This window comes from Lepus europaeus, chromosome 8 (assembly GCF_033115175.1).
Source record: "Lepus europaeus isolate LE1 chromosome 8, mLepTim1.pri, whole genome shotgun sequence".
Taxonomy (NCBI): domain Eukaryota; kingdom Metazoa; phylum Chordata; class Mammalia; order Lagomorpha; family Leporidae; genus Lepus; species Lepus europaeus.
In genome coordinates, this window is record NC_084834.1 from 33,312,328 (window position 1) to 33,456,506 (window position 144,179).

Genomic DNA, 144,179 nt, shown 5'->3' on the forward strand with positions numbered 1-144,179 from the left:
AAAATACTGTATAGGAATCAAATATAAATCAAGTTATGAAAATGAAGAAATATTTCATTCAAATTATTTTCCTTCCTTTCATCCTTTCATGTCTTTGAGTGATGGTAAGATTTAATCTTTAGTAAGATCTCTTTGGAACCTCAAAGATGGAATACTAAGTATGGTTGGTATTTTAAATTATATTCCCATTAGAAATAGTATAGGAGCCAGCACTGTGGCATAGCTGGTAAAGCTGCTGCCTGCAGTGCTGGCATCCCATATGGTTCGAGTCCCAGCTGCTCCACTTCTGATCCAGCTCTCTGCTGTGGCCCGAGAAAGCAGAAGATGTGCTTGGCCCCTGTGCCTGCGTGGGAGACCTGGAGGAGGCTCCTGGCTCCTGGCTTCAGATTGGCTCAGCTCCGGCCCTGGCGGCCAATTAGGGAGTGAACCAGTGGATGGAAGACCTTTCTCTCTCTCTCTCTCTCTGTGTGTGTAAGTCTTTCAAATAAATAAATCTTTATTTAAAAAAAAAAAAAAGAGGGGCCAGTTCAGTGGCACATTGGGTAAAGCCACCGCCTGCAGTGCCGGCAGCCCATATGGGCACCAGTTTGAGTCCTGGATGCTCCACTTCCAATCCAGCTCTCTGCTATGCCTGGGAAAGCAGTAAAAGATGGCCCAAGTCCTTGGGTCCCTGCACCCACATAGGAGACCTGGAAGAAGCTCCTGGCTGCTGGCTTTGGATCGGCCCAGCTCTGGTCATTGCAGCCATCTGTGGAGTGAAAAAGCAGATGGAAGACCTCTCTCTCTGTCTCTCTCTTCTCTCTCTCTCTCTGCCTCTGCCTCTGCCTTTCTATAACTCTGCCTTTCAAATAAATAAATAAATCTTTAAAAATAATAGTAAATAATCATTTTTTAAAATGAGTGTGACATGTCTGTCACATTAGCTGTCAGACTCCCAGGGAAACTGACAGCTTATAGTTGTAACAGTACAAATGTGAAACAGGAAAATTCTCAGTGATGTTACAATATGGACCTTGTCCTTGGTAGCTGCCTTGGAAATTTAAGAGTTACGTGTCAGGTTTGGAGGTAGGAGCCCTCTAACCTCACTTATTGTGATTGTATGGGGATCCAAGATAATGGTTTTTTAAGGCTCCAAAGATCTCAGCAGGTGCCTTTTTAGTTCCATTACACCACTGCCCTTCTCATCTGTGCCCAATTCACTCCCATTAATATATGGATTAATCAGAATCCAAAAAGGGATGTGGAAACCATTTCAAGTGTTTACAACAGAGGGAAGTTAAAGCTAAGAACTGATTGCAGTGACCATAGCCAAAAAATCCGGAGATGAGCAACAGCCAGAAACCACTTCGCTTCTAGACTATGTGTATGTGCTATGATCTTCTTCAAGCATGTAGAAACTCGTCTGAGTCTATCAGGGATTCAGAATATAGAAGACACAGGAAACAGAAGGTGCTCACAGGCTAATGTATGGGGACATGTTCTAAGAGCTGGAAGGGCAGTGCCTGGAGGACTCTGGTGCTTCCTGGGCCACTGTGGGAATGAGTGTCTCTTTGCAGAACTTCAAACTTCTAGGAAGTAACTTGATTTTAGGGTGCCTTGGGAATAAGCACCTTGCCACACATTTTATTGTTAGAAATAATAATCTCTTAGAGATGGATGACTTTTCCTTTCAATGCGTGGAAAAGATGCATTTACCCACGAAGAAAGGGGGCTTGGATGAAGGGATTGTGCATTCTTAAAACCGGAAGATCTTATATTCATATTCAGGTCAGAGCTTACACAAATATTCTTGATAAGGTAGAAGCAAGATGGCAAGGGCAGCAAAGTTTGAAGGAATGATCTTTTTTCCCTGCCCGTTCATCACTTTAATTTGGGCAACAGTGTTCTTAACTACTTTCCTATATCTTTCCTTGTTAATTCTTCCTTATTTTTGAACATTAGGCTTAAGTCACTTGCAAATTAAATTCAAATCACTGGATCTTCATGGTTGTTTAATCTATTGATACAATGAAACGGACCCTTAAGACTGGCTTATATCTGGGGGAGTGGAAAAATTTTCAAATTAGAACATGAAAAATGACAACAGACAAGAACATTTTGAAGTTCTTTGGGTTTGGCATATTTAAAAATTAGTGTTTATGTAATAAGCCTGAATATATGGGAACGTTTCTCTTAAATTCTAAGATAAAAAAGAATTTTGAAATAGCACATGTGTAAGTCATAAGATAAAGTTTAATACATTTGATCATGTTAAAAGACACAAAACACAGCCAATCTAACCAAATTTCAGGCATGCATTTACATAAATATATTAAATTAAGAAAAGAAATTATACACTTAAACATCCTTTTCACCTAAAAATCATTAAATCCACAGATCAACAATAAAACCAATTCTCTGCATTTACCACTTCAAGATACAATTGTTCTATTTTAAAGATAACACAAATACACTTGTTAGAATTTATATGCATTATACATATATTATATATTACATAGATAGTGTGTATACATATGTAGTGTTTGTACAGATAGATAAATATATATACATAGGTGTGTGCACACATACAGATACACACAGGTGTAGCTTAGGCCATCTGTACTATTACTGCTGGATTCTAATGTTGCACCAAACTGGAGCTAGGTGGATGTGACTATTGTCTTTCACTTCAAACAGGTTCATCATACCCACCAGCCTCACAACCTCCCTGTAAACATCCTTGCCTGTTCCACAGCAGATAATCCTGCTAGGCACTTTGATAAATATTTGTTGAGTTAATAAATGGGTGGATGGCTGAATACTATAGTATCATTCACAAAAAACCTTCATATTCTAATAACTTGATTAAATAAAGAGGATTAATTCAAGCTCAGAGGGATCATCTGAGCCAGTGAATTTGCTCGTCACTTTTCAGAACATTTATAGAAAATTCAGCTAGTACAAATATTAACCATGCTCCCTTAACCTGTACGTATAGCCTTCTGCCTCTTATGTACAGGAATCCAAGTAAAGGTTGATTCTGGCATTGTCTATGAATAAGGCTATGGACAAACTTCCCTAATTTTCAACAACCTAAAGGAAAATGGAAAACTAAGAAAGTCAAAATGGTAGAAAAATTAAAAAGGTTACTGTTCTTTTAAACTGAACAAAAAAAATCACAGAGAAAGGAAACACATAGAATTTTCATTTTAGTATTATTTTATACTTATTATTTATGATTCAATATCTTTTCATTTTAATTAAATGGACTTCTTTTAAATAAATCGTCTACTGTAGCATGTCCCAGGCAATCAAATTCCAAAAATTCCATAGTACCTCAGTTGTCTCAGTTATCATTTATCTTGTTACTACATGGTTCTTGGTGAAATGCATGTCCAAACATACCCTGTGAACATAATGAGACATGGGAAACATCTATGTCATAAGATTGCCAATTTGGTTTCTCAACAACAGAATTATGAGAGGGGCTCTACAGTATATGAAATCTTAATTTACTCTAGGAATGTCATGTCTCAGGGTTTGAGAATATGAAGTAAAGAAGCATACAACATTCATTTGGGAAGTAGATCATATCGAATATGATCACACCTTGCTCATATGAATGGGAGCCATAGCCTAGTAATTTAGTGCAAAGGAAAAGGTTCAGAAATTAGTGATTACTCATGAGCACAAAGCTTATTTTATATTTAGTTATCATGAATGTTTCCATCACTGTTAATGTTCAGTTCTTTCTATCTTCTGTTCTAAAAGATGATTTGTTTTTTGACTCAAAAAAAATGATAGCTGATTGAGAAAATGCACCTTGCATTCACATTAGCTTGTCTTTATGAATACATATACTTTGGATTTAAGTAGACATAATCTACATATTAAAACAAAAAATACTATGAATGAAAAATGACTTCTGACTTTGTGATATGCATGACAGAGATAACCTTAGAATTAATGAGGAGTTGATATTATGTTTTAAAGTCACTGTGTAATCTGGCCTTAAAAAAATAACAGATTTTAGGTGTAAGGCTTTATGTTGGGATCCATCACTGATGTTTTCTTTTTTCAAATTACATCTATATGTCCAATACAAATGTATGGGAAAGCAAGGCAGATATCATGGATGCACCGTGGGTTCATAAGTCATGAGGAATTTAAGAGTGCTTATCACAAATGAACAAACCTGTTTACAGCATCTTCAGCAACCATGTCCATGATTAAGAAAACAGCTCAACAGTATTGACTTACGCTCACAGGAACACATCTTACTCTCCCAAAATGTTATTATCTTAAGGCAGTTTCCCAAACTTATTCAAAGGAGACACTTAAGAGGAACAAGCTTTAAGTTGGCTAGGGTTACTGTTTGGCAGGCTCTGTGGTCATGGTTTTAATATCGATATGTTTCTCTTCTTGGATTTTCCACTTTTTTTAGCATCATATTTACTACTGGGAGTTGGGACCAAGATACAATGATGAAGAGAATGAAGGTAAAATAAGATAACATTATTTATCTTCAGATATTCAAAAGAGGACCTATTTGAGGGTATTCTTAGCAATGCCAGTAATAGGTCCACCAACTTCTTGGGGGTATATTTTCTGGGCATGGGACTTTGGTCTGGGTTCTCTGCAAGCCAAATCTCATCCCATGGGTAGAGGAAAGAAGATCCCAAGGTCTACATAGACTAACAAACACTTGCTATTTTTTCCTAATAGGTTTGCAATGATTTTCCCCTATAATAGATTCTACAGAGAGGACTGTTGCTTGGGTGGGAAATAGCTATTAATACTCCTGCTTGTTAGCTTAAACTCTCGAGTGGAGCTACTTTCCATATCTTTCCTGTAGCTATGATAGAATAACTGAATGGGAATATCTGGATTGTTGGTTACTTTCAGTGATTGTAATGGATCAGTCTAGCTCTTTGTTCAATGTTCTTGTTGCTATCAAATTTGACCAAATGTGACACTAGAAGAGATCAATAGAAATCAAAAAAGCAAAAGCAAAAGAAAACTACTCTAGGATGCCTTAATTATGCATATACTGAAGACATGTTTATTTAGGAAAAAACAATAAAAAACAGAGGAGTGGGAAGAGGAAAGAGGTAAAAATGAAGACGTGGAGGGAGGAAAGGACAAAGATTGTGGGTAACAGCTATACAATGGAGGGGGAGAAGACAGATACTAGAGGTAACAGTCTAAGCTCAGAAATGATTTTGTTAATTGGCCAACTACAGTTGCCCATGGTATATCTTGTTTTTCCTCTTAAAAATCTGAGCTGTTTCCCTTTTAGTGTTTCAAAGCTAGGAGACTTAATAGAAAGTTGGACTAAGTTTAAATTGTATGCATTTGAAGGACCTTGCAAGTAGCATCTAAGTTCCTATTTTACATCTAGTAGTCTCATTGTATAGTTTATGATCCAGAGATAAAAACAATATTAAAATATGGACTTAAAATGTTAAGCAAATTAAATATAATTATTTGCAAAGAAAGAAATAGGGAAGAAGAGAGATTGCTCTGAGAAATGCAAATGACAAAAAGAAGTTTCCTATTTTGGACATGTCTACGTCTATGTCTGTGTTCTGACACCTTGTTCTTTCTTGTTCTTTCTTCCTAAGATAGCCCATTAATCTGAGAAAATATCTGAGTTCTTGTCATAAAATAAAAGATATATTTTAAGAATCTACATTGGAATAAAGTTCCAAGAAGAAAAATATAAATGGAAGCACTTTGTGCTATCACTCTTAAATCTTTCCTCCTTTTTAACTTCAATGATCTCTCAATTCAATTTTCTTATCAATGCCTTCAATAACTGTCAAGAGAACTAGTTCTATAATCCAGTGTGAGAGTTTGGCAGAAACCGATGAGAGAAAATTGGTTTCTAATTGTTTAAAACTACTCTGGCATCATTTCACACTTAGTTGATACCCAAGCCTTAAACTCTAGAATGGTCACGTTTCTGTTTCTTTATTTCATCCTCCTCCTACACATCAGCACTCATACCAAGGACGTTAGCCTTGTGTGCTTTTAGGAATGTGGGAGATGTTGCCTCCCATGTATGGAACAGTAACTTTTTCTTAGCAGTACTTTTAAATCAGTTCCTACCTGCCTCTCATCACGAATCACTGCAGATAATTTCCCAGTCATGCATTTAAAAAACCTACTTAAAAGGAAAGGTCAAAGAGATTGTTTTTGAATTGACCACTTCGTTTCAAATACGGAGCCATCAATTAGCCATCACCATCTACTTTTCTCCTAAGGGCAGAAAGAAATGACTCTCATGCCTCTACTTTCTTTGCTTGAGTTTAATATCCATGGATTGTGCTATCTTCTTTTTTGAGGAATTTGCTCTTTTGTTCTAATGAGTCACAATAGGAAAGGCAATTGACACCTGGGGTACATGGTTTGCTAAACCCACATGAAACTCTTTCACTTGGGAAAAGGCTGTATGAAACAGGCTGGCCCCTTTAATAGATATTTTTAAATAGTAGAACTAGTGGCGACAGGACACTTTCTCTTCAGAGGAAAAGATGGAAAGATTAAAAACATAAGAAACAACAGTTGATTTTTCAGATTTCACTGAATATACAGCAGTGTCCTTATTGTGTTCGGTGAAGCTATGAATGAGGGAATGTGTAATAAAACTGCACAATTTGACAGATTTCGACAGCTGGCTCCCTCACAAGAAGTTCACATTTTGTTAATGTCACCCACGTTGAATAAGGGACGATTAGATGGTAAGGTTCATTTACAAAAATGGTTGTCAGGACATTTTTTTTTTAATTGTAAAACTTTCTGTGATGGAATTCAGTTAAAGGGCTATGAAGAGAAAGCAATGGAGACAAAAGATTGCTATTAACCTACAGATGCAGGCTACTGCATGGTTCATTGCAAGATTTGTCACACTGTTGGGCCAATGAAGTGTTAGAGTGACTAGAAAGGACCACCCCTTTTCTGGGGTAAGAGGGCAATTTGGTCTCCATGCTCATTTAATCCTGAGACTTCTTTGAATAGACTGTCAATTGAATCTAAATCGTGCAAAATTATGCATGCACTTTTTAATGCAGGCTATTGTTCACTAAGCACTGAACCAAGATTTCTCAACCCATTTCCATTTGGCATGAGGTCACTTGAAACTTAAGTAATCATATATGGAAGACAAGAGCAGTGCACTTAACCAACCTTTCTACATTGTGGTTTCTATATAAATGCTCACTGTGTCTTAATTGCAAATCTCGCACTTAAAACCCATAGAGAATTACTAGCTACCAGATCTTTATTTAACTGAAGCTCATATTCCTAAAGGTAAGGAGCTGGTTTGGAAAGTCAGCTGGTGCTGCATAATCCATGCTACACTACAATTTAGATTCTAGAGGAATGGATGTTTACAGAAGGAGGACAGTGCAATGGGTGTGCACTTGTCATGAGTAGATGTGTTTTCTCAGTAGTGCAAAGAGGCCTTAGACTTTTGTTGAAATCCAGACCTGGAGGGTTGGCCTGGAAAACCATTAAAAAAAATCGATCTACCAGAGTTTTTGCACTTTTCAGTTAGAACATGTCAGTTCTCTAAAAACCTGAACAGTTGTAGAATATTTATTGATACATTAACCAAGGTGTATTTTCATTGAGTTCTGAAGGAATATGTATCTTAGAAGTCATATTTGGCAAGAACTATTACATTAAAAATTTGTACAAGTGACAGCTTACATAGCCAAAATTTGTTCAAAACCAGTGAGCTCTTCTCCAGTGAGGTTCGATTCAGTGTGAAATTGACAACATTCTAATCACATATACTCTGACGGTCTTGCTATGGTGAAAAGCACTTTACAAATGTTTAATGCTGGAATTTTATAAGGATTAGCTGTTTTCTTGCTTTTTCATCCGTCGTTAATGATTACATGTTGGCAAAAGGATACATTGCTAGATTAGATCCACATCACATTAAAGACTGCTTTCTCACTCCCCTTCTTTCCAATTAAGTTGGTGAAAAATGTAACTTTAGTATTTTACAGGAGAGGGTAAAGGTGTTTCATCTAGGTGATGTCTATATTATAAAAATAAAATAAAAAATATAAATATGTAACACAAACCCAGTGCCTATTGTTAAATAAAATATACAATAAAAGCAGACCTTTTAGGAAGACTGATTTTAAAATATGCTGTTATGATTTAATTATAAAACACTTGAAAACAATCTTGAGATTAAGCTGGAGTAACCAGATTTCTCTGCCAATAAAAAGGTAAGTGCATAACATTCTTTAATCGAATACATTGATAAAAAGGAAGATTACAATTTTATATCAAGTTGCTCATTCAGAAATTCATCAGGGAGTTCTGAAACATTCTCTCATATTAAAGTCCTTTAATATAAAAATATTGCTTTTTATTATATCCATCAGATTGCACAGTAATGTCTCAAAACTCTATTAAAGTTGACTTTAGTTATTACAGACAGAAAATTCCTGGGAAGTCAAATAGTCTCTTCTGGTGACATAAAAATTCCGTTATCAATTTACAATGGAATTTCTGTGTAAATTACTCCACACAAGGAAGTATTTTTTTTTTTAAAAAATCCATCTGTTATGCAACCAAGTATATTGGAGTTGTGAGTGTGTGTGTGTACGTGCATATGTGAACAAACGTGCTAACATACACACAGAGGATCTGCACATTTCCAGAAATTATTTTTAAATAAAAGAAAATGAAATCACAGAAGTGTGTAGCAGGATAACAGTCTTTCTTTTTAATGACAGGATGAAAATAAATGCCCATTGGAAAGGAGTATTCAAACAGTCCCAGAAACTATACAATGTAACTTGTTAGATCCAGCAAATAAGATGTCATGTCAATGATCTGATCAAGAATACCTGCCCTGGTCACTCTGCGGATGTTTCTGTCCACTTGTTCACACTGAGGACCAAGGTAGCCCTTTTTACAGAGGCACTTGTTCGGTCTAACACAGACACCTCCATGGCGACACGGTGGCTCGCATTTTGCTGGGAGAAGAAAAACAACAATAACATTGCACTGTCATTCCGTATGTCAGAGCAGCACCCGAGAGAAGATCGACAGATACTTAATGAGCAGGAGAAGAGAGCAAAACAACGAGCTAGCTGGCCACAAACTCCATATTATTTGGGGGCTAGAACTCAGCAGAGGATGGGAGATATTTCTAGAAAAGCAGAGATCATGGAAAGCTACTTCAATCCTTTGCAGAACTGACTCTGAGAAGGAAGTGTTCAATCCCTTCAGCTCTCTGTATTTATTTCCAGAGAACTTTCCAAAAACCTATGTTTCCCTTCCCCCAGGTTGGGACTCAACGTGGGTCCTAGCCTGAGAGACAGAGATACAGTGACCCTGGCTTCTCCAACACAGCATAAAGGAATGGTCAATTCTTGATGTGAGTCGGATGGAAAATTCGCCAAATGGACTCCCTTGGGTTCTTCCTCCGCCTTGCTGCCAAGGCGCACAGCGTGCGTGTTTCACTCTCTGGTCAGACTTTGAGGCCATTCCTGGGCTCAGTACAATTGGCTAAAGAAGGATGTTCTAAGAAATGATCCTTGTGGTTAAACGACAGCCCAGAATTACTTCATTAAAGACTTCTTACCACTACACTCTAAATGGGGATTATGAAGACATACTGCTAAAATCAAAGGGAGACATAAAATCAAGTATTTAAATTAATTGCTATTTACTGAGAAGATAAATCTGGGCTGTGCAGTCACTGTGAACAGAATCAAATCCCTTGAATACATTTCCTTTTATTTTGATAGGACAAGGTCATTTTCACCTTAATCAAAATCCGGTGATCTGTGGCTGATGCATGAAAAAGAAAGCATTAGAAGAAAATAAACCGACTATTTTCTCTTTTCAATTTGTGGGAGTTGAGTCAACTATGTGGATATATGAATAAAGTTCTCCTTTTGGTCTAAAATATCCCAATAGATTACTTCTATATAACATGATTTGGACATATTCTGTGTACTAAAACTACTTAATTTTTTTTTGGTGAAAAGATGAAGATGGTTTTTACTGGAATGAAACTTTATGTGAACTCAAAGTGCATATTTTCCTTTACATCACATATTATTACTGTCTACTAAAGTATATATAATGTCTATTGCATGCAAAACAATTTGTTCACCCTAAGTTTAAGCATCCTGTCCCTAGAAGGCACTCAGTAAGAATTTGTTAACTGATGACTTAAGGTGATACAACAGGTTAGTAAATGCAGAATAGAATTCAGCAGAATGAATGCTACATAAAGAAGCAGAGAGAGAATAGAAATTGTTAGGCAAGGAAGGAAGCAGAAGGATGGCAGATTATCAGGAATTTGAATGGTATTATATTTGAATATTGATTCTTATTTTTTGGTCAGCTAGTGGAAAAGGAGATTGAACCGGTCAATAAAGTATTTGCTTTAAATAATGTAATTACTTAATTTCTGTTGAGTTTTAATATTGATAGCTCTTTCCTAGATATGCAATCCCAGATTTTAATTACATGTACTAAATTAATTACCTAATGTCATTAATGCTGAAGCAATTTAAGCTTCAAATGTATACCATACTCACATATAACTATAAATGTTGATTGGTGTGGTTAGATCATATATAAAGTAGGCAAGTTATGATTGTAATTTTCTAAAAGAAATACATCTTTTGTATAAGAAAAATGATAGTATTTATAAATTAAGAATAATATTAACTATTAATTTGGGACTTTAGTTTTCATTAACAAGAATTACTTCAATATTTCAAATAGCAAGGATCACAATGTTCTCAAAGTAATTTGTCAATGCTGGTTGGTGAAGATGCATTTTCAACATAAACACTTTAGCCCTATATCTCTGAATGTATCCAGTTTTCTTACTTCACACCAAGCAGAACTTGAACATCAGTGTACAACACTGAGAGAACAACCCCAGAGCAAATCTCCTTCCCTCTTTCTGAGAAGCGGCACACCTAGTGGATGGCTCACAAGGGAGTGGCAAAAAGAATTAAAAAAAAATCTCATAATATGCCTCCAGATAATTGCATTTCCCCCTCGTATTTAATCACACTCACTGAAAACCCCCACTTGCAGTGTGCTGAAGCCAGAAAGCAGGCAGTAAAGCGAGGGAGGGCATTTATGGGGTGTCTGGAAAATGCTGGCACTTGGAGACGGCCCTGCAAACACTCAGTCACTGGCTAGTGTGAAATCTCAGAAGCCAGGACGGAGAGCCCAGCAGAGAGGACCTGGCAGTGCTGTTTTCATTCTTCTGCCTTATGAAAGGACTCAGTCGTTTAAAAGTCTTTTATGCTAAGGATGAACTTACGTGAGTGCCTAGTTTCCACTTAGGAAATGGGAGAGGTTTCATTTCTAAGTTCAGAAACAGAAGAGCGTGACTATTATTATAGATGGCAAACTATTTTTCAACACTATACAATTCTAGAAGAAACAGCTGATGTTTGAGTTCTCGAGTACCTGCGGACTGTTCCAGCCCCAGTCTTTCCTAGGGACAAGGGTATACTCACCGGTTCTGCAGAAGTCCCCTTCCCAGCCTGGACTGCAACAGCATCTGCCTGTGGGGGTGCAGTAGCCATTCCGACAGAGCCGGGAGCACTCGGAAGCCAGCGTCTGCGCAGGCTGCACTGTGGCCCTGCATTCCTCGGGCATCAAAGGTCTGCATGGAAAGACAACAGCAGAAAATGTGTTTTGGTAGAAAATCGATACTGGAAGCCTGTTTAGTGATCTTGTAGCTTATCTATTGCTTTCTTTTCATTTTTTTTTAAAGATTGATTTATTTATTTAAAAGTCAGAGTTACACAGAGAGAGAAGGAGAGGCAGAAAAGAGAGAGGTCTTCCATCCACTGGTTCACACCCTAGTTGACCACAACTGCTGAAGCTAGGCCGATCTGAAGCCAGGAGCCAGGAGCCAGGAGCTTCTTCTGGGTCTCCCACATGGGTGCGGGGACCCAAGGACTTGGGCCATCTTCTACTGCTTTCCCAGGCCATAGCAGAGAGTTGCATCGGAAGTGGAGCAGCCGGGACTCGAACTGGTGCCCATATAGGATGCAGGCACTTCAGGCAGTGGCTTTGCTTGCTAAGCCACAGCACCGGCCCCTTGCTTTCTAAAAAGACCTTCCTCTTAAGTGACCCAATCAGATTGACAGCTTTCTAAGACTAGAAAGTACATCCACGCTAACCAGTTTTGAACCCGAGTGAACACATCAATATTCTAAGAAACTTGACCATGATCACAATTTATGGATGAAAAATGGAGGTTGAATTACACTGAGACTATACGTGTGGAAGCTGAGTATTTCCAGGAGCTGCAATTTAAATAGTAAAGTCTAGATATACTTCATGGGTTTAGGATATGGGATGGATTCTCTTCTTAATATCATATTGGGACCGAAGGTATTTGCCAAAATGAATACTTGTAGCCTGAAAGGCTTGGGAATCAATTTCCATTTTAATCTTACATTTCTTTTAAGATCATTTTTTTCAGATAGCCTTGCCTTGAAATGCCAGCATAATATATGTTGTGTATAGACAATTCAGTCAAAGTGTAAGCTTTTATGAAAAGAAGGATCTGGATAGTATGTGTGTACACATATGCATGTATATTGATGTATTATAATTTCATCTGGCCCTGCTATGGGGAAAAATAAAGTGAATAGTAGCCGACAAGAACATTTTACATTTTACATTATTTGCAATGTAAAAGGTCACAGATTTTGTTCTAGGTGCTCTGCTGTGGCTATCAATTATGGAGGAAGTAAAGATGCCTTCAGGTGAGTTTATATGGATCTTACTGATTTTGAAATAAACTATTGTTCCAGCTGGGTCAGGCTGGAATCATGGTCACAAGAGCTCCTTACCTAATCTTTGGAAAAAGTGCAGCGCCATTTTCCTGTCAGTCACTGGAGCCTGTGCCATAGTGTGGTGAGAAGTCTCTTTTCAATTTAGGAATGTAAACAAATGTTTTCATCACCACTCAAGGCACCAGTATTTGGAAGGCAAAGCAGTTGGGCTCCTTAAGTGCCATAACAAAGAAGGTGATCATTATGGGTCAAAATCACCACAAGGGGCAAATTATAGAGCTTTCTGAGACAAAGAATCAAGCCCTGTAGACTGGATTTTCTTGAGATAGGTTACCTTGCTGTGTGCCTGTGGCAATATAACAGTGGTAGCAATTTGAGGCCTGGCCTCAGGGGATTTCTATAATAACTCAAAACCATATAGATTAAAAACCAAAACATAAAAAATGCATAGTGACTTCTTTAGCTCCTTTCTTCAATAGAAGTCTGAATCTTTGTTGAAAGCACTGTGTTTGGCTACTAATGTGGCAATTCAGAAAACTCCCTTAAATCCATTCAACCTCTTATTTAAATCTGGAAATGGTCAATTTATGTGAAAGGTCTGTCCTTCAGGCATTCCATGGACTGAACATATTTCCATTGAGAAAACATGAACAAATAGTTTCCATGTGTTCCCCAGAGCAGTATTCCTGGGAGTGAGGGGGATGGGATGAGGTAGAGAGACTGTGCTTTTGCCAAGAAAATGAAGGGCCTTGCCTTTGTCTTCTTCTTTATCACAAGTCTGCTCTATTTCTCATATAAGATTCTCTTGTCTGTGAGATGATGGTGGAATTTTTGACACCAGAAGAGCAGCTTCTCAGTAGCTATGAAGTGTTTTGGAGTTCCAGCCCATGGCATTCAGTGAACAGGAACTGTTCCAATTTTATTGGTACTGAAATTGTAGAATTCTGTATATCTCATCTTTGTACATAATCACTTGTCTACTCTCTTCTGACTCATTCAAGAAGAGACTCAGAAATACAGTAGGTGAAAAACATATCATGTTGTAGGCAATGCAAGATGGGGACACAAATTAGACCGTAAGATAGTTTATGATTGAGCAGTGCAGTCTTTTAAAGAGAAGTCATTTCATGCTTGAATTTGTTTAGCTGCTTCTTCTGTATGGCTGTAATAGATACACCTTGTGATTCCCTCAAGTTTTATAATTTAAATACCTGGGAAATTTATTTTTTTTTTGTCTACAAAGTTGATAATTAGCATTCCTCACTTAGCACATTAAATAAGTCCTCACCTTGTCTTTTAAACTGTTATCCTGTGGAGGTTCCCTTAACCTTGAAGCAATGCCTGTCTCTTACAGGACTTTGTTCCTCCAAGCGTGGGTTACTCTGCCTGCTTTTTTTTTCTCTGAAATGAAAGCTTGCAGTGGGCAGAAGCTACCTACTCAAACTTCAGGTTCACTTGTATACTTGGGCAGATATGTGCTCTTCACTGGGACAAAAGATAAAACAGGGTGCAGATCTGCATGGAGCCCACCAAAGACAAGACAGATATGCACACAAAAAAGTATAATGTCCTGATACCTGTTATGAAACAGGTACACAGGAACTATCATAGGGATAAAGATGAGAAAGCAATTAGTTTAGAATTGGGGGATGTTATAGAAAGATGACATTTAAGTCATAGAAATATTTTATCTTCTGATATCCATGGGAGCTAGAAAAATATTGTATAAGTAGTAAGTGCTTATTAAATTAAATTGAATGTACATCTTTAGTTTTCAAAAATATGCTTTCTGAAATATAAACTCCATGAAGACAAATGTTCCCTGTTTCTTTAGTGTCTCCTCAGACCTAAGAGAGTGTGCAACACATGGAAGATGCTTAATAAAAATTTGTTGAATTAGTGAAATTAATGAGCATATGACATTTTCAAAGGATGTTTATTTTCTATGTGACTGAGTGATGATATTTGGAGTATATGAACTATTTAGGGGAAGGAGATCATTAAAATCTAATTGCTATAATTTTACATCATAAACATAAAACTGAAAACACTTGCTACATTTCTATTGCTTAAATTACCTCAAAATAGGCACAATTCATTGTAAATTATGCATTTCTGAGCTAACTATAATTATAGTAAATAAACAAAGGGCTAAGAAGTCAAAATAAGCATGACATAAGAATGAGTTTCTCCTCCAGATGGCAATTAAGCCAACTTATTAAAATTTATCTGACTTAGATTTTTGGTGATTCCAACCATCGCCTTCCACTCACACTTTATTACGGTGGCATTGTCCTTTTGCTGAAAAGAATAGGATCTTTTCATGTGGGATGAAGAGAAAAGAAAGAGAGGAATGAAATAGTTCAATTGAAATTAATTATTATTTTCATTTGTAAGAGCCCATCTTGTGTAATATAAATACTACATATATATATATACCTAGATGGACTCTAAATAAAAATCTAGAGTATATATCTGTGATAGATTAACACATTTTCATATTTTTATTGGATGGGGGAAGCAGATGTTTTAACGTATGGTCTAATAAAAATAATTTACATATTCCTGTTCTTCTTTCCAATAGTTACTTTGTAAACTTTTGGACCCTTGGTTGTACTGAATGAAGTCAGAATTAGCTTTCAAAATAGAAAACGTACCCAAGAGGATGGTTAGGCTTATAATAAAGAATATACTGAGCCTATTTGCTGACAGCTATCCCCATAGCCCTCAAACTTAATTTAAATCAGAAAAACATATTTCCTAATCCCTTCACACATGACAAACAATGAAACACTAAGGGACTAGTACAGAAAATTGCACAACATTCTTCAATGTATAAAGCATTCTTTTTAGAAATTTAAGACTTTTTTTTAGGAGCCTACGTTGGCTGGCTTTGTGAAATAGTGTAAAGGTTTGAATACTTTCTTGAACTAAAGGGAGTAGTTGAGAAGAATAAGTAATTTATAACACACACCATACGTGATGACTCTCTGTGAATAGCTGTGGCCAACAGCGAATGTCTCTGGGTAAGGGGATTGTGGATGGTTTTCATTTAAAGATATTTAATTTAATACATGAAAAAATAAATCAATACAGGAGAAGTACTCTGAATTTGTGTGGAAACACAGGGATAAATTCTGTCTGAGCAGGCCTGCCCTTCAGAGTGAGCACTGTAGAATCGATTTTGTCTCTTACAGAAAGACAGGGAGCTCAATCCGAAATTTTTATTAGGTATCCAGATTTTAAATTCATTTTATTATAAAATAAGATAGATAAATCATGTATAATACTTATTTATAAAATCTTCACCCATTGGAGGTTTTAAAAATGTTACAATTCTATAGCATCTCTTAGACAGCAATCTCCTTAAGGGGCAGGGGATGAAGAACTGTCTTATTCCTTTATCTGTAGACACATTGGGATGCATGGGAAAGTGTTGCCTTATGATTATAGCATTTACAAAACTATTTTTTCCTGTATGCATTTACCCATTCTCATGAGTTAGGAAACACTGGTAAATCTAAATCCTCGTTACTCACAATATGGCCCCCAACCAACCAACAGCACTGGCATGACAGGCAGTTTATTAAAATTGCAGACTCTCAGGCCCTCCTCCAAGCCTACTGAATTCGAACTCGACCTTTACCATGTTTGGCAGCTGACTCACACGCATATTCAAGCTGGGCTGCTACTGTTCTAAATTAGGGCCGCATCCCAGCCGAGAAATGCCTGCAGCCAGTGATTAGTCCATTCAAACGCTTCCAAGGATAGGATGCTCCACCGTGTTGATGGTGAGCGGCATCATGTCTCTGCACTAGGACAGAGCCTCCACACACCACGACCCAGCCTGGGTTTAATGGATTTCCTCATGCTGTAAGCACGATCCACAGCGATCAGCATTAAGCACTCGTGATTTTTACAGTCAATATTCAGTACTTTTAGGTTAAAGAGGGTATGGAAGTGGGAAACTTCCCATGATGGGATAGAGTTCACTGTTTCCCATCTGTACAGCCTGAATCAGAGGCATAGCAATGAGAAACTTAGCTACTGCACCATCTCTTTAATACTCATTCTAGTGCCCTACTCCATGTTCAATACACAAAGTGCCTCCCCCAGCCCCGCATAATTGTCTTTAGTGTGGCTGTTCGCTGAATTTCTCCTGCTCATGTCAACATTTGTCTTTTCCATTTCAGTTTCCTCATGAGGAATGGGATTCTGGCTTCTGATGGATTTACAGCATGTTTGCTGACGACACACAACCATTTTGTGGCAGCTTTTAAAACAATAATCTGTTACACAGAGTCCATTTGGTTGTGAGGAATCTTGTACATTTATAATGCAATCATATTCCAGGTGGAAGGACACTGCAAATCGAATGTGCTCCTGTGGAACTGTCCAATACTGAACTCACTGGGATTTTCTGGCAATAGAGATGGCAGTACAGTTTTCCGAACAGTACTTTCCAAGGGCTATTTGCCCAGAAACTGAATATTTTAAGAGTTACTGCTTTCAGCTATTTATTAAGGAATACTGTCTTTGGCATTATATCATCTGTATGCTGAAGAGAAATTTATATATTCCTGGGTTAACCTTGATATTGGAATAAAAGGCAAGAAAACAAATTGAAGAAAAACTCTGAATTTATGTACATTACATTTCACAGTTAAAACTTCTTATATCGTGCTGGATACTTCTAGAATTCTAATTTGGGATAAATAAAGCCAATGTTCTAGCTTGTTTCTAGAGGGTATAGTAAAAAAAAGCCAATGGCATTGCTTTCTAATGTAGACATAGAACTTAAAATCAACCTTTTAACTTAGGCATTTAATTCACTAGCCATATTTGATAAGAATGTTAGACACTAAATAAGAAATGTCTGTAACTGGGAAAGATAGCATTATAATACTCCTATAATTAATATAGCTGGTGAATCTTTTTTGAATTATCCTTTTTATTGGCATAAGTCACAATAGTTGCAGCTAATATTAACAAATCAAGTAAAGAACACTTTGAATGGCATTCAATTCAAAAGGCTTAAAGAATGCAGTATTTTCCTTTAAGAAATCACTGAAAAAATAAACTCTTATCTCCTTTTTCCCACTTATAAAGCAACAGGTCTCTCATTGTTTTAATTTCATATCATATGAAGGTAGAAATTTTGAATATCACTAGTTGCTCTAATGGAGATGCAAAACTCAAAACAAGTTTCTGTGCTATCACAACACACAAAAACGTAAGTTTAAATTCCTTTTGAAGAGTGTTAGAGTGACAAACTCCCAATTTTTGATGTTATATTAGTTGGTTTCTTGCTAATGTTGACAGAAATAAGTCATTTAAGCAACAAATGCTTAAATGAATTAGTGACACGATGATGCTAAGAAATACCTTTTTCTTTATAGGCTACCTCTTCCTCTGCAAATATATTTTCACAAATCTGTATAACTACTGTAGACATATTGTATGCAATGTTAAACCTGCTGGATCTTAGGTACTACAGTGTCTATTGATACTCTACTTTATAATAAAAATGTAAGATATTCAGATAATATCAGACTCCAAACACTGTTCCAGAGATAAGGGTGTGTGTGTAAGGATAGATTTGATAGTTAAAAAGAAAATTCTTGGGGCTGGCGCTGTGGCACAGTGGGTTAACGCCCTGGCCTGAAGCACCAGCATCCCATGTGGGCGCTGGTTCAAGACCCGGCTGCTCCACTTCCTGTTCGGCTCTCTGCTATGGCCTGGGAAAGCAGTAGAAGATGGCCCAAGTCCTTGGGCCCCTGCACCCACGTGGGAGACCCAGAAGAAGCTCCTGGCTCCTGGCTTCTGTTCGGCACAGCTCCGGCCGTTGTGGCCATCTGGGGAGTGAACCATTGGATGGAAGGCCTCTCTCCCTCTCTCTGCGTCTCCTCTCTCTGTGTAACTCTAACTTTCAGATAAATAAATAAATCTTTAAAAAAAAAAAGAAAATTCTTTAAAGAGTTTTTGACTCTTAGTAAATGAGCCTCATCTTGAAGAATACAATCTTCGTTATTCATAGCACCCATTTTATATCTTTTTAAATGAATCTCATTTGTAGATATTCCAACATTAAAAATGGAAAGGTTGGGGCCGGCACCGTGGCTCAACAGGCTAATCCTCCGCCTAGTGGCGCCGGCACCCCAGGTTCTAGTCCTGGTCAGGATGCCGGATTCTGTTCCGGTTGCCCCTCTTCCAGCCCAGCTCTCTGCTATGGCCCAGGAGTGCAGTGGAAGATGGCCCAAGTGCTTGGGCCCTGCACCCCATGGGAGACCAGGAGAAGCACCGGGCTCCTGGCTTCGGATCAGCGAGATGCACCGGCCGCGGCGGCCATTGGAGGGTGAACCAATGGCAAAAGGAAGACCTTTCTCTCTGTCTCTCTCTGTCCACTCTGCCTGTCATAAATAAAAAAAAAAAATTAAATTAAATAAAAAAGTAAATAAATGGAAAGGTTAAGGACAACTATAATTAGCAAAAAATGGAAAGTTCCTGAATGTCCTGGCCTTATGCCACATCACCAGGTGATAAGTTACTTATATAAGAAGACATATACCTGTCTATGTTCTCAGCATAAAAACAAGATAAATGGGTGAGGTGATGAATAAATTAATTAACTTGATGTAATCATTGCACTTATATACAGTATCAAAACATTTTGTGATACTGCACGACCCCCCCCCCCTTATTGCTATCAATGGTTTAAGTTAACCTGGGGTCAATTATAGTCCAAAAATATTAAATGAAAAAATCCAGAAACAAAAATTCATAAATTTTAAATAACTACTATATATTTTATAATAAATAGTATACTGTTTTACTTGTATTATTTTAATGTTGTTAATCTTTTAGTGTGCCTAATGTACCAATTAAGCTTTGTCAGAGTCTATATGAATAGAAAACAGTATGCATAGCACTTGATATTCTTCAAAGTTCCAGGTATCCACTGGAGTCCTGAACTGTATTCCCTGTGGATAAAGGGGAGTTACTGTATACTATAAATGTATACACTTCTTATCTCTCACTTACTCCTTAATAAAGCTTGGGAAAATATTAAAGAGTTTAGATTCACTTGGAAGGCTGTGCAAAAATCATTTGTGAAAGATTTAGAGTTGGGAGAACTAGAATTATTTTTGTAGTTTATAAACACAAATTCTGTCAGCATTGTGAATAAAAGCAAAAGAGTATTTGAAGCCACAAGACACACTTACATGAGTAATTCTAACTATTTATATATGAGTTTTACAAAATAACAATTTTTTTTCATAAAGCATTAATGTAATATTTCCTTTTTTGAAATGAATCTATGTAACATATGTAATGTGAGTACATTTACATATGCCTCCATACATGCAAATCTTGCTGTAGCATGAATGATATTCTACTTACACTTAGACCACTCCCATATGTTACCTATGCATGCTCACTCATTTCTTAGACAGTTGCACTTCCATCTTGCCAAGTTCTTTTGTAGTATATCTTTAAAATTTCACATTATACAGCAGCTTAGGAAGGATTCGCTAGTTATAAGGTATTGTGCATGACAACAAGAGATACAGTATATTAAGAAGAAAATGCAAGTGGGCGGATCAGTGTGTGTCCTTGTATATGTAGAATAATAGTAATAGCAAAAATGTGGAAAAGGTTTCCTTGTCTTTTAGACTCCAAATCCACCACGCTGAATGGATTTTTATAGGGCATATACTTGTTCATGACCTCTAGTGTTAAGAAATTCTGTCATGTTTGAAAACTAGTCCCTCGCGGAGCCTGTATCCCTGTTAATAGCTGAAAGGTCAATGGAGCTGCTAAACAGTTTGTATTACTGTCAGGGTGGCCACGAAAACACCACCTGCTGCAAGAAGACTTGGCAGCTGGGTCAACAGGCTCTGTGGGAATTTATCAACTTAGGGGGGCCACTTGCATAAAACTTTGACTGATGAGTTGGGACTAGACTGGCTTATTGGACGAAAGCTGCTCTATTATGTATGACTTTCTTTAGGGTGGCAGAACTGCCTGCCTGCTCCCCGACACATATGCAAAGGATAAACAGAACCGATTTCCCTTCCTGAAGTGACTTTTTCTGAAGAAAAAAAACAAAAAAACAAAAAAAAAAAAACACCTTTTAGAATCTAGGGCAACAAGGACTGGGATGAAGATATTAAGAAAAAATAAACAAAGGGCAGTAAGTGGGGCCATGGGTGGGGGGCGTAGGGAGGAGGCACGAGGGGCAGTTTTTTGACATTGGTTACAGAGGCGTTTGCGATACAACATTTCTGTCAAATGGCCTCTCAGCCTGGAATTCACATTGTTAATTTATAGACCTCTTGAGGGAATGGTGTGTGTGTGACTTGATTGGGTAATGATAAGCAATATATGCTAGAGCATGGTAAGAATGGATACATTGTAAGCAAATCAACATGGGTCAGAATAATTTTGTTTTACAAATTCCTGGAAACATTTCAATTTTTTTTAAAAGTTCATTTGGTTTAAGTTCATTTGAAAGAAAAAAAAATTAAAGAATCTTTTGTCAATGATGTGAACAAATTTGTGTTGTATAAAAATAAAGCTTGGAAATCACACAACTCTGCCAGAATTCTTGCCTCCCTGCAGCCTGGAGCATTTATTTAATTCTGAAAAGATTTTCTAAACAGCAAGTACTGAAGGCCTGGCTTAGACATATGAAAACCAGGTATGAAAAAGTTCGACAAGCCTCCCAGAGCTAGCAGAACCACAAAAGAGATCACCTGGATATAACTCCGGAATGCATGGAATGTGCGAAGAATTTAATACGTTTGAAAATTAGTTAATTACCCTCACTGCCCTCCATAGCAATGAGGCAGGGGCCGAATGATCATGTCAACTCTTTGAAAATGGGCCCAGGGGCACAGGGTGGTGAAATCATGTTTCTAGGCTCCCCCACTGAAGAAGACACAGAGACCACACCAACCGAGTCCTGCCAGGAGAGACCCCCTCCTGCTCCTGACTGCATGCTAAGGGCATTACTAATTGCAACTAAAATGATCGCCCAGATCTTGAGCTCAGTGTATTTTTCAGAATTGCTGGCACAAGAAGCCCCCAGGCCAGGACACATGGAACCCAGGACAAGAGCCCAGAGACCTGGCCAAGCCACTGGGACTGCTTCTCCCCTGAGGATATTCCTGAAGTGAGGTCAGTGTGTCCAAAGAGGAAGGCAAAACTCATTCTGTTTTGTTGCTCTAGAGAAGTTTTATTTTCCTTTCATAACTCCTGGGCTCTGGATCTTAGGGAAATTTGATTGTACTATTTTTGATTGTTTTATTATAAATAATGACATATGATTTTTTTTTTTATAAAAACAGGTTCTCTACTGCAAAAGATGTAAAACTTATGTAAATAGTCCTGTCATTCACAGCCTTGGACCAAGTTATCCTTAGGGACTGAGGGGTGATATTGAAACTTCAACCGGGGCCGGAGCTGTGGTGTAGTGGGTAAAGCTGCTGCCTGCAGTGCCGGCATCCCATATGGGTGCTGGTTTGAGACCCGGCTGCTCCACTTCCTGTCCAGCTCTCTGCTATGGCCTGGAAACACAGTGGAAGATGGTCCAAGTGTTTGGGCCCCTGCACCCGCAAGGGAGACCCAGAGGAAGCTCCTGGCTCCTGGCTTCAGATTGGCTCAGCTCTGGCCATTGCAGCCAACTGGGGAGGGAACCAGTGGGTGGAAGACCACACACTCTCTCTCTGCCCCTACTTCTCTCTCTCTGTGTAACTCTGACTTTCAAATAAATAAATAAATCTTTAAAAAACAACAACAAAAAAAATCCCTCTTAAAAATTTCATCCGTTTTGTCAAGGTAACTTAAAAGATATTACATATGGTTTCTAAACTTCTTTATGTGGGGTGTGTGTGTGTTTGTGTGTTTGTATGTGTAGGGTAAAAAAACACATGTAAATCATATGGAAAGAATGTAATTCCTAAGACATTTAATATGGAATATAAAAATTTTATAATTTGGTGTTTTTCTCTTCCAGGGCCACAAGTCAATTGATGTATGAAAGTTACTCTGAAAACATTATTTCAAGAAGTCTTGGAGCTTCTCCACCAGAATACAATTAACCTAAGAGTTTAATGTGAGTGAGATTTTTGATATCATAAGAAATGTCTACATATTGTTTTCCTAGTTGATGAGGTTCTTTCTTTAAATTCTGCCTTAGAAGTTTTAGAAAAACAGCTTTGCTCTGACACAGACATCCTGAACATTACTATGCTGCTAATTAGCTCGTGTTCCCAAAATAATCCCGTTCACATACTTAAGTGTCTGCTTATACAGAACTTCAACTCATCTAGGGAGAAATACTATAATAATAAACGCTTGTGTCCAAATTGAAACAGCATGAGGCTCCCAACATATGTTTATGAAAACATTTGCTTTCTTATAGTCCGTTTATTTTGAAATTTATGCCTGTGCCTGTGTACAAGGACAGTGTCTTTGGGACTCTGTTATTTCCCCCACCTTCTGAAAAGCAAACATAAATCTTAACCTTGGCCCCACACATGACATGACTCACCAGAAACAGGCACCATAATGAGAAGTCAGGCCCTCAGGTATGTCACTCGGAGACCACCCTACTAGAGCAGGCCGTAAGATCACAAAGCCAGGGTCCCTTACGGCTACCCTGGTAATTAGACACTAATAATGGGTTGAAGGTGTAAAATTCACCTCCATTCACGGACAGACTAAACAATCCAGCTGAAGAGAGCAAGATTTTTTGTGAGGACAGAGAATTCATTACACGACTACCAGGAAGTTGGCTAACACTTATCAACTTTGACAACATAATGGAGTAACAATGACTATTTTGAAACTAATAGCATTAGATCTGAGTGAAATCCCTACATCTTACTATGAATTATTAGCATGCTGCTATTTTATGAACTAGCATTAATTTGATTTTTCTTCTTAATACTGCCAACCTGAACAACCTCCTAAGTATCTGATTTTCCTCCCCGTTCGTTTCTTTGCTTTTTTTTCAAGAAAGACACTGATTTCACACTCAAACAGGAAATAAGATCCCTGAAGGGGATGGCTGGACACTTCTCTTTTGACAGAAAATGTGCACTGTTAGGTAGAGACGGAATGCCATCAGCTGTAGTGTAGATACCACCAAGAGACCACCTACAATGGATTAATCTTAATCTTCTTTTTATTCTGCAGAGACCAATGTCAACCTCTATTTCCCTCAGGAAATGGTGTTTTGAGGTGCAGAAAAGGGAATGGGATTACCATTTTGTTAGAGACTTTCAGAAAAATAGACACTCTTTATAACTTACAATATTTAAAAAAAATGGAACTAAATCAATGTCTTTGGTAACTTCCTTATTAGAGTTTATTCTTTTGAAAGCGATGTGAGATTTGAGTAAGTTAATGCTGAAAGAATTTGAAATTTGTAGCAGTGTGGCCAGAGTGTCCCAACTGTGACTGTTCAACAATACAACGTTGTATCTGTGAGAAAACTGAGGTTTTCTTTTAGTTAGTTGTTTCTAACCTTACGACTCTATCTGACAACATATAATTTTAGCAGCTTCTGATAGCTCAGATTTCATTCATGAAATTAACAACTGATTCTTATGATTCGAGTGTGATGTGCGAATGGCAAGGAGCGGGCTGGGGATCACCACACTCTTTAGAGGATTAAAACATTCAAATCTCCCTTCTGCTGAAGCCCTGAACGAAACCCTTCTCCAGGTTTCGTTTGTTTAGTTGCAGCAGTCTTCAAGAGAGCCAGGAGCTTTCAGATAGGCTGGGAATAAGGCTCAGATGTGGACCTGCCGAAATAACTCACCCTGATTACCGCACACAAATCGTACTAAGAGCTGGAAACGTGTGCCAGTATGTTTCTGGTTTTCTCAAAACTAAAGAGAGTTTATTCCAGCCTCAGAGCCTAATCCACTGTGTCACATAGCGGTGCTCTCCCTGGCTTGCATCTGGCGACCGGGATGCCAAAGTGACAACACCGCTGTGCGAGGACCCGCGAAGGAGCGAGGAGGGCTGTGGGTGCTCAGGTCTGGCCCCCGGGGCTCCCGCGGAGCATCCCCTCAGCACAGACCTGGGCCTCTGGGAAGGGCAGGAGGCTCCTTCTTGGCTAATGCTCACTGCAACTCTTCTGTCAGGAGCATCCCCTCAGCACAGACCTGGGCCTCTGGGAAGGGCAGGAGGCTCCTTCTTGGCTAATGCTCACTGCAACTCTTCTGTCACTGATCTGAATGACCTTGCAGAAGGACAGTCATTGACTTAAAGGGATAAAAACAAATCTTACCTTTTGGGGTCTACAATTTTGTAAAGTTTTCCATTGTTTGTCTGGGTCATGCTTTTACTGCTTGATAAAATGTAAACTTCCCCTGTTAAAGAGAGAAAGAACAATAAGTAATTCACAGCATCACAAGACCTTACTTCCAGTTGCCGAGCAGATACGTTCAAAAAGTTCATGGAAAATGGGACTAAAAAGTAAGTTAATTTTGGTATAAAAAAAGTATAACGGGGGCTGGCGCCACGGCTCACTAGGCTAATCCTCCACCTGGGGCGCCGGATTCTGTCCCGGTTGCTCCTCTTTCAGTCCAGCTCTCTGCTGTGGCTCGGAAGGGCAGTGGAGGATGGCCCAAGTGCTTGGGTCCTGCACCCCATGGGAGACCAGGAGGAAGCACCTGGCTCCTGGCTTCGGATCAATGCAGCGCCGGCCGTTGCAGCCATTTGGGGAGTGAACCAATGGAAGGAAGACCTTTCTCTCTGTCTCTCTCTCACTGTCTATAACTGTCTCTGTCTCTCTCTCACTAACTCTGCCTGGCAAAAAAAAAAAAAAAAAAAAAAAGTATAAGAGGTCTTCAAAAAGTTCAGGGAACCTGCATATTATGAAAAAAAATTATACATGCATTTCAAGTTTCTTGTGCCAACACAAGTTTCGTTTCTTTTTTTTTTTTTCCACAAACTTAAAAGTACCCTTCAAATATTTTCAACTCTCTCTGCACCTCTGCCTCTGCCTCCACCTCTACCTCTGTCTGTCTCTATTTCTGTCCATAATCAGGGGAATGTCCTGCCTTCAGATCCTGACAGTCTCACACATCCGTCTTCAGGGTGCACACTGCTGGCATCCTGATTCCAATCACTTCTTTCACCCCCCACTGCTAATCTCCCTCATCTGGATGATGGCACCAGCCTCCTAACTGAGCTCCTGTTTCTCCTCTTGTTCTTCTATGCCTGTTCTCAACATACCAGGCACAGCGATTCTTTTCACAGGAGTTAGATCATGTAAGATAGATCATCCTCCCTCGTCTCAACACCCTCCACTGACTCCTCATCTCTCAGAGCAAAAGCAAGTCCTGACCCTAATGGGTCCCCTGTTGCTGCTGGGACCTCTTCCCTTGCCCACTCCTCTCCATCCTTGCTGGCCTCCAGGACTGGACAACAGAGGCACATTCCAGCCCCAGGCTCCAGTCCCGGGCTCCTGCCTTTCAGTAGGTCTCCATTGGGTTCACTTACTCCTTTCCTTCCACTTTATGATTAAATATCACCTTTTCTAACTGCAATATTTAAGGCAGACTTGCCTCAACACCCAAGTTTTTTTTGCTGTTAGAGTTTTCTTCCAAGCACTTATTATCAGTTGACATATGTTTTTTTTTTAAATTGTTTTTATTGACCTCTTTTACAACACAAATTTCGTAACATGAGTTTAGATGTCTTTGTCTCTTTTGCTGCTGCTCTATCCCCAGCTGGAATACAGCTTGGCATTGAGTAGGTGCTCATCAAACCTTTCTAAAATAAATGTTGAGTGGACAGATTTTTCTGACTTATTTCAACTCAACACTGCAAGATTTTGGTTGCCAAACTGATACTGTTAATTGGCAATTTCAGGCCAGATTAAATTAGGGGTATTCGTTTTTCTTCTTTAGCTTTTAAAAATAAATTGAAATGGGAGCAAGCATTGTTGCACAGTGAGTTAAGCCGCTGCTTGGGATGCCCGCATTCCATATCAGAATGCCTAGTTTGAGTCCTGCCTCTGCTTCCAGTCTAGCTTCCCGCTAATGTGCCTGGAAGGTAGCCACGATGGCCAAGTACCTCAGTTACTGCCACCATGGATAGACCTGGATAGAGTTCCTGGTTCCTGGCTTTGGTCTGCTCCAGTGCTGGCTCTTGTGGGCATTTGGGGAGTAAAGTAACAGAGGGAAGATCCCTGTCTTTGTTACTCTTTCAAATAAACACACACACACACACACATACACGTATATATATACACACACATATACACGTATATATATATCGGGGGAGATAAAGTGAGAGGGAGGAAGAGGGGAGGGAGGGTGAAAGAAAGAGGCATAACCCCGAAACTCCTGTGCTAGGCTGTGTTCACGAAGATGAAATACAGAAGACGAGCCAACTGTTTAGAGAAGATTCACCCTTGTTTACTACCACTGCTTCCATATAATTTAACATATAGAATGAATCACACGACTAGGGAATCAGAAACTGTATTTATGATTATATGTTTATAAGGTTTTAAAGTTCATATTTGTTTCTCATTTATGAAACAGTCCTTGATTTAGTCTCTATTTCTCTATTCCATTTTATTATTGTGCATTAAGCACCCTCAAAAGCACACTCAAATATTTTTCTACTTCTGAAAAGGATGTTAAAAAAGAGGTTTATACTAAAAACATCAACATTATAGAAAAAATAAATAAAGTTAAAAAGCAGGAGAATATAAGCAAAAGAATTAGAATTTGTCAACTGCTTTATATAGTTTAATCTCATTTAATCTTTATAATATATCCATCCTGATTTTATGACTAAAAAAAAAAAGTACAAATGCCAAACTCTCAATACTTTGTTTCAAAAGGAGCAAAATTTTACTAATTTTCTTCCATGTTTTCACTTTAATCTAGAAAGTGCCATATTAAAATGCCATTCAGCAAAAGTGCATTTATTTTCATCAGGAAGTATATCCAAGGAGGTAGCTTTTGGAGAATCGAGATTATATATGCTCTATTTTCCAGTTCTGTTTTCTGCACACTATTACACGTACACAGGCGTCTGGGATATCTTCCCCAGAGGTGGTGATGTTAAGAACGATGATTGATGAGGAGTCATTTGTAGTAGGGTCGGGGAATATCAGCATGCTACAGGCACAACATCTAAACACTCCCCTCGAACTCTGCTACACTTTAGCTATTTTTAAAATCAGAATTTGACAGCGAAATTTAAATTACCTAACAGGATGTAGGGGAGAAAAGCTACATCTCTGCTTCCTTTGAGAAGGGCAGGAGAATGTCCATGGGAAATTCATGGTGAAATGCTGGAACAAGAACAGGTGAGACCTTTCTTCTTTGAAGAGTTATACAAAGGGACATCAAAAGTTCATGGAAAATGAAATGTGCAGCAAATCTGAAACCTGTGTGTAGTTTTTCCATAATACACATTTCCCATGGACTTTTACAAGACCCCTCATAGTCTGGGCATTGAAACGTGTTTTATGTGTTTCAGAGTTTTGCCTGAGTCACTTACATGAGGGAATGGCATGGAACTATTTGGTTGAGCTCTCTATTTCATGTAAGAAAATCAAATCTGGGCTTTTAGAGAAAATATTCTGATTTGCATGGGAAACCTATACAAGAGTCTATACGTATATAGTCCTAGAAATTCATCTCAAAGGCTAAGGAGCATAGTAGGCATGGTTTGTTTCAATCTTGCTCTTTAAAGGGAGTCACTGTAAAAGCAACATTTATCCCTCTGATTTAAAATAGTACAGAGTAAAATATTCAATCTGATCACAATTGAATTGCAACTTCTCTTCACTTATTAAGCTGCATACATTTTACTGAACATGCTGCAGAATTATTATATGTTAATGCATAGGTCTTCAATGAGAAAATAATTTCTATTGTATTGGAAAAAAGATCTATAACTCAGATTATTTTGCACAAATTTCATGCCTCAGTGAGCAAAAAAAAAATAGGAAATAGAGGATGAGTTTCAGTTTCCAACAAATTTTTTATTTCAAGAGACATGAATAAGTGGAAAGAGTTTTAGAATGAAAATATAATACTCTGATGCATAATCAAAATATCAATAATCATTTTTAAAATTCTCTTCAATATTCAAAAATGCTCTCTATTCCTGACTGCTATTCTTCTGTTTTATTCATTTTATATATCTAGTGTGGAAATAAGATATAAAGACCTCCAGGGAAAGAATACATACTATCTTTAATTCCTCCATTAGGAAATCTTTGCTGTAGATTATATTTCTAATCAATGTAAAATAAAATTATTACACTTATTCTTCAGGACAGAACAAAGCCTCTTGAGACAGGAGTAAGAATGCAACTTAATGAGAACAGCTTGCACAGTACCTAACTCATCTTCTCCGAATCCCAAGATGTGACCTGAAAAGTAGCCTCTACAGGAACTGCCAGTCCCAAGACAGAGTGGTTTTTCTTGCCATTGCTTGGTCACAGGGCTTTGCTGGAGAGTTAAGAAATTCCTACAACAAAAAGATAATCAGAAGCCCACAATGAAAATATACGTTTTCTTACAGACCGCAATAAAACATTTAACATAAAATTTACAATAAACAGTCTTGCCAGGGACCTGGCTTCTTTTTTTTTTTTTTAACTTTTATTTAATGAATATAAATTTCCAATGTATAGCTTATGGATTACAATGGCTTCCCCCTCCCATAACTTCCCTCCCACCTGCAACCCTCCCCTCTCCTGCTCCCTTTCCCCTTCCATTCACATCAAGATTCATTTTCAATTCTCTTTATATACAGAAGATCAATTTAGTATATATTAAGTAAAGATTTCAACAGTTTGCACCCACATAGAAACACAAAGTGAAACATACTGTTTGAGTACTAGTTATAGCATTAAATCAAAATGGACAGCACATTAAGGACAGAGATCCCACATGAGGAGCAAGTGCATAGTGACTCCTGTTGTTGACCCAACAAATTGACACTCTAGTTTATGGCGCCAGTAACCACCCTAGGCTCTCGTCATGAGTTGCCAAGGCTATGGAAGCCTTCCAAGTTCGCCAACTCTGATCATATTTAGACAAGATCATAAAAGACAGGGTGAGGATAGTAACCAATGATCCTAAGAGTGGCATTAACTAGGTCTGAACAATTATACAGCATTAAGTGGGGAAGAGGACCATCAGTAAACACAGGTTGGGAGTAGAGCCATTGGAGGTAGAGTAGAGGTTATGATTACAAAGGAATGAGGCCCAAGTACGCTAGACAGGGTCTAGAACAAAGGACAGAGTCATTATTAGAGGAGCTAAGAAAGGTGCTGTCTAAGCTACAATTAAGTTTTCTGATTGAGAGGCAAATAGAACCTGACAGAAGGGGCTTGATAATAATCTGGTGGGCTTTAGGCCTTGTGAGTTAAAGAGGCCCAGACCTATCTATCTCTTCACATGTGGTACATCCTAAGGGAGGTGTGAACCTCCTAGGGGAAGGCACTCTGTTGACTTTCATTACTTAGCTGGCCTGGGAGGAGAGCTGGTCAGGTAAAGGCAGGTGGCATCTCTAACAAGAAATTCACAGTTCTACCTTCAATGTGGCTGACCCTACTTGGCCGTCCCCTCAGCTTCAGTGGTCACTTTGGAAGTGTTACACACAGAAACACAGAAACATGGTCATCAATATGAAAGAAGGTAAAGGAAGGAAATCTCACAGCAAAAGATCACAGGAAGCTCAATTTCTCTTTGACATAGAATTAAACTCTGATGCTCTGTTAAAGCAATGTGTTAAAGTAATCTATTATGTTCTCTTGATGTCTGTTAAATTCTAATTGTTCAAAAACAGCTGAATTTTTATTAACAGCTATGGGTTATTTAAATATGTGCTTATTTTCAAAGATTTGAATAATCACCTTGTAACAATGATCACATTTGGTCTATGTTATGTCATGATTTTAAGGAATCTTATTTCAACCAGATATTTTGGATTTTGAGCCTTCTTGGCATTCTTGACAGGCATTCAAAAAATCAAAGTTTCAAACAATCTGGACTCTAAAATTTCCAGTAAATCTTGGACTTTGGTTTTTCCAGTTTGGGCCCAACTGAAAAAATCGAAGGCCCTATGTCTCTCATCTTATAGAGATACCAACTAATCAGGCTATTTGGATTATATTAGAAGTACTGTCAAGATGTGATGTGGTACTAAATTTTAAGTTTCTATAATGGAAAATGCTATTAATACAAATGTTTGAGAATTAAAAAGTCTAATGATCTTGTGTTACTAGACATGATAGTTATCTTAATGAGAAAGCCCCAGAGGCCTAAAGGGTTAAATACTTGTAAAATCCTACAGGGACCTGGCTTCTAAAGGGGAAACTAGCATAGCCCATAATGTTCGTCAGTGCTGTGAAATTCCCATATGCGGAGAAAGACGAGCATTCTGTTGGGAGAGGTCACTAAAAGTACCTGAGTATGAGAAAAGCTCTGCCCTTCATCCAGAGAATACTTCCTCTCCAGGACTAGACTCCATGCTGTGCTATCAATTAGAGACAGGGCCAGGGGGAAGAGCATGGAGTCAGTCCATTTTTCTACTCCCTGGTAGCAGCCAAGCATCTCAGCTCTGCCATATGCCTGAAATGCCAGTGACTTGGGAAGGGAGACTCTTAGTTCAGATTTCTTCACAGAGTTTCTTCTGATTCTCCAGAATGTGACCTCAAAAATTTAGGCTAAATCTAATTTTCTTGTACTCCTACCTATAGAGTCAATTATATTCTGCTGCTTCAAGTCCTAAAAAGTATGCTGAAAATAAAAATCTCAGCCTTCCAAAAATGTTTAAAAGTATTTCTACAGTTCATGTAAAACGACAGTTTTCAAATGATTCACTGTCAAGGTAAATTCATGCGGAGGATGAGGGGAAGAGCCAAAGAAAAGCCCATCTGAAGACTTTGCTGCCATTAGAGACCACTTGATCAAGTCTGTTAACAAAGTTGGAACTCTTTGGAAGTTTTCCAAGTAAACCCTTACATGCAGTGGATCAAAAACTATATAATAATATTTATGTGTGTCCCAGGTCTGACCCCCAAAAGACAGACAATCACTTGGATATTTTCTGACAATTTTCCAACCAATCAATGGATATGTCAATTGATAGAACAAGGTGTGGTATCAGGAAACCTACCCATTCCGATCTCCAAACACATAACTTCCATACAGTCTTTCAGACTGGCAGCCTCGGTACACGAATCCCCCAACCAAAGGACCGTTACTGAACGGCTTGAATTCTAAAAGTGATGGCTCACTTTCTGGAAAGAAACACAGCATTAGAGAAATGAAACCTTTTCTATTGGCCAAACAACAGATATTTCATAGGTCAAGCAAAAATTATTACGAATTTAACTCTGAAATGTGTTCCCTGATGTAAGAGATGGGTCCTGGCTACAGATATTTTAGTCACAGTCATTAGTCTTTACTTATATAGTATCAAACTGTAAAAGGATCTTCAAGGACAGCGTAATGAAATGAGAACTTGCTGTTGTTACAGTAGCCAAGACACACCCAGTTTTCAGTGAAGTTAGAATCTGGTTTTTCTAGTAAATTCGAATTTAGAAGTTTGGAAATCACAGGAATTTACCTTATAACCATAATACTTTAAAAATAAGTTTTAAAATACCGAGCTTGCTGTAGAAATGCTTCTGCATATACTTAGACATCAAGGTAGACCTCTGTCAAATTATATAAACTGTTTAAAAGTTCACACTTTAATGAAAATGAAAGCGTAGTCCATGAGAGGTTTTTCAAACCACATTATTGTATATTTAAGAACACCCTCACTTCATCAAGTAATATATTCATTTAAACTATTTAGCTAGTTTTGTTTATAGAGTTGTGCGTTTCATAAAGTATTCTAATAATTTCTTTTGAGTGTCATGTGTATGATCATCTCAATCTTTCCATGCATGCCATTAAAGATTTGAATATAATTCCACTGGAAACCAGTGCAGATTAAAGCCAGTTGCAAATTAATCTGAAATTTACTTTCACATATTTCCTACCAAATACATCAGTATCAACAGGTAACATTTTATGCAAAATCTTTGTGGAAAGATAGTCACCTTAGAGCCCTCTGCCCCTGCTTTGCGATTATGGCGAATATCATATTACAAATAGGAGAAAAGAGAAGTTTTAGATAAGTGGCACGCTGAGAGGCAGCAGGAGTGAATGATTAAGGTCATGAGCTCTAGAGTCAGGCTGCCGGGCTGCCCGGCTTCTAGCGCAGGCCCTGCCACTGCGTGTTGTGTGCTGTGCCTCGGTGTCTTCGTCTGTACATTGTGACCATGATAGCACCCCTCACATAGAACGGCTCTGTGAAGAAATGGGGAGTTTGGAAAGTGCTACTATAAGGTCTGGCATGTTGTAAGCACAGTGGATATGTTTTTAAACTCATAAAAGTAGGACTGTTAATACTGTAACCAGTTTCGGCTGAACCTCAATTAATGTGACTGTAGCGTTTAGTTTAATCTACAGATATGGTCAAAATTCCATTGAGCCAGTGGTTTATTACATTTTTTTTTTTTCAAACCGCATTTTTCTCTGGTTTGGCTTTTATGACATGCACCCCCCCACACACACACACACAAATACCTGAAAGAAAATAAAGTAAAATAACTGAGTACCACATGAACTAACACAGCTGCTTCATTCCTGGTGCTAAATAAATATCTGTATTGAATGAGTAAATAGAAACAGCAATCAATTTAATAATCTTAATCTAGTGTGTTCCCTGGATCATCATAATATTTGAAATATTACTTCCTTCCAAAGGAATAAATTCTAAAATATTGAAAACTACTAAGTGTTTTGGCCTTAATTATTATCCAACTTTATATTTTCACATGTTCTCTCTAAATATTCGAGTAATCATGTTATTAAAAATAATGCTTAAATCTCCCCTTGGCTTGTTCTTACAGGTCAATGATTTCGCTTTCTCTAAAATAAACAGCTGTTTAGACATTACATTCTTATTTAAAGCACTTATAATTTTCCTAATTGCTGAGGCTAGTATTGAGAAATATCTTACCTTTAACACTTGTTTTTCCTCTTTATATAAAATGTTAGGACAAGTTCTCCCTTATTATGTTAAAAAAAATAGAAGTTATTCAGCTTGATTCTCAGATGAGCAAAGAATAAGCTCACTTTTGAAGGTCCAGTGGGTGTTTTTTTTTTTTTTTTTTTTTTTCCTGACCTACCAAGAACCATTGCGTCCAGGTGAGAGGTAATTAACCCAGTGGGACCCTTAGGGCTTGCAGGGTCGCTGGACCTTGAAAAAGTGAGGGACAGTGTTTTCTTGCTTCACAAATGGTCATTTTGCAGAACCCTTTTCTCGTCAATTAACAAACTGAAACAAAACCCAACATACGGCAAAATAAAAAAAAAAGTATGCTCTGCTTACCATAATCTTTCCCCTTTATTATCTGTAGGATTCTGGCTGATGATCTGTTTTTGCCATTGGAGTCTGAACAAAGTATGGTTAAATTGATATTTATATCAGTGGGATGTCGATCCACAGCGCATCTGCACAAGAGAGGGGAGGACACCCATTAATTCCCACAGGGGTATCTTCCAGTCTCAGACTGGAGATTCCTGACATGGGAAGAAACCCTCTGTGGGCTGGCGAGGATCCTCTGGGCAATTTAGTTTGGATCGCCTAGAAACCACTGAAGGAAACATCCTGATGTGTTTGTTTACTCTGCTGAAGCTTAATGATCTCTGGGGTGTGTTTCTGAGTTTCTCTTAGTATCTCCTCCTGTTATGAATGGGCACACTGTCTTAAGATATTTGTTGGTGTGTTGTCAAGGAATTATCACCTGTAGGGTACATTGGTTAAGTATTATAAGTAGGGCCAGTGTTCTCATCGACCCACATCTGTACCATACCATTTAATACTAGTTGTAGTATCAGTTTTGTGTTTCTTACATGGAGTTGCTACATTCTAAAGTCCAAGCTGCTCTAACAACAACAACAACAAAGGTGCTCTGATTCAGGGAATAAAACTGATCCCCACAAGCTTTGAGGCCTTTTAGATTGGCTCTGTCTATACATTTTCCACCCCTAATCGAGGGACCAGAATATCTCTATGACTTAAGCCACGGACTGGAAGCTCCATGAAGGCAGGGACCGTTTCCAGGTGTATCTCTGTATTCCTACAACATAGATAAAAGCCAGAAATCAAGGAAGGCTCAGAATTTGTTGAATGCTTAAGGCAATGAGAAACCATGAACTGAGTTTGGATTGGGGGGAGGATGATGTTGAACAACTAGATTTAAAAAAAAAAAAAAAAGGCATTCATTAGAGAGAGAGACAGACAGATAGACAGACAGAGCTCCCAACAGCTGGTTCACTCCCCAAATGCCCGCAACAGCTGGGGACTGGTCTGGTCTATGACTGGGAGCTGAAAACTCAATCCAGGTCTCCCACATGGGTGGCAGGAGCCTAATTTCTTGGCCAATCACCACTGCCTCCCTGGGCCTGCATTAGCAAGAAACTGGAGGCAGGAGCTGGAGATGGTTATTGAACCCAGGTACTCCAATGTGAGACACGGGTGTCCTAACCAGTGGCTTAACTGCTAAATTAAACACCTGCCCCCATTCAACATAATTTTTAAGGTTCTCACAAATGTGGACAACAGGCTTGCATTATCTTTAGATTTCTCAACCTTGGAACTATTGTCATTTCAAGCCAGATGAATTTGGCAGGGGCTATCAAGTGAATTTTAGGATGTTTGGCAGCATCGCTGGCCTCTACCAATGATGTGACAGAAACAACACACCCCAACCCCACCCTGTCCCTGTTGGGAAAACCAAAAATGTTTCCAGATGTTGCCAAACGTCCCCTGGGGGCAAAATCATCCTGTGTAGAAACACTGTTTCAGGCCAACAAAATACATTAATTACTTAAAAACAAAACAAAACCATTGGGGCTATTAAGTAAATTAAGAAAAAAAAAAAACAGAGAGTGGGTGCTGGATCTCAAGAGACCTTAGAATTGTGTAGCAATTATTAAAAACAAACACCATTGGCCCCAGATGATTCCATTTGTGATGGGGGAACCATAAGCCTGATCTGCCAACGATGGGTTCCTTGTTCTGCAGCGCTTAGTTCCTTTATTGTCTTCGAACTCAGTGTTTCACACCAGACAATGCCTGGCAGGGGTCAGGCACTCTCACAATAGGACCCACGGTACAACTTAATCCACAACAGGTGAAAGAATACTCCCGTCTTACTTCCCTTTTGAATATGGAGAAGCCATGACCAAAAGAAGTTTGACTCATTCCCAACAGGAAACAGCAAGTCTGGAGAAGAGGCCAGGGCTCCCGGAGGTGGAGTGGCTGGGGCTGTGAGCTCTGGTCCACTGAGGACTAGCTGCTCCTTCTTTGCAGGACATAGATGGCAGAGAGATGCCACTATCCACAGGTACAACATCAAGAGCAATGGTAATGTAAGCCATGGACTCCAGGGAACTGAGTCATGCCAGTGTCAGGTTATAAGTGTGCCACTCGATGAGGTGATGCCAATGGGAGAGCTTTGCATGTGTGAGTGGAGGAGCTGTGTCAGAAATGTCCATATCATGTGCTCGATTTCTTTAAAAAATTATTTTATTTATTTGAAAGGTAGGATTACAGAGAGGGAGGGGAGAGAGAGAGAGAGAGATATCCATCACTAGTTTGCTCCCCATATGCCCCCACCAGCTGGGGCTGGACCAGGCAGAAGGCAGGCGCCAGGAACTCCATCCTAGTCTCCCATGTAAGTGGTAGGGACCCAAGCACTTAGGTCATGATCTGCTGCTTTCCAGGCACATTAGCAGAGAGATGGATCAAAAGTGGAGCCCGGTCGGGGCACCGATCCTGTCCCGGTTGCCCCTCTTCCAGGCCAGCTCTCTGCTGTGGTTGGGAGTGCAGTGGAGGATGGCCCAAGTCCTTGGGTCCTGCACCCCATGGGAGACCAGGAGAAGCACTTGGCTCCTGCCATCGGAACAGCGCGGTGCACCGGCCGCAGCGCGCTACCGCGGCGGCCATTGGAGGGTGAACCAATGGCAAAAAGGAAGACCTTTCTCTCTGTCTCTCTCTCTCACTGTCCACTCTGCCTGTCAAAAAAAAAAAAAAAAAAGTGGAGCAGCCAGGACTTGAACCAGCACTCCTATGGGATGCCTGCATTGCAGGCAGCAGCTTAACCCACTGTGCCACAATGGCAGCTCATTTCTGCTTAATTTTGTTGTGAACCTGAAGGTGCTTTAAAAAAACAGTCTAGTAGGGGCCAGTACTGTGGCGTGGTAGGCTAAGCCTCTGCCTGCAGCACTGGCATCCCATATGGGCACCGGTTCGAGTCCCCGATGCTCCTCTTCTGAGCCAGCTCTCTGCTATGGCCTGGGAAAGCAGTGGAAGATGGCCCAAGTCCTTGGGGCCCTGCACCCACGTGCGAGACCCAGAAGAAACTCCTGGCTCCCGGCTTCTGTCCTGGGTTCTGACCAGCTCAGCTCTCTATTGTGGTCATTTGGGGAGTGAACCAGCAGGGGGAAGACCTTTTTCTCCGTCTCTCCCTCTCTCTATCTGTAACTCTACCTCTCAAATAAATAAAATCTTAAAAAAAAAAAAATTCTAGTAAAACAGGGGTCAGGGGACTGATGCTAGCTACCTCGGAGCACTGTTGAGAAGCCTAAAAGGAGACAAGGTACCCAGGATACTTATTTCAGTACCATGCAGCCAAGCACTTAATAACAGTCAGCCAATACATGTTTTAGCTTCCTTTCTGTTTTATTAAATCTTCTCCTGCTTAAAACACTCCGGGAAGGTGGCAGAATATAAATACTGACTTTTCCTTCAGCCCTCTGCCGCCAGCGGAGGTCAGGCCTGTCCGGGCATCTTGCCACACAGAGGGGCTGGGAGGCACCTCAGCCCGTGTTTTTGCACTGAGGTTTAGGACCCCCAGGAAGGTTGCGAGAAAGCTCCAGTGGGATTGTGGTGACTCAGGCTGCTCAACTTCAAAGTGCTGCTTTGTGGTGGTATCTGTGAGTTCTGAGCTATAGGAATGGAATGTGACAGTTTCCTCCACATCCTGAACCCACCTTAAGTATTCCCTGTCGCACAGATTTTAAGATCTGCTGAGATGCCAAAAAGGAAATGAACTGTAGACTTAGGCTTTGATGGAGGGGAGATGAAGGGCATGAGGGATTATAAAAATAAAAAGTTCGAGAAATATTCACCTTGCACATAGTGAACACTCAATAAACATTAAATGGCAATAATAACTTAGCTAGTAAATGAATGAATGTGGCCAGATACCCCTAGTATGAATAATAGACCACAGACTGGATGAAGCTTTCATCGTAGAACTTCTAAAATATACTTCATAGAATTTTTAAAGTGTGCCCCACATTTCTCACTCTACATATTTCTCAATTTTCCTCTCCTTATGGTTCATTATAATATAGTAAGCAATCATTATAAATGCCTTCAGTGTTTATAATTTTTTTTCAAGTTAAAAACAAAAGTTAACATTCAGCTCAATGCCTTCAAATTGACACCACATCATCCTGTGTTAAGTGAAGCTGTGATAATAACAACTGCAATTTATTTAAAACCTATGAGGAGTCAGGCACTGTATTTTGTGCCTTTCCAACAGATTTTTATTTAACCATTGTAGCATCCGATATGTAAGTGCTTGGGATTGAATGTGTCCCTAAAATCCTGTAGTGGAAGCTTAATACCCAGTGCAACAGTGTTAAGAGAGGGGGGCCATTTAGGAGGTGACTAAGTCATGAGGACTTTGGCCTCCTGAATGAATTAATGTTGTTATTTCAGGAGGGGGTCCCTGATCAAAGGGTAAGCTCAGCCCCCTTCTCTTCCTTGTCTCCCCTCTCCTTGCTCTTTCTTGCCTCTTTGCCTTCTGCCATGAGAGGATGCAGCGATAAGGCCCTCACCAAATGCTGAGCAGATGCCGGTGCCATGCCCTTGAATTTGCCTGCTTCCAGAACCACGGGCCAAATAAACGCCTATTGCTCATAAATTCCTTGGTCTGTGGTATTGTGTTATAGCAGCACAAAAATGACTAAGACAATACATAAATTAAAATTGAGAGGGATTTAAGGAAACAAATCAGAAGGTTTACTATCTCAAAATTGTTCAGATTGAAGCTTTTGCCATTATACCAGTCCAACAATGTTGAATAATAGTCACGCAATGCTCTGAGCTGACTTTTCTCCCTGTGTGTGTGTGTCCTCCTTGTCTAATCTGCTTCACACATAAATAGAAGAGGGATAAGCACTCTCCTGGGTGGTGTGGTTTTAGAGGGACACATCTGGATGTCACCCTTGCCTGCACCATGACCCGACATTCTCCTTTCTTTACCAGTGCCAAATCCCAGCCTGGCTTAACAGCAGGTATGACGACAAGTTTGAGTTCTCACCTGCCTGGGTCATGGAGCCCATGGGCAAAGACTTCAGGAGGCTGGTTGGTACTGTTGAAATGTGGGTTGCTCCTCGGGATGGCGTACGGTACGTTGCACATATCTGTGTCCACACCTAGCCGTAGCACTGAGCCTGTGAAATCACTGAGAGATAGGAGGACAGTATAAGTACTTTATGTTTGGGTTAAATAGTTCAACTAAACTCATTGTGGGGAGGTTTCCCAGTGGCTAAAAGAACCATCCCTTATCTAACACAAAATGATTCAAATTCTAAGGGAGATGAAACCAGAGACAGTGGGTTCCAGAGAAAGAACTGTAGTAAGACACAGTTTGATGGTGGACGACTACTGTGGCTCTAGCGGTACACCACTTTTTTGCATCTGAACTCTTCTATTTTTTGTCAATCCATGTATTTCATGTCCCGCAAGGAGCTAGTCCATCATGGAGAGTGCTGAGAGGCAGCATGGATGGGCTGGCCAGCACCGACATCTCATCATCTCAGCTTTGGGCGTAGCACAGGCAGCCCCCACAGCACAGAACCGCACAACCGGAACTCGCTTCATGAGAAAGTGAAGTATCACACCAGCCCAGTTGTGAATTCTTCATCTCGCAGACGCAGACACAGATGACGCATCTAACCACAGTGACATTATAATCCAAGATGGCTCTTGAGTCGCTGGCTCGGGCCCCTTTTCCTGGCACTGAAACATTTTGCCATTAAGAGAAACTTCTTTACCTTAGCCCATCCATTTCTTCCATATCATCCAGTGTGATCATCCCATCGCCCAGGATGATGTACAAAAAGCCATCAGGGCCAAAGAGGAGTTGTCCTCCCAGGTGCTTTCTGTGGAGTTCTGCAACTTCGAGAAATACTCTGGCTGTTCGCAAGTCAACTTGATGGGGGTTTTTCCTACAGTGTGCGGAGGAAGCAACACCAACACATAAGGTCACTCCATCATAAACAGGACACAAATAAGGAAGCAAACATCTGGCAGGTAAGTAATGAAACATACACTGGAAATGGAGCTAATCAAAATTACTGAAAATTTATGTGATTTTTCTAAGTTATGGAAGTAGCCTTAAAAGTTAAAAGACTGAAGAAAAGCACCAAAGCCATCATTTTTCTCAATTTCTCTGAAAGACACACAAGGGGTTTTCAGCTAGCTGGAGCTTATGGTTTAATGATGGTTTAAAAGCTAATTATTTGTAACTTCAAAGCAAACAGTTTATGAAGAGACGATGAGAAAATAAGATGAAAGAAGGCTTATGCTTCAGTGCATCGGAGTGATACCTGGAGACTGTGTATTCCACAACCCTGAGAATGTGGTCATGAGGCCCGATAGCCCACCGTTCTTGGTTGGTGGTATAAGACACATACAGCTTTCCATTTTTCTTGTAATTGGGATGGAATGCGAGGCTTAGCAGTCCTCTTTCATCTCCTCCCTGCAGTCAAATGAAAAACACAAAGAATTGTGAAGTTAATTATGTTCTTTATTGTGTTTCAACTGGAACCCCAAAAGAGTCTCTTTCTTTCTTCTGGATAATCTTTGCTCAACCTCCTTTCTTTTCTTCCTTGCCTACTGCACAAAAAAGGATTATAAAACATTTCACTTTGTGGTACTCTTTAAGGGTTAGAACAAGACAATTGTCTTGTGTGGTTATCTATGCGCAAGAGTCTTACACCACTTTTGTCAAGTGATTTGTGTATGCAATCTTGGGAGGCTATGGAAGACAAGTTTAAGTGCTGGGAGGAATTCTTTCCTGGGTTACTAGGTTGCTTGTAGTTCATGGAAGACAAATAAAAAGGTTCATAATCAACAGTCACTTCTAATCCAAGTCTCCAAAACGTAAAACACAGTGTGGGCTGCCAACTCCCACTGTCTTGGCAATATGTTTAGAAAACAGTTAAATTGCTTGTGTAATATGTAAACCTTTGTTTTACCCGGGAGGCATCTACTTCAGTTGTCACAACGATGGTGGTCTGTTCATCACTGCACGGTAACAGGCAGCCTTGGTCTATCTATATTGAAATGAGGAATTTTTACATTCACCCCTTCCCTGCTTAGGGTTTTTCTTTATAGAAGGATGATGAAGTGAGAGGAGAGGGCCAGGCCAAGGCTGGGGTAGGGGTGGGAGAAGCACTAGAGGGGAAAGCGGACACTAGGAAATAAAAGAAAAATCCCAAACAACTTTCTTTTGTTATTATATGAATGTCAAGGATTGTATACATTAGACATGCCAAATGCTATAACAATTAAAACATCATCATGTTCTTAAATAGAAAGGCATTTTATCTTTATTTTCTACTAATTCAGCCTGTTGAAATTCAATATGGTCTCAGTATGTTTTATCCCAGAAGTAGTCTAGGAATTTCTATCATGAAATCAAAGTATGTAAAATTATCTAGATGAGACTTAATGTTTGTATTGTAGCAAGCCGGCGAACACTTTCTCTGGAGTCTGATGAGTTACCCACAGCGGTGACAATCACGACACAGACACTGAATACTGCAACAGCCCATAGTACCTCACCTCCTTTATTCTGTCAGATACCACCACATCTCTGAGGGCAGAAAGCTCTGAGAAGTGAGGCCTTCTGACGTGTTAGAAGAAGGGGAAAATTAAAAAAACAAAAACAAAAACAAAACTAACACTGCCACTTCTTCACAAGGTCATGATTGGTGATGGAAGAAATCTCGTGTTTTTATCCCATAGAAGAGCATGTGTTACGAGCAGAGAACTGTTTGTAGTTAGTATTCCACATGGATTTGAGATTTAAAAGTTTTAGGCATGGAAGTTCGCTTTTAATAAACATTGTTTGATTTGTTTCCTGGCTTAACCTAACTTGCTTTTAGATATATACCATCCAATGTGGAAACATCCAAACTTTGAGAGTGTGTAAATAATAAAGTGGTTGCAGATAGCCCAGATAGTTCATGAATTATTACTCCTGTGTCAAAAAGTCAACCTTTTCGCACATCACAATACGCTTAATTTTAATTTTAGTCATAAGGGTGAGACTCCAATGACTATGATTTATGAATGAGCTTTTGTATTTTGGATTATCTTGTTATGATGGTTTTAATATTGGCTTGATGTAACTGTTTTTCTTCTATCTTCGTTAAGTAAGTATCTCTTGGCTTTCTTATAAGACGTTGGAAGCTGGGATGTGGTGTAACTAAGATTTGATTGTCAAGAAGCCACTGCACATTGAAACCTCTTTAACGGATTCTACAAGGAGTCCAGGATTGGGATCTAGTTTGTGATTAATTCCTCTCCTGAATATATTGCCCTCTAAAGCTGTGAGTGCAGGTTAAGTCCTGCATGCCCACTTCACACATGTTTGTGTTCCACAATAAGAAGCTTTTGTTGAAAGTCAGTCTTTGTAGTTTTCAATCAGATCATCAGAAATACAATTTGAGCTGGATAGCAACATGGCTTAAAACTGTGCTGGTTGCTTTCAGGAAGAGAAACATAGAATTAATGCAATGTAGAAAAACAGATGGGAAAAGAGATTTAAACAAAACTACAAGTGATAAAAGACAATTGTTCACTTCAGAGATATACGTAGCACATGAATGATTTGGAAGATTGTTGACATTTACTAAAGTGCCAAATATGGAAACAGGATGAAACATGTGAATGATGGGGAAAAAGCCACCAAAAAGCAATTTTTAAAATGTGGTTAATATTATAATTTTTAAGTTATTTTTTATATTTAATTAATATATGATCTCCTTTTTTTTTTAACCCAACTTCCAGATGTAAAGCAATGCTCTCTGGTTGGTTCAGGAACTTAATTAAGTCATTTCAGAGAAATACTTTCATAATTATACTGACAAAAATATTTAATGCATTATGCAAATATCCTAGACTGCCTCTCAAAACTAACTATTAAATTTATACACCAGTGTTCAGAGAGTAAGAGGGACAGATATACTCCTGCTGCGCCAGGAGATCAAAGTATTGATAGACTCACATTTCACTTGAACTGGCCTTCAGAGTTATGTTGTCTATTTAATTAAAATATGTTGCTGCCAAATCATGACTTAACTCTCAAACACAAACCTATCTCTGAGGTCCGGATCATTTTTCAAGATCTATATGGAGAAATGTATGATTGGGCATTCGAAGAGTTAACTTTGGACCAGGGTCAGTTAGAGGCCACACCATCAGAAACATGACCAGACATTTAAGGTCCCCAGGCCTTCTAAGGTTGCTTTAACTCAAGTCTTCACCAGGCCACCGTCCCAGCCTGGGAGCCTGAACATGAGAGCTTGGAGCACGGACTGGCCCGCAGACCGGACCTCCCAGGCTCCTGTTTGCCTTCCTGTTATCTCAGCTCTGACTTTGCTAATGGGCTCATTCTGCACCCCGATTCCAAAGGTTCCCTTCTGCTCACTCTGGTTCAAAATCCAATAACGCGGCGTTAGAGGCTCCGCAGAATCAGCAGAGTTCTTGTGCCAATGTCACTGACTCTTGTGCTTCGGACTCCTTCCCGTCCTATCCCTTCATTATGTGTGGCTTCATGGCTCACAGTGTATGGAATCAAAATCACGCACTCCTTCCAGAAATGTCAAATTAGTGAACTGATTCTAGGGAGCATCTGGGGCGAATGTGCCTCCAGTGATCAGTTGAGCCAAACTGGCTAAAAAGGGAGAAAAACACATTAATAGAAGGGCAAATGGAAGATTCGTGATCCAGAAAGCCACGCCTTTCAAGAAGACATTGACCTTTAACATTAAGCGTTAGAGAACTGTTAACCGATGTCTGAAATGTTTATCCTTGCCCATGTGAAAAGCAGGGATGTGTCTAATTATTCATATCACATGTTGTATTGCATTATTCATACTGAGCACTTGGTGTGCATGTTGTGCTTCTGGGAATACACAGAATTGCTAGAACTAAACTGAAGCCAAATGGGCAAGAAATAATTCATCAATGATGCTTGAGGTTTCTTCTGTCTGGGTACTGCTGCCTGGAGCCTCACCCAAGCACCATAGGCTCCCATGAGACCCCAGTGCTCAGTCCGCTGAATATGGCATTAACTTCTGGACCCTCCTATCCCAGGCACAAACAACTGCTCACAATCAGATTGTCCAACAGTTTGAAAACAATGTCCCTACACATATGGAACCTTCACATGGACCTGTTTCAGAGTAAGTCATAAAACCTTCTACAGGCCCTTTTAATAAGCAGCTAACTATCTACCATTCCAGTTACTATTCAGCTTTTAGGAGCAATTTCACTGGGTCCAGAGCCAAGAGATAAATCTCAATACCAAGAGTACTGATGACTTTAGTGTAAGAACAAGATCAGATCTACTCCTGCAGCTTGGGATACATGCGATCAGATCAAAGTTCTAACCAATTAACTAACACTACTTCTCGTTTTTTGAATAATATGAACTATTTATCTGAAAAAGAAAGGTAATCATAAAACAATGTAAGTAAAATATTTTTATTCTTTTAAAAGAATAAGTGGAGCATATTGTTTATTGTGATATTATTTTTTAAATCCTTATCTTTTCATAATGGTTAATGTAAATTTTTTTCCAGAGTCCTGATTTAAGTTTGCCTTAATCTTTTTTACTTATATTTTAAAATTTATTTGAAAAGTAGAGTGATTGAGACAGACAGAATGACAGAGAGAGACAGAGAGAGAGATCTTCCATCTGCTGGTTTACTCCCCAAATAGCAGCAATAGCCAGGTCTCAGCCAGGCAGAAGCTAGGAGCCAGGAACTCAATCAGGGTCTCCTACATGGTGGAAGGAACCCAAGTACTTGGGCCATTACCTGCTGCCTAGAGGTGCATTAGCAAGAAGCTGGACTGGAAGCAGAGGTGGGACTCTATCCCAGGTACACTGAGATGGAACAGGGGTATCCCAAATGGCAGCTTAATCTGCTATGTACAGCACCCACCATTCTTTTAATCTCTTTCAGGAACTGGTAACTGGCATGTTTTAGGAAACAGGACTGGTAGCACCATTCATCATTTGTGCACAGTTTTTCTTAGTGACTTTTTAGCAAGTGACTGACTTCAAGTTCATGGCCCACAGGTATTGAGAGCGCAATGAACCTAATGTGTGGCCAAGTTCAAGATACTTACTGCATTGTCAAAAAAGTCTTTTTTACTTAACATTTCTTCGGCAAATATTTGTTGACTATCTACCACATTGGGCACAGTGCTCAGCAGTAGGGATGAGACAATCGGTTAAGAATAAATCCTTGCCTTCAGGGTGCTTGAACATACATACATAGCAAAGTCTAGTTTTCAAGTGTTTCAGCACCACCATACTTCTTTATCATGCTGATTTTTTTATTTGACAGGCGGAGTTAGACAGTGAGAGAGAGAGAGACAGAGAGAAAGGTCTTCCTTCCGTTGGTTCACCCCACCAAATGGCTGCTATGGCTGGCACTGTGCTGATCCGAAGCCAGGAGCCAGGTGCTTCCTCCTGGTCTCCCATGCAGGTGCAGGGCCCAAGGACCTGGGCCATCCTCCACTGCCTTCCCAGGGCCACTGCAGAGATTTGGACTGGAAGAGGAGCAACTGGGACAGAATCCGGCGCCCCGACTGGGACTAGAACCCAGGGTGTTGGCGCCACAGGCGGAAGATTAGCCTAGTGAGCCGCGGCGCCGGCCTATCATGCTGATTTTTGAGAAGGCATTAAAAGTACTATATTATTTGAAATATGCATGGCCAATGAACAAGTATTAGAATAAATAAATATTCTGGGTAACTTTTGACACAGAGATCAATTCAGGCATTGGTACCTGAGGTTTCTCCACTCTAAACCTTGATAAGGAAAAGAAAATGTTTGTTTATTGAAAGCCAAACTACATAAAAAATTGGGCAGTTTCTGCAAGTAGTAAGATTATCTTCTAATTCATCTGAATGAATGCCTCTAGTAAAACATTTGGTCTTATAATACTGAAAAAATTATAGTAACACAGTGGTGTTGGTGTTTTTTTTTTTTTTTTTCCTGTTGCTATCATGAATACTCAAGACTGGGTATTTTACAATGAGGAGAGGTTAATTTCCCTTACAGTTCTGGAGACTGAAGAACATGGAGCCAATATCTATTTGGCTCTGGTTAGGGTGTCATAGCGGACAGCATCATGATGGCAGAAGAGGAATTCAGGAGAGGTGCTAGCCTGGCATATAATAACCCACTCTTGCTGGAAATGATCCAGTCCCAAGAAACCTGTTTACTTCCTCAAGACATTATTTGTGAGAGTAGAGCCACCGTGACCTAATGACCTACTACTAAGTCTAGCTCTTAAAGGTACCATCACCCCTCAACATGACCACACTGGGGAACAAGTCTCCAGCCTATGAACATTTGGGGGACAAGTCACAACCACAGCATAGCAGGTGGGAGAGGTGGGATTTTCATCCCTCCATAACGTAGAGTGATTGATTACATGGCAGGTGTTCCTATCTCCTGTCATTCACCTGTCTATACATCATAAAACTTGGAGACTAACATGGATCCTTCTATGTACAAACTTTTGCTTTCTCTTAGACTGGGAACTTTGGCTATTCAGAAATAAGTTTTTCAGACACAAAACAAGATTGTATTCACTTTTTTTTTTTACTATTGCTGTAAATTTCAAACCACAAATTTTATGGCTTGAAACAACACTCTTGTTTTTATTCCTAATCTATAGATTGGAGTCCAATATAGGTCTCTCCAGCTAACACAAATGTGTTGCACAGTCAAGATCCTCCCTGGTGGCTCTGATGGGTAATGCATTCACTTGCTTTCCCAGTTTATAGCATTCGTGACTTAATCCTTCTTGGCCATGCCCTCCCATGAGCACCTGAAAGAGAGGGTAGTAAAGTTCATCTATAAATTCACAAGAAGCGGGTGGCACTGTAGCATAACAGGTAAAGCCACTGCCTGCAGTGCCAGCATCCCATATGGGCGCTGGTTCGAGTCCTGGCTGCCGCACTTCTGATCCAGCTCTCTGCTATGGCATGGGAAAACAGTAGAAGATGGCCCAAGTCCTTGGGCCCCTGCACCCATGTGGGAGACCTGGAAGAAGCTCATGGTTTCGGATTGGTGCAGCTCCAGCCACTGCAGTCATCTAGGGAGTGAACCAGCAGGTGGAAGACCTCTCTCTCTCTCTCTCTCTTCTCTGCCTCTCTGTAACTCTGCCTTTCAAATATATAAATAAATCTTTAAAAAATAAATAAATAAATAATTTCACAAGGAGATACAGGTACCCAAGGAAAGCTCTGTCACACCAAGCTCTTTATCTAGGCTGACAGTATTGAAAGAAGAACTAACACTGTTCAGAATGAAGTTGAAAGTGTCCTTTAGAATCAAGGAGGAGGACGCAAGGGGAGAAGAGGAAGGATATCATCTGTGAAAAATATGGTCAAAATATAGTCATGTGAGAAAATGGTCATGTGAATTCAATCAAGAACAAAACTTTTATATTAATCACATGGGCATTAAAAAGGCAGAGAAGATAAAACTAAATGTTGAGAAAGCATTTTTACTAACCGGAGTGTGATCTTTGCATTTAAAGCTCATTAAACTGGTTATTATTTTGCTGTGTTAAAAAATTCTGAAACAACGTATAGAATTGATATCTTCACAACTCCTGGAAGAGATAAAAACTCATTGTTTTTAAATAGTTCTAAAAGTCTAATTTGGTCTCCGGAGTCACTAGGATTCTGAGTTAGCTTATGGAAAGGGCTGCATGATTTGGTTCTGTGCTGTAACAAATGATGTATTTTCTCTTTGTCTCCAGTTCCTAGCAGAGCTCCTAAAACTCTTAAAATCTGCTGAGTGGTAGGAGTGTCTTTTTTCTTCATAAAGAGTCCCTTCCAACCACATCTGAATTTATGCTAATGAGCTAACAGCTAGTGAGCACCTAGAAGCTTCAGGATGACGGGACCTGATACTACAGGAATCAATCATACCATTATAGAAAATTGGATTCTTTGTCACCTCTGCTCCCAAGAGAGGGAGAGTGGTTGAAGGTCAAATTCAAGTACCAATGGGCAGCGATTTAATCAATCAGATCTATGCAATAAAACCTTCATAAAACTGCCTAAAATGAGGTTACAAAACAGTGGAACATCCAGAGAAGGTATGAGAGATCCATGCATCACCACCTCAAATCTTGCACTAGGGACCTACTTAGCTGTTCCTGAGTAGTTGCATTCTTTGTAATAAACCAGTGACAGCAAGGGAAGTGTTTCCCTGTGTTGAGTCATCTTGGTGAATTACCAAGCCAGAGTGGGGGGTTCATGGGAAAGAACAGAAGCAGGAGTAGCCTGGATACCCCATTTATGGCTGACATCTGAAGTGGAGGCCGTCCTGTGGGCATGAACTCTTAACCTGTGGGGTCTGTTTGTTGCTGGACATGGGATAATGAAGCAAAACTGGTTGGTGTGGGGGAAAAAAAAATAAACAACCTCTATTTGGTGTCAGAAAACTCACCAGAACGAGCATGAGAGGTTTGTTAGGCCACTTGCTTTTGGTCAAGGTCTACCAAAGAAGTAAAAGTCAGAAGTCAAAGAATACTTGGAATCATTTGGTAGTCTATCTAGAATTTAACATTTCCCCCCCATACTTAAGTTTGAGAGACATAAAATGTCTTGTGTTATTTTGTTATTCACTCTTAGTTTTCCTTATGTTCACTGTTCTCGGAGTATGAAACCAGTCACAACATACTGAGGACCTTATCACTTTTAGTACCATTTTGCACCCTTTAAAATACATAGCCGGGCCAGCACTGTGACAGAGTAATGCCACTGCAGGACCCACATCCCTTATGGGTGCGGGTTCAAGTCCTGGCTGTTCCACTTCTGATCCAGCTCTCTGCTAATGGCCTAGGAAAGTAGTGGAAGATGGTCCATTCACATGGGAAGACCCAGAGGAAGTTCCTGGCTCCTGGCTCCTGGCTTCAGCTCTGGCCATTGTGGACAATTGGGAGTGAACCAGCAGATGGAAGACCTCTCTCTCTCTCTCTCTCTCTCTCTCTCTCTCTCTCTCTCTCTCGGTCTCTGCCTCACTGTGACTCCAGCTTTCAAAAAAAATAAATATATAAAGCTATTTTGTTTATTTGAGAAGTAGACACACACACACAGGGGGAGGGGAGAGAGATCTCTCACTTGCTGATTTATTCCCTGAATACCTGCCAATGGCTGGGGCCAGGAACCTGAGAGCCAGGAACCCCATCAGATTGTCCCATATGGATGACACGGACCCAACCACCCTCTTCCTCTCGGGATGCACATTAGCAAGAAGCTGGCATAGTGAGCAGAAACAGGACTTGAACAGAGGCACTCCAACATGGGATGTGGGTGTCCCATGCAGTGGCTTAACTGTTGTACCAAACACCTGCTCCTCTCCCCGTTCTTTTAAAATGTCTACTGTGTTTCCAGATTGGATTGTTCTTCTGGGTGTGTCTTTAATTTACTCCAACTGGTTGAACTCCGAGTCTGAATTGATCTCTTCTTCTGCTTCATCATATTTCCTCAAGGTTCCAGTTCTCCAAGAAAGTATATCTAACCTCCAAGTGCTGGTGGGAGGTAAGCTCACCTCCATCACTGTCATCTGACAGATCTGTCCTGCTCCTAACGAGGTTGCAGATCTGCTAGAAGCTAACAGCAATTCAGTTTCTGGGAAGTGTCTCGGGGGATATATAATCCCTGGCGTATAGCAATTACCCCAGGTCCTGTGTTTAGGATTCTAAACTCTTTCTGTAGGTAGCAAGTGCAGAGAGAGCCACAACAGCTTTCCTCAGCAATTCCCTTCCCCACTCTCTTTAAACATAAACAGAATAAATAGGTCATATTATGTTTTAGTTAAGTCTGCTCAGAGCACAGGCATTGGAAGTGGTTACTTTCTAGAATTCCCAGCTCCATAGCACTTTCTTATTGCATCCACTAATGTTCTTTTGATATCTCTTGCCTATGGGGGAACTGTATATACATATTCAGCTTATACTTAAAAAGTATTACTCATGCTTTTTATTTACCTATGTACCTTATTTATTTTATATCAAATTTATATTTGCCAAGAGGAATTATATTTATTCTGTCCATATTTCTATTTTCTCCCTGGGCTTCCTACCAGCTTGAACTGTGACACTCGATACCTTAGGCATGTGAGATATTGGACTGACTTGTACCTTTACTTTGTCCAGGCTGTGTGGTCAGCTGATATAGAAATTTTAATATATATATATATACACTTGAGGAATTAAAAATATAGGGGGCTTAAAAGAGTCTGTAGAAAGTTGGAATTAAAACAGAAGTTTATTTCGCTGCAAATAACTATTGAAATAGTTTTTTCATAATATGATTTTTCCACAAACTTTTTAAATACTCCTCATAATAAAAGGTAATTTGGGCCGGCACCGTGGCTCAATTGGTTAATCCTCCGCCTGCAGTGCAGGCACCCATGTTCTAGTCCTGGTCAGGGTGCCGGATTCTGTCACGGTTGCCCCTCTTCCAGGCCAGCTCTCTGCTGTGGCCCGGGAGTGCAGTGGAGGATGGCCCAAGTGCTTGGGCCCTGCACCCACATCAGAGACCAGGAAAAGTACCTGGCTCCTGGCTTCAGATCAGCACGGTGGGCCAGCTGCAGCAGCCATTGGAGGGTAAACCAATGGCAAAGGAAGACCTTTCTCCCTGTCTCTCTCTCTCACAGTCCACTCTGCCTGTCAAAAAAAAAAAGTACCAGGCAACAACTCTTGTGCTTTCTAGTTTAATAAATAAATAAATAAAAGGTAATTTGAACGCTAGGGACTATCTGGCTTAGTCTGTGTAAAATGTTAGTAATATCTGTGGTATTCCAATGTCCAGTTTTCCAAAACATCTCTAAAAGACAAAACACTTCAATAAAATCTGTTTGAAATAATAAAGTAACAAAATAACAAGCCTACAAAAAGCATAAACTGTTCTCAAAACCTAAATCCTAGCACTAACACCTTTTTGAAGACGCAAAATTTACAGAGATGTTGGCGACATTTAGAGAAAGCAAGAGTCTTATTCTGAGCTTTAGACTCAATGAAAATAAATTAACAAAGGTTTAACGAAAACTGTAAGAATATTCATGGGAATAAAAAATGAGAAGAGACCATTAAAACTTTATAATGCCACTAAACTGTTCTATGACAACCTACAGTTTTAATATTTGTCGGACCTTACATTTTGAAAAGTATACATTTCTAGAATGAACTGCGAGAGGGTAAAACATTGGCAATGACCTTGTTGCACACAACACACGAGGTACATACATTGGGAACCAGAACAGTGCTGCACCAGACCGTGTGTGTCCGCAGGGCTCACCTCCAGTGGGAGCCTGGTCATTCATACAAGGGATTGTACTGAGCCCTCACTATGTCCAAACACTGTACCAAGTGACTTGCAAGGATTATTTTAATTCTATAACAACTCTAGAGCAGAACATCATGAGAGTACTTCAAAAAGTTCTGAAAACTGGAGTTAAAAACAGTCTATTGTCATGCAAAACATTTTGAAATCCAGGTGTAATGTTTTCATAATATGTACTTTCCATAAACATTTTTTCAAGACCCCACATATGCATGGATTTCAATGTCTTTGCAGTACAACAAACTTACCTTTGGATTATATTTTCTGTGAACTTTCTGAAGTACCCTCATATTTCAATGTTATCCTTATTTTCTGGACAAGGAAATGGCAGCATAGAAAGATTGAGTAACGTCGCGAATGCACACTTAGAAGTAGCGAAGCAGGTACTGTCTGTGACTGGAGGTCAGATTATGTGAACTATGATGTTACAACGCTCCAGTCAATGGCTCCTACATGAAGAAATGAACTTCATCAGCATTCCATAGCTCACGACCTGAGGCAGTTCTGCAAGTGCCACTTAAGTGTCTGAAGTTCTACAGGGAGGGAATAAAATCAAGCTGACATCTTAGTTCTTGTAACATCTACGTGAGCTTCACTTAACTGTCCCAGTAATTTTACCTGACATGGGATGCAATGAAGCCTCCATCTCAGTTATCTTAACGCAAAAGTGAATGAAGGCTTTACGGCAGTATCGTGTTGGCAAATGGACTGAGAAAAGACAAGCCCTGATGTGTGGAAACTCCTGTGGCCTCTCAAATGGGTGACTTGGTGCCATCCGTGGTGCCGTGGTGGGAAGAGATTCGCACAAGCCGCTCCGCTGAGTGTGGGAAGAGCCCTGCGGAGAACTTCTCTCCCACGCCACTTTTATTTCCTCCCCCCATTATTGCACTCCTTCTGTCCGAAATTTTATCAAAGTTTCACAAATATTGTGAATTAAGCAAAGGTTTATAATAATGAAATCATTAAACATGAAGGAAGAGACAGTTCTTCCTGGATTTGTAGACGTAGCATACATAAAAAGCAATATGCCACCAAAAACCGGAGCAGAACAATGAAAGATCCTCTCATGGGATTTATGTGATTATGTAGGAGGAGGGAGAGCTAAATGAAAATTCCTTAGTAAATTCTTGACTCTCTGTTAAGGTTACTCAAAGAAGACAATGAATGTAAAAATCACTTGGGCATTTCCAATGTGCTACTTGAACTCAAGATATGGCCATGACAGCGGACAGAGAGGTTAGAACTATCTTCTCATTTAATTGGCCAACGAAATAATAAAATGTTGAAGACGGGAATGTGATTTTGACGTAGAGAATGCAAAGTCCTACATTTTAATCCGATGAGGAATGCACTTTCCAGTATGTAGGGGAAGTATTATCTTGCTGCCTGCCATTCAAAGAGCTCATGGACTTCAGAAAATTGCAGGCATGAAAAGCCATATTTATTCTTATATTTAGCACCAGGCTCACCACATACTTTTGATAAGTATCTGTGTATATCTTTTCAGGAAATTGAAGTGCTGTCTGATACCAGTGGTTTATTATTGATTTGCAAGGCTTGAAGCAATCTGATTTAATAGACTGGAGCTGAAATATACATACTAGGCCATGGTAGGAAGAGAGTGGTTTTTATTTTCAGCCAGAAAATTATATAGAGAGTTTTTAAATACACTAAAGTTAAACAAAGTGGTTTATTTAGTAAACAAAGATAAGGAATGGGAAAAACAAGTCAACTTCAATATTTGTGCATAATCTAATAATACTTATAGCAAATCACAATGATATTTCCTCCACAGCAAAAGCAAGCCCTATGTTAAATACACTTCCTAGACTTATGAGAGAAAAACAGGCATTTTTTAATATCAGCAAATAGCTGTGAAAATATTTTCAGGGAAACATTGACTGATATGAAATACATAAGCAAAAAGATACTGCATTTAGGTATTCAATTATAAATTAAGGAAGAATATAAGGCCGTTTAAGGGGTATGTGAATAAATGCACGTCCATTAAAAATACAGATATGAGGGCAGATGTTTGGCCAAGCAGTTAAGCTGATGACTGGGATGCCCTTACGCCATATCAGAGTGCCCGGGCTGGAGTCTCAGCTCCACTCCTGATTCCTGCTTTCTGCCAATGCACACCTTGGGAGGCAGCAGGGGACCCAAACTGAGTGAATAGCTGGATCCTGACTTCCCTGGCTGTTGTGGGCATTTAGGGAGTGAACCAGTGGATAGGATCTCCCTGTGTCTATCTGTCTCTTAGTCTGTGTCTTTCAAAAAAAAGTATTTGTCTATCTACCTACACATACATATATATCAAAGATCAGATGGTACTACCGAGACAAAGAAATAAAACTTGTTTATGATTGGAGAGGTTCAATTTTTCCTTCTCTACTCTCTCAGGATTGTTTTTCTTAGGACCATTATTTATTTATTTATTTTAATTTGACAGGCGGAGTTAGTGAGAGAGAGACAGAGAGAAAGGTCTCTTAGGACCATTCTTAAAACATAAATAGTTTGAAAAATTATTAAATCAACAAATATTGAGCAAGTCTTTTTAGAAAAGCAAATAATTCCTTTGATACAAGGAAAACAATTTAGAAAACACATTAACTTCTTCAGAACTCCTTATAACTGATTTAATAAATAAGAAGTGTCCTATTGCCTTGTGACTTGAAAATATTTTAGATTGACTTTGTCCTTAATAAAGGCAAAGAATTTTTCATATTTTGTTAAAAGCAATCGTACAACAAACGTAAGTACTACATATTAACTTTAGTGGTAAGGGTTAATTTTACAGAAGTTTTAGAAATAGCAAATTTTTATATTAAAAATTAATAAAACAAAATAGACTTATATGATTTTAATTCCCATTTTAAAGCTAAAGTCTCTTAGACTTAAATCTGTTCATTTTGTTTAAGACAGTAAATGAAGGAATACAGAATATGCTTCCTTCATATTTACATGTGATTTATGCCTTTGAAGTTCAAAAACTCATTTTTCTCCTGTTAGAAAGAGGGAGAACCAGGGCCCTCTCAAAAAAAAAAAATATGAAAGATAAATGCTTAGCTGTAACAAAGGGCACACAATTGTTCTAAATGAATTTGACCTCTTGCTTTTATAAAGTTTGTTTTTTATGATGTGTGGCTAATATGGTGGTCATGCAGCTAAAAGCATTCTCTCCACATCATTACATAGAAATATAACACGGGTATACTTGAATTTCCTAGTCATGATTCACTACTCTTGCCCATTATATATTTCCTATTGTTACTCAAATAAGAACTCAAATTGACTTATATGAGAGCAAACATTAAGCAATTAAGTAAGATTATTGCTTTGAAGAGAAACCTTGAAAAAACCCCAGCAGTTTAGACCACCAAGGAGCACTAATAAATTTAAGGAAATATGAGGTTTCCTCCATGTGACTTCTCTTGAAAAGTTACGCAATAGATTGCTGGAACTTCAAGGTCATATAAAAACTATGGGACTTTTAAAATTATTTTCTGAGCAAAGTTTGTATTTTCATGATTTACATGTCAATTAAACTTGCAATTTACCAAAGTAGCAAAATCTGATTCTTTGAATCTTTGATGTTTTCATTAGGCCTTACTTTATAAAATGATCAAATGGAGATTTTTAGCAGCAAGGCTAAACAACTGAAATATAATCAACCTAAACATTCATTTTTACATGAAAAAAATCACTCATTCTAAAATATCCTGAGTTACAAATAAGCATCTAGAAAATAAGTATTTGCTACGCCTCAGATACAACTGGTTCATAGTTGATATTTTACACATTTATACTAACTCTGAATAAAGCAATTACCATATACTTGTGAATAAGATAATATTAAATTGTGGAACAACTGAAAATATAAAAACTTGCAGTTCCATGCTTTCGATGATTAAGAAAGCGAGATGCTATTCCCTGAAGATGGAATACGGGTGGAGATGACATCTGAGAAATCTAGACTGAGTCCATTCTAAAGATAGGAAAATGATCATAAAATCAGAATAGGGTTTACCAAGTAAGATGAAAGGGAGGGTTTCTAGCTCCCAACAGAAATGGAAAAAGCCGCAGCTCTGAGGAGCACACATGACCTCCCTTAAGTACATGAGGACTTATTTTAAGGACAGTGTGCAGCTGTTCACCTTCACCAGCAGGAGCACAGTCTTCAGAGGAAAGAATCTTTTTCCCAGCATTCTTAATGTAAGAGAACATTTACTTGAAATATCTTGGGACAACACAATTTTGGGCCAAAGGCAGAATTTGGGGGAACTTTTAAAAATTTTTTTTATTTATTTGACAGGTAGTTACAGACAGTGAGATAGAGAGAAAGGTCTTCCTTCCGATGGTTCACTCCACAAGTGGCCACCACGGCTGGCACTGCGCCGATCTGAAGCCAGGAGCCAGGTGCTTCTTCCTGGTCTCCCATGGGGTGCAGGGCCCAAGCACTTGGGCCATCCTCCACTGCCTTCCTGGGCCACAGCAGAGAGCTGGACTGGAAGAGGAGCAACCGTGACTAGAACTGGTGCCCATATGGGATGCCAGCACTGCAGGTGGAGGATCAGCCAAGTGAGCCATGGTGCTGGCCCCTGGGGGAACTTTCAAAATTCAAACTGCAGGAGACCGTATTCATAGTTAATGGAGGGAAGAGCTAAGCCGTGAAAGACAGACCAGAGTTTTTCTAGTACACTCATAATTCAACTCCTGTAGCAAGTTGCACAAAAGTGATGGCAAATTAATGCTTCCTGTTCTGATCCCCAGAACCACCAAGCAAGACAAGTTCCTGGTTCTAAATCATAGAGCAAATGAAGTGTTTATAGTGGCTCCACCTTCCAGACTGCCAGCCCCCACTCTTTTCAACACCTGTAACGTTATGAACGTTTATCCTCACCACTGCACAGATTCTGCTCCCAGAATCCAGCCATTCCCTCAGCCATAGAAAACCAGGAGCTCCCGTTCACTGGGCAGCAAATTCCCATTCATTCGGGGCACAGCCTGGAGGAGTATATGTGCTCCAGGTTTTAGACTCCCTAGGTTTGCAACGTGATTCCTCTACTGTGAGCTTTTTGACATTCCAGGGGCAAGTTTCTTAGCCTCTCAATGCCTCAGTTTTATCACCTAAAGAGGGGCCTTTTCCATCACACGGGTTGTTGTGAGCTGGTTCCTGGAGAGACTGGAGAATGGTCCCTGACACACTGCTGGTGCCCAGTAAAAGTCAGTCATTATTACCAAATGCTGTGACCTGGACTATTGGATTTGACTTGAGGAAAGAGGTTTTGAAAAGCATGGCTGAAAGTAGACATTCAGTTTTGGGGAGGATCATACACAGAAGTACAAGGTGTTTTGGAAAAGAACATCAGGGGGAATCAGGAAAGAGCTCTCTGAGATGGATATTCAAGGTGGGACCTCGAGGACGAGAAGGAGCCAGGGAGAAAGGAAAGTTCCAGGGAGAGCCGAACAGCATCTCCCAGAGAGGCACCTGATGGACGTGAGTGTGATTCTTCAGAGAAATGGCAACATGAAGGAAGAATACAAACATACGCTGGTGCTCTCGGGGCAGAATTTCAGGTGATGGGGACGGAGGTGTATTCAGTGGAAAGAATGTGGGTTTTACAATGAAGGAGCTGGGTTTGAGTCCTTGCTTTGTGACTTACAGGCTCTTTGACTTGGGGGAAATAATGCAATGCTCCTAAGCATTTTTTTTTTTGATACAGCAAAGGCATTGTAACTTCTCCTTCATAAGGTACTTTTTTAAAGTAGAAAACACAGAAGCTCTGCTTTCGATCCAGCTCCCTCATAATGCACCTAGAAAAGCAGTGGAAGATGGCCCAAGTACGTGGGGTCCCTGTCAATCACATGGGAGATACGGCTAGAGTTCCAGGCTCCTGGCTTCAGCCTGATCCAGCTCCTGCCATTGTGGCCATTTAGGGAGTGAACCACCAGATGGAAGATATTCTCCCCTCCTTCTGTGTGTGTGTGTGTCACTCTACCTTTCAAATAAACAAAATAAATTTAAAAATTAAAAACAAAAATTTAAACTTACTAGCCCCTTAGCTAGCACATATGAGTTGCTCACTATTCAACCCTTTTCTTTTTTCTTTTTTTTTTTTTTTTCAGGCAGGGTGGACAGTGAGAGAAAGAGACAGAGAAAAGGTCTTCCTTTGCCATTGGTTCACACACCCCCCCCCCCCCCCGCCATGGCTGCTGCGGCCGGCACACCGCTCTGATCTGAAACCAGGAGCCAGGTGCTTCTCCTGGTCTCCCATGCCGGTGCAGGGCCCAAGCACTTGGGCCATCTTCCACTGCACTCCCAGGCCACAGCAGAGAGCTGGCCTGGAAGAGGGGCGCCTGACAGAATCCGGTGCCCCGACCTGGACTAGAACCCGGTGTGCTGGCGCCGCAGGTGGAGGATTAGCCTATTGATCCGTGGCGCCGGCCCAACCCTTTTCTTCTTTGAGATGGGGCTAAGGGCTGGGGGCTGGGATAGGCTAGGTGTTCGTGTTCAGGACAGTGGGCAAGAGGAGAGCTGGGCTGGCGCTGTGGCACAGCGGGTTAAAGCCCTGGTCTTCAGTGCCAGCATCCCATATGGGTGCTGGTTCTAGTCCTGGCTGCTCCACTTCTGATCCAGCTCTCTGGTATGGCCTGGGACAGCAGTAGAAAACGGTTCAAGTCTTTGGGCCCTGCATCTGCCTGGGAGACCGGAAGACGCTCCTGGCTCCTGGCTTCTGGCTTTAGATTGGCACCACTCCGGCCATTGCAGCCATCTGGAGAGTGAACCAGTGGATGGAAGACCTCTCTCTCTCTTTGCCTCTTCCTCTCTGTAACTCTGCCTTTCAAATAAATAAATAAATCTTAAAAAAGAAATACCCAATAATGATACATCTTTTAAAAAAACAAAAAAAGAGGAGTGCTCTCCTTAACTATATGGAAGGAGGAACTGCTTGAGACAATTCTTCCCCTTCATTTGATGGCATATGTGACAAAGTGACTTCAGGGTGAGGGCCTCGGAAGGTACCTTATTGATGGTTCTTTGCCTTCTCACATGTGGCAATTGCAATAAAGCTGCTTGTTTCAATGGATGACTGGAATTATTTGAAATCAAAGGGAGTAATTTAAAAAGGCATTTCATCTCTTCTATATGAAATTTAAATTTATAGAAGCTTAATTATATAAGCAAAGCTACTGTATTTGTATCTATATTCATTGTATGTGAATATTTTAAAAAAGAATATATAACCACAAATCCATTAGCAGAAATTACATAGGTATGGTATTTCAAGAATCATCAAGTCGTTCAAGAAGCAAAAATACAGAAGCAGAAATTCATCAACCATATTATGGATAGATATGTTAGCAAGATCATTAGACTCCTTTATTGTGCTTTTGCACAAATATTTTCAGATATAACATATAGTCTTTTTTTTTTTTGACAGGCAGAGTGGACATATGTGAAACTACTATCAATTACAATTTTTTTTTTTTTGACAGGCAGAGTGGATAGTGAGAGAGAGAGAGACGGAGAGAAAGGTCTTCCTTTGCCATTGGTTCACCCTCCAATGGCCGCCGTGGCCAGTGCGCTGCGGCCGGCGCACCGCGCTGATCTGAAGCCAGGAGCCAGGTGCTTCTCCTGGTCTCCCATGGGGTGCAGGGCCCAAGGACTTGGGCCATCCTCCACTGCACTCCCTGGCCACAGCAGAGAGCTGGCCTGGAAGAGGGGCAACCGGGACAGGATCGGTGCCCCGACCGGGACTAGAACCCGGTGTGCCGGCGCCGCAAGGCGGAGGATTAGCCTAGTGAGCCGCGGCGCCGGCCCAACATATAGTCTTTTATGTCGCATCTATAGGTCTGGGTAGTGGGTATCACAGATTCAAGCAATGTGAAATTAATTATCAAAACTTGCTTGCATAATGAAAACCTTTTAAAGGATTTTTTCTTACACTTATAACCAAACTATAAGGCCATGTTGGTGTTAATATTAGAAATCCACATATCTGTATATCTATATTTTATCACTGTAAAAATGATAAAGAAAGGTTTTTTCTCCTATTGGAAAATTGTCCATTATTGTGACAAAAGGTAGAGTATCACAGAAACATGTAATGTTGTATGGAAGGGCCCCTTAAATTTATTGTGAAATATGATTTTGTGCAATACTACTTTACTCTACATCAATCCAGAACTGTCTAGAAGCAGGAAAGTGGCCTGAGATAAAATTTCCCTAATTAATGCTGGAGTCACATTGGCATCCATTGCTGAGTTAATTTTGTTTGAATCACACAATCTCCTGATCTGAGTCTAAGTGAAGCTGAAAGACTCATGGATAGGGTAAGTACGGCTAACTTTTCTTCCTTGACTGTCAGAATCTTTATTTTTACTGGTTATTTGTGATGGGAAGACACTCATCTAACCTTTTCACACATTCTCATTACCTAGAAAGTAATCCCAAATATTTTGCAAGAGATATAAGATCCTCCACGATACAGCCCTATGCTCTTTTTCCAGGCTCCATTTCTGCCATTCCATTTCAAGTTCTTTTCTTTCCAGTTTCAGTCAACTTTGATGCTCCCTCAGCTTTCACACCCTGATGTTTTTGTCTTTGGTTATTCCCTCTCCTTGGAAGATCATTGCCATCTAGTTTCTGGAAGAACTTACTGATCTTTCAAGACCCAGCTCCTGCTCTTCAGCCAAACACCAGAATTCAATAGGCTTTTTTCTTTTCTTCCTTGCACTTTCTATGTATTGCTAGAACATCATACCATGATCATATCATTTTGGGTTGATTATATCTAGCAGTCTCCTAACATTATAAAGAAGTAACCTTGAATGAAAATCAAGTTGTGTTATTCTTTTACTGTAACCTAGCACTCAGTCCAACAGCTGACATCTTTATGCATTCAAATATTCAATTTTAGACTAATACTTTGTAGAGCACTACCCATTACTATCAGATTATGTACTTTAGCAATACGTTCTATTAATATGTTCGTTCAGTATTAGTCTGAAATTGCTTTTCAAGTTGTGGATGAATCCAAGCAGTGGCTCAGACAAAAAAATCAAAGATAATTGGGGCTGGCACTGTGACGTAGTGCACTAAGCTGCTGCCTGCAGTGCTTGTAGCCCATGTAGGTTCAGGTTCGAGTCCTGACTGCTCCACTTCCTATCCAGCTCCCCGCTAATGTGCCTGGGAAAGCAGCAGAAGATGGTCCAAGTCCTTGGGCTCCTGCAACCACATGTGAGACCCGAAAGAAGCTCCTGGATCCTGGCTTCGGAGGGGCCCAGCACTGGCCGTTGCGGCTATTTGGGGAGTGAACCAGTGGATGGAAGACCTCTCTCTCTCTCTCTCTCTCTCTCTCTCTCTCTCTCTCTCCCCCTCCCTCTCTGTCTCTCTCTCTCTGCCTCTGCCTCTCTGTAACTCTGACTTTCATGAAAACAAATAATAAATCTTTCAAAAAAATAAAGATAATTACTTCCCCTTATGAGTTTTAAGAAATTTTGTGGTTTACCACCCTGCTCTTTTTCGTGACAAATGTGTGAAACAGAACTGATGGAAGTAAAATCATCTTGGAGTCACTCCCCAGGATTAATGTTACTAGAAAACAGCAGGTACGGTGTTAAAGGATAACACTAGACAATTTGTTTTTCTTCATAACCACTTGTCTAGAGCTGCAGTGTAAAAACACTAATAAAAGTCAGTCATCATTATGATGTCATTCTCATAATTTCCTTAGAAATAAACCAGCAAGTACAAAAAATATTTATAAATGTACGACATCATCCATGTGCCTTTCCATTGCTCAAACTTTGGATTATAGTGAAGTTTCCCGTTTGCTATAAAGAACACCTTCTGTGTGAAATGAAATACATGAACAGAATCTCTCTGAAGTGAAACTATCTTTGTCAATCACTGGTGTGCAGGTGTAGTTGACCTACTAGGGACTGAGCCTAGGATATGAACAAATCCAGCTAATTAGGAGATTTTTTTTTGTTTCTGCACCCCAAACTCTTGGGATAATATTGATCTGTCATTGAGGCAGTTGGAATATCTATAACAAACTCCAAATGATATCTGTCTACTGACACAGCATGGGCCTTAGATGACATGTCCAAGACATGAAACTTGCTGAAGAAATGGGCACTCCAGTGACTTTTATGGCCACAGTGTTTGGTGTTTCCACTTTAAGCCTATAAAATATCTGTGGCTTTCACCCAGACTCAATGGACAAGTAACTAAAAGTTAGGAAGAATAGGAGACAAGGGAGAATTTAGTGGTTTTGTGCTCAAGGGAATGAATTTCTCCAGCCTTCCATTCTGACATGCGACCTCTTTGATGATGCATTTCCTCATTTACACTATTCTGTAACTGTTTCATCTGGCAGATTTAATTAATGTCTACCAGTCTACACAGTTTCTTTGACTTTGAACATGCTTCCCACAACATGTGTCTTTTGGAGTATGAAATGGACTAGGAAAAGGAACAAAAGAGCCCCAGCTTTCTCCAAATACATTAGAAGGCATGATCCTTCTGCATAAGTTCTGGTATTTAGATTCCCAATTTATTTTGGCAAAGAAAATCAAACTTCCCATTCATCCAGGATAGAGAAAAATCTTATCTTGGCACAGGTGAGCCTTTTCCCCAAGACTTGCATGAATTATGCATTTTCACCTGTTGGCTGCCTAGGAACTTCAAAAAAAGAATCTCCAATTAATTCTACAGAAGGACACTCTGTCAACGAGCACCAAGCTGGGGCTTTTTGAGCAAGCCACACTTCACTTCCTTTACAATTCAGATTGCTACTCAAGGCCAAATCAAGCATAGCTTCTTTCTCTGCTTAAACAAGCTATTCCAAGTTTGACCGTGCTTGGGAACAGAGGCTAAGAGGAGCAGGAACATGAGCTTTCTCTCAGTTTGTCTTAGTTTATTATGAAGTTTATTATGAAGACAGCAGAGTTGGAAATCTGTACAGATTCTAGAGCAAAATTTCTTGGTTTTTTGTTTTTTCTTTTTTCTTTTTTGCAAGGCAGAGTTAGACTTTGAGAGAGAGAGACAGAGAGAAAGGTCTTCCTTCCGTTGGTTCACTCCCCTAATGGCCGCCACGGCCGGCGCTGCAGCGATCCGAAGCCAGGAGCTGGGTACTTCCTCCCGGTCTCCCATGCGGGTGCAGGGACCCAAGCACTTGGGCCATCCTCCACTGCCCTCCTGGGCCACAGCAGAGAGCTGGACTGGAAGCGGAGCAACCGGGGCTAGTACCCAGTGCCCCAACTGGGACTAGAACCTGGGGTGCTGGCACCGCAGACGGAGGGTTAGCCAAGTGAACCACGGTGCCGGCTGAAAAATTTCTTCAAATGTATTCACAGGTGGGGTTTTAGATAATTAGTGGGTGGATTCTGCACAAATACTGGAGTCAGACAGATATGAATTTGAATCCTGTCTGGTTCTACCAGTTACTAGACATACTCATAAACCATCGGGAAGATTACTTAACTTTTTTAAACATTTCCTTATCTGTAAAATAGAGAAAATCATATCCAGATTACAGGGCCACTGCAAGGATTAAATGGGGTTAAGATTTGTAAAGTCTCTGAAATGTAGTGGAACTTCAAAAAAGTCAATCCTCTTTCTTATCAAGTTAAAAACGAGATAGAAATAAGAGTGGAAGATATCGCATTGAACTTTGATAATGCTGACATTGCCTACAGGAGAGTACCAAAAATATACCAAAAGAATTGTTGGACAGACATCTGAAACATCCAAAACACTCACTAGAACTAATGACTTAGGGCTTTGTGGTGGGGAGTGATGGATTTATTGTGCTAGGAACCAATACACTGAAGCGCCAGCTTAACCTAGGGCCACTCCACACAGAAGCAAAGAATTGAGAAGTGATGACTTCCCCTTTCCCATGGAAGGCTCACTGAACTATGAGCACATCTAATAGCATGTTCTTGGTTCCTATTTGTAGTAGACTAAGATTCTCTCTGAAGTGAGCAAAAATTAAGCAGGGATGTAACATTAAACTTCTTACTGGCTTGGAGTTAAAGCATGAATGTATACACCAAACCAAAGGCGTGTAGAGGAATGGCTGCAGAAAAAAGGGATTTGCCAGATAGCCCATTCAGCCTTTGGATTTGTTTGGGCAGCACCATCTGTGAAGTCACATTTTCCACGTGGTGGCAGTTCTTCTCCTCTACCCCAAAGGAAGCACCCTACCTATGGAGAAGCAATGTTTCTGGCAAGTTTGCTCCTGGGCAGGACACGTGGTGAGACTATTAGGACAATGCAGGAGTTATTGCGTGAATGGCTGATACCTAGACAGTTAAACATAGGCAGGATTACCTGCTACATGATGAGGTTGTAACCAATGAGAAGCAGACTGGATGAATATAGCAGTTATGGAGTGACAAAGCTATGGTACATTATACTTTACCCTAGAGACCTGATCTTTTTATTTACTTATTTAAGCCAATCTGTCATGGAGCCCAAGAGATAAAGAGCAATGCCTTGAACAGCAATGGTTTAGAAAGAAATACAAACTAAACATCTTTCTTTTCTGTATTTATGCTTTCATACATGTTTTCAAAGCCTTTATGTCTTTGCCTCTTGGGTCCAGGCTAGGGCCCTCTCAAAGAGCTCTGACAAGCTGCCCTGCTGAGTGTGCTGTGGACTGACGATAAGCTGGTAAATGGCCCTGCATTCTCATTCCTTTTGCTCCTTTTTCCCACTCAGAACCATTTAGGTCTTTAATGACCTTTCAATATTCTGTATTAAATCTAACTGAATAGCCTTAGTTGTTATTAGAAAAAAATTTAAAATGCAATTTAACTTGGATCAGAGAAAGCAAACGTCTTCTCAATTCTAACATATTTCCAGCCCTTCATTTTTTCCCCATCCTAAGTCTAATAGAAAATAGCATCTTTAACTCCCAGACATTCTACTCTTTTGAGAGGTAGGGACTTAGTAATATTGCGAATCACACATAACACTACTGTATTTTAACCAGCTTTTATGATTGAACATCTTCCACACATTTCCACTGGGTTTTTAAAAAACTTTTCAATATTGCCCCCAGAGATTGCTTCTCACTAATTTTCTGGCTCTTAAAAAACAACTCCTCTTCCTTAAGTTCGGTGTCATAATAATACTTCTTAAAGCCTCCAGGGAGGATACTGAACTTAATTATATTATGGCCACTGTAATTTGGTGGGTCAGCCACGCTTACTTCCTTAACCAACTCACATGCTACCCAAGGCTAAACCAAGAGTAACCTCTCTTTATGCTTCAGCAACAAGCTGTTCCAAGAAAGCAGTTGTTTATAGTATTGAGAAACTGCTCCTCCAAGCCACATCCCAGTGTAATGTTCAGTTGGCAAAAAAGAAGGTTGTATGTGTTCAACAGGGAAATCTGCCTCATTCGACCACCCAAGAGGGCAGCAAAAATAAGTCACCTAGTAAAGGTGGTCTTTATACAAAGGTCAAACAGAACTTTACTGGAAACTTTGGGTGGACTGGAAAGTCCTGGCTTAATATAGTGAGCTGCATAATTTAAAATGCGCTCAAGTTTTACGGTATAAGTCAAGCTTATTGCAAGATCAATGCATGCTCCATTATGCTTTAAAAAAAAAGCCAGCAATTAAAAAGAAAGAAAAATAAAACACTATCTGGCTCGTACAAGATATGGCTTCCTAAATCCTGACAGAAGCCTAGATCTGCCCCTTCTTTCTCATATTTTTTTCCTTTCTTTTCTTGACGGATGTTTATAGTGATAGTCACCTGCTTTCCGTGATGGGCAGGAAGAGAAGGCGCTGTGCAAGCAGGAGAGCAAGTGGAAGAGGCCTCTGTCAGGTACAACATGCAAAGTCCAAGGTAACCGAAATTCCTCAATTTTTATAAATTTTCTATTTTGGTCATTTTATTGCCATCTTCAAGGTCATTTCAATGTCTATTTTATGATGAAGAGTTACTTAGTAATCAGACATCCCGTTAAGGAAATTTTATAACTTCAAAAATCCATAGAAATTAGAGTGGCTGTCTGTTCTGGTTTGTCTGGATACACTTCTATTCCCTCTCAAAATTGACCCCGTTTACGTGATAAATTACATGGACATCCTTACTTTATTTACCTCATATCCATCAACTACTGAGCTTGAGAACAGGCTGCCTGCCACACAGGAGACTGATATGTGGGTGGCCCCTCTCCTCCAAGAGTTTTCTGGAGAGGCAGTGTCGGTGTAAGTGGTTAATGCTACAGCAAAGGGTGCAACTCATAAAGAGCATCCTTGGGCTATCTTGTGGAGATCATAAGGTTGCAAAATCACAAAGCCAACGTTGCACTGTTAATAATAGAGTGTAGCAGTATATCCAGAGGCGCAAAGTATGGGGATTGGGATACGAGATCCATGCACGAGACCAAGCATGCTGATGACTGGTAGAAATCCTCCACAAGTCATTTACAGTTGAGAGTTAGAGAATGCACCAAAAGCCACCCATGCCATTTTCTTTTCACTAGTGTTGGACATGGAAATCGTAGATTAGTGCTCTCTGATGTTGTCCTACAAACTTCAAAGTCCCAGGATATGTAAACTGTGGGAAACATTGGATTCTTAAGGATTCATATTCTTTTTTAGTCTATCCCTTATTTTGTTAAACTATCTCTGTACAAATGCTATTCCAGTCTTTAATGATTTAAGGCAACACAACTTCTCAGAGATGACTGTATTGAGAATCAATAATTGACCGTCCAAATCTGGTAGCAGCAATATTTTCTTTAAATGTTAGAGAACAAATATTCAAGGCTTTTTGGGCCTTGTGGTCTCTATGGCAACTACTCAAATCTGTTGTTACAGCATGAAAGTTGTGTTCCAATAAAACTTTATTTACAAAAATAGGCAGAGGGCCAGATTCAATCCATGACTGGCTAACCTCTAAGTTATTACCACATAGTATATCTTAGGTACACTTTGCTTCAACCTACAAACTATATAGTATCTCCATATGGGGGTCGGTGCTGTGGCTCACTTGGTTAATCCTCCGCCTGCAGCGCTGGCATCCCATATGGGTGCCAGGTTCTAGTCCCGGTTGCTCCTCTTCCAGTCCAGCTCTCTTCTGTGGCCCGGGAAGGCAGTGGAAGATGGCCCAAGTGCTTGGGCCCCTGTACCCACAAGGGAGACGAGGAGGAAGCACCTGGCTCCTGGCTTCAGATCGGCCTAGCTCTGGCTGATTTGGGGGGTGAACCAATGGAAGGAAGACCATTCTCTGTCTCTCTCTCTCTCTCACTGTCTAACTCTGTCTGTCAAATAATATATATATATATATATATATATATATATATATATATATATCTGCATACAAGGGAGCAGTGTAATTTATTATAAGTTTTAAATTTAATTATTTGACTATTATCTTTAATTACCAAGAACCAGCCATTGTGACCATAGTGATATCGTTACTACCATAACACTCCTCAAGCAAAAGAAAAACTTTGTCAGGAACCCCAATCTTTTTATTTGAGAGAGAGAGAGTGAGCAAGTGAGCAATGGAGCTCCCATCCTCTGGCTCACTCTCTCAAATGCCTACAATAGCTGAGGCTGGGCCAGACCAAAGCTGGGAGCTGAGAATCAAATCCAAATCTCTCAAGTAGGTGGCAAAAACCCAACAGCCTGAGCCAAGGTCTGCTTCCCAAGGTCTGCATGAACAGGGAGCTAGAATCTGAAGTGGAGCTGGAACTTGAACCCAGGCATTCTGGCGCGGGATATGGGCAGGCTAAGCTGCCTCTTAACCACTGCACGGAATGCCTGTCCCCCACTGTCCTGGAGTTTCTAAACCATGGCTCAACTTTTATGTTTATATACTCTTCATAAATATACCATACTTCTTCTTTTTTGTAACATGTATGTGTGAGGGAGGTAAGAGAGAAAGACAGAGAGATAGAGAGAAACAGAGAAAAGAAATAAAGAGACATATATAGATAGTATATGATAGGCTAGATAGATACAGACAGACAGATAGATGATAGTGTCCACCTATCAGACCACTCCTGAAATGCCCACACTGGCCAGAGGGCTGAGGACAGGAGATAGAATTCAAACCAGGTCTCTCATATAAGTGGCAGGAACATAAGAATTTGAAATATCATTGTTGCTCCCCCCTCCAGGTCTGCACTAACAAGAAGCTGGAATCAGGAGCTCGATCTAGGTACTAAGCCCAGGAATTCTGTTGTAGATTGCCACTGTCTTAAACAAATGGCTACCTCTATCCTGTATTTCTTGCATAAGAATGCAAACTGAGGGCCAGTGCTGTGGTGTGGAAGGTTAAGCCTCTACCTGCAGTACTGGAATCCCATATGGGTACCAATTCAAGTCCACGGCTGCTCCTCTTCTGATCCAGCTTCTTGCTAATGTACCTGGGAAATCAGTGGAAGATGGCCCAAATGCTTGGGCTCCTACACCCACATGAGAGATCTGGATGAAGCTCCTGGCTCCTGGCTTCAGCCTGACCCAGCCCTGACCACTGCAGCCATTTGGGGAGTGAACCAGCAGATGGAAGATCTCTCTGTCTCTCTCTCTCTTTCTCTCTCTCTCTGTCTCTCTCTCACTCTCTCCTTCTCTTTCTCTTTCTCTTTCTCTGTCTCTCTCTCCCTCTCTCCCTCTCTCTTGTGTCTCTGTAGCTCTGCCTTTGAAATACATAAATAAATCTTAAAGAATGAAGACTAGTTATTTATCTAGTTATTTATCCCAAGGACTGAGATTAAGAAAATATTTATTTCTATTCAGTTTGATTCAATTTCTATATTTCAAAAAGAAAACAAAAAATTAGATTACCTATCAATAGCCTAAGGAAATTAGTTGGGCTTCTAAATTATTAAACAAGAATGTCAAACCTATGAGCTGACAATGGAGCTTGATCCTACAAGTTACTCTTGAATGTGGACCAGATTCTAAAACCAAGACTTACTCTTGTGTCCAAGGTTTTGTGTCTCTTTCTGCTGAAAGCTATTTATTTCTTCCTCTCTCAATCCTCAATGTTCCTATCCTCCAAAATCTACATTTGAGGAAAGAGCTAAAATTTATTCTCACTAAATCAAAATGCCAATAAGGGTAAGAGTCAACTTTCTCAGGGATACTTGTATTTTAACAGAAACTAAGTTACCAAAAAGTTGGCTGATGATATTTAAAACATATACGGCACACATCTTTATCTTTGTAAACACAATTTTAACTTTTTCTTAATGTCTTAGTGTCAATCTTAGAGATCATGTTATACTGAAACTAATGGTGAGCGGCTGTTTTGTTTCTTTTCCCAGAGCTGCCTGTTAAGAAATTCATGAAGGGGCCAGTGTTGTGGCTCTGTGGATCAAGCTGCTATGGGCTACTGGTTTGAGTTCCAGCTGTTCCACTTCCAATCCAGCTTCTTGCTATTGCTCCTGGAAAAGCAGCAGAAGATGGCCCAAGTAGTTGGCCCCTGAACCCTTGTGAGAGAACTGGATGAAGCTCCTGGCTCCTGGCTTGAGCCCAGCCCCGCCCTGGCCATTGCAGCCATTTGGGGAATGAACCAACGGCTGGAAGGTCTCTCTTTCTCTCTTTCCCTCTCTCTCAGTAACTCTGCCTTTCAAATAAATACGTAAATCTGAAAGGAAGGCAGGAAGGCAGGAAGGCAGGAAGGAAGGAAGGAAGGAAGGAATTCCTTAAGAAATAAAGCAATCCTGTCTCTTTGTTTTTAAAGAAAATCTACTTTTCACTTCAGTTTTAAGTTCATAGGAAAATTAAGTAGAAATTTCCGGGAAACAGAGATTTCCCATATCGGTCTCCTGCAGCTCTCTTTTATTACTTAGCTATTTGGGAATGTTTTGGAAGGAATAAATCTCGTCTGGAGCGAGTGCACTGGCGTAACATGATGCCATGTAAACCTTCATTTTGTTCTCCTGGAGAAACATTGCTTCCTTTGGCTGTGAACACCTGAACAGCTGATAGGCATTGTCATCCTGAAACGAATCTGTTAGTCGTGCTGTCCAGCTTTCAGCATGTTAGGAAGTTGGTTCTGCCTTGCAATGCTGCTGCTTCCTACCCTGCTGTCAGCTTCTACGTGGTAATTCTTTATCCTGTGTACTTCTAGCCTGCTGTTCATTATCAATGAGATGCATGCATTCTGTGAAAACTAGCAGCAAAGCATCAAGCTTATTAAAAAATGAGGCTTCTTGTTACCAATAAGTCAGCATCAGTGCAGCTCTGTGTGGCTGGCCAACCTCAGATGATATTGTCCCTCCTGACTTCAGTTTCTTCAATTGCAGAATGAAAGGTTTTGGTTCAGTGATTCCAAAAGTCTCTCCCACTTCCAAACATCTTATGATTTTATAACTAACACACATGCCACTTAGTGACAGCTATTCTCTTTGAAGCTTAGAAGCCATTTTTCTTCAATTTTGCTTTCCCAACAATGTCCCCAAAAGTTGATGTTGAAATTTGATTATTAGATAAATGAGATGAGAGTGCATGACCCTGTGACACACAGCGTCACAATTTCTCCTAGGTAATTTGGAAACTCAGGAAGTTTTGAAAAGCTAAAGCTTTTTTTCCAAGTTTAGTCAAAATGTATTTACTTGCAAAAATAGACCTGAACTGCTATGAAGCAATTTATATTTATTTATTCAACTTAGCTTGAAAATTCAGATGTTTTTTTCTGTAGACACATCAATATATTTGATTATGAGGTGCTATTTCAGATCTCATTATAGTTGCCAGGTAACAGATATCAATCCGATTGACAAAAAATACATGAAAGTCCCCGAATTCTGGAACTGGTCTAGTCTCACAGAAATCGTGCAAAGGATAAGGGGTGAAATGATCTGCTCCACATCTGACCCAGTTCCCTGCCAATGTATCCAGAAAAGCAGTACAAGATGGCCCAACGACCCTGTCACTCACTGTGGAGACCCAGATCGAGTTCCTGGCTCCTGGTTTTAGCCTGGCCCAGCCTTGGATTTGTGGAGAGATCTCTGCCTGTCTGTCACTCTGCATCTCAATTAAAAATAAAAATATGTATTCATTTTAAAAAGGGGGTATTGGCAAGCCTGATATGGCTGTCAAAAGGACATGAACACTATAATAGTTCATATTTTGCATCTATGGATAAATAGGGAGTAATATTATTTTCATGATGCATTCACACATATCTTTTCATAATTGGCAATTTTCACCAAGCATCTTGTAAGTCATTAGTTTATCAAAATATTCAGCTCATGAGAAGTCTCCATTCCTTGTTTAGGATAAATGGAAATTTTATGCATGTTAATATTTGCAAGCAATATTGTGAACAATGAGATGTCCTCATACCTCATAAATGAACAAGTAACAGGGAGACATTTGAACCTGCTTAGAAAATAATCCAAGGACACAGGTCCAAAAGCCCTCAATCTTTCCTCACTCCTTATCATTTCTAACACTACAAATCTCCACCAGGATGTTTATAATTAATCATAATAAATCAACAAATAAAGAGAATATCTGGAATTTCTTCACATCCTCTGTTTCAATTACAAGAAGTCCAGTAACCATTTGTTTAATGAATGAACCCATCAATTAATGATTGGCAAACCTACAAGTATGCCCCCTCCATGGAGCTGAGCCTCACTACTTTTGTGGATCTACAAAGCACAGGGAAAACATTTAGTCTATTCCTACACATTTAGCAAAACCTTCAGAAAACATATTTCTCTAAATTGAACTTCACAACTCTGTCAGCTTTCTGATCAAATAGAAAGTAGCTAATAACTGTCTTCTGGTAACAATCTCCTGGCTGGATCCCACCTGGTGCTTCCATGGGTAAAAAGTCAGTTTCACATAAAAACATCTTCTCATGATTTGAAAAATTAAGTGGCAAGTGAACAGCAGGATAAGAGGCCAAAGAGGTGAAATGAAGCAGAAGGGTCAAGTACTTTCAACTCTCTGCATGAGCAAGTTAAACACTGCTTTTAAAATGGATTGATATGGGGCCAGCACTGTGGCATAGCAGGTAATGCAACCTGCAGTGCTGGCATCCCATATGGGAGCTGGTTCGAATCCTGGCTGCTCCACTTCCTATCCAGCTTTTTGCTATGGCCTGGAAAAGCAGTAGAAGATGTCCCAAGCCCTTGGGCCCATGACCCCGCATGGGAGACAGGGAAGAAGCTCCTGGCTCCTGGCTTCAGATCGGCACAGCTCCAGCCGTTGCAGCCAATTGGGTAGTGAACCAGAGGATGGAAGACCTCTCTCTCTCTCTCTGTGTAATTCTGACTTTCAAATAAAATAAATAAATCTTTTTTAAAAAATAAATTAAATGGATGGATATAACATACAAAGGAATAATACACTCTGAGGAAAATAAGGAAATTATTTTTGTAAGGCACAGTTAAGTGCATAGGCATGTTTTTAGACCAAAAGGACAAAAGGAAATTCTCTCTCTCTCTTTTTTTTTTTTTTTTTGTTATACAGTGAGACAGAGAGAGACACAGAGAGAAATGTCTTCCTTTCCATTGGTTCACCCCCAAATGGCCGCTATGGCCAGCACGCTGTGCCCATCCAAAGCCAGGAGCCACCTCCTGGTCTCCCATGGGGTGCAGGGCCCAAGCACTTGGGCCATCCTCCACTGCCTTCCTGGGCCACAGCAGAGAGCTGGACTGGAAGAGGAGCAACCGGGACAGAATCCAGTGCCCCAACCAGGACTAGAACCCGGGGTGCCGGCACTGCAGGCGGAGGATTAGCCAAGTGATTCGCGGCACCGGCCAAAAGGAAATTCTATCATATACTTACATAATACGATTCCTATTTAAAACTTAGACATAGAAGACATCAATTAGTTGTATTTTCCACTAAAATGAAATTAACCTTTTTTTGAGTGTTTATTGAATGTAGTTAGCTCTAATTTCAAGAACATGCTTAAGTGTGACAAAGGCTATTGATGAGAAAAAATGACTAACTTCAAGGTTTTTCCTAACTATTAGGGATAAAAGCACACACATTCTTGGGTAGTCAGGAATCATGCTTTTTCAAACTTTCTCTTCATTTAAGTGAATAAACATGAACAGATTTTTAATATGCATATGAAACACCTAGTAAAGACATATTAATAGACTCATGGGAATATTCAGAAACATCTTGCATATTTCAAAGGGTAAAGAAATAATGACAATATTACACTTTAAGTAGTCTACAGCACATTAATCACACTATTATTATGACTAAAGACAAATTAAAACATGTCATCCAAGTACTTGTTTACCAAAGTTAATTAAATTGCACATAATGGAGCCCAACATCATTGGAAAGAAAATGTGAACATTAGAGCCATAGGGTACAAAATACTCCAAAATTATATGTTACAAAAATACAAAACCTTATCATTAGATGTTTCACATTCCCATTTAAGCACTTTGGAGGCAACTCCCTATATACTTTGGTTATTCTTGCAGGTTTGGCTGCAGACTCTACAGTGACTCACTACTAATAAATATGATTAATGGATGGAAATGAAATAGAAATTTTACAAAAGCCTTTCAAAATAAGGAGAAGAGCAAGGTTGTGTAGACATGTTTCTTATAAGGCTTCAGCTATCCATTGTCCGGGGAGATGAGCCCTTTTTTTTCAACTTTAGAAAAGTTCTGAAGTTCAGTCTTTTGGATCCTGTTTTTTCTGGTGATTCAATAATAATGCTTTGTGGTGCTTAAGTTACTGGCACACCCAATGTGAGTGAGTCTACAAGTTTTAAGCAAGAAGACGGATAAAAATAAGTAAAAAAATGGGTACTATGAGGATATCAAGAAAACATCACTTAATTGGGTAGACTATACCAACTGAAACCTTTAGTTTCATCTCTTGAACTGCCTTATAATGTCAAAGAAAAGCCTGATAATGAGAAATGTGTAGAGGAAGAAAGGCAGGAGCGAATACTGAGCATGTGGGACCTGACTCCAAGTAATGAATGTCTGCTGTTTAGGCTACCCTGCATCTACTCCCTCTTGCTCTGGTCACAAAACCCCAATTTTAACCTGGGGAGTCAGTGGCCCCTAATTCACTCACTGGCTATGTTGTGGACCCTGTCCCAGGCTCCAGAGAAGGGCAGGTGATGGAGGTCTGGCCAATGATGGGAGCACATGCACTTAGAAGCCCAGAGTGGCCCAGGGTGTGAGCAGGGCCAAGCATGGAGTCTGGGTTCTGAGATCTCTGTTGGTACCCATAAGACAAAGGAGTTAAGCTGGTGGGATGCATGCCCAGGGCTGCTGCAGTCTGTGCCACAGAGAGAAAGCCTGTGCAAGAATGAAGCCAACACAAGGAAGGGAAAGCAAAGGCAGGAGCTGTTTTGTTTTTGGATTACACCTGCCTGAACTGAAGTTCTGCTTTTCCTACAGCCTTCTCCCCTTGCACTTATGTTTCCAGCTGGTTTAAATTCAATTCTTGAGCTGCTTTGCCCTGTAGACAAGGAAAGCTCCCAAATCCTGCACAAGGGGAAACGTAGCAGTCACAGCAGCTAAGGTGACATTTGCCTTAAGAAGTCAACTGGTTACATGTGGGACTAATACATCACTGGGGGAGAGAGGGGTGCTGGTGGAGGACATAACAGTTCTTGCTGTCTACCACAGAAATTCATAATCCCTAGTTAAGTAGATGCCAAATGCTTTATAGTTGCACGGTCACCCTCTGTGGCCTCAGTTGACATGTCCAGCCTGACCAGTCTCTTTACCATGGTTCCTGCATGACAGGCTCTTTCCTCTTTTTCCCTTTTAGAACCATTTCCTCTGTGAGGCTCAGCCATCCTCAGGGGGATGGGGCTACCATTCTTTCCCTTGGTATCTCCCACACTTGGTTTATACTTTGATTATAGCATGTTATCGGGGCATTTATAATTTTTTTGCTTCTTCCAGGGGCCTTCAAAAAATTCACAGAAAAGTGTATTAGGGAACAAAAAAACAACCATGCATGGATTTCAAACTTTTTTGCATGCAAATAAAGTTAGCTTCTAGTTACATTTCTTCCACAAACTTTTCAAAGTACCCTTGTAGTTCGTCTCCCTCATTTAGTTTTTTACGTCTGTTGGATTTCCTGTCCCCTATCAAATTCTCTTCTTCTGGGGCTGGCATTTTCTTTTTAAGATTTATTTTATTTATTTTGAAAGTCACAGTTACACAGAGAGAGAGACAGATAGACAAAGAGAGAGAGAGAGATTCTCCATCTGCTGGTTCACTCCCCAAATGGCCGCAATGGCCAAGGCTGGGCCAGATCAAAGCCAGGAGCCAAATGCTTCTTCTAGGTCTCCTGTGTGGATGGAGGGGCCCAAGTACAAAGGCCATTTTCCACTGCTTTTCCCAGGCCATTACCAGGAAGCTGGATCAGAAGTGGAGCAGCTGGGGAGTTGAATTGTAGTGCACATGGGATGCCAGTATGGCAGGCAGAGGCTTTACCTGCTGAGCCACAACTCTGCCTCCAGTGGCAGGCATTTGACTTATCTTGGGATGTCTGCCTCCCATATTGGAGTGTCTGGATTCAAGACTCCAATCCACTCCAGATTCTGGCTTCCTGCTAATGTGCACCCTGGGAGGCAGCAGGTAATGGCCCACATATTGGGAACCCTGCCACCCATGTAGGAGACTTGGACTGAGTTCCTGGCTCCTGGCTTCCACGTGAATGGGAGCCTGGCCCAGTCTGACTTTTGTAGGCATTTAGGGAGTGAATCAGCAGATAGGAGCTTTGTTTATCTTTCTTTTCCCTCTCTCTGCCCCTCAAGTAAATTTTGTTTTCTTTTTCTGGTCAGAGCACTCTTCTTGTGGGGAACTATCTTCCCCATTCTACATCCTGTGTTGTGGGTTGGGCTCTAGAGGCAGTGCCAGAGATGGGCTCTGTTCAAGTGCATATCACACTTTACAAATGTGTCTTTTGATGGAGGTTTAATAGTAACTGAACTGCAAGTTTCTAGACAACAATAATGTGGACCATGCTATAATGGTTTAACACATTTCACTCATATAGAGTTTATACATATATTAATACCTTGCTGTGAGATTTTTGACAAACCCAGAGCAAACAAGCAAAAACACTTAGCCATCGCAAGCAGGAGTGTACATGATGACAAATAAATGGTTTTGGCAGGATTACAATAAGCAAGCAGCCTAAGAAAAACTGGATATCAGTGCCATCATGCATCATCAATTTTATTCTGTTGTTTCCAAATTTGTTTCAAAATTCCAAAATTGTCATTTTCTCAAGTAAAATCTTCCTAGGGTCATCAAAGAGCATCTCTACATTATGCTTTACTATTATTTTTCCTCCTTTGTATTTTATAATCTGTAAAAAATTATTTTCAATATTTGCAAACTAATGTAGCCAAATAAGGGTATTTTTTTCATCCAAATGATCCAAAGATAAACTGTCAGGGCAGCATTCTATGATGAATTATTTGGGAGCTCCTGACAGTTTACTCCCAGCATTAATGTCACCAATTTAATATTTTCCCCATCAGGGAAAGTTTGCTCTCAGATTGTTGACAACTCTTTCACCATTGGGTTTCTCCTGGGTGGCATTTAAGCTATATTTAAAACTTCCATCTTGTTTACATATACTCTTGAGCCAGAACCTTTGGTTTATAGGAAAGAATTTGCTGATTTCTTTCCTTCCCCGCTGAAAAATCACTGAAGTTACATTAATCGCCTCTGCGACTGCTTATTGTTGATCTCCTCAAAAGGACTGATATCAGATGGAAAGCTTAGCCTGCCTGCCTTTGCTTATGCTACAATATGAAATATAAACCAAAGAGATTATAGAACTGTTCTACGTTTGGACTATGCACTCATATATCTAGACATTGACTGATTAAAAATCAGGTGTATAGGGGTGGGCGTTGTGGCACAGCAGGTTAATCTGCCTCTTCGGATACCTAGATCCCATATTGGAGTCCCTGCTACTCTGACTCCGATCCAGCTCCCTCCTAAAATACATGCTGGGAGGCAGCAGATGATGGTTCAAGTATCTGAGTCCCTGCCACCCACGCAGGAGACCTGGATGGAGTTCTAGGCTTCTGGCTTTAGTCTGGCCCAGCTCTTGCTAGTGTAGCATTTGGGGAGTGATCTTGTAGATGAAAGATCTCTCTCTGTCACTATGTCTTTCAAATAAATAGAAATAATAAATAAACATTAAAAACTAGGTATGTAATTTTTCCTTTAGTAATATTTCACTCATATAGAGTTTATACATATATTAAACATATAATACACTTATTAGAAAATAAAACTGAACCATGAAATATTTTTCTTTGGAAATTAATTAGTAATATTGGCCCATTCAACATCAGCAAAAATGAATTGGAAAGAAGAAAAACTGGATATTCATGGGCATTCATTCATAGAAAACTACTTATTTATAGAAGCAATGCCCTAATTATTAACGTAGGATTAATGATGCCTTTATATTTTATATTCTTTAAAAGAGAAACACACACACATGCTCAATATTTCCTAATATTCTAGGCCTAATATATCCAAATTAGGGTAATTTTTCATCCAAAACTGAATCTAAATTCCTCTGTTTGCTAATAATGGGACATTATTCCCAAATAGTACTTTTCTTACTATGGAGACAACAAAAATAATGGGCAAGATTTGTCTTAAATAACTAAATATTTTGAGAAAAAATAAATGCAATATGGCATGATATCTTCATTCATCTCTAATGGTTCTTATACATTTTCAAGTACCACAGTAAATTCACATTAGCAAAATAGCCGGGCTCAATTTTCTACAGTGTTTTCCAAATGTCACCCAAGGCAGTCGTAATTTAACTATGATCTTTTTTGAATTCATTCTATTTCAATTCATTAAATGTTTGGTATGTAAACTAAAATGTAGAAATGCAACTTCATCTGGAAGTTAAAGGATGACTATGTGGTTAACACTGTCTTTTGGATATGGGAGAGGTCTCTCCTTCATAAGAAATTCAACAATGCAACTAACTGCCTCCAGAAATTTAGAATTAGAAAAGCAAAGGTTAGATAAAGTTAAAGGTCATTCCCCTAGAGGCAAAATGGAGCCAGCTCCCTACCAAGTTTCTAGCAGATCTGCTTCCCTAGGGCACACATAAAAGTAATTTACTGACAACTCACCTTACCAGGGGTCATCTGGGGCCTCAAGGTTTTTTTGGAATTCACTTTTAAGAAGCATGATTAAGTGGGGACAACTATTGGCCCTAAAGTATTTGTGTTGAGAACAAATGTCTGTTAGAATTAAATTCTTTGTGTGTGGTGGTTTCAGTCTTAAAAAGATGTGTGCCCTGATGAAAAGCACATATATTCTATTCACCAAATTAAATCTTAGAATGAATATTGGTTAATTGATTTATTAGGTTTAAAAAAAAATACTCCAGAAACCCAAAAAGACAACAAAGCCTAATAAAAAGGAGAATGCATTCCACAAGTGAGATCTTTTTCGATCCTTTCTAGTCTAGTTTTTTTTCCCTCACACTGGAGGAAAAATGCATTCACATTATTTCAGAGAAAAATGAAGATGCCATTTAAACCAAGCCAAGACAGTTGACTTTATAAAAAAGTTTTTGCAAGTAAAGCTATTTCCTGATTAAAACAAATCTCTTGCTTTCAGTTTTTTTTTTTTTAACACTTTGACATGAAATAGTTGGCTTCATATTAAGTGGAGATGGCTTTTGCATATTAAAAAATTGCTAAAAGTTAAAATATGTGTGCATTGGACAAAATTAAAACAGATTATTTGACACTGTGTGTGGGATCCAGCTCTAATCTATACAGTGAATGGAAATGAAGCCCGTACTTTGAATCGCACAGCACACATCTCAGTAATAGCAGGGGATGAGGCATACAATTTCAAGGAACACCCACAATGAAAATTATTCTTTCCAAACCGAGAACTGTTTTGGAATAAGTTAGGTTAATTGGCACCAGGGGATTTCTCTCAAGGAAACACAGAGCACTGAAGTCCTTACATGTGCAAGCAAAATGATCAAGCATTTCTCTCTTTCCCTTTACCATTTTTCACATCTAATTTATTCTGTCCACAGCCAAACTCATTCCTGTCAATTCAGAGGCAGGTAGAAGAGAAGACAGTCCTTGGCCACATCGATGGATAGCCTGAAAGATGGATTTCTTGGATGAGGTTATTTGTTCAAAACCCAACAACAAAGAAGAAATCCACAAAGGGTATTTGGGAACATTCTGCTTTTGAGAGGGAATTCTGGGTACTTTCGAAGTAGGATTGTTATCATTTAAATAGCCCTGACAACACTATTTCCTTATCTTCCTTCTTAGAGCTCTAAATTTTTATATTCCATTATCATCTTAACCCACTCTGACTTCAGGATACCTGGATTTTGACCTCCTAAATGTTAAACCCAAGTAGAATTATCCTCTGAAAAAGTAATCCTTTGACCACCTTTCCTTTTCCCTAGATAAACGTGCATTTCCCTTGGAGGAACACATGTGTGTGTATCATTCAAATAGTCTTTAGTTATGGTTACCATTTTCATGAATTAACATTTACAGTGGGCTCAAAGTGAATGCGCTTCTGCGCATTACCACAATTGATATTTTCCTGTAATTTACAACTTTCACGGGAACTCATTAAATAGCCTATGTTGTTCATGTACTGAGTTTCAACATTTGCACTTTAAAGCTATGGTAACTAGGAGATAGAAATTTGGGAAAGCACCACATGTAAAAATGCTTACGATTAATAAGAAACATTTCTAAATATTCCTCCAAATATTAACCCACTGAACATGGAAAGTGACAAATTTCTCGGAACTACTGACCTTTTGTTTTATAGGTGAGAACACAGAGGTTCATGTGGTGAAATGCTTGGCTTATAGGCACAAAGCACACCCAAAGCAGAGGTGCTATGGGAAGTCAGTACTGACTGTCTGTATTCCTGCTTCAGCCTTGCCCTTCCCAGTCTGCTCTCAGTACGGCTGCTGTTGATCATTTGAAAAGTCTGAGGTGGCCACTGGCTTAATGGCTAAGTTGCTGGTCAAGAGGACTGCACCCCACATCCGAGTGCTTGGGTTCAAGAACCAGTCCCAGCTCTTGACACCAGCTTCTGCAGTCCCTGGAAGACAGCACTCGTGGTACCAGGAATTGGGTTCTTCCACCCACATGGAGACTTGGATGCTGTTCTAGGCTCTTGGCTTCGGCCTGGCCCAATCCTGGCTTTTGCAGGCATTTGAGGAGTGAATGCAAGGGAGTTCCCTCTCTATTTCTCTCTCTCTCTGCCTCTCAAATAAATACATTAATTAAAAAAATAAAAACTTTGTCAGACCATGTCACTGTTCTGCTGAAAACCCCCGACGATTCCCGCCGTCTCACTCAGAGCACAGCAGGACCCTCTGAGGTGCATCTCCCAACCTGCCTCACACTGCTGCTCCGCCTTGCCATCTCGGCCCTTGCTCCCCTTCCTTCAGCACCAGAGTGGCCCTGCCACAGCACATCTTGCACCTTCCATTGAGAAGTCACCTTCACAGGTGCACCTTCCCCTTGCAACCTGTAGCTGAAAAATCACTGCCTTCTTATTCTTGCAAATTCAAGACTTCAGCTTGCCACTAAGTGAATCCTGAAGTCGCACTGCACCCTGAGTTACTGTAGCTTTGAAAGGAGCTGGAGCAATGACGATCCTACAGAAAATGAGCACACCTATTTGTCAATCCCCTAAGATCCAGTGGGCTCTCCGCCTGTGGGGAATGCAGACTGGGTTTCTATAGCATTACAAAGAGAAAACGATCAGAACAGGGCAAAGAAAGCTCCACACTCCACGAACCTGGGCAAGCATGGAAAGTCATTGCATGCCCGAATCATGCTCACCTCCTCTCTTGACCATAATTCTCTTGGGAGTGCTGGGAGACTGCATGACTTTTCATTTGTACAGAATTTCAGAGCCAATGGAGATCTAAGGTGTCACTTGGCCTAGGCCCCTGGCTTCAAAGATGAGGACATGCAGATTCCAGAAGGTGCACTAGATTGTTCCAAGTCACACAGACACTCAGTGGTCAAACTAGTGCCCCGGTCAATGCAGTGGATGAGTGCCACAGACACGCAGCGATGCGCCCCTTGATGGCCACAAGACATTACAGGAATGTGACCAAATAGGGATCGAAGGTGTGGACAACTGGTGCCGTCAAGAGACGTTTCACTTTGGTTATCCCTAATGACGAACTCCTCTTAAGGAAAGCCGTCGACCCAGTCAGCTGCAGAGGAGTTTCATTTTTGGATTTGTTTATTTGCTGTTTGTCCATAAGTTTTCTATGCATGAATGGTTAGTCAAAGCCAAAATCTTAAAACAACAAAACCCTCTTTGGCTAAGGAGACATTGTCGATAGGTTGTAATTAAGAAGTGGACGCCAGTAAGGAACTCTGCCAACTGTTGGGTAAAGCATTTGGGTGGCGCTAGCCCCAAGCCTGCAGGTCACAGAGTCCTAACTGCGATCAGCCCCAGGGGGATATACGCAGAAACCGTGGGTGTAAACACGTTATTAACATCAGGGGGACCCTGGAGATCTAAACAGACCCTTTAATGGTAACAAGGAAAACCCCTGACTGGGGAGGAGTGAGCACCGTCATCTCGGGCAGTAATGGATAACTTATGACAGATGTTTGGTGACCTGTGTGTGCAGGGCAGTCGGCTTGAATTCTGCTTTACTTTTCCTCAACAGGTGTGCTCACAGCCATCCACAATGATGCTGGCACGGTGGGGGCCTCATCAGCCAAGCTCTCACAGAAAGCCTCAGAATTGAATGGGAATTCCATTTGGTTGTCTTTTTATCCTTTTTAGAGCAGGGCTTGCCTACTTTTTTCTTTCGAACCTCAAGCATCCCTCAAGCATCCTCCACTCATACTGTCTTCATCATTTATTTATGGAACACTGAGGAGTTTCAAACTGTTGGGCAAGGGTTCTTGTGAACAGATGTGTTTTCTCTATCTAGAAATAGCCTGGGGACAGATGTCATTTCACTGAAGTTTGTGATCCATTTGGCTCAGAGGTGCTTTAGGATAAGAGGCAGGTTTACTATCGGCTTCCTAGAATTTTTTTAAACGTAAATAACTGAACTGTCCTTAAAGAGAATGTCAGAATATTAGATATATAAGTATTTGGAGAGAATATCCTTAAGAATTTTGTGGGCATACACGATGTGAACATTCTTTTTCACAAGACTTTATTTTTGTGTTAGCTGCTATCTCCTGGATTCCTTTCTACAGTCAAATAATTCCAACTGCTAGCAATAATAGAATTAGTTTAGAGCAAAATCACTTTTGTTCTCTTTTTATGTTCTTGCTCTGATGCATAAAGGTGTGAGAGTAATTAGCACATATTTTAAACTTAAATAAATTACTATTTTCAGTGATTTCAAGTTGAGGCCTGCACAATATTTAAGTGGATGAATTTAAAATTAAACTGTGTATGGTTCGCTCAGAAAGTTGCTAGATAAAAGGACTCAAATCTTACCTTCCTTTTGATGGTAATTCCTGAGCCTTTTGACCACAGGGACATTACACAGTCATGCTGGGATGGACATTTACATGATTTAGAAAATAAAAAGTTCTCAAATTTTTCTCCTGATAAAACAACAGTAAGGTCTCAATAAATGGCATCTTACTTTTTCAAAGCATATTTTGACTGAAAAGTTCAAAGATAATTTTAATTTTTAGCCTACAATCCAATTTGGATCATTTTGATATGACAGTTTCAACACAATCCCAGACTTTAAAATAACTGGATTTCCTAGACACATGTTACTATAACTAATACTACCAACAAATACATTAAAATGTAATGTAGTAATGCATTTTGTGTATGTTTATGGCATGTATGTATTTATTTGATAGATGTAAAGATGAGAGATGTCTGTTAAGAGCAATATGCTATATTTAAAAATTCCAAAGTTGGTTAGAAGAGCTTCTCTATAAAATGCTGGGTTAGTGTGATAGGAAGAGGGCCTACTGTATCTGAGGTCTGAGAGGCAGGGAGTTGAGGCCATTCCATTTCCGTTCTTGCACCTGATCTTCAGCACATTTCATTGCTAAGCAAACTGATATGTGCTGCTGCTGTTTAACCTCAAAGACTTCTTTTCAAAGTTCTTTTTGACTTCATGGTACATTTTACTGATCGGCTTTTTAAAAGATAACCTGTTGAGTAATGCACTCTCTGTAATATGATGTTACGTATTCCCTTTATAGCAATTTCCCCAACTGCCCCCTTCCCACTCCTGCCATCTAAATCTGTGCTTTGAGCAATGGTTGCTGGTGGGCAGAAATATGTGCCTTCTTAGTTTTCAGTCCCAGTATATTTCCTTTGCAAATCCTACAATTTATTAACTCTATGGCAGATTGACACACACCACGTTCCAAAATAAACACACAAAAAGACCTACATTACTATAATATCCAGGTTGAGAATAACTACTAGAAAAGCAAGGGAATTCTGGTGAGAGGTTGCTGCAGTGCTCTCGGGCCAGCTGCTTTGTGCTTAATCATCATTAGACACGTACTCTGAGAGGCTCAGAACTGGGGCTACTGTACAACGAGGTGATGCTGCGAAAATGTAGGTGGTGTTTTCCTCTTAGGATACATTTAAAGAAAAGACACATATTGTAGGTTTATCTTTTGGAGGTAAGGAAAACTCCCCTACACGCACCAATCTAACTTTGTATCCATAGGACTGCCACAGAGCTTTGGTGCAACTACTAAAATCATCACAAATTTTCTGGAAGTTATCAAACACATTTTAAGAGGGACTCTTTAAATACCAGGGAGTGGAGTTAACAGTGGTCACTAAGTTTGTGAGTTATGCCAGGGGTTGGGCAAATTTTCCTCTCCTGTCTCTCCTTTTAGCGTTAGCGTGACAGATGATGGTAACAGATAAGGTTTACATAGCACTTTACATTTGTGTGAGATCGGGGACAAATCTTTTACTATTGCCATTCAGCAGATGATGGAACTAAGCCCAGAGAGGTTAAATGAGTTGTCCAGGACCAAACAACCAGCCTATGGTGCAGGTGTGGTGAGCAGCATCGGGGCTGTGTGCTCACCTCCAGCAGCTAGTCCCTCTGCCTCCTCACTGAGCATGCTCACACCTACCATCCCCACTCACTGTTTATTGACCTTGTTCATAGCCTTTCCTCTTAGGCAGTGCTGCCCTTCAAAGGAGAATGACAGCACAGCATCACACAATCTGCATTTGTAGTCTGGCTCTGGTGCTTGCTAGCAGTGACAACTCAGGCAGTTCCCTTAATTTCTGGACCTCGATCTCTCTGTCTGTGAGATGGGATGGTAATACCTACCTCACAGGGTTACTGTAGGATTACGGAGGTAGTTTGTGGAATGACTTTGCAAAGTAAGTGCTTAAAAAATGGTAACTATGAAGACCATAGTATCATTGCTAGCAACATGGCTTATAGGGCTGTTTGTATACCTGACATTTGCTAAGAAGGTTCTCCGCACACACACACACAGGGAGTGGGAAGGAAGGGGGCGGGGGGAGAGACTACAAGAAAAGCTGCTGAATATCTTTAAAAGGGAGCATTACACTATCCTCTACCATTTAGAGAGCTTTGTGGTGCCCAATAACTTTCTCCATGAGGCCAACACAGCTACTGAAGAGCCATGCCAGCTGCGGTCATGGTGGTCTTTGCTTCTTATAATCGGAGATAGGCTGCAGTAGAGAGAGAGGTGCTTTCTAAAGATGCCTGAGACTTTTCCTAGGGTCCAGATTTCTTGTTTTTCTACTTGTTCTATGAAATGATTACCATACGATCTCTAGGATTTATAGCCTCTATTTCCTTTGCCCTTCAAGTCTTAAGCAAATATAAACACACGAATGTAAGAACTTTCCTCACCTCATCCCTGACTTATGGGACCTAAAATGTAGGAGAAGGCTGGCTTTTCTCTGTTCAACAGGAGACAATGCACATGTGGACCACTTCGTTTCTGCTTTAGTAAAAAACAGGATGAAAATAATCTATAAAGTGGTCTAAACTGGCCTAAATCATATATATGTGTGTGTGTGTATATATATATTTATATATATAAACTTCTATTTTTAAAAAGTTTTAACATTAGAATAGCAAATTCAAAAATAATGAAAGTGCACTGGAAGACAAAACTAATTTAATGAAGCAAAAAATTATACCGAGATCATTTCCCATGATCTGTTGAGTGTCCCTTATCTGAAAGACTTGAAACCAGTAGTGTTTCAGATCTCAGATTTTTTTGCATTTTGGAATGTTTGCATATATATGATGAGATATCTTGGGGGAGGGGACCCCAGCCTAAAAATGAAATTTATTTATGTTTCATATATACCTTACATACTTAGTATAAAGGTAATCTTATATTTTCAATAATTTTATCCAAGAAGCAAAGTTACTTGATACAAAATTTCCAACTTGTGGCATCACACTGGTAAACAAAAAGTTTTGGATTTTGGAGCATTTGGCATTTCAGATATTCAGATTAAGATGCTCAACCTGGGGCTGGCGCTGTAGCGCAGTGGGTTAATGCCCTGGCCTGCAGCACCGGCATCCCATATGGGCACTGGTTCTAGTCCCAGTTGCTCCACTTCCCATCCAGCTCTCTGCTATGGCCTGGGAAAGCAGTAGAAGATGGCCCAAGTCCTTGGGTCCCTGCACCCGTGTGGGAGACAGGGAAGAAGCACCTGGCTCCTGGCTTCGGTTCGGCGCAGCTCCAGCCATTGTGGCCAACTGGGGAGTGAACCAGCAGATGGAAGACTTCTCTCTCTCTCTCTGCCTCTCCTCTCTGTGTAACTCAGACTTTCAAATAAAGTAATAAATAAATCTTTAAAAAAAAAAAAAGATGCTCAACCTGTACTAAGGGATTTTTTTCTGATGGCATTCATGGTAGGTAAAATGAGATGATGGTTTTCACAGGGCAGAGACCATTTTGATGTACAGCATCAGCCATACTCCATAAGATAAGGACAGGTTCAAAGTCATGTCATTACTACTCTGATATTAAAAAAAAAATCACTAGAAAAATTTTACTTACAAACCTACATTTTGTTTACATTTTAACTGGAACTGGTATTTTAAACTACAGAAAAAGTGCATTTAAGTTTTTAAAAAGAAGAATTCTATCACTTTTTTAATAAACTTATTTGATGTTTACTTCTACCACTACAATCACTTTTTTAGATGATGTTCAATAACTTCAAAGCAGTACTATGGGGGACAGCATTGTGTTGTAGCAGGTAAAGCAACTACCTGTGAAACCAACATCCCATACAGGCACTTGTTTGAGTCCTGGCTGCTCCACTTCCAGTCCAGCTTCCTGATAATGTGCCTGGGAAAGCAATGGAAGTTGATCCAAGTGCTTAGGCCCTGGCACCTTGTGGGAGACCTGGATGAAGCTCCTGGATGGTGTCAGACCAGTCCAGCTCCAACCATTGTGGCCACTTGAGGAGTGAACCAATGGATGGATGACTTGTCTTTCCCTTTCTCTGTCTCTAAAACTCTGCCTTTCAAATAAATAAATAAATGTTTTTAAAAAAGAGCAGTAATTAGTAAGTCAGAAACTTTTAAAATGTCATGCAGTACACAAAACATTTCAAAATGGTATTTTTCTACTGTACTATTATTAGTTTATTCATTTATTTTTTTATTTGTTTGAAAGACAGAAGGACAGAAAAAAAAAAAAGAGAAAGAGATCCATCTTCCATTTACTGGTTCACTACTCAAACGCCTGCAACAGCCAGGGCTGAGCCAGAATGAAGGCAGGAGCTGGGAACTCCACCTGGGTCTCCCACGAGGGTGGTAGGTACCCAAGTACTAGAGCACTAGAGCACTAGAGTACTAGAGTCTCTAGTCTCCCAAGGTGCACATTAGCAGACAACTGGATGGGAGGTGGAGGAGGTGGGACTTGAACCGGCATTATGATAATGGGATATGGGCATTCTAAGCGGCAGCTGAACCCACTGGGTCACAGTGCCTGCCCCTATTGTAATTATTTTAAAAATATAATGCATGGCAGGCATTTGGCCTAGAGGTTAAGACTTTGGGTAGGACACCCACGTCCCACATTAGAGTACCCGAGTTCAACACCTGACTCTGGCTTCTGATTCCAGTTCCCTGCTAATGTAGACCCTGGGAGGCAATGATGTTGGGTCAAGTAATTGGGTTCCTGCACCCAATGTAGAAAACACAGATTGAATTCTGAGCTCCTGCCTTTGACCTTGGCTCAGCCCGGCCATAGCAGGTATTTGGAGAATGAACCAGTGAATGGGAAATCTGTGTGACTCTCCCTCTTTGTCTCTCAGATTTGGAAATGACAAGAAGAAATAGAACATGCTGCTTTCTTTCACCTGCACATGTGCTTTCTTCTAACTTAAGGCAAGCCTAAATGTCGAGTTCTGACAATCTTCCTGAGGAAGCATTTGGCTACATCACCTGAGCATCACTATATGTATATGCATGCTACATTTCCAGTATTACTTCTGAAAAGTCAGTGGCTTCTCAATTCTGCTTTGATTCATTTCACTCAAGTGAAAACTCACTAAGGTTTCTAGAATTTCTCATAGAAACATTTTGACTCCCTTGAAAACATCATAAAGAGTTTACTCATAGAAATAGACCTAGTGATCTTTTATAAATTTTTTTGACATATCTATATTGCCTTTCAGCACCATGCCCAGTTACTAATAACAAAGTAAGGTAACATTACAGTGTTGCTGCACCATGCTTTAGCTCTCACTCTGCTCTATACAGAATCAAATATGCTTTCCCAAAAGGAAATAAGAATGTTCGAGCAGGGAGAAATTTAGAGGTTATAAAATATGGTACTTTCAAATTTTTTCTATAGAAAAACACTAATTGTATTTCCTCTCTCTCTCCCCTTGTCTAACCTCCATAGGTGTGTATATATACACAGTCATACAAAAATATGCACACATACTCACAAAAGCATATATATACAAATATATCTACATATATAGTCAAATGTCACATAATATTTCAGTCAATGACAGCATATACAACAGTGGTCCCATATCACCTGGTGATAACACAGTGACACAACCTTTAATTGAGTCACATGAGAAGTCAAATACATGAATCAGATTAAAAACCAAGCTTCTGGCCGGCGCCGTGGCTTAACAAGCTAATCCTCCGCCTTGCGGCGCTGGCACACCGGGTTCTAGTCCTGGTTGGGGCGCCGGATTATGTCCTGGTTGCCCCTCTTCCAGGCCAGCTCTCTGCTGTGGCCCAGGAATGCAGTGGAGGATGGCCCAAGTCCTTGGGCCCTGCACCCGCATGGGAGACCAGGAGAAGCACCTGGCTCCTGGCTTCGGATCGGCGAGATGCACCGGCCGCAGCGGCCATTGGAGGGTGAACCAACGGCAAAGGAAGACCTTTCTCTCTGTCTCTCTCTCTCTCTCTCACTATCCACTCTGCCTGTCAAAAAAAAAAAAAAAAAAATTAAAACAAGCACGGGGAATCAGAGGCTGCCCGGTAGGAGGGGCTGCCCTGGAGGACCCTGTGGCCTCCCCCACATGCTCCTGTGACCCCGGGCAATGATGGCTGTCTTTCAAAAGCGCTGCCTCAATGGATTTAGTCACCTGGACAATCAGCAGCTTTCAGCCTCATGTCCTTTCCTCCCCTGGTAGAAGAACTGCTTTAAAAAGCATCTTTTGAAGTAAGGATCCAGGCAGATAGAGAGGGACAGGAGGCCAATGACACTTGTTTGCTTGATGGACAAGTCTTTCAGCTTTGCCTGCTGCATGGTGTTAAGCCGAGGGCTGTGGAGGCTTCGAGCTTCTCTGTCCTCTGGCTGCACAGGAAAACCAAGTGGTCAAGAACAATGCTTGGAGCCGGCGCCGTGGCTTAACAGGCTAATCCTCCGCCTTGCGGCACCGGCACACCAGGTTCTAGTCCCGGTTGGGGTGCCGGATTCTATCCCAGTTGCCCCTCTTCCAGGCCAGCTCTCTGCCATGGCCCGGGAAGGCAATAGAGGATGGCCCAAGTCCTTGGGCCCTGCACCCGCATGGGAGACCAGGAGAAGCACCTGGCTCCTGGCTTCGGATCAGCGAGATGGGCCATCTGCAGCGGCCATTGGAGGGTGAACCAGCAGCAAAATGGAAGACCTTTCTCTCTGTCTCTCTCTCTCTCTCACTATCCACTCTGCCTGTCAAAAAAAAAAAAAAAAGAAAAAACAAAAAAAAAAAAGAACAATGCTTGGGAGTCTCCTGGAGGGGCCACCTGTAGGTGACAGGTGTGGGCTTGCCCTTTTGGCACACATGCAAAGCTAAGGCTGACCTTCGGATCACTGGTAGTCAGAGGCACCTGGGTGAAATTACAAGCACGTACCTTCTGGTATTCTTGGTATTTTGCACTAGGGTTTAAAGATGTAGTGGCAGGCCGGCACCGTGGCTCAATAGGCTAATCCTCTGCCTTGCGGCGCCGGCACACCAGGTTCTAGACCCGGTCGGGGCACTGGATTCTGTCCCAGTTGCCCCTCTTCCAGGCCAGCTCTCTGCTATGGCCAGGGAGTGCAGTGGAGGATGGCCCAAGTCCTTGGGCCCTGCACCCCATGGGAGACCAGGAGAAGCACCTGGCTCCTGCCTTCAGATCAGCGCGGTACGCCAGCCGCGGCAGCCATTGGAGGGTGAACCAACGGCAAAGGAAGACCTTTCTCTCTGTCTCTCTCTCTCACTGTCCACTCTGCCTGTCAATAAAATAAAAATAAAATAAAGATGTAGTGGCAAACTACATATTTTAGAAACAGGAACGGCCGGTGCCGCGGCTCACTTGGCTAATCCTCCGCCTGTGGCGCCAGCACCCCGGGTTCTGTCCTGGTTGCTCCTCTTCCAGTCCAGCTCTCTGCTATGGCCCTGGAAGGCAGTGGAGGATGGCCCAAGTGCTTGGGCCCTGTACCCATATGGGAGACCAGGAGAAGCACCTGGCTCCTGGCTTCGGATCGGCACAGCATGCCGGCCGTAGCGGCCTTTTGGAGGGTAAACCAGTGGAAGGAAGACCTTTCTCTCTGTCTGTCTCTCTCTAACTCTGCCTGTCAAAAAAAAAAAAAAAGGAACAATAATTTTGCCAACTATCAGAGCACCAGATTCAAAAAAAAAAAAAAAAAACGGGGGGGTGGGGGGTTCAAGCAAAGCCATTTCCCAATTAGAATTAGTTATTGAGATTTTAAAATAACATTTTTGAAACTTTCTATCAGGTGTCTCACATGCTGCCAGGGTTAACCCCTACCCTCACTCAAATCAGACAAATACCTATGTGTAAGTCAAATCAACAACAAAGGGTCCAGTGGGTCCAGTCCTGTGCTCTCAGTGTCCACAGCAGGAGCAGGACTTGGGTGTAGACTGAGAGACTGACTCCCATGCCTTGTATAAGTGAACTCAGAGGTTTGGCTCAATCTATAGCAGTATTTTTCAAATTGGCTACATGATAAAATTACCTGGGGCACCTTTACAAGCATGCCTACACCAGGTCCTCAGCCCAGATGTTTTGATCTAATTTGGTATGAGAATATTTAAAGTACACCAGGTGATTATGATCTTCAGAACCACTGGTCAGTCTGTCATTCCCAAGAACTGCAAGGGATGAAGCTCGCTCTAATCTTTGCCAGAAGCTCTGACTCGGAATCCAGATACAGGCACAACTGCAGGATCTCAAGTCATCCAGGACTTAAGAGAAACATTCAACCTTGAGATAATATAGTTTTTATAATTTTCCCTTTTTGCATTAACAACAACCACAGTGCATGCACACACACACAAAGTGAAGATTTTAAAGTCTACTCACCAGTCTGACCTTTGGGCCGCTCTTCGGTGTCAGTACTAGTGATTAGCTTACTCAGTGCACTATCATCAAAGATCTATCAAAGCACTGCATATTTTTAAAAAATATTTCTGCTTTTTTCTTTAATTTCAACTTTACAACTTGTTTCCTCTAGCAAGAAGAAATCAGTTCTTGGGGCTGCATTGAGGCAAAGTAGGCCAAGCCCCTACCTGTAGCACTGGCTCCCATACGGGCACTGGTTCATGCCCGACTGCTCTTCTGATCCAGCTCTCTGCTTATGGCCTGGGAAAGTGCGTTGGCCCCTGCACCTGTGTGGGAGACCCAGAAGTACCTGGATCAGCCCAGCTGTGGCAGTTGTGGCCATCTGGGGAGTGAACCAGCAGATGGAAGACCTTTTTCTTTATCTATTCCTCTGCCTATAACTCTGCCTCTAAAATAAATAAATCTTAAAAAAAAAAAGGTCAAGTCTTGAGCTTGTGCTTCTACATGTTTGCAGATAAACTCTGTTCTGTGAACAGTACAAATTAAGCCTTACAAAAATAAGACATCACATTTTTTTTTTTTAAACTTCAGTTAGGACCCATTTAGGAAAGCACTGGCCAAGTTTTGTAGTGGCTAGCTGTTTGCCGATGGCATCCCTGGGGAGCAGTCCTAAGAATTAGGGCTGGTGGAAGTTGAAGGAGATCTCCCATGCTAGCTCCTTGCCACGTGGTCAGCCTTTACCATGATCAGAAATCACAGCCAATTCTTAACTGACAATTAGAGAAAAGGAATTCCAGGTTCCCTGGTGCTATGGTCAGCACCAGCTTTCAAAAACTTATAATCAGGAATTCCTCTTCATGTCTGATTTAATTTGCTCCCACTTCATTAATTATTGTCATGGGCAGGCGGGGTTCCACTGCGGTTTGTATCATTTCCATTTCACACATGTGGAGGTTGGGGTCAGTTATGTATTATTAATTCTGTGATCTGAGTATCGCAATCAGTACTTTGGTCTGTTAAACAGTTTTACGCTATTAGTATTTTAAAGCAAAGACAAGAAGTGACAGGGACGGTGATTAGTGAAAATTGTTATTTGTATCATTTATGTAAAATGATTGGTGACAAACACAGAATTTTGCTCTGAACACATTAACTATTCCTCTATCAAAGAAACCTAAAAAAAGTGACTGCAATATAATTGTGTAAAAGGTTTTCATCTCCTTACTCTCTGAGGGGCATATCGCCGAAGTCAACAGTCTCAACTCCCAAGCCCCTTGTGAATGTGCTGGCAACTACTTCCTGAAGCCAACAGCAGCCTCTTCCAACACATCCACCCCTGGAGTTCCATGGAGTTCCATGAGAAAAGGCCACCTGCTGCATTACACACTTGATTAGTCCCTCAAAGCACTAAAATATCCCAGTGACAGAATCTTATCTGACTGACATCACTAGTGGCCAAACACCAAGGGGATGTGCTTTTGCGTTTTAAGATACGTCCTATCAGTTCTCTAGAATAATGGTGTTGGATGCTTATGTTAAGTCCCAGAAGCCCCAGAACTCTTCTGGGGAGGAGGGCCCTATCCTGCAAGTTTGCTCTTGAGTTTGGCCAAGTTCTGCACTGGTTTGAGAGGCCCACAAAGCACATGCACTGCAGCACCACCACACTGCTACACCCTGGCATGCGACACTTCATTGCATGACGAAATGTCTGCCTGTCAGAACAGTGTCCCAAGGAATGGGTGTCCGTTGCAACGGAGGCCTTGAAGTAACCCTGATTTAAATGGCATTTTTTGCCCTAATTTAAGAGGCAGTGAAACTGACGTAGAAAAAAGAAGCCCAGTTGTTTGCTTCTTACAGCAAATTTTCCCACTACATGGACCCCTTTTTACATCTAGATTTCATCACACATCTTTTAAATACCTATATATTTACTCAAATAATATCTGAAAACTATAGATTATTCTTTCAGATATTTGAAAATACATTTTAAAGCAAATTGGCAATATGAGTGTATATCCTGCAACTCAGTAATATTTTTCTGTGAATGAATATTAAGTAAGTCATCTATGATCAGGTTAAACAATACACCCTTGAAAAGGATAAATAACAATATTGATAGTGGAAAAAAATACTGGAGTCATCTCGAATGTCCTATAATGGAAATGGAACACCCAAAAGAGACAGAAACTAAGGTTTTGAGAAAACTTTCATAACTGAGAAAATTTTATGAGATATTATTAAGTGACAAAAGAAGGCTAAAATGATGTATACATGATTTCAGATTTTAATTTTATTGTAAAGTTTCTTAGGAAAAAAAGCTAAAAGAAAGCATAATCTTTGTCACATTTTCACATTTATTGATGAGGAGCTGTATTACCCACAGTAAAGAAAAATTCTTTTAATTTTCATTTAAAAACTGAAAGAAATATATCAAAATGTTAATAGTGGTTTTCTTTAATTGATGAGATTACAGATGATGGCTTTAAAAATATTGTCCTCAATTTTCTCTTTTTAGAGAGGACAGCTTCAACTTGGCTAGGAAGAAAACATCACCCCTGGGGAGCAGTGCACTTGTCACTGCACCTTTCTTCTCCACTCTTCCATCACACTGGCAGTGAGTGAGCAGGGCACATTCACCACACACAAGGGATCTTCAAAAAGTTCACAGAAATGTGTGTTATAAAAAAATTATTCATGGATTTCAAAATGCTTTTGGCACCAAATTACACTTAGCTTTCAGTTCAATTTTCTATGAATTTCTGAAGTCCTTTCATAATTCCTCACACTGATGTGCAAAACAGTGATGTTTCATTTAAAAAGAGACTTTTGATCACTGGCTAGGAATTCTAATGCAAAGTTTTACTCAGAGAAAGTTGACACTACTGAGTTCAAAAGATTTTCCAAATGACCCTGTGTCTTAGTGTCTAACGTATTTTCCCTGAAAGGTCTACTTCCTTCTGCAGTGTGTCTTGGGGATGCCGTCACACCATGCTTGAGGCGACGCGGTTCCAGTTACTTAGCATCACCTGTATCCTCACTCACTCCCTCTAATGGTTTTCCCTGGTGGGTACTGAAGTGCTATCAGGAATACAGCTATATTTTCTCTGATATGTTTCTTCAGGTTTTGGTGTTCTCACCTTTGAGCAGAGCACAGCAAACAAGAAGGAATTCATTTCTATGTGAGTGGAATCCTCCTTTGGTGTTTTCTTCCAGTTAAGAAAGGAAAAGGATGACCAGTTCTTCCCAAGCCATACTATTAATTTGTTTCAGTCTAAAATAGTCATGAGCCTTTAAATGAGCCTCTGTTTAAAAATGCCACAAATTACTTTATACCTCAGTGTTGCTAATATTGTAGCATTTTACTCTTGTGAAATGCACTTTACATTGTTATTTATATACCTAGAATATTGGACATGGGAATTCAAATTAGAGAAATGGACAAGAATAGACATATTTGATAAATGGCTAATAATAGATAAAAATACATGACTTACCTGTAAAAACATTGTACAAGGAAGTCATAAGTGGCATTGTTTTTTTTTTTTAAGACAGAGACTCAAAAACAGATACAGTAAAAGAATAATTTGCAAAGACCAAAATAACCGAAAGACCTTCTTGTTTATACTAGCAAATGCTGTTATACAGTCCTAAGTACTGGGCCCATTAATAACAATATTTAAACATGTACTTTATAAGGCCAAAAAGTAGCTTAAATGTGAAAATTACATAGGGAAGCATGTCAAAATACCAATCGGATTGCATTGCTCAATAGTCAGCAAAAAACAAATGTAAATTCGCTGCCTTCAGTTGCCATCATTATTGTTCACTTATGTGGCCTCCTTGTTTTTGCCTTCAATATTTTTTTCTTTTATTCCAAGGAAATATTATCAGAGAGAAGCATAACACTAAAATGACATGAACATAGCCAGAGCAAAGATAAATAAAATGTAAAAAGCCAACCTTTATTCCACTTTGAACAAGTTTGTGAATGTCCAAATAAGGCTCCTTGAAAATGTCTCCTTCAGGGGTCAGTATCTTTACGTAGCCTTCCCTTTCCAGAATGAAGAGGCGGTGCGAGCCGTCCCCGCTGTGCAGGGCACCAACAGGCTGCCGCAGCCCGCTCACAACCTCCTGAATGCAGAAGCAGTTGTGTTTGTGCTTTCTAGACAAATGAAAGAAAATCGGTAAGTTTTTCTTGAGATGAAGGTGGTATGGGTTGCAGTCAGCATCCTTTCCAAAATGTAACTCCTCTAGGAATCATATATGCAGATATGCATTGACATTATATATACATATATATATGTAAAACATATATTATCTATGTTAATATAATTCCCTTTGAGACTCGCGAGTGATGGTAACCCAATGGCCACAATACGGCACTTGTAAGTGATTCTCTTAAACTCTCTTCAATGAGAAATGACAAATCAGTCTTCTATCAAAAGTAAAACGAGAACCAAAACATGTATTTTAACGTTTCATTATCTCATTATCTCATCTTTCACTAACTATAATTAAAATTAGCTCTTACTCACAATAATTAAATCTTGCAAAAAGGCACTCAGAGAGAAAGTTCTAAGATCTATTTATAAAAATCGGATCTGCTAATAATAATAGTGCTGAGTATTCCCACAGCCCCATAAGCTAAAACAATCATAAAATTCAAGTTTAAAACTATTCCCATAAAATTCAGATGAGTCACAGAGAAGCCAAGCTCATAACATAAGATTAGTAGTCTAAGTATTAAAAGCATTTAAGTTATGATTTTAAAGAAACAAACTACCAAAAAGAAAAAAAATAAAATACAGCATCTGGAGGATATAGCTACTGAGCATAAGCACAGACAGTTGATTCACTGTCAAAACCACAAGATTTGTCAGTTGGCTTTTTTTTTTTTTTTTTTTTTTTTTAAGATTAAAGAGCATTTATCTTTATGAACCTGCTGATCTCTTCCACTTTGTCATATTCTTCCATCTGGTCCAAGTAGTTAGATGCTGGTCCTCTGACTTGTTTTCTTGGAAAATCTGGAAAGCACAGTCCACCATCTTTTCTTGCATAGTAAAAGCAAAACTCATCAGCAGTTGTTTGAAGGAAACCTTTGAAAAGAAATAAAAAGACTCATTAGAAACACTTAGTGCCACATAAAACCACCTCTTTTGAAGGATATAAGGGAGCTTCAAAAAGATCATGGGAAATAGAATTAAAAGATGTGTATCTGGGTGTAAAGATATTTTAAATCCATGAGTAGTTTTCTTTTTAATAATGAACTTTAATGAACATTTTGAAAATTGCTTTTATATTATGGAAACAGAGAATTTTTAGGAACTATATGACTATTCTAGGGGAAAACTACACTGAAAGGAAAGAAAAAACTGGGGAACTGGGACTCCCATTTCTTCTTTAGCCAAAATTCAAGAGCTTCAAGAAAACTGAAATAGTGTTATGCTAGATATTTGAAAGATTCATATGAAATACACTTAATACAAATCCAGAATTAATCTTGTTAGTGCATTGTTTGTGTTCAAGCTTCCCCAGTTACCATACATTATACTTGTTAACTCTTCTCACTAGTATTCAGTATTTCTTTCTATAGTTCTAAATAACCACCTAAAAGGAAAAACTAGAATTAAGAGAGAGAGAGGCCATCATATGCCAGTCTGAACCATTTATAAGTCTTGCTGTGTTGCTGCTTGCATATTATTAAATAATCGGTATATTGGATATCACAGGGTCATTATACACCATAAGAGGAGACTGACTCACTGTGCAATGATCATGCAATGAACTGATGCTAATAATAGGGCCTCTATTCTCAAATATGTAGGTCTCTATTCCTTACACCTCACTTATGGAAGATAAGGATTATTTTCTAATAAAAGATATTCCTTCTATCTCCTCAAGCAGAAAAGTTGACATACCACTAAGCCAAACAAAAATATAAAACAGACTTACCAAATGGAATAAAAAAGGAAGATTTTTCTTTTCTTACAAATTATGAATTTTTATCAAATAAATTCCAACTATGTTTGAAAAGGAAAGAAAAGAACTTTACCATAGAAAAGTGTCTTACATTACTTTCACAATTTCAGTTAATAAGGTGTTGACTTTGGGGGGCATATTAGTAAGGTTCACTTCCACATTCTGGCTTCTGCTTTCAAAATGTGATGTTGTTATCAAGCATTGAACTAGACCACAGACTGTAGTCATTAGGTCCTAAATTGCAGCTTTTGGTCTCATACCTTTAATTATATTTCAAGTTTTGATTTTTATCTAACGAATTAGATTATCATACCCTATCAGATTTGTGATAAAGGCACTGGGTAACTTAGTTGGAGGTTAGAAGTAGTACAACAAATTCATGTTTAGCAGAGATTTCATTTATTTATTTATATTCGAAAGGGGAGAGAGAGAGAGAGAGAAAGAGAGAGAGAGAGAGAGAGATCTTCCATCTTGCTGGTAGACTCCCCAAATGCTGGCAACAGCACATGGATAGAAGGCTCCCAAGTGCTTGAGCCATCAACTGTAGCTCCTAAGGCACACATTAGCAGGAAGCCCGATCAGAAGTGGAGCCAGGACTCTAACCTAGGCACTGCAATGTGGGATGTGGGCATTTTAACCACTGCCTGGTCCTGAATAAGAATTTGGTGTTGCCAAGCAAAGCTTATCCATGACGCATAAAGGACACTGAAAGTTTGCTTTCTGTGAGCTTGACCTAAGTCCCCTCAAACCTAAAACGAACCTTAGAATACGAGAGTCCCAAATAGACAAAGTGGGATGTGCATTTTGACCTAACTCTTGGGTGAAATGCATCAGCCTTACATTTCTGCGACAGACTCTCCAATGTCAATTTCAGATGAGGTTATTGGTACAGGTCTTGTCTTTGGGAACTAGGCAAGTGACAAGAGATGTCCAGAGGAGTGTGTGTGGTGAGGGCACAGAGAAGGAAGTGTGGCAGCAGGAAGGGCACCCCAGGAAGGGGCAAGGGGACTGGAAGGACATCTTGCATTAAGATTAAAAAATGAGAAGCTGGGGAGAAGAAGGCAGGCCCAGGAGCACCTACTGATCTGCAATTCATGGTCTGTAACAGAGCTTTTCTTCTCCATTCATCAATGGCTAAGCACTCACATGAAATTGTGTGAGTGTTGAATAAGTATGCTTGGGAAAACTGAATCGCTTCATCACAGCTTTTGCGCACTTGTGGGCTAGATCTTATTTTGGAGACGTGCCAATACTGTGCATGCAGGATGACTGTCATAATGTGGATATATTTATAACAGAATGTGTGAGAATTTTTTTCCCCATGTGATGTTTGCCTTCAGGGCAACAGAAACACTTCAAAATGTAATTTAAAAGGAATTTCAAGTTTGCTTTATATATATGTGAGTGTATATATATATAATTTATATATTAAATTTGTGTGTTGTGGCATTACAGACTGGAAACCAATATCATCTTACACAGAAATTCATGGACAACAGATAGCTAAATCCATTTTAAAAGGACTTAATGGCTGAGGACAAAGAAGAAGAAATGAGAAACCATTTTTCCCATCGAATAATCTCCAGATTCATGAGCACATATCCATAAACTCTGTGGCTCCAGAGGTACTATGATCTTGACAAATGAAAGAAAATACAGAATGTTAACAATGAGTTGCTCCCAGCTTCTTCAAAATCTCAACAGAGGGAGCAACCTAAGAGTGAAATAGGAAACCAGCTTAGAAGATTTTCACATAAAAATTGAGCACTTTTCTGACACTCATCATATTCAAATTGAAATGTCTAATACCTTTTTTTTAATAACTCCCTTAAATGACCCAGTGTGATGTGGACAATGATGGCTAAGATACATTTTGCTGGGAAGCACCACCAAGTATCTGGCTTCAGGGCACTAGGTTCACCTTTACAGCCAGGAAAGGTACAACTTACTTCTCGGCCCTGTGGAGTCTGGAAGAATGCACTGAAGAGCATTTTTCCAAAGGAGCACCTGCCGCTCACCTGGGGCATCATCTCATGATCGGGTCTGCTCATGATGAACCCACACTGAGTATGCCAGCAGCTGCACTTTTTCAAAACTCCTGAGCATCTCTCAAGTTTCCTGGTAGTATAACCATTCTCCTCTCTGGTGAATCCAGTCCTGCTATACCACAAAGCACCCTTGAAATCCTGATGGAAGGCAAATACCGCCTGTGGAGTAGTGAGTTCCAGCATTTCTCTCAGCATGTATTGCAGAGGAAAGTTAGTTTTCCTCTTATACTCGCTGCTCGTTGTGATAAAGGAAGAAAAGAGCTAGTGACCCACTGACAGTAAGGTCATTCAAGAGCATTTCCTAGCAGAGGTAGTGGATTCCGTTGTATCCACCCATTCCCTCTGCTGCGCTCTCCTTGGGGCTAATCAGACACATGTGTAAGAGATCTGACCCGGGTTAGGAGTGACTGAACTAGAGAAAGTCAGTGGAATCAGACCCATGACCTTGGCCTCATTAGCAACAGGATTAAACCAATTGAACTAATTGTATGCAGACATTTCACACTACAATAACCTACCCCTGAGGAGATGACAGTCTAAAAGTGATAGAAACCATTATGATAAGAGGTATTAGGGGAAGAAGGAGGCCAATGGCTAACCCACTGGTATGTTTTCCACAGAATGTATTATGTCATCTTGTAGCGAACAGTAAAGGATCTTACCCTGCTTATTCAGACGGAAGAAAAGACCCGTGGAGTTGAGCAAAGAGCTCCTGATTTTTAAATGCAATCTGGTAATGTTTAGAAGATTTAAGAATTGACCAAGTCCATTCACAGCTGTGGAATATTGTAAGTGCTAAAGCTCTAGTATATGCTCACTCTATTGCCTTTTAATTTCTTTTCTCATCTTCTGGAAAATAAGCAGAACATGACTATTTCTAAATTAAGATTTCTAGAAGGCACCTGTCTTTCAGGTATGCTACAGTACTTCAAAAAGTATGCGGAAAGTGTAATTGAAAGATAAGTTTATTTCAGTGCCATAAATTTTTACAGTCCATACTACATATGACGGGCCTTCAAAAAGCTGATGCAAATGCATATTATGAAAAAGTATGCATTGGTTTTCCATTTTTTTTGTACCAAAATAAATTTCTCTTTTAATTTCATTTTTTATGAACTTTTTTTTAAGTACCCTCATTTGAATAGAGGCTGAGTATTTCTCACCTGATATGGCTGGGACCAGAAGTGTTTCAAGATTTCAGCTTGTCAGATCTGGGGAAATTTGCATAAACTTAGGCTGGCGCGTGGCTTAACAGGCTAATCCTCCACCTTGCGGTGCCGGCACACAGGGTTCTAGTCCTGGTTGGGGCGCCGGATTCTATCCCGGTTGCCCCTCTTCCAGGCCAGCTCTCTGCTGTGGCCTGGGAAGGCGGTGGAGGATGGCCCAAGTGTTTGGGCCCTGCACCCGCATGGGAGACCAGGAGAAGCACCTGGCTCCTGGCTTCGGATCAGCGAGATGGGCTGTCCGCAGCGGCCATTGGAGGGTGAACCAGCGGCAAAAAGGAAGACCTTTCTCTCTGTCTCTCTCTCTCACTATCCACTCTGCCTGTCAAAAATTAAAAAAAAAATTTTTTTTGCATAAACTTTACCAGCTGAGCATCTCTAATCTAATATCTGAAATCTGAAGGGCTCCAAAATTGGAAATTTTTTGAGCATCACGGTCTGGACTCCGAGAGTTTCTAATTTCAGAGTACCTTTTTGGATTTTCACATTAGGGTTGCTCAAACTGTATTCTAAAGTGACTGGGATTTCTGAAGGCCACTCAGGTGAAATCAAGAGTTCTATCCCATTTTATAGTTATTTCTTCACGCACTTGGCAGTAGGGAAAAAATGAAGATGTCCCAGCATTATTCTCTCTCTTCCAATCCCTTTCAGCACTGGCCTTCTTTTAGCAAAATACATCCCTTAAGGGACCTTTCTCATGAAATTTTCAATTTGTGGAAAGATGAAACTATTGTGAATAGTCAAAATATGCTGACTGGTCTCCTACATAAAAGAATGACAAAGTAGCTGTTTCCCATAATTCTGAACTTCAGGGAAAAGTAAACCATATCATTAAACAGACTGCAGAAGTGAAAGTTACAAATTTGCTTTCATAGCAATTTCTGAAAGTCTAGAAGGCTAAAGACTGGGCTGTGCTGGGGGCAGGTGCTAATGGGAGGAAGGATTACCATCTTACTCATTACACTTTAGGATATGGAAATCTGTGTGCCAAGAATTGTCAGACTGGCTAACAAATCAATTAACATAAGTAACGCAAAGAGTATGTTATTACAGCTCACGTTTGGGACAAATCTTCAGAACAGTTATTAGCGTTTGATGCATAGAGGGGCAGCCCCTATGTTCCTCACTAAAGTCTTCCAAAGTCTCTGGAAAGCAGCCCTGCTGCTCTATCCACCTCTAGAGTGTAGCTTTCATCTGGTTATCTTTCAAGGCAGCCTGGGTGGCCACCAAAAGCACTTGACATCTTGATGCACTTCAGCAGTTTTACATATATACAAACTTTGTAGAAAAATAAATTTGTCATTCGTCACCACATATGTTGATCTGCGGAGCGAGGTGCTTGCAGTTCTGACTCTGAGCTGATGCTCTGCTCTCTTTCACTGTATACTGCAGAGTTTGGGGGCTTGGTTTTAGAAGTTAAAGTAACTAGATAAAGATCCCCACAGATGAGTCTCCAAAGCTAGCATGTTGCATGCTATCTAAAGGAGATAAAGGTAAATGGAAACTAAACTGTAAAGGCAGACCTTCAGGAGTTGAAGTTTGCCACAAACCTTTGTGCTATCTTATCTGTTATCACCTCTCTGCAGGCCCTCTGGGTAACCATGACCTACTCTGCTTTGTGATAAGGAGGAAGAAACAGCTGGTTTAAGGAAGTCTTAGAAAACAAGGCCATGGTTTATAAAGACAATGATAATATTTTCACTTTGACTGGGTTTAGATACATGTTAGGCTATACCAAAGGGAGCAAGTAACCCTGGCAAAAATGTTATCTGAGGTTATTAAGAGAATTCCATTTTTTAAAAAAAGTACATAGCAGTTTTTTAAAGTCCCTAAGTGCATACTACAGTTATTAAAGTTTTTCTTGCCCTTAAATACCATTTAATTTTATAAGCTGTAACTTCAGTAGATTTGTTTGTGTGTGACTTTGCCTAACTAAACAGAATTGTCTCATTAAATTCTTTCCTTCCCTTCTGCTGAGTCTTCCAACTAAACCAACAACAACTAATGTTTACAAACTTTTGATGATAAACTTAGTCAATATGCAGGAACCAATATGATTTTAGAGTTTAAAACAGCTCTGTGACCAGTGTATTGATGATACTGTATGCGTAAGAACTTCCTGTATCTTCTGGCACCAGCTCCCTGCTCAATTTTGGTTGAGGCATCTAACTTCTGCAGCTCAGCCTTTCTCATTGTCAGATGGAGTGGACTCAACTGTTCTTACTAGTCTCACAAGGTTTTGGAGGAGCAAGCTATTCATTTTATGCAAGTCCATTTTTTAAAGGCAATGATCTTCAAAGTCACTGGACATTTGCCAATTATGTAGCAACAGATTACCTTGCTCCTGATGCTGATGAGTAAAGAGAATGCCAACAAGAAATTTGTACTGAGAATCCAATGTGTTTAAAGAGTACCCACTGTGTTATCAGCTTAACAAGAAACAGAAAACACTTCCACAAAACCAGTGCATTGCTAGTAGACTGAGATCACAATACTCCTTTTTGCAGTAATAAAACATGTGAATTTGGAAAGATTAAGAGGAAAAGTAGGTACTTTGAAAGGTGAGATAAACATTAAAACTCTAGCAAACAAGCATTGAAGAATGAGTATCCTATAAAAATATTTTGCACGAGATTATCATTTCATTTCTGCACGGTTTTACCTGGAAGATGGCCTCGGCAAGTGTAAAAGAATTCCTTGCAATAGTCTTTGCAGAGCAGGGGAAGTACCAGGTCTCTCTCCAAGACTTCTTTCTCAGGTGAGTGGAACAGGCTCTGAGCATGTGGAGAGCAAAGTGCACATTTGATTTCCTCCAGCAACTTCCCACATTCTGTGTTGTTGGTAACAGAGAATATCTGAAAGCCATAAGTCAAAAACAAATGTCTTTTTAGTTATGTGATAATGATTATTTTTGCATTCATGCAAGTAAAAAAGTTTAATTTAGCCAGTAAGATTTCAGAAAAGAATTAGTGTGCCACAATACAGAATGCCTTTATAAGGATACACATAGTGCCCCTGGGACTGGGCTAGGATAACAAAAGGTGAGGAGGCTTGAAGTGCTTCTTAGCCTTGCAAATCAAAAATCTATTCATCAATCTTCCAGGTGTGAAGAAGTGAAAAGACAATTATATCCAAGCATAGTAATGCTTATCACTTCCTTCATCCTCAAAGTATATATGGCATGAGATTGAACTTTAAAATTCCCAATACCTTTATTCCACTGCATGCAAAGCAGACTTTTTAAACACATGGCTTATTTGGGTGGGTCTTAGGTTAAAACAAAAAAGAAAAATCAAATTCATTCTTGAAATTCCTAATAGGACAGTCTCGAAATTAATCTTGATATCTTTTTTAAAAGTTCAATTAATTTTCAATCTATGGACTGCATAGAGAAAGTTTTTTAAACTACCTTTCATGTTCTATAAAAATATCCGAAGTTGAATCAAACCAGTTTATGGCCAGTATTTAATAGTATGATATCTTAGCCAGGAAAAACTTTCTAACTAGCTCCTCAGGTATGTTATATGCATGAATAAACACAAGACTTTAATGAAAGTGCTTTTGTATAGTATTTAATGAATTTTAGTAGGAAAGGCATACTTTTATCATTATTTGCATAATGAGATCTCTTATTTCAGTAAGACCAACTTGGGGATTATTGATTCCCCAAGGTTAGTAATTAGGAGATAAGGAGATAAAGATGGGTGTCTTGGTGCCTTGTGCTAACTTAAAGTGATTTCAGGAGCTCCTTTAAGAATAAAGAAAAAAATATCAGCACAAAATTTGAAATGTGAAATAATGGTGCTATCAAACTCAACCACTGATTTTTCATATTAAAAAAATTGTGGGATTGATTACACTTTATACTTTCCCCCGATCCATCTAACTATACTCAATTATTTCTTGAGAACTATGAACTAAAAGGAACATTATCATGTCTATATTATTGTTTGAAGCAAATACTGTGTTCACAAATTGAGGTTCTAATTGAGTAAGCTGTCTGGCCTCTGTTTTCAGAGGAATGATGTTCTAGGTGATCATAAAGGTTTGGATCTAAAAGAGGAAGTACTTTGAAAACATCATTGAATATAAATACTGAAATACTACATGAGTGCTTGAAAGTCCAATAGAAGTTCTGTCATTTGGGATAATGTGTGTGTGTGTGTATGATGTAAGATGGATTGCAACTATCTACAGAATTTCAAGTTATTTTTAATCACAATTATATTGACCTTTTATTTTTTAACAATTTATTTCAATGACAATTGCTTACATGGTTAAAGTTTCAAAAAGGAAACATACAGCAGACACATAGAATTTGCATTCCAAGAATGTTTTAAATGTCTTTTATTGTCCATACTCTGGCAGCCTTCACCAGATCTATTCAATATTAGTAGTGTTCAACTTGGTTCTGTTTGTTTATCATAGAGCAGGGCATTAAGAACAAGACAACTGCAGGATGCTGAAGGGACCTCTTTTGCTGGCTGAAAAACTGGAATGTCATTACCTCTGCTTTTATGGGGAATATGCCCGCCTCCATTTTTTTATAGCTGAAACAAAATGATCCCCACGTACTCTCCCAGCTGCTACCCAGGAAGGGCTTGATTTTAGTGCCTAAAGAATTTCGTCTTTTACAATTTTTGGAATGTGTCCTGGCCAAAAGGTCTCTCATCAAAAGTTTCAGAAATAGGATTCAATAAATTATCTGAAATCAAGTATAATATTATTCTTTGTAAAGTTTCAAGCTGTTCCGGCCCAGCAGGATGGTAACATTTTGCTCTGTGTGAGGTCTGCAGTGTAAATACCTATTTGAAGATAGATAGAGCCATCATTCTGGCTTTGGTTTCAATGAACCAATAGTCTTACTGAAGTCAATTAAACTGACTCAGCCAAAGCTGCAACACTGTTTTAGACAGAAGAGTAAGGGTGTGTGGGGGTAATTTCTTTCTTCTTTTTTGCCTATGTGTCTGTGTCTGTGTGGGTCCTTAACTTTACTTCTGACAATGCCATCAATCTTAAGAAGAAATTTAAGCTAATTTCCTGTTTCGATTTTTTAAAAGCCATATACAAAACCATCAAATTATAGTGGTTTAAACTAAATATACTTTAGAAATCATGTAAAACTTCGAAACATTATTACAGCATGCCTAGTAATGATTGTGGCTGTCGCTGACTAATTTATAACAGCTGGTAGGTCATTGTTTAATCTTTGGCCACATGAAAGTAAAACCCATAGATGAAAGGTAAGATAAATACTGGAATACACAGAAAAGCGTGGCCTACAACTATAGCTTATCAACAAATAGTAAGATGGGTGACAGAGACCTTCTGTATTTCTCTTTATTTATCAAGTAACTAAACAAAGGATTAAAAAGACACCCACATGGGTTTGATGAGGGGACAAAAGAAGAAAATACATGACCGCATATTAGGATGCTGCCTGAAGATCACTTGGTACACAGAAAGTAATTTCTAAAAATCATATGCCTACAAGGTTGTTCAGCTGTCGGGTGGAACACATGCGTGGCTGGACTATAGTGCTGGATTATGTCATTAAAGAGTTCAGTTTCAATTTTAGGCTAATATGTAAATAGATCATTGTACTAAGGCAGCTGTTAAAGGGACCCCAGGATGAGTTATTTGTTTAGTTGGATGTGTTCAACAATAGCCTTTGTCCCTGAAAGAGCCAGAGCAAACAAATGATTGTAAAAGGGCACACTTGAAAACAATTACTTTTCACCCATTCCTTGACAGCTTTGGCTGTGAAACCACCCAAGGTAGAGAGAGCCTCTATGCCTCTGTGGCTACAAGTTAAGTTTTAGAAATGGGGGTATTTCAGTTGGCTGAGGATTCAATTTGGCTAATGGGAATTAGATCCTTTTAGCATGCTGTATTTAGGAGCTGCAAAAATACTGCTAACACAATATAACTTCCTAAATTTTGGCAGAACTTCTCTGAAATGGTACTTAGCAACTTCATTGCAATATTGCTGCATTATTAGTTAAAATATACACAAAAATAAAATAGGAAAATGTAACACATGGCCAAGGAACTGAACTCAATGCCAGTTCATTAAAGAAAATGTATTAGCTTAGAAACTGTGTTTAATTGCACAGCTGATGAGCTTGCTCAATCAATATTCCTACCTTGTTTGTTATTATCTATTTGTCTAAGTTTATTTCTTCAGGAAAAACTACTACTGCAGTTTCTTGAAAAGTTGCAGAAATCTTTCTGAGGAAAAAATTTTTTTCTTTCATAAACAAAAAAGGGCCCTTTCAAATAACCATCATCTCTCCTGTATACACATTATGAAATAAGACCCTAACATATATTTTAATCCAGGAAGGCTTACGGGAAAAAGGGAAACACTGAAGTTTATTATAAAATAACATGTTTTAAAATCTATTAAAACTTGAGAACTAACATGGGTCAAGAATACATATGCATAGCCATATCAAGTCTCTGTTTTGAACAATTTGAGTACTGTTGCTTCATAAAGCACTTATAATGGACCCGGCAGCGTCTAGTGCACCAAACTTAATTCAAGACATTTTCCAAATGAGTAGGGGTTTGTTGGTGATTGGAAGCACGTAAAACGGAAAGGAATGCGGATAGCTAACGTGGCAGATTGCTTTCTAAAGAGTGATTTCTTTTAAAAAAATTTATATAACTTCTCTTAAGGGTTGTAATTCCCCTCAGACCCATCCCCCCTGCCTTTCTCCCCACTCTATTTAGTTAAGACTAAGGTTTTCCTTCCACATGTTCCTGTAAGAGTTCAGTGTGGCAGGGGTCTGTAGATAGTCCACATATAACTCACAGGCACACTTACCAGCAAATAGTTCTAAACCGGTCTCTGAATTCCCTGGTTCTTTATAAGGGGCTCCTGGCAAAACCCTCGAAGATGATCTGCATGGAGCTGTTTTATAACTTAATTCAATTACAACACAGGAGCTTAATGACATTGTTTTGGATAAAATGCAGGAATATCTGTTCCCTGAATCTCAGACTACTGCTGCATATGGTAAGAATAAAGGGAGAGTTGCAGCTGAAAACCTGCAGCAAGACAGTTCTCACTCATCTGGGAATAGAGGGAGTTGGACAAATGCTCCCTCAAAAGGCATGAACATTTGGACAGAGCTGGGGACTGAAAGAGAATGATGTTCTCTAGTTTCACCCATTAGTGAACCAACTAACAAACACAATGGTGTTGTTGTTATTCTTTTGCCATAAGCAACAGGACTCTGTGTGTGGGCAGCAGTTTAGTGGGGAGGAGGATAAGTCGACCCCTTTTTGTCCTATTGATTTTTTCCTATTTGCATGACTTGAGCAAATTAAATGATGCAATATGGCTTTTTGTTACAAAACAAAGTGAGAGATACCACCCAGACACATATGTTGATTCGTAGGAGCTGTTTACATGAGAATAGAGTGAAATCTACCGTGAACTGAGCATAAAAATTAGATTCAGCCCGGGTATTTTTTTTTTTTTTTTATGCCTGGGCCAGCAAGACTGAAGCACAAGTTTTCCAAGAGTCTCTCAGACCTTGACAACTGCAGTGTTGTAACAGAGGAATTCTTAATTAAACCTAAAACGGGCAGAGGGAAGGGGAGCAAAGACACCTGATTGTTTATTTCACGTGCAGCGCTTGTTAATGACGTGATCCCGCGGTCTTCACTGGCAGTACAGTGGAGGGCATACATGACTGCACCCCACGGCCAGAAAGATGTTGCAAACTCAAAAATGAAGCGTGTCTCCACCATCGCTATTTTCGTGTGTGGTTACGTTTATTATCACAAGGAAAATATAACTGTCATCACTCTCACAACGAGTTCCTAGAGAAAAAAAAAAACCTTCCCGGACATCCAAGTACCCGTGAAAGTCTGAACCTACGCCGTTACCAAATGAGGGAGAATCAGTTTTGTCTAAAGAATACTTCCTGGCAGAATCTCCAGCTTTCCGGGTTCCTAACCAGAGTACCAGCAGTTCCTTGTCGTTGATTGAACTATTGTAAACGCAAGCCACCACCCTCTGACGGGGCTGAAGATCATAAACCAACCAAGCTTCAACCTCCTTTACGACTTACTCCTCTCCCTAGCCGAGCACGTGGAGAAAACGGCGCAAATCTTTTTACCCTAGAAAAATAAACCGGAAACCACAGCCACCTTAATTTACAGTTTCACCGCTGCCAGCGCCCGAGTCCATCCAAACACACTGGTGATCGCGATTCTGTTAGAATCTTTCTCCAGCCCAGGATGCGGGACCGAAAGGGCCCAGCGTGCACAGCATCCCCAGCACCGACCCAGGCCGGGGGGCGCCCGCGCGCGCGCGGACACACACACACATACACACACACACACGCCGGAATCCCGTTAGCGTTGCGGCGAAGCGACCCAAAGAAACTGCCCCAAACAAGTTCTGCCCTCCTCACGGCTCCCCCGCGCTGCCAGAGCCGCCGCCGGGGAACCCCCCCACCCTGCCAGGATGCCAAGCTCGCATGGCTTACCTGGTTCTCCAGGCGCCCCAGCCCCGGGCTGTCACTCCGCAGGCAGCAGGACAGCCGAGGGTAGAAGCCCCCGCACAGCACCTCGCCCCCGCTCAGCATCTCCAGCTGGGACATCATCCGCCTGTCCCTTCTCTTGAGGCGCTTCGGGGGGTTGCCGTTCAGGCACCTCCTCCTCCTCGCTCCGCTCCCCTCGCTTCTTTCCCCAAACTTAGCATCTCCTTCAAAGAAGCCCAGAGCCACGGCCAGCAGCAGCAGCTTGAAGGAGAGCATCTTCAGCATCGCCCGCCGCGCACGGCAGGGGCTGGGCGTGGGCGGACGGGGGCGAACGCCGCTGCCCGGCAGGGGCACTAGGGCGCAGCTCCGGGAGGAGGCTGCGGGGCCGGCGGGACACGCGCGCCGCACAGGGAGGTGGCGGGGCCGCAGATGTGCAGAGCGGTGCAACTTTGCAAAAAATCACGGACGCGGCGAGGAGCCGGAGGCGCAAGATAAAGTTGTGCAGATGACACCGCTCGCGGCTGTGCCAGTGTCAGTTGGGGTGGGGGCTTTCTGCTGCGGCTGGCAAGTGGGAGGAGGAGGAGGAGTTGGAAGAAGAGGAGCAGACGGCCACAGAGGTTCACTTGTCCGTGTAACGGGAGTTGTTTAGGTGGGACAGTAGCAGGCGCACAGGCAGAGGCGGCGGCGGCGGGGCAGGCGGAGGCAGGGCCGGCGCTGGGCTCTAGAGGATGCTGGGGTCTCCTCTGCCGGCGGCTGCAGCTTCTCACACAGCCTCTCATGTTTCGCTCTCTCTTTTCTTCTTCTTTTTAACTAGCGCGCGGGGAGGTGCTGCCACCGCGCGCCCCTTGACGTCACCGCTGCTCGCGCGCCCCCGCCCGGGGTGGGGAGAGGGGAGGGGGCGGCCCGCAGCGAGCGCGTCCCGCAGGCCCGGGCGGCCGCCCGGCTGGGCAGGGAGGGGCGGCGGGGACGCAGGAGGTGGGCCCGCGGCGCCTGCGAGCCAGAGCCCAGCGCGGCGCCCGGGTGGGGGCGTCCCTGGCCCGGGTGCCCCTGGCCCGGGGGAGATCCCAGGGTTTGTCCCGAGGAGGCCGCCCGGCCACCCCTCTCTCTCTCCGGCCCGCAGCACCTCCGCACGGCACGGGCTGCTGGCGGCCGACCCGAGGCTTCCAGAGAAAGTGAGTAAGAGCGGACTGCGGGAGGTGGGAAGGGAGGGGCTCTGCCGGGGCCTCCCTCACCCTGGCCCCGGGGGAGGGTGCCCTCGGGGGCTGGAGCGGCCGGCGGGCGGCTTCCCTTTCCCACCCGCACGGACGCCGCCTGGTCCTGGTGACTTTCGGCGAGAATTGCAAGATCTTCCTGGGGGGGAACTAAATGTAGAGGCAGGGGTGGGTGGGTGGGGGTGGTTAAGGGGAGAGACTCAGGTGCTGCGAGGCTCCGAGTAGGCTTGGATGCTTGGGAGACGGTTCCGAGAAGGGATGCCCGCGCGGCGTGGGTCGGGTATCGGCGAGCAGGTTCGGACAGAGGCTGCTGTCGCCCCGCCCCACCCCATTTGCAAAAGTTGGACCCTCTGCTTCCCGAGCCCCACCTGTGGCCGAAACTAAGCGGGACGCAGCTGGCGCCCTTCGGGGGACGCAGGTTCCCCGGCCCTAGGTGGGCGGAGAGAAGCTGCCGGCCGCCGCTCCGGTGATCAGTTTAAATCACACACGCGCGCACTTCCCGGGGAGACACTCCCAGGGGTGTAAATACGGAGGCGTTAGCCCTGCAAGGAGAATTAGTTGCAGCTTTGCGGGCGTCCAGAAGCCGGGTGCCTGCACATCTCCCGAGTATACAAATAAATTAACCTTTCCCCCCAGCTAGGCAAAGTTTGCGTCAAGAAAGTGTGTCTAAAAACATATCTACGTTATCCAGAGCCGTGACTTGACGTGTGCTGGATCCCGGCACGCCGGCATCCTGAGCCTCTGTGGATTTGCATACCAAATGTGCTTTAACCCCGTTTGGGTGTTTAACAGGGGGCCTGGTGGCCTGGTGGATGGCTTCTGATGAGGAGATAAGGCAGTTTTCCCATTTTGGCAATGGAGGAATGTTCACCATATTTGGATTTGCTTCAGTTCCCCGACGCAGAATTCGCTCAGCTTATGTGAAGGTTGGTGACCGTTGAGGTGGGCCGCTGAGATCAAACCAATGTGATCAAACCAGTTTGCAGCTGCTGGGTTAAGGCTCTGGCCCTTAGATTTCCTGAGCTTGAGTTTTACTCGTGGAGCTAGGTTTTGCCCCATCTGAGTGACCCATTAGAAGAATAACAGAGAAGAATCTGGTGGGGTGTTTGGTCCTGTTCTTTGCAAAAGGTAACAGAGAATTGCCCTGACGACATACTTCGCATTTCTTCGAGGGGCGAAGTGTGTGTGTGTGATTCTAGATGCTACCTTGGCTCCCACAGTTTGTTCTAGATGTCATTCTTCCTAAGGACTTTTAATGTAAAATACATCAGAGTGCTGTAGACTTTAAACTCTCTTATTTAATCTCCAAGATGAATCCTATCAAAATTAATTCACTTGCATAATTTCATCTAAATAGGTATTTTGAAAACTAGGACCCAGAGCCTAAAGTAGAGTGCTTTCCAAGGCTTTATTTCCAAATGCCAGTTTTGTGTTCTTTTTCCAAAATAAAAATCCTTCTGTAGTCATTTCAGTGATTTGAGCTCCCACTCTAAGTGATAAATTCATGTGAGTAGTTTCAGCACAGGCCTTCTTTATGGTTTGTACTAAAAGACTAAGAACACTTTAAGGTAAATTAATGTTGGTTTAAAAATTATTTATCTGTTATGATCTCTAACCCTAAGTCTCAAGATGCAGAATGTTTATAAAAGATTATGAAATGATGGGCCAGCGCTGTGGCGCACAGGGTTAAGACACTGCATTGTGATGCCAGCATCCCATAACTGGGTGCCTGTTGGGGTCTGTTCACCTTCCAACGCAGATCCCTACTGATGCACATGGCAAGGCAGCTGATGATGACCCAAGGGCCTAGGCCCCTGGATGGAGTGTCTGGTTCCTGGCTTCATCCTGGCTCAACCCTGGCTTGATGCAGCCACCTGGGGAGTGAAGCATCAGATGGAAGATCTCTCTGTTTTTCCCTCTCCTCCCCCTTTCAAGGAAATAAATCGTTAAGAAATCATGAGATGAGATTTGCTGGTTGCTTTTTGATGCAATCGAGCCAGAATTGATTCCATCTACTGTTTATCATGAAAGCCAATACATTGTTAATAAAGTCACTTATGAGGTAGCTGGGGTTATTCTTAGTTTCTCTGATACATTAATTTAATAGTCACTAGGCAGTGTTAAGCAAGTGGACTAACTTCTGATTTTTTTGTTTTGTTACAGAGGGAAAATTGCAAGCTTCACCTACAGCCAGACTGACAGCAGAATTTCCTTAGAATCAAGAATTAACACCGGGTTATTAATTAAGATTAAGCCTTGAAAGACTATAGCAGGGGAGCATAGCCATCTGCAAACTTGAACTTGAAAACTGATCTTCCATCAGGGAGGCCATCCTCTTCAGCTGAACCATCAGAAGTGGTGACAAGGAGCCCCTTCCTGAAGGAACTCATCCAGATGAGCCAAATCCTCCTTTTCTAAAAGCAAAGAAGGGAACTGCTCACAGCATCCCTGGTCAACCTCCTCCAGGACGCCACTGATATACAGGCTGTACCCTCTTCACGGGCACCTGGAAAGGAAGCGGAAATCTTGCCTGGGATCCACTCACCAAGAAGTGCCTATGAGTGCTTGGCTGTGTCTAACCTGAGGATGAGGCTCCTTTTTCTCACTGGCATCAAAGCACTTTTCTGAGCTCCTGTTAACAATGATCAGCTGACCCCTATACCCTAGTTTCCTTAGGGTTACATTCCTTGCTTCTCATGAAAAAATTAGGATTATTATAAAAGATGAAATATTTGACCTATATTGAAATTAATTTCATATGTAAAGCTCAAAATATCACCTCATTCGTGCATTGTGTTTTCTATGTATGTGTATGTGTAAGTACTACTTAATTCCATTTCAACAAATATATATTAAGCACCAGGCATTGTACTAAGCAATATGTATGCAGTAATGAAAAATAATACAGATGCCTGGATAACTGCAAAAGAAGAGGCTTGAGGCCACACCGAGTTTTATTTTTTTAAGGATCCTTATTTATTTATTTGGAAGAGTTAGAGAAGGAAGGAGAGAAGGCAGGCTCACTCCCCAAATGTTCACAATGGCTGGGGCTGGGCCAGGCTGAAGCCAGGATCCTGAAACTCCATCCAGACCTCTCATGTGGCCCAAGTACTTGGGCCATTTTCCACTGACTTTTTTCAGGAGTGTTAGCAGGGAGCTGGATCAGAAACGGAGCAGCTGGGACTTGAAGTGGTGCTCATATGGGATGCCAGCATTGCAGGTAGCAGCTCAACTAACTGCACCACAACACCTGTGCTCACACTGTGTTTCAGTCTGTGGATTCTAGGTAACTTGTCCCATAATGGTCACATGGTACGGTGACTAGCCTCTCAATAAATGCTGCTGACTGGCCCATCTTGTTTGACTTGTTGCTTTTTAAAGGTTTGAAGTGGAGGAAATGCTTGCATTTTGAAAACCTTTTAATGTGAACAGAGGGAACAAATAAAATGCACAGTGGGGCCAGTATTTGGGGAGGATATTTGGCTTGAGGTTAAGATGCTCATGTCCCACATTGGAATACCTGGGTGTGATACCTAGTTCCACTCCTGATTCCAGCTAATGCAAAGGCTGACCCTGAGAGGAAGCCATGATGGCTTAGGTGACTGGATTCTTGCCACCCACATAGGAAAATAGGATTGAATTCCTGGCTCCAGCTTTGGCCCCAGTCGGGGCCATTACAGGCATTTTGGGGAGTGAATCAGCAGAGAAGAGTTCTGCCTGTCCCTCCCCCTCCCTCTCTCACTCAAATAATTAAATGCAATTAAAAAAAAGTGAGCCATCACTAAAGGAGTTCAGGAGGCCATGCTGCTAAAAGTGTGATTCCACAGAGAAAGGGCAGCCAGTAAAGTCAAAGGATAAATACGCATCTTTAAAAAATCAGGTTGGCTATTGTCAAGCACACTGACACTACGATAGTGCTGCTAGTGGGACTTTTCCCTACAGTTCAGTCTTTGAAAAGTTGGCACCTGCTGTGTGTTGCATGCTGCTCTGGGCACTGGGAACAAAGAAAAGCAGGTAACAGGAGTGCTTAGAGAAAGGGAACATGGGGTGAGGGGTGCTGTGGCTGATTTTAAGGAGTAACTATGTATACAGTCAGGTGCTGAGTGCAAACATAGAGAACAGCAAGCCACAGTCTATGAAGCAAGCATGCTTGGTATGTTCACAGATGAACAAGGAGGCCCACATGGCTGGAGCAGAGTCGGGGACAGAGAAAATGACGAGAAATGAGGGCAGAGATGTAGCTAGGGCTGATTGTGTAGGAGCTTGCCTGCTATGTTTTGGACTTACTCTGGATGAGATTTTTTTTTTTTTTTTTTTTTTGGTGGGGAGGGTGCTGGGTCTTGTCTGAAAGAAACTGTGCTAGCTATTTCTACAGAGTGACTTAGATACAAGGAATTGCTTAAATGAGTGTTGGGAAACTATCAAAGCAAAAAAAAAAAAAAAAGAGCACTGAAGTAAAATAGAGTAGCTGCAGGAAATGATACCTAAGAAGCTGTTTTTGATCCTAGAGATTGAAGAATGGGTGGCAGGGGGAGGGCTACAAAATCTAGAAGCTTCCAGAGAGCCCTGAGGAATGGTGGAGATGGTGTCACTGCCCAGTTGATGCTAATGGTGAAATAGTTATAGATGTGCTGGAAGAAAAAGTGGGACTAGAACCAATAGTCATTGAGCAGATGTATTCTTTTCCCAGGGCTGTTGTAACAAAGCACCACAAACTGGGTGGTTTAAACCAAAGATAAGTTTATTTTGGTGCAAAACAGTTTTGAAATCCATGCATGGTTTTTCATAATACACATTTTTCATGAACTTTGTGAAGATCCCTTGTATATATGGATTTCAGTGTTTTTGCACCAAAATAAACTTGTCTTTTAATTTCATTTTCCAAAGACTTTTTTGAAGTACTTGCATGTTGTCTTGGGGTTTTAGAGAACCAGAAGTCTGAATTTAAGGTGTCTGCATGGTTGGCTACTTTTTAGGGATGTGAGGGGAATCTCTGGGCATCTCCCCTGGCTTCTGGTAGTCTTCATTTTTCATTTTTCTTCACCCTGATGTGTAGATAGTGTTCTCCCTATGCCTTCCCTTCATGTATGTCTGTCTTTGTATCTTAAATGTCCCCTTTTTATAAGGACAGAAGTCACTAGAGTTCACTCTAATCACTTCATATTATTTTATTTGAGAGACTTTTTATCCACTGGTTCATTCCACATTTGCCTACAGTCAGGAACTCAATCCATGTCTCCCACGTGGGTGGCAGGGACCCAACCCAGGCACTTCAATATGGGATGGAACTGTCCCAGGTACCATTTTTTTTTTTTTTTTTAAGATTTATTTATTTATTTGAAAGGCAGAGTTACAGAGAGAGAGGAAGAGATAGATCTTTTATCTACTTGTTCACTCTCCAAATGGTCACATATGCCAGGGGTTGGCCAGACCAAAGCCAGGAGGTGGGAACTTCATTCAGGTCTGCCACATGGGTGCAGGGGCTCAAGGACTTGGGCCATCTTCTACTGCTTTCTCAGGCTCATTAGCAGGAAGCTGGATCAGAAGTGGAGCAGACTTTGACATTGCCCCCTCCCCCCAACTGACATCTTAACTGAAACACAAAATACCTACCCCAGTTACCTGAATATTTTGTAGGTTTTTAATCATTATTTTTAAAAAGCTAATTAAGTGCATTATAGGAAACTGAAAGAAACAGGAAGAAAAGAACATTACAATCACAAGTAGTTTAGTTCAACCTGTTCTTCTGGATCCTTTGTGTGCAACCCAACATCTAATTTATGTGACTAAGTTCATACAGAATGTATGTATCATGCTTTTTGACACTTCATGAATTTTATAAGCTCAAAATCAAAAATATGAATATTTTGCTAACCAAGAGGACACTACACCAACTCAATCTATTAGGAAAAAATGTAATTCTGGTTTTCATGGGGACAAAAATTTCATAAAAGAAAAAATGGCAACAGGCCTATAAATACAATTTGATAATTTGATCTAGTTATGATGAACACCCTGCATTCCCTTACTTTCTGTTTTTTTTTTTTTTGACAGGCAGAGTGGACAGTGAGAGAGAGAGACAGAGAGAAAGGTCTTCCTTTGCCGTTGGTTCACCCTCCAATGGCCGCCGCAGCCAGCGTGCTGTGGCCGGCGCACCACACTGATCTGAAACCAGGAGCCAGGTGCTTATCCTGGTCTCCCATGGGGTGCAGGGCCCAAGCACTTGGGCCATTCTCCACTGCACTCCTGGGCCATAGCAGAGAGCTGGCCTGGAAGAGGGGCAACCAGGACTAGAACCCGGTGTGCTGGCGCCGCAAGGCGGAGGATTAGCCTGTTGAGCCACGGCACTGGCCTACGTTTCAAACGGAATTCATGATAAGTTTGATAATACTGAAATATTAGCAAGAAGGTATGTTTCCATTGAATCATTTAATGCATTCCTATAGCACAGCCAAACACAGTGCACCTACATCAATGGCTGTCATCAAAATGTAAACATGAGCACATCTGCACACATCTCTTGTATTTCTTTTTGTCCCTTTGCTGCCAATCCATTAAGTATGGCTATACACTGCTCAGAGGTGGTTTAATAATTCCAGGTCCAAGATGCATCTTTTCTGTCAATTATTAAATAAAGATACATATAAATTTACTATTTCACTAGCTCTATTTTTTCTCATACATTTTCATCTTAGAACGTCTATAAAGCTTAGATATTTGGTGAATTTTAAACAGAAAAAGGCATCTACAAAATGTATTTGTTACTCCTAACACTTGGTGCACTTTTAAATATCTAGAAAGACTAGATGTTTCAAAAAAGGACTTAAGTTTGTCTACTACATACACAATAGTGTTGAATAAACTACACATGTATAACTGGCTATATCTAAAAATATCTTCTAAATAGGAACATTCATGAAGGCCTAGAGAATCCTTCAGTTCTTCCAAATCCTTCTCTCCACCACCAACAGGTAGATGTGGGTACATGTATCACCAAGATGTGATGTTATAATTTCACTTCAAAAAGTCCTTTTCAGAAGACAACCTTTTTATGAATTTTAACACTAAGCATACAACATGTGTTAGTTTACTCTACTTTTTTTCATATATTGGCAAACTTCTTTGATATCTAGAAAGTACATTTTATAAAATAAGACACCTTTGTCCAGTATATACATAATATACACATTACAACAAAGTTAAAAGAAATGTATGTAATGGATAGAACAATGGGTAAGCTGAAATTTTCTAGCACACACTAACAAAACACCTTTTGCACTTTCTTCCCTTTCACCTCTCTCTATCCAATAAACAAGTACAGACAGTATATAGTAAATTAGGCCAAAATGTTTATATTTTGAAGATACTTTCAAATTATAACTATTGTTACTTATATAGTTTAAGACTGCTCTGTATATAGCAGACACGTTAAGTCCTTATTTGAAACATGTCTTCGAAATGTGAACATTTTGGCCTAGAATCCTTCCCTTCTCCATTAACCCAGTGAACTAAAATATTCACATTTTTAGCAGATGATCTTTCCCAGGAATTGTAACACAAAATTTACTAGTTTAATTCATCTTTGGTCATACACTGGCAACTTCAGGATCTAGGAATAGATGTTAAGAATTATTTGTCCCGGGGCCGATGCCGTGGCTCACTTGGTTAATCCTCTACCTGCGGCACCGGCATCCCTTATGGACACTGGGTTCTAGTCCCGGTTGCTCCTCTTCCAGGCCAGCTCTCTGCTGTGGCCCAGGAAGGCAGTGGAGGATGGCCCAAGTGCTTGGGCCCTGCACCCGCATGGGAGACCAGGAGAAGCACCTGGCTCTTGGCTTCGGATCGGCACAGCCGCAGCAGCCATTTGGGGAGTGAACCAATGGAAGGAAGACCTTTCTCTCTGTCTGTCTCTCTCTCTCTCTCTCTCTCTCTGTAGCTCTGTCAAATAAATAAATAAGATATTTTTAAAAAGTAGCTTCCAGAAGGCCTTTTTTCCAACTACTTAAAAAATAGGCACTTACAAGACATCATGCTTTTTTTTTTTTTTTTTAAACTCTGTCACAGTCGTCAACCTCTTTATACCTAGACCACCTAGATGTAGCAAACATATTTTTTTTAAAAGGTTGAGGGGAATGTCAAGAGAGTTTTCTCACGTTATAGACCTAGGCCTTCTAAAAGGGTCAGGAGATCCTAACCGGGGATTTCCGGCTGCCAGTTTCTCTCTCCCCACGCCAAGGGCTGAGGGAGCCAAGCCCAGTGGCCACGGGCTGCTGATCCTTCCAAGTGGCTTCTGCCCGGGGATCGCTCACTTGCTGGCCCTGAAGGTCTCTGTCGGCCGTGGTGAGCACAAGGTGAGGTGTTCTCTCACTGGAACAGAGCATTCACCCCACACGCCGATCTGCATGGCCCCAGTCCTGTCCTGAACTTCCGCCCACAGACCCCGCCTCCGGGCCTCCGCGCCTGGGAGGTGGCCGCCATTTGGCTGTGGCCGCCATTTTGCTCGGCCCGCCAGCGTATCGGAGGCACCGCGTTTTTTGCCGCTCTTCGGGGGAGAGCCTCGGGCAGGCCCTGAGCCATCACCTCACAGAGGTAGGGCGAGGGAGGTGCGCCGTTCCTGGAGGGGCTGGGCTAAGGTGTTGGAGCAGACACAGGGAGGACTCCAGGTGCCTGCAGGGCAGAGGCCACAGCCCGCCGGCCCAGAGGGCTTCTGGGGACCCCCGCGCTTTGCTTCTGTGAGAGCTCTCTGTGAGAATCCAGGGACCTTGTCTTAATTTGTTATCTGCAAAGATCATATTTCCAGATATAATGATTTCCAGGCTGTGTTCACAGCTATTAGGGGTTAGGACATCCACATTGTGTATGTGTGTGTGTGTGTGTGTGTGTGGGGGGGGCACAATGTAATTTATCTGTTCTCAGATCAGCTATACAGTTTTCTTTTTAGTAGGTACTTGAGGGTTTAATTTGTCACATTGTGTCTTCAGTTATGTTAACATTGTATGTAAGAGTCTCTTTTTTAAAGATTTATTTGTTTATTTGAAAAGCAGAATTACAGAAAAGCAGTGGCGGAGACAGAACGGGAAAGAAAGATCTTTGATCTGCTGGTTCACTCCCCAAGTGGCTCCAACAGCCAGGGCTGAGCCAGGCTGAAGCTAGGAGCTAGGAGCTTCTTCCAGGTCTCCTATTTAGGTGCAGGGGCCCAAACACTTGAACCATGCATGATCCACTGCTTTCCCAAGTGCATTAGCAGGGAGCTGGATCAGAAGTGGATAAGCCGGGATTTCAACCTGTACAGGCAGTGGCTGTATTACCCTCTACAATACAGAGAGGCCCCATAACTGCCTCTTAAAACGTGTACAGGGGCTGGTGCTGTGGCGCAGTAGGTTAAGCCTCCACCTGTGGCGCTAGCATCCCATATGGGTGCCGGTTCTACTCCTGGCTGCTCTTCTTCCGATCTGGCTCTCTACTATGGTCTGGGAAAGCAATAGAAGATGGCCCAGCCCCCTGGGCCCCTGCACCTGCGTGGGAGACCCTGGGAGACCCAGAAGAAGCTCCTGGCTCCTGGCTTCTGATGGGCACAGCGCCAGCCATTGTGGCTATTTGGGGAGTGAACCAGCAGATGGAAGACCTTTCTCTCTGTCTCTTCCACTGTCTGTAACTCTACCTCTCAAATAAATAAATAAATAAATAAAATTTTTAAACAAACAAACAAACAAAATGTATAGTCCTCATTTGGTATCTGTGGGGGATTGGTTCCAGGACCTATAGCTGCTTAAGTCCCTTATATAAAATGGTATAATATTTCGATATCTTCCCGTATACTTTAAAAGTCACTTCTAAATTGTGATACTTACAATGTAAATGCTATGTAAATAGCTGTCATACTATATTGTTTAGGCAATAAGGGCAACAAAAAATCTCAACATGTTAAGTACAAGGTTTTCAAATGTTTTTGATCCACATTTGTTCGAATCAGTGGATGCAGAATTCATGGATACAGAGGGCTGACTGTACTTTTCTTTTCCCTTCCAGCCTTTGTGGGTGTGCTGCGTATATGTTAAACACTTCAGTGTGTATTGTTTTTATTTTTCCTTTCGATAAATATACATCTTTTAGAAACAGAATGGGGCAAATGTTTGGTACATTGGTTATGACGCTGCTTGGGATATCTGCATTCTATATCAGAGTGCCTGGGTTCAAGTCCTGGGTATGTTTCTGATATCCTGGGTTATAATTCTGATACTATACGCACTCTAGGAGGCAGCATGTGGTAGCTCAAAAAGTTGAGTCCCTACACCCATGGGGAAGCCCAAGTTTTAGTTCCAGGGTCTTGGCTTTGGCTTGGCCTAGCTCCAGGTATTGTGAGCATTTGGGGAGTGAACCAATGGGTAGGAGGTCTCTGTCTCTGTCTCACTGCCTCTCAAGTTAATTTTTAAAAAGTAAGGCTAATTATTTTATACTTACCCACATAATTTTTGATGGTTTCTGTTTCTTAGTGTAGATCTGGATTTCCATCTGGTATGATTTTCCTTTTTCCTGAAGGATGTGTATTAACAGTTTCTGTTTTAGGGGCCTGCTGGTGATGGTCTTATTTTTATCTTTTGTATGTCTGAAGGGGTCTTTATTTTGCATTTGTTTTTTAAGAGACATTTTTGCTGGTGTAGAATTTTAGGTTGTCAGGTTTGTTCTTTTTTCCTGTACAGACAATCCTTGACTTAGGATGGTTTTACTTACAATTTTTAAAAAAATTTTACTATGTTGTGAAAATTATACACATTTAGAAGAGACTGTTTGAGTTTGATCTTTTTCCTGTGATGACAATAAGCAGTACAGTCCTCTCTGCTCAGTGTCTCAGTGAGCTGCAGCTCCCAGTCAGCCTTGGCGTCTCACAGACAACTTGTACCCTGCAGTGTGCTGTGCTGCTAAGCTAGGATGTTGCGTAGGGGAAGTGTATTAAATTCATTTTCCACTTAAGATATTTTCAGCTTATGATGGATAGCAGGATCGAACCCTGTTATAAGAAGCATCTGTACCTAAAGATATTCATCCACCTTGTTTTAATTACATTTTTAAAGTGAAATATTAGACTTCTTCTTTTGTTCCTCTTTATGTAATGTCCTTTGGTTGGTTTTTCATGTCCCCCTCCCCTTTTTTTTTTTTTTTCAAAAAAAAAAAAATATTTACTTATTTGAAAGGCAGAGTTACAGAGAGAAAGAGAGTGAGAGAGAGCAAGATCTTCCATCTGCTGGTTCACTCCCCAGATGGCTGCAGTGGAAAGCCAGGAGCCTGGTACTCCATCTGGTTTTTTTTTTTTTGACAGGCAGAGTGGACAGTGAGAGAGAGAGATAGAGAGAAAGGTCTTCCTTTGCCGTTGGTTCACCCTCCAATGGCCGCCGCGGCTGGCGCGCTGCGGCCGGCGCACTGCGCTGATCCGATGGCAGGAGCCAGGTGCTTCTCCTGGTCTCCCATGGGGTGCAGGGCCCAAGCACTTGGGCCATCCTCCACTGTACTCCCTGGCCACAGCAGAGAGCTGGCCTGGAAGAGGGGCAACCGGGACAGAACCGGTGCCCCGACCGGGACTAGAACCAGTGTGCCGGCGCCGCAAGGCGGAGGATTAGCCTAGTGAGCCGCGGCGCCAGCCTGAAGGCGCTGCCTTCATAAAAGGGTTTAGTGCTGTTAGGAAAGAGAGCCCAGTGAGCTCGCTCACTCTGTCTCTTTCGCGTGAAGATACAAGATGTTAGCTGTCTGCAGCTTGGAAGAGAGCCATCGCCAACACCTGACCATGCTGACACCTTGACCTCACACTTCCCAGCCTCCAGAACTGGGAGTAATAAATGTTGTTGAAGCCACCTGTTTGTTCTATGGCTATTTATTCTAGCAGACCAAACTTACTAAAGAGAGATATCAAACATTGTGACTTTGACTTTGTTGGATGCTTGTGCTTGATATAATATTCCTATAAATATTCTTGAGCTTTGCTCTGAAGTGCAGTTAAATTAGTTGGTAACAGTTTGAGCCAAGCCTGCTGTTAAACTTTGTTAGGTGAAACCAGAACCACCTTGAATCCAAGGCTAATTTTTTTCAGTGTTGAAGCAGTACTAACCTGGGCGCACCACCTGATTGTACTTGAATGATGAGGCTTTCCCCTCTAGCTGTGTGGAATATGGAGTATTCTCAGACCTCTGGGAGCTCCAACGACCTGCCCTTTCCTCCTTTCAAGTGGTTCTTTCTCTTTCCTAAAAGTGATGCCTGCTTATGTGTATTCTGCTGAACACTCAGTTAAGATATGAGGGGTATCCTTTGGGAGTTCCTGAGCTTTCTCTGTGCAGCTGTCTTCTCCCCAGTACTCAGTTTTTTGAACTCCAGTCCTTTGGGCTCTTTGGACTTCTTGACTCAATGCAAGCTTACTGCCTGGCTGTGGCTGCCCCTTCTGCCCCCGGCCCCTTGCACTACAGCCTGGAAAATCTAGGCAATAAGCCGGGACAGTCTGAGGACCAGTCTGATTTGCTTTCTCTCTCTCAGTGATTGGTGTCCTCTGTTTGCTTAGTTGATGTGCAAGACCTATCCAATTTTTTGTTCCCATTGCTGTCTTGTTATAGTATTTAACGATAGTTATTTCTGGTGGGATGCTAAACCTGGTCCTTGTTATTCCATGTTTGCTAGAGTAGAAGTCTTATTATATCACTTTGTGTATGAGGAGGTTTGCAATAACCAATTTGATTTCTTTAATAAATATAAAATATAACAGACCCAGTCACCAAGCCACTCTGTGATTTATTTCAATTTTTTGTTGTTGATTTTTATTGTTAGCTTTAATTTTTTTTAAAAAAAGATTTATTCATTTGAAAGGCAGAGTTACAGAGGTGGGAGACAGAGATCTTCCATCTGCTGCATAATTCCCCAAATGGCCACAGTGACTAGGGCTGGACCAGGCCAAAGCCAGAAGCCTGGGTCTCCTATGTGTATAGCAGGGGCCCAAGTACTCAGGCCATCTGCTGCTGCTTTCCAAGACACACTAACAGGGAGCTGGATCTGAAGTGGGGCAGCTGGGAGTCAAACTAGCTTTCATATGGGATGCTGGGATCACAGGCAGTGATTTAACAGATGTGCCGCAATGCCAACGCCTGTTGACTTGGATTTTTGATTATTAGGCATAGTTTCATATTATCTATAGCTTCACAAAGTGGGAGTTTATTTCAGGCTTTTCTCAATTTTGCCCTTGTGGTGAGTAGTGATCCGGACTACATTTCCTTGTCTTATAGCAAGCCCGGTTAGGTCTGTCCACTGCCTTTTTTTTTTGCCCCAGAGCTGTGTCCAGCATTCCTTATTCCCTACTCCTTCCATTTCCATACACCCCCAATTCTCCAATATCAACAGTTACTTCTTTTGTTAGAGAGTGTGTTAAATTTATTTAGAAAACACACAAAAAACCCCTTCTTTTCGCGCGCGCGCATGCGTGTGTGTGTGTGTGTGCGTGCCTCGAGGGCATCACCTGGCTGCTGTGTATTCTGAATATAAGGAGGGGAAAACCAGCAATAAATATTCTTGTTTTCAGTGCTGAGCTGTGCTCTGCTGCCTGCTACACCTGGCATCCTTGAGTCTGTAACCTCTCCAAGTTCTGAAAGAGAGTGGCTCGCTCCTTGGCTGCAGCTCCTCCATATTTGTGCAGGACTCTGTCTTTCCCTAGCTTACTTTGTTGAGTTCTACTCTACACTGGCTTTCTACTTTCCAGAAAGATGTTGAAAGAGTTCATCAACTGATGCACTTCCTCTCGTCATGTCACTACTCCCTTTTCTATTTATATTTGGTTACTGGCTCTCCTCCAGGTTAGAGAGGTTCATCTTCTTTTACTTTTCTTTACAGCTTATTTGCTGAAAAAAAAGACTGGTCATTTGTAATATAGAATCTGTTATATTGTAGATTTATTGGATTACATCCTCCTGGTATGTTTTTTAAAAAAGATTTATTTATTTATTTGAAAGTCAGTTACACAGAGAGAGGAGAGGCAGAGAGAGAGTCTTCCATTTGCTGGTTCACTCTCCAATTGGCTGCAATGGCTGGGGCTGCCCCAATTCGAAGCCAGGAGCCAGGAGCTTTCTCCAGGTCTTCCCACACGGTGTAGGGATCCAAGGACTTGGGCCATCCTCCACTGCTTTCCCAGGCTGTAACAGAGAGTGGGATCGGAAATGGAGCAGCTGGGACTTGAACCAGCGACCATATGGGATGCCAGCACTGAAGACAGTGGCTTTACCTGCTATGCCACAGCCCCGGCCCCTAAATAAATCTTAAAAAAGAATAAAATCAAGATTTGAGAAGAACATCTTTGGTGTTTTGATTGGGATAACATTGAGTCTGTAAATTGTTTCAGTGGTATGGATTTTTTTATTTTTATTTTTATTTTTTTTGAAAGTCAGAGTTACAGAGAGGCAGAGGCAGAGAGAAGAGGTCTTCCATTCACTGGTTCACTCCCCAGATGGCTACAATGGCTGGAGCTGTGCTGATCCGAAGCCAGGAGTCAGGAGCTTCCTCCGGGTCTCCCACATGGGTGCAGGGGCCCAAGGACTTGGGCCATCATCTACTGCTTTCCTAGGCCATAGCTGTGAGCTGGATTGCAAGTGGGGCAGCTGGGACTCGAACTAGAGTCCATATGGGATACCAGCACTGCAGGCAACAGCTTTATCCACTACACCACAGCACTGGCCCCCGGACATTTTAATGATATAAATTGTTCCCACCCATGAGCATGGAAGATTTTTTCATTTTTTGTGTCTTCTTCTGTTTCTTTCCTTAACGTTTTATGGTTTTCATTGAAATCTTTCACATCCTTAGTTAAATGTATAACAAGGGAACAAGGGGTTTAATTTCTTTTATTTTGTAGCTATTGTAAATGGGACTGATTCTGCAGGTTCTTTCTCAGCCATGGCATTGTTTGTATATGCAAATATTATTGATTTTTGTGTGTTGATTTTGTATCCTGCAACTTTGCCAAAGCCTCCTATGAGTTTCAATAATCCCTTAGTGGGGATTTTTGGTTCCCCTAGGTATAGGATTATGTCATCTGTGAACAGAGATAATCTAACTTCCTCCTTTCCCTTTTGTATCCCATTGATTTCTTTCCTTTTTATTTTTCTTTTTGTAAAGATGTACTACTTTATTTGAAGGCAAAGCTATGGGGTGGGGTGGGAGACAAAGAGACAGGTTTTCCATCTCCTTGTTAACTTCCCAAATGGCTGCAATGGCTTGAGCTGGGCCGATCCAAAGCTAGGAGACAGGAGCTTTTTCCAGGTCTCCCATGTGGATGCAAGGGCCCAAGTAATTGGGCCATCTTCTTTGCTTTCCTAACAGCATTAGCAGGAAGCTGGATTGGGAGTGGAGCTGCCAGGACTTGAACCAGTGCCCTATGGGATGCTAGCACTGCAGGTGGTAGCTTTACCTGTATGCCATAGTGCTCCCCTCAACCTTGATTTCTTTTACTTGTTTAATGGCTGTGACTAAAACTTTCAGAACTATATTGAATAGTAATGGTAAGGCTGGGCATCATTGTCTGGTTCTTCGTGGAAATGCTTACAGGTTTTCCCCAATAAATATGCTAGCTGTGGTTTTTTTTTCATGTATTGCCTTGATTGTGTTGAGATGTGTTTGTTCTATATCTAATTTGCTTAAGGTTTTTATCTTGACGTTGTATTTTATCAAATGTTTTCCCTGCATCTATTGAGATAATCATTTGGTTTTATTCTTCATCTTGTTAATGTGATATATCACATTCATTAATCTGTGTATGTTGAATCATCCCTGCATCCCAGGGATAAATCCCAGAAGGTCTGGGTGAATGATCTTTTTGATATGTTGTTGGATTCGATTAGCTAGTATTTGTTGAGGATTTTTTTTTTTTTTGTAATTTATTTGACAAATAGATATAGACAGTGAGAGAGAGAAACAGAGAAAAAGGTCTTCCTTCCGTTGGTTCACTCCCCGCCACAGCTGGTGCTGCGTTTATCCGAAGCCAGGAGCCAGGTGCTTTTTCCTGGTTTCCCATGTAGTTGCAGGAGCCTAAGCACTCGGGCCATCCTCCACTGCCCTCTCTGGCCACAGCAGAGAGCTGGACTGGAAGAGGAGCAACCAGGACTATAACCCAGTGCCCATATGGGATGCTGGTGCCGCAGGCAGAGGATTAACCAAGTGAGCCATTGTGCTGGCCCTTTGTTGAGGATTTTTATATCCAAATGGAATCCTAAGAGACTGCCAAATAGTTAAAGCAATTCTGAACAATACATATAAAGCTGGAGGTATCACAATACCAGATTTCAAGACATATTGTAGAGTAATTATAATCAAAACAGCTTAATACTGGCACAAGAATAGACATTTGGACTAGTAGAATGGATTAGAGACCCCAGAAATTAATCCATGCATCTACAACCAACTGATCTTTGACAAAAATCACTCTCTGATAAAACAGTCTCATCAACAATTGGTGTTGGGAGAAATTGGATCTCTGCATGCAGAAGTATGAAGCAAGACGCTTACCTTTCACTCTATACAAAAAATTCATCTCAGAATGGACCAGGGATCTTAATCTAAGACATAATACTAGGGAAAAATATAGAGGAAACACTGCAAAACATTGACCTAGGCAAAGACTTCCTGACTAAGACCCCAGAAGCACTGGCAAGAAAGGCAAAAATAGACACATGGGATTAAATCTATCTAAGAAGCTTCTGTACAGCAAAGGAAACTCTCAACAAAGAGGTAGTCAACAGAATGGGAGAAAATATTTGCAAACTACACATGTGATAAAGGATTAATATTCAGGGCATATAAGGAGCTCAAGAAGCTCAACAACAAAATGAACAATCTAGTAAAGAAATAGGCTAAGGATATGAATAGGCATTTTTCAAAGGATGAAATACAAATGATCAAAAAGCACGTTAAAAGATGCTCAGGATCACTAGCCATCAGGGAAATGCAAATAAAACTACAATGAGATTTTACCTCACCGCAGTTAGAATGGCTATCATCCAAAAACCAAAAACCAGTACATGCTGGTGAGGATGTGGGAGGAAAAGGTACCCTAATAAATTTGGTGGGAATGTAAGCTAGTATAACCATTATGGAAGACAGTATGGATATTCCTCAGAAATCTGAAAATATATCTACCATTTGACCCAGCCATTCCACTGCTGGGAATTAACCCAAAGGAAATGAAATTAGCATATGAAGGAGTTATCTGTATTTATAGCAGATCAACTCATAGTAGCCAAGATATGGAATCAACCCACATGCCCATGAACTTATGACTGGATAAAGAGAATGTAAATATACAATGGAATACTACTCAGCCAAAAAAAAGTATAAAATCCTGTCTTTCACAACAAATTGGATGCAATTGGAGACCACTGGGCTTAGTGAAATAAGCCAGTCCAAAAAGACCAATGTCATGTTTTCTGTGATTTGTGATAACTAATATACTGAATACAAAAAAATAATATATATGAGTGAAATTGACTTTTTGAGATTTTATTATTGTTTATAGCCCTTGTCTATACTCCTAAGGAACAGTGGTTTTTCTACTTACTATTTGTTGAATTCTTTATTTAGTGGAGGGTTAAGCTTATGATTATAAAGAAAATTGAAAGTATGTCATTATAAAATTTAAAAGTGAAATAAGAAAGGAGGAAGGAGGGTAAAATGAGAAATATTGTTATGTTCCAACTATATATGAAAGATGTGAAATTTGTTCTCTTTATGTGAATCAACAGCATTAAAAAAGAATAAAATTCAAATTCTGTAGGAAAGATATGAAAGAGTCTTTATTACCTTATCTCTGTTGACTTATTTACTTAACATTTATAAGGGCTGGGTATTTTCTAAAGTAGAGTTCTTCTTGAGTTAGAGAAGGTACAAAATTTTATTTGCACACTTATTGAAAATAATGGATGAGTTGATGCACTGCTGATATACAGGTAGGTAGCAGGATTATTTTATCATGATGACATATAATGATGTGAAAGAAAACATGTCCTAAGAACCAAAGAGTCTTGAGGGGTCTTTAAAGGGCCACATCAACAATGGCAATATCCACGCTCAAGGTCATGCCCAGGAATTTTGATTCCAGGGCAAGGGACTCAGGGGGAGGGATCTAGGAAAAGAGAGCAATGATTTTTGGAAGAAAAACAAAGTTATATTTTAAAATATATCAATTATAGATTTGTGGAAACAAATTATTGAATGTTCAGGTTGTATTGGCTTTCAAGCTTCATTCCTCTGACATTTCCTTGTAAATGATTATGGTTAATTCAATAAACTATAATTGTAATTCTATAATTTATTTTGATTCTATCCTGTTTATATTTAATTCATTCATAATTCATTGCAGCTATTATATAATTAATTATAAAGATGATTTTAGAGATTATGTATTTATGCCTTGTTCATTAGATTGTATGCATTATATTTACTTAATTCTATAGAATAATATTTTATGGCTAAATAGAAATTCCCTAAAGCAACAGTGCCAATTAGCACATGATATTGACTTGAGTTCCCTTAAGGAGAGTTGGTGTTATTGTCTATAACTGGCTCTTAATATGGCTTACCATCATGGAACTTTCTATCTGTAGCGCTCACTGTATCTGGCTAAAGTTGCAGCTACTGTGACCTGCCACTATCACCATAACCTCTTTTTGTGGCAAGCTCCATATCTTATAGGTGTTTTTGAGTCTTCAGGACTCTATTGAGTCCCTACTGAACCAAATCACCCTCTGCACATTGAGAAAGACTAAATTAGGAGGGAGGTCACAGATTCTTGTAATAGTAGTTTCATGCAGATTCATCATGAAGACTGGAACTTGTGTCTCTTAGAATTGCATCTTGTCTGTTCAAACCCACTTAAAGAAAATAGCCTTATTTAGTGGTAGAACTGAAATTGTTGTTTTTATAATACAAGCTACAGTTTTTCTTTAGTAAATGGCAATTTCCTATAATGCCTGAATAAACTGCAGTGGTTAAATTCCGTAATGCATTTTCTTTCAATAGGATTTCCCATTAGGGTGACCTAACGGGAACAGAGGGTATGCAGAAATGGTCCTTAATTACAAAATAATGGAAAACAGTCTACATCATGAAATTACCTCATAAATAGAATGATCACAACTGAGATGATTCAGTAATTAATGATCACATCAATTAAATTAACTCATTTGTATCTCAACCCTATGTAAATGATTGAGAAAATATAATACCTTAGGTATGTAAACAATGAGTAAAATATGGAAGGCATTATACATTCACATAATTGAAAGCCCACACAGCTATAGAATTAATTACTTTTGTGTGCATTAGGTGTTTTGGAAACTAAGCATTAATTTCTTGGCTTTGACTCATATTAAGACCACCCTGTAGGAAAGTTTAATTCCTCAATGAATATATATTTATCATTCAGTTAAATGTTTAGCAACTAAACCACCTAAACAAAATATGCAAATGAATTTTTACTAATAATTGAATTAAAATGCGCTATACTTTTCGATGAATTAAATTCAGGAGTAACACAAAAATATTAAGGCTTTATTCAAAATGAGGTACCTTAAGCAAGATACAGAACTAATCCTCAAAGACACGAAGCTTAGATTGAAAGATAATTATCATATACTCTATAATTATATCAAACTAAATATATGACCATTTAAACATTATCAAATAAACATTTAATGCATCACTTACAAATAATTGGCCTGGAGAAAATGCCAGGTTATGATAATCTTTATCATGAAGTTGCAAATACAGATTTGCAATAGTCTTTTGGCTATTTGGTCTGGAGGGGGACAATTTTTTAGAAAGTCCTGACAAACAAATATTGAGTATTTTAATTTTTGGAACAAAGAAATCATTAAAGCTAAGGTAACAACATATCTAATTTAATAGCATGTGGTATAGTTAGAAAATTGCTTGTGTGGCATGGTTAAAGATTACAAATTCTGCTTTATTCTAAAATTCATGCATTGTATGCATTTTATTTAAAAAATATGTGGTTTCCCTATAAAGAAATTCTTCAGTTTCTGTTGGAAATATATTTAAATTTTATGTCCTGCCCAAGGGCATGAAGTTCTGTAAACATTTTCATTTATTAAGAGTTGTAAACACCTGGGCATTTTGTAGACATTACAGACATTTTTATATGTATTAATTTAGAAAAATGCTGGATATAAGAGAAAGTTTTCTAACTTTAAAATCTATTTGTATTTCATACAAAGATGACCTGAGATTCAACCCTTTGGTGTTTTGGTTTGTTTACTTTACATAAAATGTGATTTCTCTATTTAAAATATCTGAAAAATATACCCTCAAACATCGACTGGTTCTTGGAATATATTTGAATGATTTTTAAGTGTAAATTCGCTCAAACATTAGAATTCCATATCCTTTTAAGCAATCTTTCTCTCTTGGTGAAGGGATGGAGACCTACAATGTGAGTTCTTTTTTTTTTTTTTTTTTTTTTTTTGTATGAATCCAAAATATACTAAGCCAGACTTTATTTTCCTGTGAAAAATAATTTTACCTTAATCACCGTATGTGCATTGTTTATTGCTTTTAAAGGATAATTTAAGATGATTAATAGTTACCTGAGAAAGCCAAGTTTCATCTTGATCCTGAAGAAGTGAGAGTCTTGACAAATGAGACCAACTACAGACCATCTGGGGATACAACATCATCCTGAAATAAAGTCTTCACCCACAGGAAAAGAAACTTTTAAAAATGTGTTGATCTTGTGAGAGAAGGATGTCAATGTAGTATCTTCTCATGGGGAATATGAGATCATATTTCTGAAATTCAGTGTGGCATTCTGTAAGTTTGTAATCAAGCCTTACATCATTCCTTTTAAAAACTAAGATTTTCCTCTTTCTTCATCCCTGCTGGGACATAGTGAATTTCTCAATTCTTTTTATGTCATCCTACTTACGTAGCTGGGATTTTTTAAACAGGTTCTTCTACAAGCTTTCTGGCTTCAACCTTTTATGTGACATTCCCCCCTAATCTTTGATAAATTTGATAAGTTATTTTATAAAATAGAAGAAAGCCAGTGAAAATTGTATAGGAAGAGTGATATATGAACCTTTACTTTTTGCTAAGTGCAGTGGTAAGTGTTCTGCATTTATGATTAATCCTACAGTGACAACAGTACATTTTATATGTAAGAAATAAAAACTCACTGAAGTGAAGAAAGCTTTCCATGGTCACCTAGTAAGTTATAGAGCTGTATATACACAGACATGACCAAGCACCATGCTCAATCAGTTTACTGTGTTGCTTCCAGATGAACTGGCCAATGATTATTGTTTTGTCTTAAACACAGCTGTCTCATTATTGCACTTATTTTCTCATTATCAAAATAATATTTTTTGTACATGCACTACTTCAATTTCTCAGTATGTGTTTGTATTGTGTGTCTTTAAAATCTGAAGTTCATTTCATATGTAACTTCTGGAAATGACAACACATCATGATTCTTTAAGTTTCCCCTTCCTTCACACCACCTCTTCCACCTGCTACTGAGATAATTAACAGCTTGCACTTTGTCCTCACTTCTAATCTGACATTTCTCCCTTGGGTGGTATCTCAGCATTAGTTATGTGAGGGGTATTTAAAAAGTTCATGGAAAATGCATATTATGGAAAACTGCATAGATTTCAGAACTCTTTCTGCACCAAAATAAATATCTTTTAATTCCGTTTTCTATGAACTTTCAGAAGTACCCTCATATAAACTTTGCAATAATATCACCACTAACTTAGCGAAACTTAAAAACCACTTGAATCATCTTACAATTTCTATGAGTTAGGAATACAGGCTCAATGTCAGTCTGTCCACATTGCTCTAAAGGTGTTGGCTGGGGCACCAGTCTCAACGAAGACTGGGGCCGTTATCCTCTTCTAAACTCATGTGGTCATTCATAGCACTCAGTTCCTTGGTGGCTGTTGGATGGAAAGCCTCTGTTTCTTGTTTGCTCTGTCCAGAGATCCTCATCAGTGGCTTGTCACCTCTCTCAAGATGTAGAGCAGATTACAACTTGGTGGCTTGCTTCAGCCAGCAAGGTAGAGAGTGTGTCTTCTCAAGCTTGCCTTTCTAATCTTAAGTAATCAAGTACATGTAATGGCATCCTTCCCATCATCTTTGCTGTTTGGTTTGTTAGAAGCATAACAGAGGTCCTACCAACACTCAGGGAAGAAGACCCCACAAAGACATGAACACCAGGAGGTGGGAATCACAGGGCCACCCCCATGTCTGTTTGCTATGTTCTCAGGGCCTCCCACCAGAGTGAATATCCAGGGGCCTGAACAAATTGGGGGCCAAGAGTCTGCTGTAGACAGCAGTCTACTGTACTACTCTGCAGCTTAATCTTGACAAATCTTTCCTTTCCTATTTTCATTCTAGTTATGTGAATAACTTCATCTGGGATGCTGTTCTCCTTTTTGGGTTTACTTAGGTTCTTCTCTCAAAAAAGTCTTAAGATATACATCCAACTGTAGAAATAACAATGGTTTAGACACGATTGAATATGATTTCTCGCTGTGTTGGTATGGCTGCTTTCTTTTGTTACTCTATCTTTATGAACTTTCCCTTACTCACTCTGTCCAGGATGTCTTTTCACTACAACTGCATTCCAGACAATAGAAAGTAAGGAAAGGAAAAATGAGATCATGCACTTTCCCTCACAGGGTACAGTTCAGAGGCTCCACATGTTCCTCTATTATTTCATTTGTCAGAAATTAGTTATTTGACTTCATTTAGCTATAACAAAAGAGGACAGTCTTTATTCTCTGTCTCTGTGTATCCAGGAAATATCCATTACTGTGCACATTGGTTTATATTTCATTACTACAACAAAATACTGGACAAGATACTTAGGAAGGAAAGAGGGATTTATTTAGCTTACAGTTTGGAGGCTCAAGTCTAAGATGTTATAGCCCATTGATTGGGCCTCTGGGAGAGTAATGGGAGGCAATGGCAGAGCACAAGCAGAGGAAGGATCACATGTTGAGTTAGGAAGCAAAGAGAGTGGCTGGGCTGCACTATGCTTTTATATCCAACTCTCTTGCAAGAACTGTCTTCTGAGGTCATAAGGATCACCCACTATGTCTCACATCTAATCTCCTTAATTGGATGAAGTTCTCACCCTCTTAGCACCATTAACTCATGACTTTGGGTTTAAACATCTAAATGGTTTGGGGAGCCATATCCTATTCAAATCATAGCACTGTGGAATAAGAAGAAAACCAATATAGGAGGACAGCTGCTGTTAGGTCTCCAGTTAAACATAAATTCCTCCAGAGAGTGTTTAAAAATCCTAGTCAAGACCATTTTTCCCTTGTGGGATTCCACATTCCTTAATAGAACCCATTATTCTTGATTATTATTGGTGAAATGACAGTTATGGTTAGATCATAGGCAAACCAGAGATAATGTTTTTCTTACATTATTTTTTTGGTGCCTATCATAGGGCTTGGCACAGTGTAGCACCTGGTGCATACTAGTTGCAGAATAGTTGTGGCCAAGGTTAAACCAATTACATATTGGCCTGTAAGTCTGGTTGCTTTTATAATTTTATGGGCATTAATTTCTGAATTTTAAATTGACATACAATAATATTAAAATGTGAACCAGTCAGGGTTTTGTTAGTAGTAAAAAGTTTTTGCAAATAACTGGTATTCCATCCTGTTAGCTGCAATTAAAAGCAATTCTTGGGTATGTGACTTGGTGGGACTGAATAGAGTGCTTCTGACAGCATGTTTAATAAACACAAGAAAACAAAAACTCAATTTTCATTAGAATGTATGAAGTAGGATAACATCTAAATTGCAGAATAAATGTGTACTATCCAATTACCACATATGTTGAAAGCAATTTTGTAACATAATAGATCTCCTTATCCAAGGAAATTAAAAACAAATTCTTAACATTTCAGAATTTTCTGTGAAGTCATTGCTATACCATTCTCTCAGTTGTACATTTCTTCTCTACCTTTAGATGGTTTTGGGAGAGTTCTTTTTCTTTTTTAAAAATGTTCTCTTATTTGAGGAAGTAAGAGCCTATGAATCCATGTACACTTCTTTGATTGTCATATCCAAAGTTAGTGAAATAATAATGATAAACTTTTTAATATATGTAAACTGAAAGCATGAAACATTTTGGACATCTGATAAAGATCCAGAAGAAGAACATACAAGTGCTGCTTTCAGTATATGTTGTGAAACGTAGCAGTGTTGTATTCCCTGAAACCCTGCTTTTCAGTTAGCTTCATAGTGCTTATGTGTAACATCATCTGCCTGGCAGATATCCCCTCAAATACCAAAAATAGGGTTCCCTTTAGGGCAGAGAGATATAATGGGGGAGTGGGAAGTAGGTTAGAAGCCTTTAGGATGTTAGCATGCTGTCTGATATGCTGTTAAATTTTCTTCATAAACACATTGGTTTGGAATTATTTGTTACTGGACAGCCTCAGACATTTTTATGTATTTGTGTTGGCTTGAAGGACACCTAATAGGCTCTACTAATAGACTCCTGCCATAAGGCATTTCTGCTGGTAATGTGATTATTACTCAGAGAAGTGCTAGGTTCCTAACAGGTATGTTGGGTAAGTTTTTTGGTTTGTCTTTCTCAAGAGAGTAGGAAATTGTTTCTGAAATCAGTGATGCTGTGAATTTCTAGAATCATCCAATGAGAATCTTGAATGTTCCAGTTATGTTGAAGAGTGATTTCAAAATATTCTATCTTCTTAACTTTAATTAGCACTTTTATAAGGAAATGATATCACAGTGGGTTTATCTGTTAGACTGCTCTGGTTTGGATATGGTTTGATTGTCTCTCAAGACTTCATGTGTTACTATTTAGTCCCCATTGTGAGGTTTTAAGAGATTGAAAAATTAATCCAACTGCGATGTTTAGAGGTAGGGTTTTTGGGAAGTGATTAGTTAAGATTTTATGATAGATTAATTAAGTGATTAGTTAAGGTTTTATGATAGATTCCCCCCCCATGATTGAATCCTGGTAGCTTTATGAGAAGAGGGAGGGGAATACAATGCATGCATGCATACAGACACACACATGCACACATACACTATCTGCCTTCTGCCATGTGATGTCCTGGTCCCCCTTGGACTCTGGGAGCAAGAAGATCATCACTAAATTGATTCCCTTGACCTTGCACCTCCAGAAATATGAGCCAAAAATTTCATTACAATGTAGCCTGCCTCAAGTAATTCACTGCAGTAACAATAAAACAGGTGAATATATGTACTATATCCATTTTTGCACATAGATATTTGCATTTAGATAATTATCTATAAATATAAATCTAGGAAAGTGAGACTAGCTTAAAATCTGTGTATTATGAAAGATACCCTTGGTTGCTAATATCTTAACTGATACCATTTCATACTTGCTGACTAGATGGATATTAATGTCCATGTGCATAAAATAAAATGGAGGTAAGTTTTCCTTGAAACATATAGCAGGGATGGGTGCTGTGGCACAGTGGGTTAAGCTGGTGCTTCAGATTCCAGCATCCCATATCAGGGTGCCTGGGATTGGACCTTCTTGTTAATGTGCACCTTGGGAAGCAGCAAGTGATGGTTCAAATAATTGGATTCCTGTCACCCGATAGAGTTGTTGGCGTCCTCTGGCTTTGACCTGGCCTAACCTCAGCTGTTGAAGGCATTTGGTGAGTGAAGCATTGAATGGAAGGACTCTCTCTCTGTCTCTTTGTTAATCTCTGAGATAAATAAAAATAAAGAAACTTAAAAATTTAAAGTGAAGCTTAGTGACCATTGCCTAATCAAATATCACATGAGAAAATTTTCTTTTTACTTTTGCTTTATTACTGAACAAATATCCTGTAGCATAATCAGGTTTTCATGTCTAGTGTCAATCTGATAATGCATGATTTTTTTTTTTTTGACAGGCAGAGTGGATAGTGAGAGAGAGAGAGACAGAGAGAAAGGTCTTCCTTTTTGCCATTGGTTCACCCTCCAATGGCTGCTGTGGCCAGCGCATCGTGCTGATCCGAAGCCAGGAGCCAGGTGCTTCTCCTGGTCTCCCATGCGGGTGCAGGGCCCAAGGACTTGGGCCATCCTCCACTGCCTTCCTGGGCCATAGCAGAGAGCTGGCCTGGAAGAGGGGAAACCGGGATAGAATCTGGCGCCCCGACCAGTACTAGAACCCGGTGTGCCAGCACCACAAGGCGGAGGATTAGCCTGTTAAGCCATGGCGCCGGCTGCATGTTTTAAACACAGGGCCAGCACCATGGCTCACTAGGCTAATCCTCTGCCTGCGGTGCCAGCACCCCGGGTCTGTCCCAGTTGCTCCTCTTCCACTCCAGCTCTCTGCTTTGGCCAGGGAAGGAAGTGGAAGATGGCCCAGGTGCTTGGGTCCTGCACCATCATGGGAGACCAGGAGGAAGCACCTGGCTCCTGGCTTTGGATCTGTGCAGCACACTGGCCGCAGCGTGCTGGCCATAGTGGCCATTTTAGGGGGTGAACTAACAGAAGGAAGACCTTTCTCTCTGTCTCTCTCTCTAACTCTGCTTGTCAAAAAAAAAAAAAAAAAAAAAAAAGACAACACAGAATCACATACTTGGGGGCTGGCACTGTAGAGTAGCAGGTAAAATGCCACCTGCAGTACTGGCATCCCTTATGGGTGCTGGTTTGAGTCCTGGCTGCTCCACTTCCAATCCAGTTCCCTACTAATGCACCTGGGAAAGCAGCAGAGGACGGCCCAAGCACTTGGCCCAAGTGCTTGGGCCCCTGCATGCATGTGGGATACCCAGAAGAAACTCCCGCCTCCTGCTTTCGGATTGACCCAGCACCAGCTGTTGTGGCTGTTTGGAGAGTGAACCTGCAGATGGAAGATCTCTCTCTCTCTCTCTCTGACTTTCTCTAACTCTGCCTTTCAAGTAAAATAAATCTTAAAAAAAGAACCCCATATTTGGAGAAATAGTGCTCATTGATCTTGTAATAATTTCCCTATGCAGCTGGGGAAGGGAGGGAACTATGAAAACCAGCAAAATCTTTTTTTAACTTTCATCAGTGCACAACAGTGAAAACTAGGTTTTATGTTGTTAACTGAACCAGCAAAATCAATGTCGGCAAGAATAAAAAGGTCCTCAGGGGAGTTTAAAAGGTATATCGAATACTTTTAAACATGTAGAATAATTTTTAATGATACTTATTAAAAAAAAACCTTAAAAAATTAAAAGATGGGGTCGATGTTGTGGTACAGTTGTTTGGGCTGCTTTTTGTGATGCCCACATCTCGAATTGGAGTTCTTGTTCGAGTCCTGGCTACTTTACTTCTAGACCCTGCTAATATGCCTGGGAAGCAGTGGATAATGGGTATTTGGGTTCCTGCCACTGACATGGGAAACCCAGTTGGAGTTCTTGGTGCCTGTTTTTACCCTGGCCCAGCCCTGGCTGCTGAGACCATTTGAGGAGTGAACCAGCAGATGGAAGTCTCTCTTCTCTCCTCCATCTCTGTCACTCTGCCTTTTAAATAAATAATTAAAATATTTTTTTTAAAAAATTAAAAGATGCTGCCTGTGCCCCAAGTGGGACAAGTGGCATTACTCTGAATGTGTGAAACATATGTGATGAATATTTTTTTAGATAAATTTTATTGTGTAGATTTAAGGTTTATAATTTGATGTTATGGGCTATATACAGATAATAAAATGATTACTACAGTGAAGTAGGTTAACGTATCTATATGTCACATACTTTTTCACGTAGAAACAGCTAAAATATACTTATTTTAAAAATTCCTAATATAATTTTATTTAGTCCTCATGTTCTACATTATATCTTAAGCATATTTGATTATTTTCTCAAATGCTTTGTGTTCTTTATGTTATGAAAACCCCCTACATGTGTTTTCTCTAAATGAAGTTCTTAATTTAAACCCATGGGCATTTTAAGGAAAATTTAATAAACAAATGCTTTCTTGGCCAAAAATAATTCTATGCTATGCAAACAATGAAGAAAACCATGAAAGAAGATGCTGCTTGCCTGCTTGGCCAGGTCTTAGTTTTCTTCCTTGGAAAGCTTGTCCACACACACAACTCCTTGGAAGTCAATTAGAGGAAATTACTGTGCCACCCAGAGCAGAGCAAATTGAAATATGCTGAATTAATATTTTGGATCGTGAAAATCATTCAAAGAGAATTCTTTCAATAGGATGCCAACCAGGGTTTGGTTGTATAATTCTTATATAAATTTTATTTTTTCCTTCTAAAAGGAAATTTTGGTTTTTCTAAGAAACAATAATAGTGTGGCTTAACACCCTCAGAGCACAATGGGGGTAAGCATATTTTACAAATAATTCTTAATTTTTCTCCTGATTACAAAACTAGTACATTCTCAATGTAGAAAATGTAAAGAGAATACAGCAAACTCCAAAGGAGACAAAAAATACAGTAATCCCATTCCATTTCTTCCCTTAGGATTAAAGTTGGTAACATTCTGGTGTATTTTTTTTTTTTTAATTATGGCTCTTTGAGGACAATTGAGTTAGTACCTATTGTTGAAAATTGGTCTATTTTAAGTGAATGATGAGTATGTACAACTTTTGCATAGCACAATTGAATTTTTAAAACTGACACCTCAATACCTGTAGAAAAGCTGGCATTGTGCTCTTGAAAATCTTGGGAGATGAGACCCTTACTTCATTGCTGTTTTCTTTGCACATGCACACACACATATCTTCTCTTTGATGGTTTACTCCCAAAATGGCTGCAATGAGTGGAGCTGGGCCAGGCCAAAGTCAGGATCCTGAAACTCCATCCAGGTCTCCCATGCAGGTGGCAGGGACCCAAGTACTTGAGGCATCTCTGCTGCTTTGCTAGATGCATTAGCGGGGAACTAGATTGGAAATGGAGCAGCCAGGACTGGAACCAGTATTCTCATAGGGGAAGTTGGTATTTCAGGTAGTTGCTTAACCTGATATGTCACAGCCCCTGACCCTGACTGTTTTCTTTTTAAGGTCATCTTTATCTGGGGAAGTAACATAGGGCTAATTGTAGATCAGTTGTGGGAAACACTTGCCTTTGAGTAAATGATCATGTTTTCTAGAAGTATATTTAAGATAGCTCTAACCTCAGGTATTTCTGCTAATGTGAGTTGCTGTCTTGCATGAGTATTCCAAAATTATACATTAGGCATTGATTTCAGATTGTGCAGTGTATCTGTTCTTGTCACAGTTGCTCAAGAGCAATCACACTGACAAATGTAAAACTTAGATTTTGGTGACTTATCGATGGGAACAAACCTTTTACCCCAACCTTTTTCTCCTTTAGAGGTCAGTCATGGTGAGCAAAGGATTTTTAGGACTTCTTGGAAAGACTAAGGATAGCAAGGAGTGCAATAACAAGTCCTAGTTAACAACCATGAATGGCATACAGCTGTGACTGTTACATAAAAGGACTTGATATGTGTGGGTGAATTGTAGAATTTCTTTATTTACATCAAACAGGGCTGTAGGGAACAGTGGAAGTGATGGTGAAGAAGAATTTTAAACTCTAGTGTCTCTTATTAATGGAGGAGATAGGATTGGCAGACACAAGCCTTTGAATAAAGAAGCCCATGAGTTAACTCAGCATTGGACTCTTGCTACTGCTTTTTGAAATTCACCTTGGGTGATTATCGAGATACAGCATTAGAGTTCCTTTCTTACTTCTCTGACTACATTTAAGTAGATTGTATTCCATTGATCAAACATTCATGAGGAGTGTTAGTCACATCCATGCATCATGAAAAGTGTGGTTGCGGCTGGCACCGTGGCTTAACAGGCTAATCCTCCACCTTGCGGTGCCGGCACACCGGGTTCTAGTCCCGGTTGGGGCGCCGGATTCTATCCCAGTTGCCCCTCTTCCAGGCCAGTTCTCTGCTATGGCCCGGGAAGGCAGTGGAGGATGGCCCAAGTCCTTGGGCCCTGCACCCGCATGGGAGACCAGGAGAAGCACCTGGCTCCTGGCTTCGGATCAGCGAGATGTGCAGGCCGCGGCGGCCATTGAGGGTGAACCAATGGCAAAAAGGAAGACCTTTCTCTCTGTCTCTCTCTCTCTCTCTCTCACTATCTACTCTGCCTGTCAAAAAAAAAAAAAAAAAGTGTGGTTGCATATTCCTCTTCTGTGTTCAACTGCATGTGACATTAGAAAGAATAATGATTGTAAAGGACAGTGATACTCTCCCTTTGTTACTTGCTAACCTGTCTGGCACTCAGGAAGCTACTGCTTCCCTTCATAATGAGATCATCATAAACACACTATAGTCATCAACAGAGTTTCCACTTTGGGCATAGTAGTGACACCTGACCAAAAACCACTAGCAGCAAGGTTTGGGAGACATGAATAAGGATGCACAATTCTCCCTCTTTCCCTGTAACTGAACTGAGAGTGAAACAACACATTTATGTGACATGTTGAAACCTATAGTTGGGAGACGGCCAAAAAGAAAGAGGAGGAAAAGGCAACCCAGGGAATACACGAAAGGAGATAGTAAGGTTTCCAAAGAGTTCTGCGCTGTCTAGGACTGGCTGAGCCTGAGCTGTCTGATCTCATGATAGGCATGTTCTATACCAGTTATAACGAGTCTCCATTCTTACTGAAGAAGAGAGTCAAGGAGGCCCGAAGGAATAATGGATACTTCCCCTGCATACCCAAAACGAGAACTCTGGGTTCTTGTGTGGGGACCTTTTCTGTGGTTGTTTGACTCTGACAACGCCCATATCCATGAAGGGAGATCACTCAACCCATGCCTATTCTGGTTCAGCCTCATGTCTGTAACCCAACAAATTCATAAGAACTAAAATATAGTGGAGGTTGTTTCATTCCTGTTACTGTGAGAAAGTCACACTTGGACCTGCCAAGACATTGGATCCTCATATATAGAAATACCAACACCACATCCTTAGATTGTCAGGATTAAATGAAATGATGACAGGAAAGATTCTGTAACTTCTGTATCAGTCTAATTTAAACCCCTCCTATCCATCAAGTAATTCCTTCCTTATTCTTCATGGTGAACCTCACCAAGGTTGTGTTTCTAAATTTTTATTTACTCTTTGGAGCAGGCTTGCCGGTTCCTTGAAGATATCTTGCAACTCTCTGTAACCCCACTGTGTGTCTCACACAATAAACACTGAGTGCAGAGTTGTACATTGATTTCCTCTGTTAAATGTTGCTGCAGCTTTAGGAAAGGATCTGCACTTGTAATTTATAGCCAGTGCTACTTTAGCTCTGCATGATGTCTTTAGAAACGACAGTCCACTGCAGCAGCTCTTTTTCCCACTTGACTGTGTGACTTAATCCTGTGTTGTCATCATTCCAATTAGTGACCATTCCACATGACTCAAAGGGAAGGATGGAAATGACTCTCACCCAAGACAGCATGAACTTAAAGATAATATAATAAATCAAGATGTCCACCAAAACTAGAAAAGTGGTGATTCTAAGAAACACAAATGTTCAGTTTTTGTCATTTATTCCAATTATGTTTTCAACCTCATCACTTAATCTTTTATTCCTTCCAGAAACTAGTTTCTGAATGAAAGAGTAGAGGGATCAGGATGGTCTTGGCGAGTGATGGCTGCAGAGCCTGTTATGATAATGTTACTACTATGTGTTTGTCTTCTGGAATATAGTTTGGAAATTATGATTCCATTAGCCAAGAATCTGCTAGTACTACAAGAATGTCATGTGTGGGGTAGATCATCTTGTTTAAATTAGCATCACCCTAACAAAACTAAATTATTTTATGAACACAATTTTTGCCAAGCACAAGTATTTCTGGTTAATTTACACTTAACTCATTCAAAAGATGGATCATTAAATTTCTCTACTAAATGAACCAAAAATCATCTATCAATTTAAACTTGGGAAAAATTCTAACACTCATGAGTTTTAGAAGGCTCAGTCTTAATTGTTTTCTTTCCTACAGGGTTCTATAATATGCAAAGAGAAATTCATTCTTGCTGCCTCAAGTCACATTCTAGAGAATCCATTTTATTTAATTACTTTCCATTTTTCTTCCTTGAATGGTTTTGTGTTTTGTCCACACAATACCAATAACTGCTGCTTTCCATTTGGTGTTTTTTAAGAAGAATGTTGTTTTGTTTTTAGAGTGTTAACATGAGCTAGTGATTTCCTCTTTTGTGCTGTCACTTTTGCTATCATGATTATGCTTCTGATAGTTTTGCATTTTTTTTTTTAAAGATTTTACTTATTTCAAAGTCAGAGTTACACAGAGAAAGAAGGAGAGGCAGAGAGAGAGAGAAAGAGAGAGAGAGAGAGAGAGTCTTTATCTGCTGGTTCACTCCCCAGTTGGCCGCAACGGCTGGAGCTGTGCCAATACGAAGCCAGGAGCCAGGAGCTTCCTCCAGGTCTTCCCACACAGGTACAGGGACCTAAGGACTTGGGCCATCTTCTACTGCTTTCTCATGCCATAGCAGGGAGTGGATCAGAAATGGAGCAGCCAGAACTTGAACCAGCACCCATATGGGATGCCAACACTGCAGATGGTGGCTTTACCCTTTATGCCACAGTGTCAGCCATGATTTTTTGGTTCTTTACATATCTTTTTCTACAAAGCAAGGCAACTGACCATATCTTTTCTTTCCATACATACTGGTGCTGGTGTGATGCCTGATCTTTTTCACTTGAAATTTCCTTTGAGGGAAAGGACATGATGCCAACCTCCTTCAATACCTAGATTAAAACAAGAGGTTCAGGGTATGAGTGAAATTCTGCTGTTGTGTGGACAGGTTACAGCTGAGATTTTGGAAGCAGCTGTAGAAAGCCTACCAGGATTTGAATAATGTCACCTTTCCAATCAATGATGAGGTATTTAGAGAGCTCATAGGAGAACAGGTCAAAGGAGCACAGAGCTCTGTAGATTAGGGGTGAGACTGGGAGAATAGAAAGCTTTTAAGTAACTTTGTGGCTTGCAGTAACTCTAATCCATCAAAATTCAACATCATCACACCTCTACCTTCCTCTCCCTTTCAGCCACATCTGAGTGGGCCATGTTGATTAGGAGAGGCAGGTGAAGAGAACAAGAGGAAAGGGAATAGGTGTAATCCAACCTGATCAAGTTAGTTTTTTATTACAAGAATTTGAGATCTAGTTCAGAGGCAGTGGTATTAGTCTCTGAAGGGACTGGAAGTGAGATGAGGTAGACTGGGGAGTGCTGGGGCAGCCATCTTCAGCATGCTGAGGAGTGGACAGAAAAGGGATGAGTTTGTGAAGAGAAATGAGTGACTAAGAGGATACACGCTTTCTAGGACTTTGAAAATTTTCTGTTTGGTTCCTGATTCTAGCGCTTTAAGAGGCCCTGCCATCCTTGAATTCCACATAATACACCTGTATCATTTCAATAAACTCTCAGATAAAGCTTTCTTAAGTCGTTCTCTAAGAAAAGGGGAGCAGCATTCAGGGCCCCTGCGTCTACCTTTGCAAAACTAAAGTATTGGAGTCTAATCCTCCTTTAGAGTTTTTATTTTCTGCTGGTCCTTTCTTCTGCATTCAGTTAGCATTAATATAGTCAATTCATAACATGCCATTTTTAAATTTATTATTTATATAAGTGTTTTCAAACCATGTTCTATTGTTCTTGATTTTTCTAGAGCACTGAGTTTGTTGTACACAGTTCAAATTCTTGGAGTTCATTACAAGCTCAATAATTGCACCAGGGGGCTGAAGTCTGTTTCTCTGAGGTTCCCTATAAGAGGGTGGGGAAGCAGAGGTGAGTTTGGAATCTCGTCTCTAACCTCTCCCTTTCCTCTCCTAAGTCTGAGACAGTCTTTGGCCAAACTAAATTCCATGTGTTTGTGTGTTTTGTAAGGAAAAGTGATAAATGATTACTTTTTAGTAGGAATGAGTTCAAATCACCAGATCTTAGGAATTAGCACTGGAATGATTTATTTAAGCTTTTTTTCCCCTTTTAATTGTGTAGGAGAAAAAGAAAGTAAATGATGAGGTCTCCAAGTTTGTGGATAACAAAATTCTCCTAGACAGTAAGATGGAGCTTTATAAACTTCAAGTCTATAATGTTGGGCTTGGTAATGCATTTAGGAAAAAATATCTTCTCAATTCTAAGGCTCTGAGCTCTCAGAACTGAGGAGAGACCTCTAGAGAGGTTTTGCCCTGGATGGTGTTTGTAATTCTTCTGCATTGGGGTTCAAATTTGCTTAAGGATTTTTAATGTTAGTAACAACAGTGCATTCTCACTCTGTCAGGCAGTATGCTAAGTGTTTTAATTACATAATTACATAATTAATTCATGAAATAATGCAATGCATCTGGTACAGTTATTGCCCTTATTTTATTCAGAAGAAATAATGAACTTATTTGAGTTTCCATAGTATCTATTAGGGAACACTCTAATACTGAAGTGAACGAATCCACACTCATCTAGTCATCCTTCAGTAAACTTGGGTGCCTACTGTGTACTGGACATAGTCCAGATATTTGAAATACACCAATGAACAAAACAAAGCAAATTGTTATACTTATGTAGCTCGCATTTTAGAAAGAGGAGACAGAAAATAATAGACATATTAAAATTAACCAGTTGTATTTGGGAAGATGATAAGTGCTATGGAAAAAGAAAAAAGATGTATAGCAGATAAAGAGGAACTAGTGAGGGGGTGGGGATTTGACTAGTGATTTTTTGATAGAAAGCTCAGATTGTGTCTCAATAAAAAAGTGATTGAGTAAACGTTTAAAGAAAGGAAGAGTTGTTTGTGTAGGTGTTAGGGAAAACAGCAAGTTGAGCATAGTAAGAAGAGTGCCAAGGC

The 144,179-nt window shown here is 40.4% G+C and overlaps 1 protein-coding gene across 4 annotated transcripts; it reads right to left on the bottom strand.

The window, feature by feature from the left end:
• Positions 1 to 2,214: 2,214 nt before the first annotated feature.
• HHIP (hedgehog interacting protein) lies at positions 2,215 to 108,880 on the bottom strand. Of its 4 annotated transcripts, none has more exons than XM_062199555.1 (14): positions 108,140 to 108,880; positions 102,298 to 102,490; positions 95,325 to 95,481; positions 94,346 to 94,547; positions 40,541 to 40,692; positions 39,986 to 40,159; positions 39,250 to 39,393; positions 34,242 to 34,363; positions 31,971 to 32,094; positions 29,182 to 29,312; positions 25,099 to 25,180; positions 11,502 to 11,650; positions 8,853 to 8,981; positions 2,215 to 8,029 (listed from the first exon to the last, which is right to left on the bottom strand). In XM_062199555.1, exons 1-14 carry the CDS (start codon positions 108,416 to 108,418, stop codon positions 8,019 to 8,021), a joined length of 2,049 nt encoding a protein of 682 aa, XP_062055539.1. In that variant the 5' UTR covers positions 108,419 to 108,880; the 3' UTR covers positions 2,215 to 8,018. The 4 variants fall into 4 exon arrangements, with proteins under 4 accessions (XP_062055539.1, XP_062055537.1, XP_062055538.1 ...); XM_062199553.1 differs by having other exon boundaries at positions 2,215 to 3,385; positions 8,857 to 8,981; positions 108,140 to 108,879; XM_062199554.1 differs by having other exon boundaries at positions 2,215 to 3,385; positions 108,140 to 108,879.
• Positions 108,881 to 144,179: the final 35,299 nt, after the last annotated feature.

Coding starts and splice junctions, on each gene's coding strand:
- HHIP (XM_062199552.1), bottom strand. CDS start 108,418: ATGCTGAAGATGCTCTCCTTCAAGCTGCTGCTGCTGGCCGTGGCTCTG. Junction 40,160..40,540: donor GTGGAATACACAGTCTCCAG/GTATCACTCCGA, acceptor CGCACACTGTAG/GAAAAACCCCCATCAAGTTG. Junction 39,394..39,985: donor GAAGAAATGGATGGGCTAAG/GTAAAGAAGTTT, acceptor CCTATCTCTCAG/TGATTTCACAGGCTCAGTGC.